Source organism: Anopheles ziemanni, chromosome 2, assembly GCF_943734765.1.
Source record: "Anopheles ziemanni chromosome 2, idAnoZiCoDA_A2_x.2, whole genome shotgun sequence".
Taxonomy (NCBI): Eukaryota; Metazoa; Arthropoda; class Insecta; order Diptera; family Culicidae; genus Anopheles; species Anopheles ziemanni.
Genome location: NC_080705.1, coordinates 22,755,420 through 22,861,307, shown reverse-complemented (window position 1 = coordinate 22,861,307; position 105,888 = coordinate 22,755,420). Strand labels below are relative to the sequence as shown.

General features: G+C 44.0%; 8 protein-coding genes across 8 annotated transcripts; 4 read left to right on the top strand and 4 right to left on the bottom strand.

The window, feature by feature from the left end:
- The first annotated feature begins 7,432 nt into the window (after positions 1-7,432).
- On the top strand, positions 7,433-23,532 carry LOC131282414 (sodium/potassium-transporting ATPase subunit beta-2-like). The gene is made up of 7 exons (XM_058311869.1): positions 7,433-7,511; positions 8,897-9,130; positions 16,762-16,902; positions 20,828-20,947; positions 22,279-22,571; positions 22,636-22,804; positions 22,913-23,532. Exons 2-7 carry the CDS (start codon positions 8,980-8,982, stop codon positions 23,014-23,016), a joined length of 978 nt encoding a protein of 325 aa, XP_058167852.1. The 5' UTR covers positions 7,433-7,511; positions 8,897-8,979; the 3' UTR covers positions 23,017-23,532.
- Positions 23,533-33,593: 10,061 nt separating this feature from the next.
- Positions 33,594-42,002, top strand: LOC131281345 (sodium/potassium-transporting ATPase subunit beta-2-like). Its single transcript, XM_058310670.1, has 5 exons — positions 33,594-33,732; positions 40,846-41,100; positions 41,168-41,349; positions 41,446-41,716; positions 41,865-42,002. Exons 1-5 carry the CDS (start codon positions 33,594-33,596, stop codon positions 41,972-41,974), a joined length of 957 nt encoding a protein of 318 aa, XP_058166653.1. The 3' UTR covers positions 41,975-42,002.
- A 2,046-nt stretch (positions 42,003-44,048) lies between these two features.
- On the bottom strand, positions 44,049-57,537 carry LOC131281601 (uncharacterized protein KIAA0513). Its single transcript, XM_058310943.1, has 9 exons — positions 57,202-57,537; positions 47,613-47,733; positions 47,355-47,465; positions 46,946-47,257; positions 46,534-46,787; positions 44,859-45,048; positions 44,419-44,785; positions 44,255-44,349; positions 44,049-44,119 (listed from the first exon to the last, which is right to left on the bottom strand). Exons 1-9 carry the CDS (start codon positions 57,535-57,537, stop codon positions 44,049-44,051), a joined length of 1,857 nt encoding a protein of 618 aa, XP_058166926.1.
- A 7,385-nt stretch (positions 57,538-64,922) lies between these two features.
- LOC131284842 (E3 ubiquitin-protein ligase lubel) lies at positions 64,923-83,080 on the top strand. Its single transcript, XM_058313703.1, has 22 exons — positions 64,923-65,000; positions 65,075-65,210; positions 65,309-65,457; positions 66,124-66,285; positions 67,081-67,264; positions 67,344-67,564; positions 67,816-68,226; positions 69,037-69,250; positions 69,323-70,855; positions 71,599-71,942; positions 72,151-72,372; positions 73,625-74,002; positions 74,090-74,212; positions 74,302-74,785; positions 75,063-75,469; positions 79,481-79,839; positions 79,870-80,137; positions 80,431-81,003; positions 81,071-81,418; positions 81,484-81,656; positions 82,299-82,467; positions 83,048-83,080. The coding sequence occupies exons 1-22, from the start codon at positions 64,944-64,946 to the stop codon at positions 83,078-83,080; spliced, it is 6,948 nt and encodes a 2,315-aa protein (XP_058169686.1). The 5' UTR covers positions 64,923-64,943.
- Positions 83,081-88,443: 5,363 nt separating this feature from the next.
- LOC131293195 (uncharacterized) lies at positions 88,444-89,264 on the bottom strand. Its single transcript, XM_058321275.1, has 3 exons — positions 89,170-89,264; positions 88,874-89,111; positions 88,444-88,809 (listed from the first exon to the last, which is right to left on the bottom strand). The coding sequence occupies exons 1-3, from the start codon at positions 89,262-89,264 to the stop codon at positions 88,444-88,446; spliced, it is 699 nt and encodes a 232-aa protein (XP_058177258.1).
- A 654-nt stretch (positions 89,265-89,918) lies between these two features.
- LOC131291593 (isocitrate dehydrogenase [NAD] subunit beta, mitochondrial) lies at positions 89,919-92,133 on the top strand. The gene is made up of 5 exons (XM_058320732.1): positions 89,919-90,097; positions 90,232-90,276; positions 90,347-90,931; positions 91,000-91,209; positions 91,873-92,133. The coding sequence occupies exons 1-5, from the start codon at positions 90,056-90,058 to the stop codon at positions 92,101-92,103; spliced, it is 1,113 nt and encodes a 370-aa protein (XP_058176715.1). The 5' UTR covers positions 89,919-90,055; the 3' UTR covers positions 92,104-92,133.
- Positions 92,134-92,825: 692 nt separating this feature from the next.
- Positions 92,826-93,753, bottom strand: LOC131293194 (uncharacterized). The gene has a single exon (XM_058321274.1). The coding sequence runs from the start codon at positions 93,751-93,753 to the stop codon at positions 92,911-92,913; it is 843 nt and encodes a 280-aa protein (XP_058177257.1). The 3' UTR covers positions 92,826-92,910.
- A 600-nt stretch (positions 93,754-94,353) lies between these two features.
- Positions 94,354-101,805, bottom strand: LOC131282855 (trifunctional enzyme subunit alpha, mitochondrial). The gene is made up of 6 exons (XM_058312399.1): positions 101,713-101,805; positions 101,498-101,615; positions 100,128-100,978; positions 96,059-96,238; positions 95,377-95,966; positions 94,354-95,298 (listed from the first exon to the last, which is right to left on the bottom strand). Exons 2-6 carry the CDS (start codon positions 101,568-101,570, stop codon positions 94,677-94,679), a joined length of 2,316 nt encoding a protein of 771 aa, XP_058168382.1. The 5' UTR covers positions 101,571-101,615; positions 101,713-101,805; the 3' UTR covers positions 94,354-94,676.
- Positions 101,806-105,888: the final 4,083 nt, after the last annotated feature.

Sequence of the window (105,888 nt, the reverse complement as noted above, 5' to 3'; positions counted from 1 at the left end):
AGTGATAAAGCATTAGCTCTAAACCATTTATTTAGTCTCATCTTGGATATTGTTCAGTAGACTTGAACGAGCAGCGTACAAGATAATTTTTAACCGGATGTTTGGAGGACGTGCACTAATAAAACGATTGCTTGCAGAAGCTATTTTTAATCATTTGAAAAGCTATTTTTTAGAGCAAAAAATTTGGAGCACTTGTTGAAATGAAAATACAAAAAAATAATCATATAACAAAAGCTTCAAATACGATTAGTAAATTTTGCAATATACTACTCAAAATTCAGTTTCTCAATAACCAAAAATTAGGAAAACGAATTTTCTCAACGGTTTTTCACGAATTTCAAAATAATTCCACTCGAACCAGGAGAGAGAAGGAAAAATAAACTGGAGGTCAAAACGGAAAGAAAGAGATAAATACAGATTGCGATATTCCCGGTTCGATGACCTTGAATTACCGATTCGATTACTTTAATAAAAACAAAACATTTAAGGTAGCTCAAACCAAGATGTATGACATTCAAGATACGTAATGTCAAGTTGCTGAATTTCATGAATTTTCAAATAGGCCGCTAAATCTTTTCTTGTAATTTTCTATTTTTAATTTACGTGTAATTTACATTTTCTATTTAGAACCGTTCATGCATTTCACGTTGGAGCTATCGTTAATGCAAACTTTTTGAGTAAAATATAATCGTAAATTTCACACTAGTCGTTTTTCTGTTCTTACTCCAATCAAAATACGACATTTTATAACTCATGTTCAAAAACAATATCGGCATTTTTTTAACATAAGTTTAACAAGTCCATCTCTTCAATGTAATAGCTATCTTAAATTATCTGTTGAGTTCAAATAAATGGGATGTTTCCGCTGGCAAATAACTTCATTTTATTGAATTAAGATGACTATTTTGATAATCTGAGTGGAAACACTAAGAACTAGTTTGAAGCTAAATTGTAAACTTATAATTGTGAAAAGATATCCAAAGCCAGTGCACATATTTAATCGAATAATACTAAATGGCCATGACATTGGTGCAGTAGATCTGAAGTAAGTCTATTACATCATATGTAATTTCTGACGTTCAATCACATCGTTCAATATGCCGTCCACTAACACCACCCCTAGCGTCACCAAATGCAGTCAAAACTACGAGCACTCATTCATTGATTCAATGTGCCGAACGCTTTACGATCGAATTTCATTCAACTTTGAAGCGCGCGAAAAAGCAGTCAACCGTAGAGATGGCTTGGATTACAATTTTCGTACCTCGCGATGACTCCATCGTCCTCTCGGTCTCATGACACGAGTAAGACGTGGTAGTGTAGTGGGCGGAGCGGAAATCACCTATTGAATGGCCAAATGTATGTACATACATAAACTCATTGTCAATATATGAGAACATCCTGTCCCGACCGGCAAGATTCCCCGGATGCGCCCGACGTCGTCCGGCCGTGGCCGACAGCATGCAAAACTCCACATGTACAAGTGGAGATACGCACACGCACTCACACAGAAACCTGGTCAGTGGTCAGTGCCAAGTGGCCGAGATTAGTGAGATTAAAAGAAAAGACATTTCACTTAAAGTGATCGCATCGCGAACGATCATAGCGATGTTAATCCCCGAGGGCGAGGGGTATGCCAGCTTGGAGGAACCGAAGGAAGTGTGTCTATTTAAGTGTGAATTACGGCTGGTCTGGAAACAGTATGTATGACCACAGCGGTGGCCTAAGTGACGGAGCGACAGCGCCTTCTTAGTATAACGTCCATAGACCGCGATCCGTCCTCCGTATCTAGCGTGTGCACGATGCTGTTCGAGCCGGCCTCGTTATGCAGCATGGCCTTCAACTAACACTAGACTAGGGGTTACGGGTTGGAGAATGCTGTAGAATAATGTTGGGGATACGAGATATGGACTGGTGTATATATTTTTACAGCTATTTTTACATTTTTAGCACGATTTCTTACAATCGTTCACCATTTGAAAATAAACTTTTTAACTGAAAAATGGTCAACTATCAAGATTTAAAACTTGTTTTTAGTTTTATTGGACGTGACACATGTTCAACTATTTATTTTTATTCACATTCTTTTGATAATCATATTCATGGAACTCTTCGAGTTCTATGACTAAATTGCTATGTATGAAGTCTAAGACTTTGTATAAATAGGAAATTACTTTATGTATTGATAATGTTTTTTTCCTATTCCTATCTTATCTAGTAGTTTTACGTCATAACTAGACATTTTCTTTGACGCTTGCACAATAAGTGCTGATTCTTTTCCATCCATCGACCCTCACTGTCGCCGGTGTTGAACGCTGGCGTTGATGGTATCTCTTTCCGGCGATCAGGAGTTCTCTAATCCGGCACCGACCCACCAGCCTAACCCTCGCCCCTCGGCGGGATTTCGCTCGGGGGCTACACCGCGTAATAAATTACCGCTCGTTTAAGCTCATCATCGTACGGCACATTTCCTAAATTAAAAGATTGCACTGAATCTGCCTGCTACCGTCGGCTTCTGGGGGTCGGAATCGGACAACGGTGCACAGCGTGTCCGCCAGCAGTTCCAGGCAGACACGGGCACTCCGATCTCGGGTTCCCTAATCCAAAGCCACTTCCGATACGATCGCGACCAGTCGCCGTCTTCAGTTGGTTCTCGATCGTTCGCGTGACCTGCAACGTCTTGGTCTTCCTTCGTACGCAGCCTTTTTCGCGTGTGGTTTGTCTGATTGGTGGGTTTCACTTTACTTTATAGTTTTTAAAAATTTCTGGTGAAAGTGAAGCAGTAGAACATCGTCTCAAATCGAGAGTGCTTTCAAGAGTAAAAACCCCAAACATGAAGTTAAAACGATTATCAGTTCCTGCTTGCGAAGAATTGATCAGGAAAATAAGTGAAATTGTTGTAGCATATGTTTGTATTGTCCAAAGTATCATATAAAAAGTGATTGTGAACCTTTTTCAAATGGTGATGTGAGAAATACTCAGACTTATTCTGCAACACGTTTGTCTGCTTCTTTAGATTTAAAAAAGAAATGTATAACCTTATGCAAAATAAAATTGCAATTATTTTAATTAAAATTTTAAATCCAATATCGTGGTTTGAAAATAAGACTCGTGAAAATGACAAAACTAATTAGAAATTATAATAATATGTGTCGTGGTGTGCGCATTCCAACAAAACTAAAATTTAATTTGATTGGATTGGTCACGTCTTTTGAAACGGAAAATATAAAAAAGCAACTTAACATAATGTACCACAAATTGCATCGCTTTTATTAAATAAGCACGGATTGTAGGCTTTAACTCGAAAGAATTGTTACTGTAAGGTAACGAATCCTTTCCCACATACCATCATTCTGAAACATGATGTTACCTCAGTGATTTGCATTCCAAGCGTAACCGAAGGACACGGAGCCAGGCGAGACATTTGTTTCGCAAAATCATTGCCATCGCCTGGCTCCAGCCAGCGAGATGCCGTAATAAATTCTCAGCCGCAATGAAGCACTAGAACCAATGTGACATCACCGCAGGAACGCGCCCCGGGGGTCAAAATCTGTGCCCCCGATGCCCGACCCAAAGAAAACTCCTTCCAAAATTGTGAAAACGGACCTAGGACCAACGGCACGCAAGTGTTTGAGAGAGAGTTGAGGAGTCAATGTCGCCAAGAGACATCTTCGTAGACACAGTGTCGCGTGATAATATAATCTCTGTGATTGCTGTGCTTGCCTTCGTTCGGTTCGAAACAAATGTATTTTTATGATTGTTGGTGTGCTATCGCTTTTTTTTCAATTCCATATGTTTCCATCCGGCGTCTCGCAACATAACAGGCAACGCAAGATACGCGTGTATTAGGTTTTTGCACATCGCCGCCACAAGCAGTCTCGTCGAAGGAAAAACCATGCCGAAGCCAGTGGAAGAGCCGTTCGATCAGTTCCAGCAGTACTACCGGACGCCGAGCAACCGGTCGGCCGCGGAGAGCTTCCGGTTGTTCCTCTGGAATCCTGAGGAAGGAGTGATCTTCGGACGTACTCCATCGAGTTGGTGTAAGTATTTTGAATGCATAATATTACAAGTAGTTTAACCACTATAGAGTTCGAAAGTAGCATGTTTCGATTTTCATTTCAATTGGAAAAGTAATAAAGCAGATTTTAAAAAAAGTACTTATAATATTTTTTCCAACATTCTTTTTGACAAAAGCTTTGTATTTTCAAGCGATTCTATTCGTATTACTTGTGGCTATTTGATTATAAAATCATCAGATGTTAATGCAAAACATAACTGAACCGTTAACATACAAAAATCTTATGTTCTATCATAGAGGCTTTTTTATTGACTCTTCTAAAAACCAATAAGAAGCACCTATTTGAAATCAGAAAACGTTTTCAAATAACATACTGGGTATATTTAGTAGGAAATTGTCCATGCTTTAGTTTTTGGGGCATAATTTTTGAAGGCTCAGTAAAAATAAAAAAATACACGAAACCCAACTTTCCTTAATCCTACTTTTACCTGATTTATAGACTTCTTTCAATTATTGATTTTAATAACAATATTATTTAAAAATATTTCCACAATTGTACGGCACATGATTCTTAAACAACCACAAAAGTGTTTGTGCTGTTTCCTTCATCTATCCGTATTGCTTTTCCAGCAGCAGTTTGAACTTAATAAGCATTTCTAATAAATATCTAATAATTCTCTGACCGTAATACTCTTTTCTGATGTATCTGAAACTTTCGTTGCGTTTCATAGCAATACGTATCACGTAGAACAGTTGACTTCACGAAACACGGAAAGCTTGAGAAAAAATCGATTCCGTCGAGAAAGCAATCTTCCAAACCGTCTTCAAACACGCATTCACGAGCAAATCAAGAATGCGTGCGGCGTGTCCTAAAACTTCGACTCGGAAGGGTCTCCTTTCCATTTTCCACTTTCTTCTGCTGCGAGCTTTATAAGGGGCTTTCGACATGCCAAACCCTCCGACATCGGTCGATTGTGATGTTGGCCCGTGCCCGCCGTCCATGTACGGTCGGCTGAACGACACCGAGCCTCCCCAGCAGGATAGCGTCAATCCTTGAAAGAGTTGTCATCGACCCCATTCGATTCAACCCTTATCAGTGGCAATAATCGAACGGATGAAAAGACACACACTCTGTGACCGCCGAGCCTTTCGCCATGCCATGGGTTGAACGGGGCTAAAAACGGGTCAGGACACGGCCAGGACATCTGGGTGGGAGTTTGTGGGGAGGGTGGGATGCAGAGAGGCTACAGAAAATGCTATCCCCGGAAAGGACGACTGTTGAGCGTCGGCCGGATGTGAACGCAAAATTCCCTTTCATTTGAATAATGGATGCTGGAATAAGGTCCGGACTGTGCATTCTATATTACATACCTTCCCCCAAAACGTTCCCATCAGAACTATAAAAGGGGAGCAGGGAACGTCGCTTCATGCAGGGCATCATGTGGCACGCATTATCGAACGATGTAGGCGTCATTACATTCATTTTATGTTTAACAATGCGATGGGACAAGGGCTGATTTGCGTTTGATCTCCCACCCAATATCTAATGTCGGGTCGTGACATTGGATGGATATTACCGCTGTGTATTAATTGCGCTCACTGACTTTTGTTTTATCAATTATCCTGTATTATTAAGAAAAGAAAAATGTGAACACGTTTTTTCCTGAGCATCAATTTGAAAAAAATTGTATAAATTCAAACTAACTTCAGTTGAATATATGGATCTACTAGAAAAACCCACAACAGCTTTGCTTCAAATGACCATCTTTACCAAAAATTGAAAGTTATAAGTAAAACATACACGGCTTATAACACTTGATACTGCCATACCTGCTGATTTCAATTTATACTACGTAATCCTTGAAATGAATGAAACGATTACAGCTTTCAGTTACCAGCAATTGTCAACTGCTCATTTCATTCATGTGAAACCCAACTAAGCATGTCTAAACACATAATTAAACAGAATCACATTCCAATGTCCTTTCAATATGTATTTTTACGATAACGTTACTTTTCCTTCAGCATAAGGTACGCCTTCGGCCCCACTTAGGGTTTAATAGTCTTTTTTCTATTGTGTACGTGAATATTTATAGTAGGCTCGTACCGGGCAAGGTTTAATGATTAATTAAACCTTATTTTAATAAAATGTAGAAACTATGAAATAATTCTACATTGTGAATAATAGTACTCTATCGGGGAAGATCAAATAAAACGCTTGTCTGAAACGGATGTGGGAAAAAGGATATGAGGTGGGGTATCAAACGACAACTTAATAATCACCCAGGAACTCAAAAACAAAACAATATTATATAGCTATGTAGTAAGCAGTTAATACTCAAACAATACAAAAAAGAGGTTTAAAATTTGATTTCATTTCAATTCACAGAAAAATTGACGATTCAAACCAAGTCTCAAACGAATCAAATCTTTATAATCCGTTAAATGGAATCAAAATCTTTAGAATCTGTCTAGGAATAGATTCTTCGAATCTTCGGAATCGAACGCGATACTAGCTAGTTACCCCAGAAATGTAACGTTAACGTAGCTAGTAGCTAGTTACTTTTTCAGATATCCACTAGTGATGGGGAAACTGAATCCCTACTGGGATTCGAATCTTTCGATTCACATCCATTCTGAGATCCGGATCTTCCAACCCGAATCCCAATCCGTCATATCATACATGCTCATCTAATGCTGATTTTTCATATGATGTGTTTAATTCAATGAATGATTTACAAAAGAATATCAATATAGTTGACATTATTCTTCTAATTGTATTCAAACAACACGAACAATCTAGTCCTTTTCGGGAATATGCAGACTAAGGCTGGTGTCAGTGCTTTACCGCGTCAGGTTTTGACAGGCGAAAATGTATGGGATTTGACAGCTGCAAGGTTCGCACGATGGACGCATCCGATTTTATCTGTCAACAAAGTTGGACTTTATAAACTCGGAGTTGTGGCTTTCATCTAAGAAAAATAATAAAATTCATTTAATCGTCGTAGAATTTAAAAAATTACAGAAAAATTGGCGGACCTGACCTTTTTGTCAATCGTGAAAATCAGTTGAAAGAATCAATAGTTATTAACAAATTGGCAATTTTTTGCGTTTCAGTAATCGAGGTTTATCAACCTTGTTCCCGGTAGAGTGCTGTCTCTTTTCCACACAATTAGTTTTCTCAAAAACTAGCAAATATGAACGGATCTATTGTAAGACAAAGTTGTGTGTCTTGAACAGACCTTTCATTTAAGGGGTCACTTGTACGAATCGGTTCAGCAATTGTAAAGTTATTAACAAATTAGTTATTTCAGCAGAAAATACCACCCAAGGTTCGCGAGTCGCGACGTGACTCGTTTTTCAGACACGAGACGTCAGTTCAGTCAGTAGCCGAGACTATCCACCAGTCAGCCCAAGATCGCCGACGTGTTTGGACGGATTTCGCGGGACGCGCTTGCGAAAAACGTTGCAGTTCGTTGTTCCGTGGTTAGAGGTGATTTGGTTATTTTTTTTTTCGTGTTTTCACCAGTGTTCCGTGGTGGCGCGTTCAAGAACCTGGGAAAAACTCCCTTACTACACATTTGACCGACAGGTCGTTTCGAGTACGTGGTACCCATCGGGTTGTTGTGTGCGACGCGGGCCCCTAGACGACCTAGGCGTGGTTCTATAATTGGGCGATATCTCGGATTTAAAAATAATCATTTTTAAAAGCCAACCGGCCAATTTCGACTCGATGTCCTCCCGGCTGGCATCTTAACAAATCGGGCTTCGTCGCAGAATGGCGTTCTCGGGGGGGTTTTCGGAAGCAGACAGAAGTGAAGTTGATATAAATACCCAAGTACGGACCTGTTCGCGGTCATGTTCAAATATGATTGACCGGCCACATACGTTCAACTGTTTGGTGAACTTTATTACTCTTTGCGAAAGGACAAAATCCTCTTCTCAACGCCCTTTAATTACATTTTTCTACTGAAGACAACACAGCGAACGCCTTGATCATCTTTTTCTTCACAAACGCGACGCGATCTGTCTCGCACGATCGTTCTCACCTCTTCACTCATTCTCATGTTCTCTTTCGCTGCTTACCTGATCTTCGCGTACCTGTTTGTGCCGAGTGGACCGGAACGATCGGTCCCCGGGATACTTCTTGTTTCCCTCCTGTTGTTGTCCCTCACATTAAACCGCCATCAAAATTGAATAAGTTGGCGTCGTCGCGAATAACAACTGTGTCTGCAGTCGCGTCGTCCCTTCGAACATTCAGGACCCTGACCGCACGGGGACGATCGAGGACACGCAAGTAGGGAATATGAGTAGGATGTAAATTTAAATTTTCACTCCGCAACTCAGCTCACACTCCTGTGCACCGTGTTGCTGAAGGTTCGGAATTAATCTAGGGACAACAAAGGGGTCGTGTCTCCCTAGGTGCGTGTGAGAAACGATAGAGAAAATGAAAAATATAATTTTGGATACGGAGGAGCGAGGGCGATCTTATTGGGTTGGTGAATAAAGTACGTTAGAAAAACAGCTGCGACTGGTGCGAGTGGATTAATGTTTCTACCGTTTTTTTGTTCTCTACAATAACGGCCTTCATCCTTGTCGAAGACGCACGAGATCCTAGTGAAGACGTTCGTTTGTGAATTTAGAAATAAAACACGTAGGACCGGTTTTTCAAGACCCTTATTCTCGGAGTGTAAAGTGACCTATCGTGTTATCCCCGTTCTAACGATAAATAAACATCACAAGCTCACGCAACGAGAAAACCCCTAACCACGGAACACGTTACTCGAATAAACTCCTGCCTGAAATATCCTTTATCCTCAAATTGGATAAAAATCAACAATATTCCCTGTTTTCTTTTACGTCCTCCCCAAAACATAGAAGTTCCCTTCTCCTAGCTGTTGGTCGAAGCTACCGTGTGTTGTGTGTCGTGTCGTGTGAATAGCGTGTGTGTCCCACCGATAATGTCCAAGCCCCGATCACCGGCCGGCCGTGGCGCGGGAGAGCCCGAGCACGAGGTCTTCGTACGCGAACGTCCGCCACCGATTCCGTTCAACCGCTTCCTGTACAACTCGGACGAGGGCACGGTCCTCGGACGGACCGCTTTGTCCTGGGGTAAGTTCCAGCTGAGGTGTGCGGTGCCCACCGAGTCTTGCAATATAAACGGGAGGGATTGGCCGTTTTAAAACCTTTTGCTTCCCCAGAGATGGCAACAATAAAAAAAACAAAAAATCTCCAAAGGATTAGGGGCATCGAAAAGTTTGGTCAACTTCTGCAATATATTTTACTAACGAAGAATGTTATTTAATAAAAAATTGCCCTTTTTAATTTTATTGTTATGGGAACATTTTTTTTTAAGTCAAAAGTATAATTTTTTATATCAGTTTTGAACTTTGTATTTCATTTCGAAAAAGCGTTCAATTGAATAAATGCCGCACGACCTTTAAAGGTCTATTCCCATTGGAATCACAACGTGAGAACTTTTTGACAGCATCGGTAAAATCAGCTAAATTGGATATCTTATTTCCCGATCGGACAAGAGACCCTTGTCCTTTTTTAAGCTGTCCTTACCGTCATGCTACAGCCTCGCCCGGGCTGGGAGTTAAATTTCCTAAAAGGTTCCCCAAACACTCGTACTAACAACCATCACCACAGCCAATTACCTCTCCCGAATTACCATTCCCACCGTCAAGGACGGAAAACCCATTTGTTGCGTGTGGTGGAGAAATTTCGCAACGGTTTTATAACAACCAGCGTCAATATAACGCACTACCGGTGGCAAGTGTCATCCAAAAACGCTTGTTGAGCGTCAATTTGCACTCCTGCGTCGCCTTGCTGGTGGTACTGGATTCGGAATCGGTAACCCGAGATCGATATTACCCTTTACAATCAGCACCTCTATAGGACGGGCTTCGCTTGGGGATTTGTTCGATTTCTTGGCCGCGACTGAAAGGCGCTGGTGTTTGCATATCCACTTCGATTGGGGCTGCTAGCTTCAATGGCACACTACAATGCGATTGTTCAGCCATTTCGCAATCGAACCGATGTTTGCCCTGAAGCGTTTTTACGCGTACGTGGTGTTTTGAATAATAAATCTACCGGTGGAGGGCGTCCACACGCGTTGGCAGTATTTATTCAATTGATCGAACCATTGAGACCAACCAAACGATGGTCAACATTAATTTGATCAAGCAAATGTAAGATCAAGATCCGGGATAAACTTTTCCTGCAACCCAAGTGCGGTACACTGTTCCAATCCAGCATTGCCTCTCCGGTCGATGGATCAAAGGCGTGTTATAAGGGAGAAAGTTTGATGCGTGCAAAAAACGATAACCTTTCCGCCAAGCATAAACCGGTTTGTCAACATTAAAAAACTGCGAATCATAAATTTGAAATTTCCATGGGCAAAACTCAAATCACCGGTAAGAAATAGAAGAACGTCTCTCTAAGAAGCAGGGACTGCCTTGCATAAGTGTTTTGGTTGGCCTAAGCTCCTGATTTCTAAATGTGCCGTCCGATTCGTCTCGTTGTTTCGGCGCCGCAGGAGGGACACTTCGATCCTCGACAAAAAAAAACCTGTTCTGCGAACGAAAACAACTTCAGCCGGGACAAACCAACCGACTCGTTGCGCCGCCACGCAATGGTCGATCCTTTGCAAACGATCCATTCGTCTTCAAGGGCACGGAAGAGTTCAGGACCCTTCGGATGGCGCGTGACGTCAAGGGTGAAACGAGTTCCACCGGTGATGGTGGTAGTGAAGCTGACGCGTAGAAAAGAAAGAACGTTTTTGAAAAATGTGGGGGGAATTTTTCTCCTCTCCCGAAATCACCACGCTCGATTTGTTTACATCAAACGTGGAGTTCCCGGCGCCGGGCCAAACTTATTCCATCCCACGTCCGGTGTACTTCATTTTAAAACGCATCAACAAATGGTTGATGGAGTTACATCAAGTTGAGTGAAAACATTCGCTCACCCGCCGGCAGCACACCATCCTTCAATCCTAAGCCGTTCGCGCCGATCGAACATCATCCACTCGAAGGTGTCTTTCGCCAGCTTTATCATCATCATCATGAACGTAATTACTGGCGTGGTCATACCATAGGGTATGGGTTGCCAAAAACATTCTAATCATCTTGTGGTAAAAAAAAAACACAGGTTGATGTGAACTGAGGCGCTCCATCTTCAACCGGGAGAAGTTCAATCATTGCGCTACCAATTTGGCGTAATAAATTATGTGCTAACAGCTCAACCCACTCGGTGAGATCGATGTTCGTCAGGCAAAACGTCTATTACTGCTCAGAGTAAACAGTCGTAAACGGTTCCAAGGTTTCAGCGATTTTATGTGCAAATGATTTCGAATGAAGAAAGTGGCTTACGGTAACAGTTAGAATAAATGCTTCAAGTGTTGGTGTTCCAGATTTTTTCTTGGCCGAGTTTTTAATTTCCTAGAAAGTTTGTTTTATTCTACGTTAACAGAAACTAACTGAAACTAATCCTCGCTATCATGAAATTATCTTTTACTATAGATTTAATTGTTATCGTCTAATTTCAAGAAAAGTTTAAGTTACGCAATCACAACTTAGGAGGACCTCACAAATGTGGGAAGTTTTCTTATCAAACAAACTGATTCCCGTTGTGTATTTGAATGTACACTAAAACAAAAGATAATAAGGTTGTTATATTAATTATATGCCATACGTTAGCAAATTTGTTTTAACTTATTACTTTTTTTTTTGATTGCGTAAATTTTTCTCTTCCTATATGCTCTCATACTCCTCTGTGAGTTGTCCTATGTGCAAACCGTAGAATGCAACGATTTAAATAGGCATTGCAGATAAAGAATTATACATATAAAAGCTCGCTTTGTGTAGGATTGTTTATAAATGCCTTTTAGTAATGCTTCAAGCATTGTTTGTTTTAAACCTTTTAAGAATGTACTTACTCGATGATGCCAGTATTATTTAGTGCCAGGGAAACTGTGTATTTTCCCATCAAACAGATTACAGACCATACGTAACATGTAACAAAGATTTTTTTAAATATCCAACCCTGCCATTAAAAATAAACAACTGTTGCCCATCACCGACAGGTTTGCTTTCCTGCTTTTTTAACATTAAAAATATACACACCGTACATTCCTCCTACCCCCGGCATTCGCTAGCAGAAGGAAACGAGCGCATTCCCCGTGGCTTTGGGGCAATTTACGATCGTAAGCGCCAGACGTAAACAATCTTCAGTCAGTATCCACAAACTGTGCAAGCTTATCAGAAACGCGAGTACCACCAGTTGCACGTCGCTGCAATTGGCAGGTCACGTGTACTTCTTCCGCAATGTCTGGTGGAGTTTTTTTTTTTTTGTTGCTGCCCTCCTCCCAACCTCCTGCTCGTCCTTCAGCGCTCCTTCAGTCCTGCGTTCGACCTGTGCCGAAACTGAAACCAACCATCCACCGCGGATTGTGTTGTGAAGTGAACCGTGACAGCCTTGAGCCTAAAGTGCTGGGTTTCAGTTTACAGCAATACGATCGCGTGAAGTCGGCAAACGATGCCCGGGTTGCGTTCGCGAAAACTGAAGGCTATCGAGTCGGGGGGCTTGAGGTGGCTTTTTGGAAGCCACCGTTCGGACACCACACTGCCGAAAGACGAAGGCTTGTCGACTTGAAGCCAGCATTTAAAATTCAAGGTAGAGCACAAAAAGCAGAAAAAAGTCACATTAAAAAATGACACACATTTTCAATGGCAAGGATGTGATATGAAGAAAATTGACACAGTGCTAAAAATCTTAAGATGTCACACATGGAATTTCCGAAAGTTGAATTAAGTAGCCGATTTTCCCAATAATCCTATGTTAATTGAGGCAGTAACTCCCAACTACATTACCATTGAGATAATCCTTGCAATAAATACCATTCCGCGGAAGCTCCATCCGCAAAAGTACAACAACAAAATATGGCCCACCATTTATCAGCAGAATATTGGTCCCCCCTATGACTCATCAGTATAATGGTGGCAATAAAAATGTCCCCGAAAGGCTGAAAAGCCCTATTAGCTCGGCTCGTGTTTCATTCGCCATGTCGCCACTGTTTTCCAGCCATCAGATGAATCTTGGCCAGTTTTCGCGGAAAGAATACTCCGTCGTAAATCATGCGAGACGATCCGGTGCCGTTGGCTCGTTCCGATTGCTTCCAATTTGACGAGGTCCAACCTTTGACCTAGACAACCAGCGGACTTACCATCGGAGGTCGTGAACTTGGCGACACACTCTCGCTTGACCCGGCCGCCGCCCTCCAGGAAGAAGTTAGTCACGATGCAATTATTATGAAATCCAATCTTGATTAATTAATTCGATTCATGGCCCATCTTTTTCTCGGTGTTTGCTGCATCGGGTTCTTCTCGGGTGCCTATCTGGAACTCGTCAAACAAGAGGCGGCATTCAAGGAGGGGTCCAAAGACGCAAACGTGAACCCTTGTGGAACAAAGGCTTTTCGTTGGCGACGTACACAACATAACCTCACAAATGGGGCGTTGTAATAGACGCGTTTCGCGACTTTCGGCCAGTTGGGTGCGGTACCGAAAACATCATTACACCCAACACTAACACATTGCGTTCAGGTGTACCACCACATGCAGGCCCCGCACCAGGGAAACCGCCACGCCGGAATGTGTCATTCACGACCGAACAATTCCGCCCCGTTCCCGCGATCCGTCGAATTCAAGTTTGGAACCACGCGTTCGCATGGAAACGATCGATGCTTCCACCACGCGCCCATGTGCGCGAGTGTGTGTGCGTGTGTTTATGTTGTGCTGGCTTGGTTACCGAGCGCTGGGGTTCGAAAATGTTTTTGTTTTCGGATCGTCCCCACCCACGAAACCGACGCACGGACGGAAGAAAAATGCAACGCCAGTCGGTGGTTTTGGGAAATGTGTGTCACGTTCGCTGGTGTAGTTGTTAAAAGCGCGATGCAGTTGCATTCGCTGCATGCACACCGCGACCATCGCGAGCATTCTGTCTGTAGTGGTGCGATGACTCACAAAAACCAAGAAATGCGCCGCGAGACGATCGTGTGTACGATCAAATACGATGCAACAGGTGGAAGTTCCAGGCAACGGCAAGAAAGGGGTGTCGGTCAATACACTGGAACAACGATGGGGTGCATCGAAAAGCTACCATTGCTCTTGACCTAGGTCGGATTTTGACTAAATGATTTGTTTATAATTTTTTAATGCAAGTAAAATCTTTTCTTGAAAGTTAAATACATGTGTAACTATTTAGATTTTTTTAAAATAAAAACATGGCAACGAAGCATTTTTAATTAAGATAATTGGTTTGCACTTAAACGATCAGTATACAAGAGGTTAAAATAACTAAGCCTTATGCGTAAATAATACCAAGCTTTTGGGTGATGTACTAAATCTAGTCAGAGAAAACTCTTAGCGAAAGTTTCTGATGTTATTTGTATTGAAAATTATTTTACAAAATTGAAATTTTTTGCTTAACTGAACAATTTCACCAGACTATTTTTTTATTTGCTTTAGTATGGTAAATTTGTTAAAGCCAATAATAATAAAAACTGAAGAAAGTTTTAAGGTTTAAGAAACCATGATTGGTTAAAACCATGAAATACAAAATATCTCGTTTGAAAAAAGTTATAGAGACTCAACATAATAACTTGAGAAACACCGTCGCTCGTATGTGGGTGACACGGCACTGAACGTGTTGATGAATTTATAAAATATGTACCTCATAAACCACAGGTCTGACTTGAAAGAAAACTTAAAAAAAGTCTTAAGATAGGAACGATTGAAAACATGCGTTGTGCCAGAAAAGAGAATACAAATAAACAGAAGTATCACAAAATATTTCTAATTGCTTAGACAAGAGATGTTCGCGAAAAACCATCGTATATCCGTATACTTTTCGTCACTTTCGACGGACAATTGACACCGGTCTGTCATCGGGGATTGGATGGATACGGTTGACTACAGGCCCACGTCGGTGTACCGTCCACTTTTAACGCATCACTGACATTTTCGGGTTTTTCCAATCGTCTCACCGTCGCCAACGAGGAAATATTTTCCACTTTTGGCTGCCAACCGGTTTCGGTTGGACAAGAAAAAACACCCAACCATACCGCAATTGACCAATCCGACGACGCTCTAAGTGCACTATTTTTAAATCGTTCGCGCATCAATGCACCTGTTGTGTCCAGGGGGGGAGGGGGGAGGGGGTGTGCATGTAGGGCATTTTGGGATATTTGCACTTCAGCATGCACATCTCGGCATTCTCTCCCGCGTGACACTCACGAGGCACATTTTTAGCTTCATCTTCAACACTCCGAATCCCCGCTGTGTGTGTGTGTTTCGAAGTAACGAGTCACGTTACTGAGGTGTTTTGGACCATTTTGGCTGCTGGCCGCTTTCCCGGTACGGTACGATCCGAGTCGGGCCACCATTTCGACGGCCTCGACGACGATGGCGTATCGAAACCGGCGATGGTTGAACAAATTGCATACCAGCATTTAAAAAAAAAAACACTCCACTCCGTGTGCATCACCTTGTACGTGAATGTGCTTCTTTCCCCTACTCCGCTAATTGCCGGCCTGCCCTCTGCCCGCAAGCTCCGCTCAAGGCACATCCTTGCGGCGAACGTCGAAGTGAACGTCTCGAGTCGGATCCGCCAAGGACCGACCTGTCAAAGGTGATCCAGTCGCTTAATGCAATGCATGCGCTTATAACCTCACGGGCGCAACAAATAAGGACTTTGCTACAACCAATTGTTTGTGAGCAGAATGTTTATGTTGTTATGAACGAACATTTGATTCAAAAGCGTATTGAAAATATTTTTTGTCAGTACTGTTCAACGCTAAAGAAACCGACTTAAATACGAGAGGGCATATGAATTTCTTGGTTGAGTAATTTTAGAATGGGCTACAGCTTTTTTAACAACTGTTGCCTCATGCTTTGCTTTTGCAATTATTATTTTTTCTATTAATGCGAAAGAAAATGGAAAACAACTAGCAAAGTGAAACAAAATTTAGAGGAAAATATTTTTTAAACACAACTTAACCTACTTTCGACTCGACTCGATAATGACATTGTAAAATGAATGTAATGAGCTAATTTAAATTATGTACTCCGAAACATGATTCAACCAAAATTTTAGAATGCATAATTGTGTTTAAAACCACGATCTTATTTGATTGAAAATGTAAAATTCAAGTTTTCTACGTTTTATAATAACTCAAAATAAAGAGCTTAAAACTAAATGAACCATTATTGAAAGATTTAATGCTTCATTTGTTTTCATTTTTACAAACATTTTTATTTACTGTCATTTGGTTTGGGTGAAATGTTTCGTACAATAACCATTGGAAATAAAAAATACTGAAAATTATAGTAGAAGTAAAATATAATGCAACTTACAAACATTTTCAGTGTCTAAAACCCGTGCATTTAAAGAGAAAGTCTTCTATAAAACACTTCTAATTAGGTAATGTTTTGTTGTTGTCATATCTTTTATTTACTACTTAAACTCAACAACGTTTCCACTTTTACCATTACTGTGCATCGGTTAGAAACAGCATTGGATCAGCATCCCACAATGTTCCTATCGAATAATATGAACATGAACATCAAAGCGTTCATTATCCGGCATCTGTTGAAAATAGTTTTTTCCCTATCTGAACCTCACGCCGGTTTCGCAAACATCTAATCATTACGACGCTTTCCCCTTATCGTTCTCCCCCACAGCGAAGATCGGCACGTTCTACATCATCTTCTACAGTGTCCTCGCGGCGCTGGTCGCCCTGTGCATGTGGGTCTTCTTCCAGACGCTCGACCCGCGCATCCCCAAATGGCAGATGGATCAGTCGCTGATCGGCACCAATCCAGGTGAGTAAACCTAGAACCGGATCATCGCGACCCGGTGCATATTATCGCGGGCGACACAACCAACACACGCGCGCGGGCCGGCATCTTCAAACTCTAACGCCCGACCCCCGCCTTGTGACTCAGTGCTCGAAACGGGGTGAGGATCGCGGTGGGCTATAATTAGATAAGCGTGTGGTATAATTTTAGCAACCATTTTCATCAACGACAAGCCGCGGGTCACCGATAGGCTGAAGGGCCCGCGTGCAATATCAACCGTCGGCGACGGCATGGTTTTGGACCACCATCGTATGCCCACCGTCTAGTCCCCAACCAGTGGCAGCATTCAGCAGCCTCCCCCCCTTCCCCGTATTGGCGATTGGTCACGGTCGAACGGTTTTCCATAGCAGCGCGACAACGAGAAAAGTGGAGGGAAAAAATAAAATACACCTCGCCGGGCGCATCGAGGTCACCGTTTGACATTGTGCTGACACACCGTCGGTTTCATTCTATTGCGTGGGGTGGTGGCGAAGGCGAGCGGGCGGAACCAGCAGCCGGGCCACAATGGGTCGGAAGAAAAACCCCTGAGCGAGTCCCGAGTGCGTTGTTCTTTTCTGATGCAAATCAATCATTGTGTGCCGCGTTTGGTGGATTGATTATTCAACCTGTCGAAAGCAGTCAAACGGTGCAGAATTGTGTTTGCCACCATCTTAAAAATGAAAAATGAAATATTTCAGCAAATCATACCCATCAGGATAAATAGCATAAGGACGTTGGAATATTGACAAATTGTTATTAACTTTGTCTCCACACTTTTAAGCACATAATTTGACATAGTGTTTGACACATTTTAAACGTGAGTCGTTGTTAGTTTAAGCACAAAAAAGCGCAGTAAAATAGACAGAAAACCTTACATGGTAGCTCTAGGGGAAACGATAATGTTTAATGACGTGCATACTTATGTTTTTCCTCCGTCAAAAGCACCCAAAAACATAGCTTATTTTTGTCTGCCAAGCTAACAAAAAGCGTTTTTCAATTAACTCGGGCTTTGCCCGGATGAAACCGAAAGGGTCCCATTGAATAGAATAAATGCCGCAAAATCATTCATTTGACCTTTATTTAGTGTTTTTATGTAAGGATGGCGTTGTCTACAAGCCTTGGCATATGCACAGTGGCATCATATGCTTCACGTTCCGACCGATCGTTTCATCTCGGCTCCGATCATGCTCTCAATGGTTTCAAAATAGACCTTTTACTCCGAAGCGTTCCAATTGAAATCCAATTCGAGTGCGGCCTAACGATGTGCTAAGAAAACCTGCGCATAGCGATAGAGATCAAGTATGACCACCAGCGGTATGTTAATCCAACATGTAGTAAAGCATCGGGGGAAAAAAGCGCATGATTTTTCTCATTTCCTATGTATCCTCCCGCCCGATCATTCGGGCCTTGAGCGCCCGGTTATCACATTCAATTGCCACGGCGCGTTGCGTAACGACAGGAAGCTGGCTATCAAATTATTTCACATCGTAATCATCATCTCGCGCGCGCCGGTTTGCGCGGTTTTGGCGCGACCGTGGCGCGATGTGATACCGATTGGAATTTGTGCGCGCCCCGTGGGGAGGAAATGGTTCACCCCGTGGTGTATTCGGTTTCCCAGAGGCGATAGCGAATGAAAAATTGATATGATTGGGCGGTGGGAGGACGTATCATCGCCAGTTTACACATTCGATCGGATGCATCGGAAATGCATATGAGCGTGGGAAGGAAAACACAATTGCAAATACACATTCAATTTTAAAGAACAATTGTTAACGGACCAAAGTAATATATCCGGTTAAAGTAATAATTAAATTTAAAATACAAAAAAACTGGCTTAACTTTACAGATGAACGCTGTTTGAAGTAAAACAAAAACAAGCGACACAAACCAGGTTCCAATTTTCCACCCCCATGGTGGCAATTTGGGCCAAGCGTTCCGCGGGGCTTATTATTCGCGTAATTTGTGAACCAACAAACGGTTAGCAGATAATTTATCACTGTTACAAACCCGCCGGGTGGAATGGTGGGATGAATATTGATGATGCCGGTTTTTGCACCGCGCGCTCTCAAGACTTTTCCAGTGTTGTGCTGGGTTGCGAAAAAACGAAGGCAGTTGAGAAAAACGGTATGTAAATATGATTGGCTTAATGTCCCCGAAAACTTTACGAAATATTTCACTGCAATTTAATTGAATTTGTTGATAATTCGATGGAGTTTTGAAGCAGTTAAGAATGATTTGCTTACGATTAGTTCAAACAGAAGTTTTTAAATGTAAAATTTGCCGTGCGAGAATAAATATTTCTTTTTTTATATATTTGGCATTTCCTTTAAGTTCGTTTTTTATCTTGTGTTTCATGTTGAGTCGATATCGCTTAAAATCATTATAAAAGTTTTCAATGATTCGCAAATATTGCCAGACGTAAATCAACATTTTTTGTTGTAAATTTTTAAATTTGTGACAGCTTCTTTTTTGGTTTCATTTCTATGTTTTTCTCGTTTCATTAAAACAAAATTCTGAGACGTTCATTCTCGATTGGTTGATGTTTTCTTATCATTCCCAACGCCAGGCACTTAAAGGGCATTAACCATTCAGGCTTAGTCATCCGCAAAGGCTCGAGGGAAGAAAATTGTTTTAATTTCACTTCTCCGTCTACTTCTGGCCTCCACAGCCGCAGTTATCGTTGACATCGGGAAGCTTTTTGGCTAACGAGAGTGGTAAGAAACGTACGGATAAAGCCCACCATCAAGCAAATTGATATTGAAACGCACGATTGAACTCGTTACAAGGCTACAATCTCGGGTTGGCATCAAAGCCAGAGATAGCTGCTAAAGGCGCAGCTCCTCATATGCATCCTTTCCGGATGCCGGAGCTTTTCCGGTGGTTGATGTTTCCTTCGGGCCTAGTTCTCCAACTCCGAAGTGAGACGGTGTGTTAGGGTGCTTTGTGCCGAGCCTCTAAATTCGGTGAAGAATCTGTGCCTTACCGCGTGACTTACTTCTTACCATCAATTGTATCTTCGTGGTCGATGGAATGTCGTGTGTGTTTGTGTGTGTCGCCTTCCTTCCAAAATCTACACTCCCGCGTACGCATCGCCGGGGTGTTGAACATCCTTCGGCCGGCCGGGTTTCGCTTTGTTATTTCTTTGCTTTTTTCCACCCTCGACGCCACTTCGTGGTACGTTCGGGCAAAATTGCGGCAAAAAAGTAGCAGCATCTTCACCAACGGCAAAGGAAAAATTAACCTACTTTTGCGAGCGTTGTTGTATCCCGCCCGATCACGTACACCGCCTCTGCTCGTGCGCAGAAACATCCTCTTCGCCGCAGAAATCCCCAAACAAAGCAGAACCACACGCACCAAATGCACAAACACACACACAGATTCAAGTGCGTAAAGTGATGGAACCAAATATTCTGCCCCGGGAACGCATTCGGGTCTATATCCTCGGAAGCCACGCGAAACAATGCGGAAGGGCACGATTCTTTGATGTAAAACTCTGCTTCGGAGCTCGGAGGCTGGAAGATTGGGGCTCGTTGTAACGGTTGGGAAAACGAAATACACCTAGCGGGAAAAGGATACGCAAGACAAGACATGGCTCTCCAACGGGGTGAGGGGAGGGCTACGCAACGATGGGTTTCTCCTAGCACCAGCTTCGCTTCAGTCAATTTCTTTATGCTGAATAAAACGTGGAACAGGGTAATTCCTTGACATGACTCGGGAGGCACGGCCTGAAGGACATTCCGTATGTTTATGATGGTCGGAATAGGATCATTCCACGTATTCTGGGTGGGAAAAAAGATGAAACGAAACGGAAACGTTACGATTTGATGTGGCATTCAGCTTCGTCTACTCAGGCTTGACGTGTCTTTAATGGTTTACTTGTTTTTATTTCCTTTTCGCTCCCCACCGACAGGATTGGGCTTCCGACCGCTACCGTCGGAGGATAACGTCGAGAGCACGCTGATCTACTACAAGGGCACGGAGCGGAAGAACTACGAGGAATGGACGGACGCGCTCGACAACTTCCTGGAGGGTAAGTGTGATGGACAGGAACACACAGATTCCTTGCGGTTCGCCAACCGCCGACCACCGAAAACATAACAAAAAACTTTACAAACCCTGTCCGGGGAAAGGTTTGGGAGCAACTCGCGGCCATGGTATTTCACTTCAACAACCGGCGCACTAATTAATAAAATAATGGCCGAATGGAGCCGTGCCAGAGTGTGTGCCGTCCGTCCCGGGGAGTGTACCACCACCGCAAGCGGCCACAGTCGGGACGCAGTGTTCTATTTTCGTATTGTTTATGACATTTACACCCGATCAAGTAGAGGGAAAAAAAACCAACGAACTAAACCACGAGTCTACCCGGCACACGGGGGAGAGCTGGCTCGCTCGGTGCCCCGGTAGGACGATTTTTTAAAGGAAAAATTGCAAAAGAAAATCCACCCGACAAACCGCGTCCCCGACTCACATGATCGCAATAGAGCGTTAGATATTATATGATCATCTTTGTTGTGCCGGTGGTACTTTTCTTCGACCACGTCAACACATTGTCCTCGTGATTGTGGTCGATGTGATGTGAAGGTTTTGATGTTATTCAACGTTCCGTTTTTTGTTGGAAAATGCGACAAAGAAACAGATATTCTGTTTTGTCTAACGTTTTTACTATAAATACACATTTGAAATCTAGATGCTTGATTATGAAAGTAGGATACCGAAGGATAGATTTAATTGGAGGAGGGTTAATGATCGATTGAGCTTAAAAAAATACAGTGGATGCAATTAAAATCAACTAAAACAGAATTTAAACCAAACAAAATAGGTAGAAGATATAAACCCGTTAAACTTGCATCTCTTACTAAATGCATCCTTAAGGAAAATCAGATTGTACGAAAACAAACATTCATCACACGACCCAGTGCATTACATTGTACTTTGCAAGGACAATTACAGCGTTTGACAAAAATAAAACCTTTCTCATACATCTCACGTGGACGCTCACACACATATGGATGTGAGTTGGAGGATCTATGGAATTTTAAAGCGATGTACAACATGTCCTCCTTTTGTTTAGTTTTGTTCTACAGATTCATGCACCTCGAGAGAGGCGCAAATTAATTTGAATTACTCTTGGATTAATGCATCTCGTTGACACATCTGTAGTAGTTTTCTGCACTTTGTTAGAATACAGGAATATCTTACTTCTTGAGAGACAATTTATTGACCCAAAAACATGCTTAAATATTAAAATAAAGTAGTCCACGTAACTCTAATCCAGGATAGAGCTGCATACCTGTTTAAATCACATAAATCACCTAGCAAAAATCAGTTCTAGTACCGTTTACCTTTTCCCGTCACCGACAGACTACCGAACTCCCGGTCAGGTTTCGGGTCGCGGTCAGAACATCTACAACTGCAACTACAAGCAGTTGCCACCGCACGGCATGGTGTGCGACGTGGACATCAAGCTGTACGGGCCGTGCACGAAGGAGAACAACTACAACTACCACAAGAGCGCCCCGTGCATATTTCTCAAGCTGAACAAGATCTATGGCTGGGTAGCGGAGTACTACAACACCACGGACAATCTGCCCTCAAACATGCCCAAAGAGCTGAAGCAGTACATTAATGACACGGCAAACTCCAAACCGGATGAGGTACGTTACTGCCACCGACGGTGAATGGTCATGCATTAATCCAGTCTTTCCTGGTTTCGGTTAGCTGAACACGGTGTGGGTGTCGTGCGAGGGTGAAACTGCGGCGGACATCGAGCACATTGGACCGATCAAGTACTATCCGCGGCCCGGATTCCCCGGTTACTACTACCCGTACCAGAACTCGGAGGGATACCTGAGCCCGCTAGTGGCCGTGAACTTCGAGCGACCAATCCGTAAGTAACGCGAACCCATCGTGGTTTTTGGAACGCCCATTAAATAAACGAAGCACATTAACTAGGATTCGTTAAAATTTAATAAAATACGATTTTTCTCTCTTTTAGATGGTGTGCTGATCAACATTGAGTGCAAGGCGTGGGCGCACAACATCAAGCACGACAGACACGAGCGGCTTGGCTCGGTCCACTTCGAGCTGATGCTGGACTAAGCGGGTTCAACACCGAGTTCAAACCAAAACAGAACAGTATCGCGCACAGCGGCTAGTAGTAGCGGCTCATCCCCGGTGTTCGGTAAACCCAAGGAGGTCCGCCAGCTCTGTCCGCCCGCAGGAGAGCAGTTAAAAATCAGTCACCCAATCAGCCCAACCACAACCTGGCAGCACACACTAACTAGCGGCAAGAGGGAAGTAAAAACCACCATATTCGAATCTCTATCGCATCCACCTCACCCTGGGATGCTTATGGAACGCGTTGGCCACAACAGCAATGCCACAAAACGCCCGGTTGCAACGTGGTGCAACCATCAGCTAATGCTAGCTAGACCTAAGGAAGAGGGTAGATCCGCGTGTCACGTGGCGTGCAACGCACTCCTAACGCCAACCCATGCGAAGCCGCGTACCTTTGCATATGCCAAACAAGCCATTACCGTGAAAATTTTATCCACTTTCTAAACGCAAGTTTTTATCATTCGTAAGTTCGTTTTTCCCCTTTTACACACATTAAATAAGCGGAAAGGTGTTTTACGTGTTTATCAAACCATACATATTCCTCGTCTTAAACCCTTTTCTCATTCGTGTCGAAAGTTCTCATATCAACTTGAATCTCTTCGATTAAACGCTTAGCGAACACACGCTTGTACGAAAAGTACACATTTTCCCGCCGTTACTCTGTGGACCTTTCCCACCCGTACTCTCTATACATTATCAACTATGTCGCTTCAGTAAACCGCTTGAGCATTGTTATCCACAATCCACACCAACCAGTTGATGATCTCAGCGATCCTAATGAAGTATAACAAACAAACGGTTACACAAAAAATTGTCAACCGATAGGTTTGATATAGGGGGGACTAAGCAGGGGGGGAATTTTGGAAGAACAACTCTTGTACAACTGTAAATATGTATTCTTCCGGCAAAATGTGTTGCCTATAAACGGGGGCTTAATCTTACACCATAGCGTGCGTGCGTTTTCTTTTCCGTTTGACCATGCAGAAAATCATTCATTCAATTCAGCTTCAGTGCACATTCTAATTTATTCGAAAGGTTTTACCACCGGCCAAAGCAATGTCCACCGTCACCGGGTTCTATTTTTCCTACGGTTTTGAATTTTCATCTTCATGCTAGACCGTTGCTCGCATATTTTTTTGGCACAGTTATCCTTTATTTTAGGTTTTGTGCAACTGCCAATTGAGTAATGGTTTGCCTAAAAATATCTTACCTGCAGAATTCTTCGCACCGTTCACGTTATGGCCGTGAAGCCGATGTTACCGCTGGCTTTTGACAGGTTCTTCCCACAGTAATCGTACCCGATTGGAAAACATCGATATCGCGATAAATAGTAGATTTTTAGATGTAAATTTCTATTTTTCGTTTGCAAAAAATCACACCGCGTGTACGTGGATCCGATCCAGTTTGTCTATTCTACTGTATGAACCCCACCAAACTATAGATAGTCAAAATAATTCATCAGTTGTTCAATTCTGTTAATTCATTTCTTATGTCTACAGCTGTCGGTGTGTGGCTCTTATTGCACACACCGATATGATGTCTGTGGACCAACACAAATGGGAACAACAAAATTTATTAAAGAAGCATAATAATGAGTAGCAAAAACTTACCTATAAAAATACTGGAGAAAGTGAAAGCGTACCGTGAAATGTGAAAGTATTCTAACGCACAACACAACGCACAGGACCACTAAGAAACATATGACACCGACAGTAGCATTGTTTTAGAACAGAGAAATCTTTTTCTAAATGCCTTTTGCTGGACAACTATTTATTGTAAAACAAGTGCCAATAGTTTTTTGTAGTGCCGTGTAGAAGAAAAATAATAAAACCGTGTTCGATCCGTCGCGTAGGAGACTTTCAAACTCGACCGTTACTAGCGTAACGTTAGATGCGAACGCTGCCAATCTGTGTTTAGCCAATACAAGCACCGTACACCTAATGTGACGTACGCAGCCAGTTGCTAGTAACGGTCTTCGTCACCAACGTTACGTATTTTTCTATCAGCGTTACTCGATTAAACGTTCTCGCAAAAGATACGAAACTAAATGTGGTGAGCATTTTTAAAGAAACAATTTAGAATCTTATACGCGTTTCACAACGTTTTCTCTATTAGATTACTTTTAATATTAGTTTCCTCGTTTGTCTCTTCTGCCCCGTTGCCGTGTCTATCACCTGTTTTGTGTGTAATCTTCGCACTCAAATATATCGATCGTTAAACGCATCATCTTTAAGAATCTTCATAGAAAACACTCTTTCGTCTAAATTCGTCCAAGGAATCTAAATTCCGCACTATTTTTATGTTATTTGTTTGTTGAAGAAAGGGTAAAAAAACTATTTCAAAGAAAAGAAAATCTATCATTGAATCGTAAGAAAATCTAAAGGGAAAAAACAAAGGGTTTTAAAAAGAGTTTTCGCTCTATAGCAAACAAAAAAGACAGTAGCTTGATAAAGTGTGCAAAAGGGAAGCAAAGTGAAGAAAATCTGTTTTTTGTTTTTCAATAGAGAAGATTAGCGTTACTGCAAGGAAGAGAAATAGATGATAATCAAACATTTGTGTGTTTTTATTTTGATGTCGTAAAATTGGTCATTCACGAGAGAAGCGTCAGCAATGCCGTCGCGCCGGATGGCGACTAGGAAAGTAGTTAACGGCCACGGCGTTGCGTCACGGTCACGGAAAAGGTTGCCGGTACATACTGCCTGCCGAAGGGTAGATCGCCCACGGCCAGTGGACGGCCCTTTCGGGCCGACGGCCATAATTTTACCCTTTACGCGATAGATAGTGCTATTAATTGCAAATTGTAAGAAGAACCTATGTATCTATACCACAAATCGATCCGAATAAAGATTACAAAAAGCTAAGTAAACGAACCGCGAGATTATGTGTGGACGGAGGGCTTTGCAAAAGAAAACCTTGATACGCTACAACACGCGAAGCCACGGGTTGGTGTCTCTAGATGGCGTCAATGATGAGATGTTGTCACACCGTACACGCCGCCGTGGCTCATTTACAGCAGGGCTTCTATAAAATAATTCTCGTTCAAACACTTGTGATAAATGGGTCTATCGCTCGGCAATTGGGCTTTATCACGATGACGATTATCATTGACCTGTCTGCTGGCTGTCAGCGAAATGGTGGATTTGAACGTGAATTGGTCCAATGCGTGCTAGGGACGTGAACATCCAACGTGCAGGCAGATAAGGTATTTGAAAAATTGCTTGTTAAGTTTAAAAAAGTCGCTTGAGGCATATGCTTTTTTCTAGTTAATTCCTACATTCAGTTAAATGCTTTATCCCACAGGTATTAAGTAGCAAAAAAAATTCAACAAACAAAAATGTTAAAGGTATGTTTAAAATTGTTTGTCTTTTTCATGTTTTCTTTGTTTCCAAATTAGAGATGTTTCAATTGCATCAAACGACTTCCAATCACCAGACACTTAAAACATATTAACCATTTCTTAATTTCTTCCACCACTCCAGATATCATTGCTTCAAGAACTCGGTGTGGAGCAATAGCCAACCGATGCCTACAGTAACTCGAACAGTAATTAACGACGGCACAGCTTGAAGTGTCACTTTACGATGGCTGATTGATCTTTCGCAACAGGGTAGGGAAAAGGGAAACATTTTTATCCTGCTACTAAGCGACTCAGCTGGAAGACGTTTTCCGGCGGACAGAACAAAAGGAATAAAGATAAAGGATATGTTTTCGATTTCGTTTTCAACCCTCGAGTGAGACGAGTCCTTGGTTCCTTATGATGCGCCATTGAATGAGCCAACAATAATAAATAAGCAATAAACATTAGCACTTGCAGTTCGCTGGCCCCAAATGACCTCTTTTCCTCGACAGTCGGGATGCAGTTGTTTTGCAGCTTTCTGCAACGCGACTTCCAACGAATGAAATTACCAAGCGCTTCCGTTTTGCAATGAAAAATAAAACAAATTATACGAAACCGTTCAAATGGAATGCATTTCCGAACCCGATAAAGCCATTGCGGGTGGCGCCTGCAAGGCCCGCGGGTTCTACGGCGGGTTGTAAATTATGATATCATCCTTACGCAATAGTCAAGTACGCGCCCCAAAGTCGTCCTTCACGAACGATGTAGAGGCGCTCCTCCCAACCACGGGCCAGTCGTAGTTACACCATTACGTTTATCGTGCTAATATGATGCGGCAGCTAAGCTCCATCGCTTCCCTTATCAAACGATGTACCTTTGGTCTGGCGTGCTTGGTGTCAAACCGTGGTGAGCTATCTCTATCCGGCCTTTTCGATATGGCTGACGTCAAAAAGCCATTTGTTTCGCTTGGTGTTAAGGTACAAGAAGATCCATTTCTTTAATGGTTTTCCATTGGAAGAAGGAACCCGCTGCAGTTTGACGTACCTCTTCTACGAGTGTACAAAGGAATTTGACAAAAGTTTGACATCTGAATGACGCTCCTTAGCAGGTAAATGTTATCAGTAAACTCTGCTCTCCCTCGGATTTAGCTTGTTTCATCGATCGATAAGCGTCCTAAAGAATCGCTGCCAAGGCAGTCCTGTTCACGGTCGCCACCGGGATTCACCCCGTAGAAAGAGATTCGGCGAATTCTCCTCAGCACCGCATTCGAATGGTATTGCTGATGACGCCTTCTTCGGCCACCCAAGTGATCCGTAATCATCGGCTATGATTGACACTGCGCCAAAAACACAGGGCAACCTTGCGGAACTGGGAATAGATTAGATAAATTGTTATCTACCTGTACACCGTCGGTTGGTTTGTTCGATTTCCAAAATCGTGCCTGCGACGGAAGCGTTCTGCACAGTTTTCGGATGAGTGACACAACCTGAGCAAGGTTTTAGCTGGTCTAGATCAAAGCTGGATTATGCTGCGCCATTGAGTCATGCCATTAGTGGTAAACAAAATAGTTAACAGGTTGTTTCGAAGAAAATTAACCTTGCTTAACCGGGCGCCATGCGGGTTTAATCAAAAATGGGCCATTCCGAAAAGAACATCGTGCATGTCGGATTCGGTGCCGGATTTTTCATTAGTAGCTTTCATTTGAATGTTGTTTGTTGTTAACATTACTCACCAATGGCCAAATCGGTATACAGTTTTCTGGAGGAAAAGGATATCTCTTTTCATTCAATACAACCTCTTGATAGCATCATATTTTGTAGCTGGAGCCGTGAATATCCAAACACCTTAATCATTATAACAATCATCGTAGTTATAAACTAAATTTTTACAATTTTAAATGTATATTCTTTAGCTTAAAATCTAATCTGATTGTGTTTGCTGTTGATAAGGTCCTTGATAAACAATATCGAAAATACTATAGCAGCTGTTCCATACGAGACATCTGGGCTTAATACAATACAACGATAACTTTCTGCCATGAAGCATGCATTAAACTCGTTATCAATTAGCATACTGTAGCCAGCTGGACAAGCATAAGAAGATGGAAGACAGCAGTTTTGTTTTCCGCGAAATTTCGCATCCTGCGCATCACTTGTCACGAGGTCTTCGAGGGTATGTATTAATTAGCTTATGATTGTTCGAGAAAAAGTCCCGCATCGTGTTCAATCATACTTCCAGAGCGTGGATTTCGGCGTTCATTCAAACTTTGGTGAGCTCATCTTCAGGTGAAACAGCGAGATAAATGCAGAGCTTTCTTTTGTTTTAATTTGGGGAAACTAGCATTGTGAAAGCGTGATCAGATTTGGGGAATATCGTTACCCTCCAGAAAATCAATAGTGGATTCCTTTTTCGAAGAATAATAGCGAGGCAACGAAAGCGAAACAACAGCATAAGGAAACGGCGCGTGGATATGCAAAGGTGTCAATGTTACTTCACATTCTCGACAGCAGGTCACTTCGAACCTGGCACAATCCGGTTATATCTCCATCGTGCTTGTTGTCCGCATGCGTGCTTCATTTACCGAATCGCGCTGGTTGCGTGCCAATGCGTGGCAGAAGGTAAGAAAAACAAATGAAACTCCTGCGAAAACTGCGACATCAGTGACCGGGGAAACTGATGCTAATTAACAAATGCGCTGTTCACTATAGCGAAGACAGATATGCCCACCTTAGCAACATGGTTCCGATATGAAATTTGAAAGCTGGTGCTAACGAAAATAAACAAAAGTTTCGTTCATTGATATTGCGTATCATGGCGTGTTGTGAAATGCTCATCCATGATCAATAGAACGAAATAAGAAACACTTTTACAATTGTTCATTGAAGAGTTGGAACGTAGCATGTGAGCAGCTGCAGAAGTATCTACTGTTCCACCGTTTAAACTGACAGCGAAGTGGATTGTGAATGAAGTAGTTTCTTCAAACTTTTACAGACCTGGATTGGCTAGATAGAATTTCATATTTGAACAAAGGCTATGAAGAAACAGAACTTTAAACATTTCTTTTCTTCCTGTACGCAAAATCAAATAGATTAACCAGTTGTATCGCTCTATAAAATCGAAGTTAGGACAAGGAAATTTATTCAACAGGAAGATTTACAAACATTTGTTCTTATAATAAATAACATGCAATATCACTATATGCACTACAATGTTTACGTCAGAAAATATGACACATGATTTTAGTATATTTAGTACTAAAATTTTCCTTGCATTCCAAAATAGGGAGTATATAAGAAACTAGCAAATGGTTATGGTATAGATGATTGTGTGAAATTAAAAATTACAGTTTCATGTCAATACGAATTATTATTTGAAAAAACACGGATTTTTTATTTCTTAGAAACTCTGTCGCAAGTTTGCAACACATTTTTCGCGATTTTCAGTTTGAATAACAGTATGAAACAAAATTTTTATATTTTATGTTCTTTCATTCATGCCGTTTTCCCACTGATTACCAAGCAAGAACAAAAACAATTATTCTTCGAAAAACAGACTTTCAAACTGAAAGAAATGATCCGAGCCAGTCGGATACTGCCGTAATGTAAAACATTTACGGAAGATGTTTTACGTTGCATGCAGAACAATTATGTTCTTCTTGCCGGTTGTCTTTCCCTTTTATCCAATAATAAAAGGCGCCATTAGCGTCAGGTTTCACGCCCACGAGGTCAAATTTGTCTCAAGGGCGGCCGCACGACGGAGTAAACGTTTGGTTCAAATAAAGACCAGTGAGGCATATCATGCCGAGGTTTCTTCGGTTTGAAAGGAATGGATGATCCCTGATTATCATCAGGAATAAGTAAACTTTAACTCTCAGGTTGAATATCGATTGCATACAAGAATGTGTTGTAGGTCCTTAAGGATGGATGTTTCGATCCAAAACAAATCATTGTTCACCTCAGAAATTCATCGACTTATCTCACAAGTGGCTAAATATAGATTCACAGGACGGTCAATTAGATACGTTACACTATCGCTCCAACCAATGAAGGCTTGCCCGTCGGGGCTTCTCGGACGATAGCGTGATCTGGCCGTGGGGCTGTTTGGAACCAGCCGGAATTGATCCAGAGCCAGCCAGTTCCCACCGATATTGGGTACAATACGTTCCCGGTGGCCCGCCGTAGCAGAGCATGACATCAGCGTTTAGCGGCGTTACATGCAGGTGAGGATCACTTCGCGCAAAAATTGTCGATAATTTCCTATCGCATCGGATCGACCGCATGCTCCTCCCCCGCCAGCCTCTAGCCTGTTGGTGCGTCCCATGTGCAAACCCGCGCGCTGTAACAAGCCTTCGATTGTGTTGATCGGTGCAGCTCAGGAGTTACCACCGGAACCGCTTGGATGCAACTGGCTGTAACTGACCCGAACTAGTTCCTTGCACCGTGCGTGGTCAACTCGGCGCATCACCTGAGCCGGGGCAGTGTTTGGTCCCTAAAGCGAACCCGCTCGACAAGCCTGAGCCGGGTGGGCGGCGGTCCAAGATATGCAGGTATATGACGCTGATGCACTCGCACAGCTGAGGCGAGCCGGGAGTTTGTCTTTCGCGTCATACGTGTGTGGATTCGAAAAAGGTGTTCGATTGGACTTTCATGATGCAACCCGAATCAAAACAACGGCGTACCTTCGGATCCGATGTACCCTTTAGAAAACTGGTTTTTGGGTCGAAATGTAGCGATCGTGACTTCTGTTTCCGAGAAACAATTTGGCCCTCGACAGCTTGGGGCGACGCAATATGTTATTATGTATCATTGGTTTTTTTTTCTTTTTTTGTCCCTTTTCACTGGACAGTTTCGGCTTTGGCGGTCACTCTGCAGGGCCGCTGCGTTGGATTCGTTTGTTTCAAGCCACGTGGAGGGGATCATGGCCCTGAAGCCCTTCAACGATGGATCATGTTTTGATTCGATGGATTCATAATTAAGGTAAGCAAAGTACAGTGCGTTACATAGAAAAACACACACTGCATGCCGTGGGGGTGTGTTTTATTTTAATTACTTTCAATGTTCAACGAGCATAGTTTCATTTCTTTTTATTTTTGGATTTTAAATTGAAAATGTTTGTTATTAGGAGGAAAATGAAGTAAATTAAATTACAGTCTATAAAAAGTCTGTAGATTTTATTTTAAAAATTTTTTAACGTAGTATTCAGTTGTTTGATCTACCTTGTTTTGTATTGGGTGATGTTCTTAAGTCTCGAGACTTGAATTTTCACTATCCACCGGTGTAGCTAAAGTTGTAAGAATGGATTTCAAATTCAAAAGAAAATGCACCATATGTTCTGTCTATTTCTTTCCATCAACCTACACAAATCATTTTCGCATCACTTGGCGATCGAATAATACCATAATCGTAAAACAAGGTATGCATGAGAAAGGGGTCTGGCAATGTCCTTTGAGCAACTATGTGTAAATAATTTTTAATATTTTTCACAAACGGATCAACTCGCACGCTATTTTTGGCAAATATACACTGCACTCCGTTATCATGTATGTTAAATGGAAATGATAATTTTTTTTCGTTTTGCCGCAACGTCCCTTGATAGGTGTACGGCCCTTTCTGTATTAAATTCCCTGCGTGTCAAACTTCATCAACCAACACCACTGCACCGCCCGCTGTTATCAACGGTGCACGAGGCCACACTATCAATATCGCTATCGAATAAGATCCCGGCCAATTCTGTAGCAACCCGTTCCCATCTTGCTGCGCTAAAAACCATTTCGAACACCTCTTTTCATGACGTCACCGTTCGGGAACCATTGGAAAGCCCGAGGGGAGCCCACGGACGATGGGGCACGTTTCGCTAACCTTCCCGGAGAACACGCGGCGGACCCGAGATCAGACCTCCATTCCGTACCGCACTGTAGAGCGAGAGTGTGGGTTTGTGTTATCGCGCGATTAAACCGCGGCCACAAATATTGACATCCGCGAGTCGTCCCGCGGTGTGTGCGATCGGGTCGCCCTAGAAGAGGAGCCAGGGGAGTACGGGGGATGCGCGCGTGCACACTCTCGAGTGTCGTCGCGTCGTCGTCGTCGTCGTCGTCGTCGATCTGGTCTGCATGTGGTGGGACGATTAATGCCTGCTGCTACAGTGACGTGCAAGATAGTAGCTTCGGTAGGAAAGGCTTCGGCGGCAACAGTTGTGTTACAGCAAAAACAAAAACAAGCAAAGTAGCCTTTGGCTTAGCATACATCTACTATCATTGCATATGTGTCTTTTATCTCGCTCGTTCAGCACCGTAACACCGGCCACGCGGTATTTGTGTGTGTTTCCTACGGAGCAGCACGGTCTCGCGGTCGGAACCGTCGTCGGAACCGGCGCGTTCGATGCGACCGTCAGTTGCCATTCGGTTGTCCACGTGTGCGTACGCTAGGAAAGCGCGGTCTTGCGAACGCTGCGTGTTCTCCACCACTTGTTCTCTGCTGGAGCCGTGTGCTTCACCGTCCAAGAGTCAGCTGTGTGTGCCCCGAAGATCGCAAGGTCGGTTCGGAAAGAAGAATAACACATTTCCCTTAAGGTTACCCATCATCGGTCCTAGTTGGCGGTGCGTTTTTCGGACGGAACACGCTTTTCTCATAGATTGACGTTTTCCGAGCGCTCCATCATCCGGTCGTTGTGTGTGGTGCATTTCTCCATTTCGATGTGTTTTTACCTTCTCCGTGCGGATTAAGAAAACGGATAATCCGTTCTTTTTTACCACCACCAGCACCACCGTCGGTGAAAGATTCTGTCAACAAGCGTTTGACGGTGAAAAGTAGAAAACAAACGAGCGTATCATTAGCAAAAAGTTAGCCGCGATCATCTTTCCGCTCCGTGCGCCAGTGTGAACTCATCGTAAATCAGCCATTCAGTTTGCCAGATGCCAGTGGAGATAAATTAAGACAGTACGAGAAAGCGGATAGAACATAAACGGGAGCAAAAAAAAGAAAGAAAGAAGGGGAAAAAACAACCCCGTACGAAAGTATTTATTTAATTTACACTCGCCTTTAACCTTCCCCAAACCGCAGCAGCCAGCCGGCGATCGTGTCTTTGGTTCTTTGATCATATGGTGCTAACAGTGCAGTGAAGCCGATCTCCGTGTAGTTACTTCTGTCCAGTGGCCACTGGAAGTGAAAAAGGAAGCAGCACAGTTCAAGCGAAATACCGAGCGAATACCGGAACACCAAACACCATGCCAGAAAAACGTGTCAGCCAGGCGCGGATCGTGCGGACGTACGAGTTCCCGACCAAGCCGGAAAAGCAAACCCTCGGACAGTATCTGTACAACTCGCAGGATGGCAAAATTTTGGGCAGGACAGCGAAAAACTGGGGTAAGTTATGGCAAAAACTGGTGAAACATAATGTTCCGTGTCGGACAATAATCAAGCAAAAGTGGAAATGAAATGGCATACGAAAAGGACGATTCATCTTCGTCTGGCCCCACGGTGGACATTGTCTTTGACAGGGCGGGAAGGGTGCCCAGCACTGCAGTAGCTCCCTTCCGTACCGAACACCTCTCGTTCGCGTCCGTTATCATCGCAGCCTTGGAGTGGCCAGTGTTGCTTAGCTTGTTTGCCTGCGGCCTCTTAACGCTGATAACGTTATCATGCAGAGTGGACGGGTGTGCAGGGTTTTAGGAACAGCCAGTGAGCCTCGTATACACACTGAACGAGCGACAGTTCGACGATAAGCGGAGAAAGAATTATTCCACACCTCACACAGCTTCCTCCCGGAGCGGTGTTGGCATCACGCAAAACCGAATTGGAATTGCTAGGAAGGGTTTCATGTGCACCTGAACCTCTCTCAAAGAGCTCGAGTACTTCCTTCAAGTACGCTCCTAAGCGGAACGAGTACAGGATTACACCAGAATTGCTATCCCGAAGAACCTGCTGGCATAAGACTTGCATATATAGTCGATGTACTTCATAGGAACTACAGTATCACGTAAGGTACTACTGATTCTTAAAATGAAATCCGATCTGAATGCAAATTGATTTACCCGTGTGCAATGGTAAATAGTTTGATACTTGTTAAACTTAGTTAACGGCCTTGTCTACATACGAAAGTGTTCTTTCTAGTATCAACACAAAATGCGAAATGGAAGGAAAAGACACTCTTTCTTCGTATGCGGCACAACATCCCAAAGTGGAACAAGGACTGTGACCGAGTATATAATAATAGATCGGTGGTCAGCCGTTCGTAATACTGGAGGATGCTACACTTGAGATTCGATCCGACACCTATGGTGTGGTGTTTCCTTGCGCTACCGCTGCGCCATGGGTACACTCTTTAGACTCATTTTAAAAACCGTCACCAGCACCGAAAAGCTCCTTTATGTAACCGACTTTTCGTCAACTAATCAGGAATCTATTACCTTATGTGTTTCCCTACCATCCGCGTACGCTTTATATAGAGGTACACCTTTAAACTAATAGACGAACCCCTCGATAGACATATCTATCAGAAGTCTATTTTCCCATATGCCCTCATTTCTACCAGCACGAGAATGCTTCCAGTCTATTGGTCATTTTGAAAGACAAAAACTAGCAACTTTACCACGTGCTTACCATTCCATACACGCTATCGCAATCTTTATGAGGCCAGGCTTACACGATAGAGCCGTCATCAAGTAAACCGCGATCATTATCAACTTCGATTCAAAAGAAATTACGCGAATGGATGATCACATTGGAAAATTGCCCGAGCAACACACACTTTCCCGATGGGGAATGTATTTGTCAACAATGCATTGCGATGTGATGTTGATGTTGATTTTGAAATAGGATGGGATTTTCTATTGAATTCATCCCCCATCAAGTAAATCAAATCTTAGAGGAAAGATTATCGGTATTATACTTTATGTTCCGAGAAGATCGTTGGATCGCTTTAAAATAACTTAGTCGGGTTCATTTCCGCTTCCTTTCATTAAACTCTACTCCATTGAGCCGCTTAGTCATCCTCCGCTCCAGGTGTCCTTTGACTACTGTAGGCCTCCATAAAAGTCCTCCATTTCGCCACCAGGGGGCAAATCTCGCTTGGCATGTGTCATTAGTACCACGGCGCTAATTAGGTGAATCTCGCAAATTAATTATCATCTCGCCTATAATTTCATCTGGACTGCAAAGGTCCACCGGGGCACGGTACGAACGGAACCGCGTATTATGTATGCAAACGCAGCTCGGTTCTGTTTCATAATAAAGGTTCGATCAATCTATTTACCACTTTTTAGCGCAGGTGTGGAGAGCACCGCGAAAGAGGGTTAAAAACAAGAAAAAGGAATACGGATGACGATGGGGAGCAACACGGGAACCACATTGGATAGCGAATATCACAAACAACTCTCTGAATGGGTTGACATTGGGCTTACGCACCGGTTTAAAATGGCGCGAACCGGATCTAGCTGGATCGTAGTCGGTTCGGGGGATAATTTTTCGCTCGCGTGTGATAATAGCCATGGCTGAAATCCGGTAGGGTGTGCCATACTTGGGTCGGGGTGGTTTGAACTGGGTCAGAACGTTTCCGATTTGCACCAGCGACCGTTGTGAGATTGCTGTAAAAATCCCACCATTGCTGAGGTTGTTGCCTCCTGTGCGGATTTCTTTTAAAATATACGGGTGATCTGACCTCAAGCCTTGAACCCACACGACCTGGCTCGGTCCGGGGTGGATAATTTCCTATTCGCCAGACAGATTTCATTATCGCTCGCGAGCAATCAGACGTGTGTACCGAGTCACTTCTTACGGATGTCTCAATTATTCCTGCAAAGATGTACACCCGTTTCTGTAGATATTACTACAGGTGCTAAAAATGCCTCTAAAATCCTGCGCAGAATGATTTATCGTATTTATTTACGTCTTACCACCTACAAAGTGGCAGATCACGTATTGGCATGCGTACCGTTTCGCTAGGGGGTGTCTTCTGATGTTGGCCCTCCGCCGTCTCAGACCTAGATGGCGGAGATGGCTGAAATTTTGGAACACTAAAAATAGAATCCCACAAAATAGAATGAGGGGGTGAGTGTTGGGACACGAACACTCCTACACTTATCGCTCCATTTCTCCGTGCGCTGATGCCATAATTTACCGCATCCAACAGGTGTGTTCGATTCGAGATTGTAACTCCTTTAAAATGGTCGAATGGGATGGCGCTCAGATGTAACGCTAGAGTTTTGGATTGCACCCTTTGGCTTTTCGGTACCAGCGTATGGTCGGCATCCTATTGACACAGCGGGAGAAAACCCCATGTAGCGGAAGGTCAGTAAACAGTGTTTAAATGGGTCGTTGAACGAACTCGGCGGAGGTGCATGACGCCTGTTGAATGTGTTCTTATGGAGATTAATTGTAGGTGGGACCTGAAGGAAGGTTTCATAAACTATGAAACTATGAAAAAGTAATCACGGGACATTTTCAAATTTTTATTAACATTATTTATCATTCCTTCCTCATCATAATCTCTCTCCCGAAGAGTTTTGTCTTCCAATGCCATCATCCCAACACCATTCGTATTTCCTTATCATCTGCTGGGATGAATCATCGTGCAATCTTAATCTCAACCTCGGCCGTTCTTTCTTTCTACCTAAACGGGAAGCCGGACGTTGCACATGGACAATCATTGGCGGCGTCTAACGTCTAACGAAACAAACAAAAAACAAAAAAGACCAAGCAACTCGCCGGAATTCGCACCGACGGGAAGACAATTGTGAATCTGCATGGCGGCGGAGCCTGGTGTTATCTCGATGCCACACTTAATTCGGCTCCACTGTTTGCCTACCGTTCGCCATTCGGTCCTCCGTCTCCGGAGGGCCATTTAATTAGCGGATGCGCCAGGTTCGAGCATAAGCCTGCTGTTTGCGTTGTGGCAATAAAGCGAGCGAGAAAAAATACCCACCATGTCCACCGGGGTCCATTCCGTGGACCGCTATCAAACATCTTCCAATCGCTAAAGTGGGACATTTTCAGGAGCAGCAGCAAAAGCGTCTGCTTCGACGCTCCATCTAGCGCTCCACTCGGGAAAAGCAAATCGACTGCACTATGGAAGCGTGCCCCAACCTTCAAACCGAATGGGGTGGTACAGGGGTGGGGGTTAGCAATAAAATGATGAGTTTTCCACCCGCTCGAATCGATCCTGCTAAGGAGGGGGGGCGGGGGGGTTTGTTTGCCCCACCCCACCGGTGCCAACGTCGGACGCAGATGCCGGGCCAGCGTCGATCGGTGAAAAGTAAATTCAACCATCGACAATAACCGTCGTGTCTATATGAAGAACAAATTAGTGGCCGAATGGTAGATTCGCTGGTGTGTATCGTGTGCTGCCTTGCTTGGCGGCCAATGCCAATGTTTATCGGAGATGCAGCGCGCTGGTGAATCGAAAGGGATGATGGACTCATGGAGGGATGGATTGGGCGACGAAAGGGTGCTTTGGCGGAGGTGTTAAAATCGGATAATTTATATTTGCCATTGTGGCCTTTGTATTATTTATCGCCACATAGCTGCTAAATAGTACTGAAGTTGGCATACTAAAACACCCTTGTTGGAGATGACCTTGTCCTCGATAAGGTTGCCAATAGATTGTAGAAAAGGGTTTAGTAGTGAAACGCTGAGGTTTATATTGTTTACAACAATAAAATACAATTATATTTACAGCAAAAGCTTTGTTAGTTATACCATTTTGTAACATCTGTTTTGGAAACAACACAATTACACTACAAAACCACTCAAAATAAAGCACTACTTGTTTTTGAACTTAATAATAATATTAAATAAAAAGAAAAGGTCTCGGCAATACAATAATCAAAGCTTCTAAGGAAACTTGAAAAAAAGAATAGCTAAATAAAGCTAATCTTACTTTCCTGGCGTAGCGATCGTCTTCGTTCATGCCTGCCCCATTTCTTATTGCCTCTTACTTTACTATACTTATTCCCTTTGCGTATGTGGATAGTCAGTCCTCTCCGTACACGAGAGGGTGGGTCAGGCGATACCGCTCGACTCGTGGACCTCCATAAAAGCTAGTAAAAGATGTAAATCATATGTAAACGATAACAAGCAATTAAAACCAATTCACGTTCTACGTTTAAAAATTCGAAGATCTAATCTCGATCGATCGAATTGTTTGAATTTAATATATTCATCAATAAATCTAGTTCACGTCAGCAATAATTTAGCATATTCAATCAGTTTTAAACGGCAATTTAGTCCGGTAAGTAGTTCAACCGAACCCACGCTTTTATGGACGTATAATTTCGAGGTGCTATAAATGCAGAGATTCTAATTGGTGTGCACGCTGATCGATGTATCTCCTCCGAGCCCGGAGGTGCACTATGGTGCACCCAGAACCTCCCCTTGCACCATATCTGCATTAAATCCAACGCATTTCGTCTACTGTGTCGCTGGTCGCAGAGGGCACAGAAAAGGCGATCTTCGATCAGCGCTCGGTATGAAGTATCGGGTCTGGCAGTTCACGCCAAGTGTAATTGTTGAGACGACCTCTAATGGTTACTTACTTGCGTCGGAATGTCGTTCATTAAGGTGAACAGTAGGTGTTGCGAAAGCGGAGGTAGTTTAATAGATACGAAACAACGGCAACAACCGTGACGGTGGTTGTGATACGAACGATCATCTCGTGTTCTTGGTCAACCTGTAGCGAGCAAGCTAGCCAAGTTGCAATATCTTAATAGAGCTGCTTACATTTCACCATTTCTTGATGCACAATTTAAATAAAATCTTACCACCGACGGTAGTCTCAGGGACGAACGAACAGCAATGTGAGAGAAAGTCAATTTCCTTCTTCCCGCGACGGATGCGAACCCGCACACAAACAAAAAAATTCAATGAAAACAACCTTCCTGCACGATGCACAAACATGTCACGCGGGGGGGCTAAATTTAATCGCCCGATTTGCCGACTGTCTTCAGCCTCGTCGTCAACCCGTAGGTCGGTGAATCGTCAGTGTGATACTTTTTGGCGGTTCCGTTCAACCTGCCGCACGAAGACGAAGCGTTTGCATCGAACCGGATAGGGCTGGTTTTCGGTTTCTAAATATACAAACGCCGGTTAATCGACGAAGTGTTTCGGTGGGTTGCTCCACAAGTTTCTCACCTACGAACGAAGGGATTGATTGACCCCACACGGGAGGAGAAGGGGTGGAAGCTGAACAACAACAGCAGAAAAAAGGAATGAATTCTCCATCGATTCATCGTGTTTACCTGTTTATCAAAAATTTGGAACCCAAATTAAATTGGTACCAACTGAATGTAGCACGATTCCATTCCACGGTTAAGGTGGTTCTTGAAAGGGTTTTATTATTTTATGCTTCATTTTGTGTTGCTTCTTCCGTTAACTCGGAAAAAAGAAAAAAAAATTAAAAACCAAAGGGAAAACTGAACAGGATCATTGATAAGTTTATATTATTTTGAGATTTAACATTTTCATTAGCTTGTTTGTTTGATTACGAATTCATATTTATTCTAGTTTGGTAAAACGAAAAAGGAATAGTTAGTAATATGCGTTCGGATTAAATTTCTATAACAAGAACAGATTCATTAATACTTCTGTTAAATCACGAATTATTTATAAAAAGTTTTGAATATAAGGTAATTAGAGAATTAAAAAAAAAAAGTTTATTATTTGTAACTCTACATTTTATAGTATAGATACCCTTTGGAAAGAGTTTAAAACAATATTGAATATTGAAAACAACTTTACATATTTACACAAGCTTTATTTATCGGATTTCCATAAAGGATGTTGAGCTTCACTTTTAAAAAATATGATGGCATCATAATTAGTGTAATATACTCTGATTAGAGACCTACAGCAAATGTTAAATGGAAAGAAGGTAAATATGAGCACTGTTCCCTATTTACTTCCGTTGGGGAATGGTCACGGAAAACAGCTTACCGTAGGACACAACAGGTCGGTCGAGTGGGAGTGAACGTGATCGGAGTAAACAGACCGCAGGGCCAAGCGAAAAAACAGGGTGTCACCTGAGGAGAAAACTATTACAACCGTACAACCACGGCGTTTCTCATGATGCACTTGCAAATTCCTATCTATTAGTAGGATATTAAAACACAATTATGCGCAAAGTGGCCGTGCGCGTTGATGTTGGTAATTTACGGCGACCCGTTATGAGTGCAATTTACCCTACCCTGGTGGAACCACCTCCGAGGTGTGATGAACATGACATGTTTGGATTAATTGTCCCCTCAGCCGACTTCAACGTGTGCCGTGAAAGTTGTTGTGGTGCTGTTGCTATGTGCACTTTGATTAGGACTGGGTTGCAACTTACTTATCGCTTTATTAGAGCGTTCCTATCGTGGAGCGTTCCTCCGGCGTACCGGAAGTTTTAAGTAGGGAGGTCTATCGAAACGGTGTCTAATTGGTAGGAAAGAAAAATGGTTCCACTAACGAAAGTTTGTTTTTTTCCCCCCATCTATTGACTGTTTGCAGCACAACTTATGATCTTCTATGCCGCCTTCTACACCGTGCTGGCGGCACTGTTCGCAATCTGCATGCAGGGTCTGCTGGTGACGCTGAACCATCAGTATCCCAAGTGGCAGCTGGACGAGTCCCGCATCGGTTCCAATCCCGGTCTCAGCTATCGTCCCCGGCTGGAAGATTCGGAGATCTCCTCCATCGAGTACACGGCGGCCAACAAAACATCCGTCGGCGAGTGGGTCGGTCAGATTAACGCGTTTCTGGAACGTAAGTGTCATCCGGTGTGAGGAGATGTTTGGATGGTTTGAGTTATGGTTGTTGTCCCTTCTTTTAGCCTACGTCGATAACACGAAGCTACCCGGAGGTGGTAAGAACCAGGCGATATGCGACTTCAACACACCACCAAAGCCTGGCCAAGTGTGCGCGTTCGATGTGAAAAATCTGGGTGAATGCTCGGCAGCCGAAGGCTATGGTTACAACAAGTCAGCACCGTGCATCTTCATCAAGCTAAATCGGGTATGCATTGAACATCCGCTTGAATCAGTCGTTCGTTCCGTCTAGGTTTTATGGTGTTGCTTACAAACTGTTTTAACTCCCACACCGCTGGCTTAGATCTACGGTTGGGTGCCGCAGTTCTACGAGGACGTGGACGATCTGCCCGCCGACATGCCCGAAGACCTTACCTCCCACATCCGATCGCTGAATCCGGCCGATCGTAAACAGGTGTGGATTTCGTGCAAGGAGCTTACCAACGCCGAGGATGATCTGCTAGGACCGGTCCAGTACTATCCGACCCGAGGTTTCCCCAGCTATTACTACCCGTACATGAACGTCGAAGGCTACCTGAGCCCCCTGGTGGCGGTACATCTGGCGAGACCTATACGTAAGTATACCGCATACCGTTACGAAACCCCTGGCCGGCTGATAACATCGAACCACGCGATCATAATGCGGCATCAACCAATCCATAATCCCTTTATCTTTCCATTCGGTCTCGCTCACGGTGTTCCGTTTCTACTTCTTTCTTGCAGCACGTCGGCCCATCAGCATCGAGTGCCGCGCCTGGGCAAAGAACATTATCTACCGCGGTGGCATGCGTGATCGGCTGGGGTCGCTTCACTTAACTCTGCACATCGAATAGATAGCATTGCGCCTCAGAAGCCATCCCCCCAAGTATGGGTGCACGGGAGTACCCGGGTATCGTCTCGTTCGCGATTTCCGTGGACGCCCACCGGTGGTCAGTGTACGGCCGGTACTTGCTGGACGAGAGAGGATTAATACGAGCGCATTGGACGCAAGGGGCTAGAGCGCGAGGACACCAACAAAGACAATTTTAAACAGCGGAAACAACGAAACAACAAAAAACCACCCCTTACGTCACGAGCTGCTATGAAGCTATGAAGAGTTTACTTAAAGAAGAATTGAGATTTACACAAACGTTTTTTTTAGGGAGAATTAATTGAAGAAAATAAACTATTTACGTTTAACTTATACGAACACGCCCGGTGTGTCGGTATTTTTCCGTTGCGAAAGTATTTCGTTTCCTCCCTTACGCCAATAATTGGAGACGATCCTTAATAATCTGTTGCGAGCCTCAGCCAGGTCGGTCTCTGTTTTAACTGCGATTTTTAATTTTGTAGACGATTAAGAACAATATCGCGAACAACGTACAGAGATGATTTTTAACGCACTTAGAGTTTAAACATTTAAAGTGTTGGAGAATTTTACATGAATAGCTTTAAAAAACGTACTTCCCGCAAGCGAACCGATCGTTTCCTCCAGAAACACAACTTGTAGATGCTACCCGAAGATGAATAGAAATCAAGTACGAGGACAAGCGAACGCGTAGAGCAAAGAACTATTTAATCGTCCCTAATGACTAAGGGTTCCCACCAGTCTCAGTTCACCGAAGTCAGTGGCGTTAAAGTATGCTAAAGTTTAGTGAAAGTATAATTACGTCGTTAGTTCAATTGTTTCAATTGGTTTGAGGGTTGTTTTATTCGGTTTAGTTTTTGATAGGCGAATTCTAGGAGATTGGAAATAGATATTGTGTCGACACCGTACATACACAATGCAGGTTTCTGTGTGTTTTGTCTTTTTGGTTTGTTTTGCTTTCCGCTTTTCGACAAATTCAAACATATCTCGACTGCACTTTGAAAACGTTTTATAAACTAGTTAACGGATTTGCTTGTTGTTTTTTGTTCTCTATCACCATGCATAAGGTCTTGCTATCTTTATCCACTGCATTATCCTCCGGCCGGTAGTTTTCTCGATTCTCGTTAGTTTTCTCTCTGTTTCCTTAAATCCTTTTATTGCTTAGCCGTAGTACGACAGTGTTTAACGATATCTTCTTTACTATAGCTTAGGTTCGTTCCATTCCGGTATCTTACGAATGTTGAGCTGTGTGCTACCACCCATTTTTTTTAATTAATTCTATTTAAAGCATTGCTCACATCGATTAGTTTAATGATCTTTCGATCCGTTGATCACGTCTTGGTTCACTTATTGTTGGAATGATATAGCGCACGGACGCCTGACCGCATCCGTTGGCTGCACTTTCGATGCACCAGCGTGTGTTTGACGGGCGCTTTACGTCATCTTTCCGTATGCTTTATTGTCGAATCGATTTAATCACCACTTTGTTTTGTTTAAATGCAATTTGGTTGCTTTAAATGGCTGCTGTTCGTAGCCGCGATTGCTTTAAGATTTGATAATACGTATTGGCCCGTTCGGTTTTTCTTCGTCGAATTTCGTTCCCGCGTCCATCAGTCATTTCCGGAGGCACACACTCTTGAACTGTATGCGTTGCTTTTCGTTCTAAACTGTCTATCATAAGAATCTGGTCTCTCCTGGCCGAGCCCTAGTTTCACTAATCATTTTCTCTGTTACTTCTCTGATCGAATCGAAACACAGTATCGTAGTTATTTTCAGAAAAATCCTGCAGGAACTACCGGTGTCTAGGCAAGTGTGCTACTCGCAATCGTACTCTGATAATAATAACTTCAACGTCATCTGACTGACGTCGGCCTGACATTACCTCATACCAACTCCATGCTCGTACAAACCATTTTAGTTGCAAACAACACGTTACTTCTATTCGTCGGAACGGATCTACTGGACATCACAAAAAGTTATCACAAAATACTATCCGGTTTTGCATGCGTTTGTAGGTTAGTTAGTTTACGCTCGGGGGCACGCCGACGCCTTGCCGTGCCCTAGTTCTCCCGCCAAGGATCCGTCTCACGGTACATGCGGTCGACATTTTCCTGCAGAAGTTTTTGTTGCTCTGTGGAGTAGGAAAGTGTGTATAACGGTTTCGGTAGAGTATTCAAATGTCTGGCAAAGGCCGGTTTTTGTTTGTGATTTAACGTATGAGTAGGGTTTTGATAAACGGTTAGATACTTCACATTTGATACATTACCTGGTGACAAATTGGCAATAACACCCTGCTTAAGTAGAAACTCATTGCACAGCTCCCGGGACAGGCCAAAGGCGTGCATGTTACAGGTGAAACTTCTGTAAAGGCGAAACCATAAGTTCGATGTCAGTTGTAGTACCGACCAGAAACATGACTAGCTTTCTTACCCGAGCTGGCCAAAGCTGAGATTTTGATGGTAGTGCTTGTCCTCCTGCAGCTCCGCCGGATCGGTCCGATCGCAGGCACTGGTGGACGAGGACCGTTCCATCTCCGGGACGGCCAGTGTAAGGGCGGCATTAAGATGTCCTTCGTCTCCTCCAGCACCGACTTCCGACAGCCCGTGGCAACCCTTCGATAGCGGCTTGGTGGCATTGGGCGAATGCTTAACCGTCGGTGGCACCGGCCGATGCTTCCGCTCCGTCTGCAACGCATCGAAGAAGGCCGCATTCCAGAAGCGCAACGTCTGCCAGATCGGTTGATCGCGCAAGTAGGTGTACAGGTACTCCCGGTACGGATCACAGCCCGGAACATCAACTAGGTAAGGATGCAAACACAGATATTAGATGTATGGCATTCTAGAAATGCAACCTTGGGTAACTTTACTTACTATCGTGGTAAAAGGTAAAGCACATGTTCATAAGAGTTTTGGCCGGAGAGTAGTCTTCGCTTTCGGCACACTCAAACAAGACGATCGCGAAGTACTGGATCAGCGAGTAGAACGTCGATTCGTCGACTCGCTTAGTTTTGGCCCGCTGCGCGTTCACCAAGCGGGAGAACCACAGTCGACCCGTTTCAGTCTGCGAACGAAGAGTAGAATATTTGTAGAGAAAGTATGATTTGTTCAAAATGCTGTAAACATTCGCAGGGTAGTAAATCAGTAAGTCGTGTTGTTATTATGATTAAGCGTACCGTGCACTGTATAAATTACAAAAGTAAGGTAGCTTATTTTAGGGGAACTATTGTAAAGTTTGTCATTAATAACTAAAGAAACATTATTAACAATACAATATTCGTATTAAAATAAACTTAAACATTCTGTAAAACATTTCGTTGCTATGTTTTTAAATTACCAGTATTACCAGTAATTACCAGTATAGTATTTCTGACGAATTTAAAATTTGTCATTCAACCAAGGACTGAATGATAAAACAATGACAACAAGCTGAATTGCTCTAAGCAAATTGATTTCATTCGTTCATTGAAAGATATGTTATCATCGCAAAAATATAATAAAACAATTGTCTCATGGAATTGGCCGATTGAATTTCAGCAATTTCCATTTCGACTGAATAAATATGTACCAAATAAATGAAAAACAGCATCATAAAGCCGAACAGCCTTTCAAAGGATCGCAATAAGTTTGGCGAAGGAAAATGGCTAAACGTTAACCATAGAAACAAATTAATTGTAGGCCAGAAAAAAGTTCAATTTTCCCTACTTATCCTATTCGAAAAAAAAGCATATAAAAGTATCTTAAGAAGACTGATATTATCTAAAGAATACTATTCTATGGTCATCAGGATTTAATCGTGCTCTACAAGACTAAAAAATTAACAAAATTCCCAAGAAGGTTATAAATCAATACTTTAAAACGTAATTCTTCGAGATTTTTTTTTTCAAACATCCTTCTCAAACAATTGGATGTGCTATAAGACTAAGATAGTCAAATTCTACGAGTCAGAAAATCAGAAAATGTTGATTTCTTTCTAACAAAGATCTTAAAATAGGCTAACTATTTGCAAATAAATTTCGAATGTTTTACTCCTCCTTCACACACAAATGGTTGAGCTTGAAAATGCGGTCGTTTTCCGTAAAAATATTTATGAAATTGGGGAAATTCGAAAAGTGTTATGCCAATCCAAAAGTACATTAAACATTTCGTGTCTTCACTGGTAAGATGAAACGGAATGATAGTGCTGAAGGTGTTGTAAAGTTCGAAAAAAAAATAAAACTAAATATTGAATAACGAAAGCGCATGCTTTCATGACCATTTCCGCTACAGAACGATAGCAAACTTGCATTCCTTGACAAACATCGTAAAGAATTCAATAGATAGCGATCAAGATAAATGTACTCCAGCGCCATCATCATCGCCATAATCGCGCTCCGTCGCCGTCGGTGGCATTTTATCGATGATCGATATTTTTTTCCCCTATCCCACCATCTCGTGCGTGGAACGCCGTGGAGATGACGATGCAAAGGGTGCGGGGTTGCGAATGCCATTCCCGGCGAGCTCGTTTCGTTCATTCCCGTGCAAACTCCCCCCCTCCGTTCCAACTCACCCGCGCGTACTGGCCAAAGTCCGATTTGAGCTGCAGCGTGATGCTGGCGCTGTCGTGGAAAAGGATCCGCACGAAGCGCTTCATGAAGTCCAGCACCGCCTCCTCCGACTGGCTGTCGAGGCTGATGGAGGAAGCCCACGAGGGCACCGAGTTCTCCGACTCGGACCGGATCCACATCTTCAGCTCGGACGACTCGAGCGTGCCGCTGAACGCGCACGACTCGTTGTCGCTCGTTGAGGCACTGCTCGGAATACCTGTAAGCGAATGGGATGGGTTAGGCGCGTATTATAGGGCATACTCAGAGGTGGTACTCTTTCCGAGGCATTGACTTAATATGGAAGGTGCGTCTTCATGGTTGATTAAGGAAAAAATACGGTGGCTTGTTTTTCCCCCAGCAGCTACCAAAACTCACCCAAACGTGGCTCCATCCGAGCCAGGTGAAAGTCCTTAGCCAGCGGGTGGATACCCTCTGGGGTGGCGACTGTATTAGCTACCGCTCTGGCCAACGGTTCCCCCTCGGGCGCACCCCCGGCCGACGCCTGGGGCGACTTCGAGTCCAGCGAGTACGAATTATTGCTGTAGTTGCTGTGGCTAAAGTCGGCACTGATACTGTGCGAAGGACCTCGCTCCGAGGATCTCTGGTCCACCGTGGTGGATCCGGCCGTTGCTGCCATCCCCGTCATCGCACTTGGCACCGGTTGTGGCGGCGTACTTTGCGGTAGAACTACGGTGGAAAATAAAAGTGAATCGTTTATCTGACAATCCTGCCGCGAGGCGAGAGAGCTCGTTGTTATGAACGAACAACATTTGCAAATACTTACGGTGCGAAAAGGGCGGATTACGGTAGCGTCCGGACAGTACCTCCTCGTGCGCCCTCCGCTCCTTGGCCCGCCGCAGCTCGTAGTCGATCTGATGTTCACCCCGGGTATCATCTAGTTTCCCGACGTGCGAGTCGGGAGAAGAAGAGTCGCAACGCAAAATGGCCATTTATTTATGTAAATTAATAAACTCCTCCACCAGGGTCTACGATGCAACGACCAAGCGGGGTGAAAACGACATGAAGAAAGAACACTACCGACCTGGATGCTTCATGTTGGACGATTCGTACTTTCTCCGCAGCATGTCGTCCACCTTCATCTGGTTCCGGTTCGCGGTCGTTTCCGTGTCGGAGGACGAGGTGAGGCTGAGGGCGGCATCGATCTAGCGCGAAAGGGAAGAATTAAATATGAGCAAGCAAAGCAACACTCGCAGGAGAGGAGGGAGGGAGAAATGGAATAGTTTATGGACGAAAGCAAAAAGTTTCGCCCAGCTTCAGTACGGTCGAGAGTTGGGGCATGATTTTAGAATACGAAATTCATAGCTTTGCTTATCTGCCGCTAGCGCTTTTACTAAAGTTTAGCGTGTAGTTTATTGCTTTCAGGGTTTTCTCCCCATGGTTTGCGTCGTGAATATCAATTATTTTTCTCCAGCTTAGTGTTCAGGTAAAAGCCAAAGGATTACCGGTGTAGTCTGCATGGGAAAAAGAACAGACGCTGGATTTCGACAAACCAGTATAATTTGACTACATAAAAAACAACAACATCTCCCAGACGTGTTCGAGCGTATGTAAATGGAGAGAAATTTATTTTAATGAAATAAAAATTTTGGAAAGAAGAGAACTGAACTGAGCATACGTATAAAATCACAATAAACTCCCGGTAAAATATATCCGAAAAAGTCACAAAAACAATAGGATTTAAATTGTTTGTTAGCTGAGCTGAGTTTAGTATTATTTGGTTGAATTGTTAAAACGAATGATGAATATAAATAAAAACCCAACCAAATTAATATTAGGGGAATTGACGAAATTATTCCGCGTAGGCCAGCCGGACTTGATTCAAAACAGTGATTCAATTCATCTTTAATAATTGGGGAACGATTTGAAATGTATTATGCGACAATGAAGATTCAAATGATCCGTGGTAGTTATTTGCACTTCCTCTATTCCCTTGTTTGCACAAAATGGAAAAGAAAAAAAACGAATAGATATGAAATATTATACATTCACAAGAAATAAAAGAAATGAAAGAATAGATTTGAAAGCGTTAAAAGAAGCAGAAAATAATGAAGTTATCGGATAAAATAATTACCAATAACATAAGATTATTAATAAATTTATAGAAATAATTGAAAATCGAATCTGACTCGCAATCCGAAATAAAACAAATCATAGCGGCTTCAAACTATATATAGGATTACAACCTGTTATAAAACAAACAAGTCCAACATAGGTCCTTGGTATGGAAATAATTGCTATATGGTATTGGTATTGAAATATAATATATCAAAACACAGTAATGAAAATGTCTGAAGGGCCCCGATTACTCCACCACTTAGGGCCCTGGAATAGATTGATCCGCCCCTGGTTATCGTAGCTTCTAGGATTTCAAGGAAGAACTTCACTGAAACTTGGCAAGACTTTATGAGAGATAGAATACGCTTTACCATCACCATCGAGGTCTTTCATTTGTTGCGTGAATAAAAGGCTTGGCTTTGATGGTGTCATCTTCTGTTGTCGCTTGTTTCTGGAAATCAGCCAGGAGTGAAAAAAAAGAAAATTCGAACTCCTAGCTACGTGTTTTGGTCAACCAATTCCGGCTCTTGTTTCTGTTCGATTGGTAAGAAGTATCTTCTCCAAGACAGATCCACCAGACGGTATTACAATCTCAACACTTTCTGTGTTGATCTGGTGATCAAATGTTTTGAAACGAAATGTGTTTATGTTTGTAAATGAAAGAAAATACAGTATTTCAATGGAGTAGTAATTAGTGAATCAATGTAAATTAAGCCCCATGTTTTTAATCAAAGCAAAAATGCATCCTAACAGCTTTCAGAATCAAAATCGCTAATTAACCAAATTATTAAATCTAAAAGCTTTTCGAAAAATTAGCAACAACTCTTCATCATCATTACCTATTCGTTCGATGTACCAAAGGAAAAACATTTACTGAAACCTTGGAATGAGATATCGCAATTTGCCCGAACCAAGACTCATTGTAAACGGTCTCCAACGAGAGGTGCTCACTAATGTAATGAATCCCTATCGCTCGCAGGATCTGAGAAAGCCCTTTCGATGGTCTTTCTTTGCCCTAAAATCACGCGCAGCCCGTGCGGCCAAGGACGACATCGGGCACGATTGAAAGAATGGCGACCTCGATCATCCCTTCCGCCACACGGCTCCCCGTGCCGGGACCCTTTCCCCGAGGAGGTTCGTTTCAATTTAAAACCAATCAGCACAGGGAACGGTTCCCAAACGGGCAGCTGACGTACGGAGCCAAAGTGGCCGTCCAATGTCGGCCGTTTCCGATTGTCTCCGTTCCATCGTGGCGGCGGCTGGCAGGCAGGCAAACGGGTGGGGTCGCACGGGAAAAAGGATTGCCCTTCGGTGTCCCTGGCTGGATCTTTTTTCTGCTCTCCGGTTCTCAAGTGTCCTTGTTTGATTTCACGTTGCCCAACGATGGGGGGGCATCGGGTTTCCCCGGGGCTGTTCTGCCCTTTTGAAAACATGAACATTTTAACCTCACATTTTTCCACGTCGTTGACCCACTTTTGGTGCAATTTAGAAACATAAAAAGCAAGACAATGCGCCATCGAATGAGGGACCCACTCGGCCGCTAGTCTGTTGAGCTATTGAGTTTAGCTGTGTTTCATTTCATTTTTAAAATGGATTCCATGTTAGTTAACGGACTCCAATCTAACGTTGGCGCAATGAAACCCTTTTGTTCTTCCTTTCATCGCCGGCGAACGGGAACATGTTATGGAGCGCAGTGGAGAGGAAGTAGGAAAGGATGGTCCACTTATGGTCAAGCGTCGGCAAGCCACGGGCATTTTTCCCCGGAAAGGTCCATCGTTGTATCTAGTCAAACATTTGCCCAACACTCCGGTCCGACACGTTGTTTGCATCTACTTTGCATATGGTAAATGGTGGACCAGAGTGACCGACACATTTTTCCCTGTGATCGTTTTGGTTGTTGCTCTTTTTGTGTTTCTCATGCTGCAGAAAATGTATCTTCTACTTGTCGTTTACTATTCACTTCCAACTAAGAACGTTTCTTTAATTCTCGACTTTAAAAGACGACCAATTAAATCGGATGTTCTCTGTCTGAACCTGATGTACCTAGATTGTTTATACTTATTCATGCAGCTAAGATGAATTATTCATTCAATAAAGGATTTGTACATTGTACTCCCTTGTACGAGAGGACTGACTGTCCACGTACACAAAGGGAAAAAGTCTTGTAAGCCCTTAAAGGGCAGGCATGACCAAAGATGGTCGTTACGCCAAAAAGAAGAAAGATTTTTTTTGTAAATGCAGTAATAGTAACTAGTTGGTAAAATTTAAGAAGTGTAACCCACCAAAGGTGTCGATTACACATGAAATCAACATGAAGGGCATGCAAACTATCATAAAGTTGAAGGTTATTCATTAACGCCAACTAACGTTAATTCGTTTACACCGATAACGTGGGTTGTCGAGCATTTTAATAAACATTTTACAGTGGGTCAAGAAATTCAGTGTTCACAATAGTATTTCGAAATCCAGGCATAAATAATTAGTTAGTTCAAAATGTTTATCAAAATATTTGGCTAACTAGATTATACAAAGGCCACTCTGAACTCTGCCAACTAAACATTGAACTAAAATAAAGTGTTTTTGGCTTCTTTAACTAAAACCTAATTAATCTGTATAAGGGAGGTTTTTATGTTAAAAAAACGATTTATTTAATAATATAACAACACAAGATTGTAATGCATGCCCTTCTCCGACGTATTTAATCGTATAAATTGATGATATGTAAAATAAAGTTAACGGATATGCTTTAAGAAACATCGATCGAGATGTTTGGAAACCAGTCAGCATCTGCAGGAGATAAAATACTGATATTTGTCAAGTCAAAATATTGTTTACGCCATAAATTGAAAATGATTTCACGAAACCTTTTAAAAATAAGAAGGCAGTAAGATGATAAAATTATCACAACGTAACAATAAACCGAAAATGTGAGCTTCCAAAGCATGTAAGTTTATTGGCACTACTATAAAATATTGCTATCACAGCTTAGCTGTAAAACTTAACAGTGTGTATTTTTATGCAAATCTGCTATGCGTAAAAGAACAGATGCTTTTCTTATCGCAACACACAGGTAAGAGTCGTTCCAACATTATCACACCCATTTGGTGATGCAACGAAGGCGGTCCGAAAAGGTGCAGAAAAGCTCCAAAGTGCCGCATATCCGTTTGCACGAAAGTTCCACATTTTCCCATCACAAAAACCGGCGAGTTAGCGGCCGGAAGTAGCGAAGAGTCGGCCGTCTGCACGGAGGGACTATCAGCGACTACCCATGACGTTGCCCGTTCTGCTTACCCTCTCCCCTTCCCTTTCCCTTCGCAGCCGTCGCGCCGGAAGGCTCCATAAACAGCGATCAATATCTCGGCCAAGTTGCTCGCAACCGGGACCGACCACCGAAGTGGGAAAATTCTTGCACGACTTTTCCGCACCATAAATTCCGAGATTCAGCCGCAACAACCAGGGAAAACGAAGAGACCAATGACACAGACACACACACACACATGCGCGCGTGTATGCACACATACCCCAAAAACGACTAAAACGCCAAAAGTCACACCGTACCGCCGGCAGCCATCGCCACCGTGGAATGTCCTCGAATGGCGTCCGCCGTTCTTTGCGTTTCCCATTTTCCTTTCCCTGCTTTGATGGTTTGCCTTTCCATAACAAAAAACAACAAGAAAAATATGAAAAGCGTACCACAACTCAACGAACGTTGGTTCGGTCGGGTCTGATTGCTCACTTCATCGAATCAACGGCTCAACTGCACACCGGGGAATCATTTCACACTCTTCCACCGCGTCATCCGCACACCTCTCCATGCCCTCGGCCATGTGGAGGCTACTCTTATCAATGTTTTTGTTAAAGCGACACACATAATTTATGCAATGTCCGCTACACCACGCTGGGCAGGATATCGGGACAGGTCGTGCGGTTTCTAGCCACGGAAAAGCCAGGCTACCCCGTTGTGAACGGGGAGAACACCGTTTTCCGTTCCACCTGTCCACGGTGCGCCATTTGACGCAACGATTTTTCCAACTTACCATCGGATCGTGTACGCGCAGTATGGCTGTTTGTTGTCTAATTAGCCGATAATGTCGCACAAATTGGTAGTCATGCATAAGAGATCGTTTTGTTTCCAAACCGATGGCCAAAGCATTCATCAGATTGGAATTGGTGTCATTTAAATTACCATGTTATGACCGCATGGTTAGCGATTTAGATTACATTGAGCGTTAGTAGGGAAGGTTTAGCAAAATTTGCTGTAATGGAAAATGTTAAATTCGGTACAATCATAAATACAATCATGGCAGATGCAATTTGAAATGGCAGATGCAATTGAAAAAACAACAGGTAAACATTCTACTTTATTCAGATGTTATTAATGTTATCCATAACATACATCCATGGTATAACTGCCAAAAAGGCATACTTAAAACATATTCAAGATCCGTATGCATACAATTTCCCACAGTGAAAATAAGACGTTTAACAATATGATCGTGTTTAAACGATAAACATTGTCCAAGAGCATTCATAATCAAGATAAAAGATACTAAGTAATAATTTCAGTAACAAACAATTAAAAAATAAAATAATTAAAGTCACAAATTTCGACAACTACTGGTAGGCAATTTGAATGTACCGAAGTATACGAAAAAAAAATCACGCAAAAAAGTTGTTAATCAAAAACGGCAAGCGCATTGGGGCGAGAAAAAAACTACTGATTGAGTTTTGGCTAATTTCAGCCACATTTTGCCGGTGAATAATTACCAACTTTGTAATTAACTTTCTCGCCCAACTGTCACTCGTCATCCGGGCCTTAATGAAGCGCTCTCCATTGCAGATGAGGCATAAATTTCAAACCAACCGATTGCTTATTATTTATCGCAGCTCTGTCTCATCCATATTAATGCCCCAGCAGCCCATTCGACCATGCTGTCGATAGTGCCCGTCCCGAGTTACATAATTTATGGCAGAGAAGTGTGAGCCGGAAAAACGCTCTGCTCGTGTAGTCGACCGTTCCCGTTTGTTGGAAAATGTCCACCACACATCCTTCCCGGCCCGAGATGGATGATCCTCGATAGCTCCCCTCCTCTTTCTTTCCCAGGCGTAAAGGGGGGATCGCATTATGAACGCATTGTGACCGAAAATAGCCCTTTCGGACGGCCGGATGATGCGAGTTGCCAGCGGTAACCTTTTCGCCTCCAGGCTCATCCCGAGCTTTCACCGCTCGTCGTTGTCAATATTAGCGAGCAGATAAGTTTTACGACCGAAAACGCTTAGCTGTGTCGGGTCCATTAAAAATCGGTCCCATAAATATTGGTCGCCCTTCCGTAGGCCGTAACTCGAATCGAGTCGTTAAAAAAAAGTAAAGAGATCTTCTATCTCGAAACTTCCGAAAAGGACACTCTTAACCACAAACAGCAGTAAAATTATCAACTTGCTAAAAATATATACAGTGCGAGAATGTAATAAATACTTGCGACAGCTGAGCTTCTCATAAAAACCCGATTTAACAGTTTTCCAACTCTTCTTACATTTGCAGATTGACTTTGCTACAACCTTTGCAATCTTTGCCCGACTGTAAACCAATCAATAAATTGCCTTCCACCGCGTGGCAGATGGATATGTCCTACCAACCTTTGCCCCGGGCCATGGTTTGCTTTTCCCCAGACCAGTTCAAAGGCATCAACATCGATCCCCGGTCCTACGTGCGCCTTCAAATGCGGCGTGCTTTCTTACCACTTTACATTACCCACTGAAAGGGAAACAAAAAAAAACGCTCTCACAAACGATAATCCGAACGATCGATTCCTGGCTCGTCCCTGCCCAAACGACAAGCGGCTCGAAACCGACGAGCACACGTCGCTCGCCTTCGAATCAGCAATCACCGTGGAGAGCGTGAAGCAAAGAGGGAAAAATGGATCCGTAAAACCCGCGTTTCATAACATCGGTGACGCTCCGTGTGCGCCATACGCACCCTTCGGCACGTGGGACCATTTGTTCTCGTTTCTCTTATCGAAAGGCATCCGACCCGGGACCGTTGCCTTGGGCACCTTCCCTCCCGACCGACCCTCGCTCGGTACCAAGAAAAGAAACCCAGGATGTAGAGTTTTCCATATTTTCACCGTGGCATTTGATTAGGAACTGATTCGTCTGCCGTTTCGAGCATCAAAGAAATCAAACCCTCATTTGACGGTTATTCGAGCGGAAAAGCCATCGGGTGGCAGCTTTTCCACCCTTTCGTCACTACTAATCCGCTTGTCCCAAGCCGGTACCGGTTGGTTTTTGTTTCCGCCAGGATTTATCGTGCGCCTTTTCTTTTCGTTTCCCAACAGGAAATCGAAAAAACAACCGACTCCGTTTGGGCGTCGGTGATAAATAATTCATAGCCTGCGGATGAGAGAAAATGGTGGGTGGATTAGGCTGTCTTGCTGCTATCAAAGCATGATCTTTCGTTGAATAATATTGTTGTTTTGTGCTGATGACAAATTTTACTCTTGTTTTTAAAACCGATAAGATCAAACTGAACATTATTTACCAAATAGCTAAAAAATAAGAAAAGATCGTCTTTCATTTGAAAGGCTTCGAGTCCCATAAATATGCTGCCAAGGTGTCTATAAAACCGCAACCAGATATTGTAAATTTATAACCCAAAGTCATAAAAATTCGTCCACGGCCGCGGTGAGGCTGTTGATTAGATACCCGCCAGTGAAGGTTTCCCACGTACCAACAAGTCGTTGGCGCCGAAGGTTGAAACACATCGATACCACGACCTGGTGACCTTTCCCGTTTTCTCCTTCAGGGGCCCTCTAGGCGTTGAGACGGCGGCCCGACAGGTTCACAATGAAACTCCATTCACCCACCGAACCGTGAAAGACAAAACGTCCGGACGCGCACACCAGCAAAGCAGTACAAATTTCTTTCCCACCCCACCCAGAGTGACTCGTCAATGACCTAAAAACATGCATCGAAGCCGATGGGGAGGCGTAGTGAAGAAAAGTTTTTCCCTTCGCTTTAGTGTTTCTGCTACAAAAACTAATCCGCTTCACTGGGTGGGTAGTGAAAAAGTGGCGCTGTTTTTTGAAGAACTAGTTTTTTTTTCTATTCCATCCACAGCGCCACTGTGTTGCTCGGTGGAGTTACAGGTTCTTCGAAAAAGAAGAATAGCTCAAACTACAAAGGGACATGCAAATTTTGTAAATCAATTTTTTGGTTCAACTGGTTGTATTTGGGTGGCGAAAGGGAAACCACCCTTTGTTTATGGAAAATCGTGAAGGGAAATTTGGTTTTCAACAAATCGAGTGGCGTGATTCAACGACTATATTCGCTTTGCAGTTTTGAAGCACGTGTGTACTTCATAGAGCTGTACAGTATATGAATCATTTCTCATACACTTTTGAAAATCAAAGCAAAATGGCAGCAAAAGGAGGATTCAAGAGCTGAACATAATGTTTTCTAAAGTTATAAATGAAAACTACATAGTGTATGAAATGGCTGACTAAAACTAAACTTTCCCCTTTTCCAAATTTGTTGTACGACGTTCAAAGGTACGGTATTACTCAAGCTTGAACAGCATGAAGTATATAATTAAAAATGTAAATAGTTCACCGATTGACAGAAATTACTTTTGGGCCATGGTCATATCATCGAAAGAATGAAAAACGAGATAAGACATCTTAAAATTTATTTTTTTTAGGATCCCGATTAAAACAGCATAAATATGAAATGAGCTTAGCTTGATTTTTGACTGATATAAATATATCCGAAAACGACAGACATTAGTAAACTTCTATGAACTGTAGGGAACGGTAAACTAGTTGTAGGGACGAATTAGTTATGGACAATTCCGAACAAATCTTTGTATACAAAAATCAAACGAAACATAATTTGATTTGCAGCACAAGAAGCTAAAGAAGTGTTTTAAAGAAGAGTTTCTAAAGAATGCTTCGCTTTTGCTAATATTAAACGTCTAATTCAAATTACTATTAGATTTCTCCGTTAAGTTAATGCTTGAAAAATCCAACAATGGTTTAAAAAGTGCGTTAAATTTACATAATTTTATTTTAATAAAAGAATGTGTCGGAGAAGTTGATATAAATCCTGATATTGGTATTATAAACAAACGCATCTGTTGGAAAGGGCCAATCTGCTTATGTAATTCTGCAGTAACACCATTTTACGTAGCTAAGGTGAGCTGTACGTATTCAGTCCTAATAAACGAATCAAATAAATTGGTCACGTTGGTTAGCAATCTCCGGGGCGTAAAACGTACGACCCGACGCAGGTAATGTATGCTCCAGCCGGTCTAGCAGTTCCCTCTGATTGAGCAACAACTGGCGGTACGGTGCCAATCAGCTGATTTAATTAGCGCACCCTCGTACGGCCTTCGCTAGGCGGGAGGCAGCATAATCAAGCCACGTGCCCTAATCCATCTCGCTGGCTACGCGGCCAGACGTGTCCACTCATGCTAATTAGTGACACCCTCTCAGTCGGTTCCAGTGTCCTACGTAACCGGGAACTTCCCGCACTTTCCGATCGAAGCCGTGGTCGCTTACCTTATTGGAAATTCCGTTGATAATCTCCGTGCTGTTGCCGAGCACCGACAGGAACTTGGACTTGATGGCGCTCGGTGTTTTGCCCATGAACGAGCGGATGCGGTTGGTGGCCGGTGGAGTATCCCGTGGTCCTCCCCCTTCGCCGAGCGGGGGACCTTCGCCCGCCGAACGCCGCTCCCGTCCGTTGGCACCGTTGGCCAGCGAAAACGCACCTTTCCCGGCCTGCCCGTCGGCGGTCGCTCCCGGATCGGTTGTGGCCATCGTGCCACTTCCGTTCTGCTGCTTCGGACTCATCCGGGAGCCTCTGGAGAAGGTGGAAAGAGCTGACCCTTCCATCGTGTTCCGTATTTCCAACCGAATTCCGTAACGCCTCGTAACAATGCTGAGTTTTACGCTGCACAACTGCTTGAAAATAACGACTATTTCAACGGTACGTAACAGGCACGTGGATCCGAACACTAACTAACAGACAAACTTAACAACTCCACATCGGTAACGGACTGCTTGCATCCCGCTTGCTTCGAAAACGTTGCAGCACGTTTGATACAAACTTCAACTCACATGATAACACTCCACCAGTACGCGCACTTTACAACAAAACAGGTCACCGTTTCAACAACGCGTGCATTTATCAAACACAACCACCCACTCCACCGTTGATCTACGCCAGTATGCAGCTGTGGAAACCCATTTGTGTAGGCAATTTCATTTCGATTAGATTCGGCCGTGTTTTTACTTTCCTGCTGTCGCTACGTTAGTTTGTTTGCCGCAACATGTAGCTCCAGGCGCATGTGGCCTCTTTCTGCCCAGCGAAACTGTTGGAAGTTCAAGTGGGCGCCACAAAAGTCGGAAAACAACGGCCGGAAGGGATAGTACAGGCAAAGGAAAACTTCCCCCTAGGGCCGCTAGGGAAGGGTTTCGAAAAACGGCACGGAAAAGACAAAACAATGCCCGATGTCGGTGGCTCAATTTATGACCCGTGCGAGCGGGGATTGACTTTTGTGTATGTGTGTGAGTTGGTTTCTACTTCCGACCGGGGCACTGGAAAAGCGATTTTCATTCCGCGCGGTTCGAAAAAGGGGGGCCAGCGCGTTCTCGGTAGAAGAGAACCACCGAAACCGAGGGAATCGGATCGGTACCGCATTATGTCACACCGCACAGCCACACACGTACACTCTTTACTTGACGCACACAAATACACACACACACACACACACACACATACACAAAAGGACATTCCAAACCGAAGGTGAAGTGACGAATGTGAGCAAAGCACGTGAAAAGGGAAAAGGGAAGGTAATTTGTAATTTCACTCGCGGAAATTGCTCGTCCTCACAGTAGAGAGGTAGGGGGGAGGGTCTAAAAGGTCGCAAATAGAAAGAAAAAAAGAAGCAAACTCACGCTGGCGCTCAGCAGATTTTCCACGGGAGATAGGAAGGTAATTAAAACGATGCCCCCAAGTGCACATAACACAAGGAAATAAAAGGAACAAAACAAAAAACAAAGAAAACACTTTTCCACACGCAGCACGGGTGTACGATTCGGAACAATTTTCCCTCCAGTCGCGTGGTACGGAAACTCTGGGCTTCCCTTTTCAGAGGTCCATAAGCGGTGAACCGGAAAAAAGCTTGCGAAAAAGAAGAGCACCACGAGTGGAAACTAGAACGCTTAGAAGTGAGTATACTAGCACCTACTGGTGGCAGCGACCTCCTTGCGATGCGGTCGACATCTAACCTACGGAAACGCTACGAAACAACTGGCACGATCGGTTTTCCCTTAACTGCGGTCGACCCCTCCGGTTGGTAGGTGTGCGCGTCTGGCGTTCGGGAAAACTTTGCAGTCCATTGCCCGGAAGCCGTCGTCGTGCTGGCGACAGCTGTCAACATTCGTGTTTACGACGGCCTGCTGCGTTTGGGTGTGTTGGTTTTGCTTAAGTTAACACAAACCCAAAACCCAAGGGTGCCCACCACGTTTTTCACACTCACTAATGACTCCTGCTGGAAGAAAAACCGCAACAGAGGTGAGTTTATGCTATGTTCATGGACACCGAATTGGAACCGAAGATACCGGTTAATTCAAAACCGGGCCAACGGACAGACGCGTGCGGCGCAAACTCCACTCATGCTTTCGCTCGACGATGCCGGTTGTTGGAAACGTCAAAAACGAGGGCCGAAAAACGTGTGCGTTTTCCGCCAGCTCGTGTAACGGTATCGGCCAATCCGACCCGATCCGTGTGTTTGTTTTCATCCGTCAATCAACAGAAAAACGATACTAAAAAAAACAGCTAGTATTACTCGACCCAGCTAGTGTTGGTGTAATTGAGAGCGCGCTCAGGAGCTGTCAAACATCCTCTCAACCATCGCTCGGGTGAATGTATTCGTGAAAACTTTCTCCCTTCCTTTCTCTTTTGGTTTTTTTCTCATCGCACTTCTATCCTTGTCTCCCGCGTGCCGCGAGCGGAAACCAATTGGCGTGGGTGGGAAAAACTCCTACCACGCTAGATTGTTGCTAGCCTTGTTGCGACGCCTAAGAACGAGGTCATAAAAACAAAAACGAAAAAGCTTACTCGCTGCCGCTCGGGAGGGAAAGCCATGGGCGAAGGGCAGTCCCACCGGGGACGAGGCGGAAAAATGGGCAAAGGTTACGTTGACGAATGAAATGGAACGCGAGGCTTAACCACTGTCAATGCCCCTACGCTAAGTTTGCGGTCTCGTTTGCATCGAGGTCGTTTATTTTCGAACCACGTGGGTAATTGCACTCGCATCATTCGCGACGGAAAAACGAATGGGAATGAAAATAACGAGGCATTACATACTTTCCACTCGATTGGATCCATGCTTTCCGGCACGTGGTCGAGGGCATTGGGAATAAATAATTAATGACAGATTCACCCCTGCAACTAGCTTTGGCACTGAAAAAGGTTGGAGTTTTTGTTACACACTATAATTAATATTAATTTTGCTTAAATATCCTTTTCATCACAAAGCACCAGGCGCCTCCATCGAATTTTGCATGTCGCAATGTAAGCGGATAGCGGTTTTCTTTTTCGCACCTCCCGGAACTCGTGCGACAATGAACCGAGTGACGTGGCGCTATGACGCAAAACGGTGGCAAGGTGCGGGCCGGTTTCGAAACATGCATCGGAGAGTGTCGCAAAAAACATGAACACTAACGCGCCTTCGACGATGCCGGCGTGTGAGGCAGGCCTGCTGCGATGCTGAGGATAGAAAAGGAGCCGGTGGTGGTGGTGCTGGTTGGAGGAGATGACATAGACTTGTCGCGAGCCGTGGGCTAAACGGGAAGGTTAAAATTAGATCCAAAAGAAGTGGCCGCCGGTGTATCAAGAGCGCTGATCAACTGCGCACAATCGCTCCGGAGCGGTTTTGGGTGGCTTAGCACAATGGGTAACGGTGCTGAGTGAAGGTGGTCAGGACCCTTGAAGGTGTTTTGGCCCTTATGAAGGTGGTTTAGCCCTGTCAACATACTCACAACTAACTGACTCGCCAGGGTTCCTAAACAATGATGACCAACTTCTCTCTTGAATTACCCCCAGTAAAGCTCTCGATTGCCATTCCAGGTAGCATGGCTATGCGATAAAGTGTGCATTGCTCATATAATTTTAGAAAAGTCCTGTAAACCAAGAATGCGTTTTGAAATTTGCAAACTTGGATTGTGGAAGTTGTTCGTTTATTTATTTCGTCAGTTGAACAAGTATAGACTCCTCTAATTGCTATGACTTGAATCAATTCTAGTTTTCGAAATGTTGGTATTTAAATCTTTGCTATGGGAAATAAAATTCCGAGCGTTTTTCGTACAGCACCAGGCATTCAAAGTTGGACACTTGAAAATCGAACAATCTTTTCACTTTGAGTCAAGTTATATTTTTCTTCGAAGCAGCTAGCGACACGAAACTTCACATGAGACTTCTCGAACCATTGTTCTTTACGAATATGCAAAAAAAGTCGTTTTTTCGTGCCAGGCACTCTAAGTCGAACACGTCATTTTATCATGAATTTCTCGACGATATGGAACAAAAATAGTCAAGTATCAATATGACAAGTCACTTAAGCCAGTAATTAGTAGGTGAGCTAGAGATGATTAAGTTAGTAGTTAGTAGTGTAAAGGATATTTAAATAATTGATAATGTCTAAACAGACAACTGTAGATGTTAGAAAAATCGTCATACACAACATGACTCAAGGCAAAAGGGCCCGAGAAATCATTGATTTCGAATGACTTAATGTTATGCTCCGAAAGGAATGTAGAGGCATCCTTGCGAATCATGAACCTTGAAGGTCTTGCCGGCAGCGAAGGGTCCGGTTGATAAGACCATTTATACAAGCAACTTTGGTTAATGTAATTGTTCCGGTGAGGATTTAGCATTGTTCGTTATAAAACTCCATGCAACCGTAGGGAATGTACATACCCTGGTTCGGGAAAATCACCTTGCCCGAGAGACGATCCCCAGCATGAGCCGTTAAGTGGACAAATTTGATTTGTAACAGCGTTTTTCCCAAAGTGCCAATGCGCCAGCAAACGGTGAGAGACGCCATCAGATCGTTCTCAATTTTTGCCCGAAACCACATTCGCCGGTTCGGTTCGGCTTAATCCGCCTCGGCTCGGGCCAACCGCCTCACAGTCAGTGATCGTTCGTCAACGCGTACGCTTTCCCGGTCTCAGCTTCTCGGCGGTTCTCTGCAGCCGGCGGTGGAGTTATATAAAAAGATTCCTTTTCTGGCAAACGTGGGTGGGAAAATTTTCTCCATCCTCAGTCGGCCGGTCGTTTCGCTTACCCGGGCACTTGTTGCAGCGGCAACTGGAAGTGATCGGGCGACTCGAATCTAGTTGCCCGTGTGAAAAGTGGAGATTTTGTCCAACGATTTCTTTATTGGATGTGCAAGAATTAAGTGAAAAATTCCAAAGTGAAGCGGCTCCAGCCGAATTTTCACCAGCTAGTGCTAACAATCCAGATTGTTTGAGAAAAGTACGGGTGATTCTAGGCCCTAACGAAGGAAAAAGGATACTAGTGCAACCAGTGGGCAGATAAATTCACTCCATTTTACTTTACCAGCAAGTCGGCGGTGGAAAATTCAGCGATTTTATTAATATAGTGCTCCCGGGCAACGTTTCGCAGCCGGACGTGCTATGCGATTGAGATGAGTGTAAGTGTCAAAAGGCCATGTGTGTGTGTGTGTGTGGTTGTGTGAAGTTATGGTGTCATGCCCTACCTGGCCCATCCGTGTGTGTGTGTGTGCAGATGTGTGTGATCTAACCGCACTGCTTGCACTAAGATTATATTAAAAATAGAAAATCGGTACCATTTTAGTGGGTCTCTCGGAGACAAAGTGGTGCATATCGCAATAAACACAGAGAAACAGAGAAAGAACGAAAGTGAGAGGAGCGCAAAAAAAGAACAAACCATGGGTGACGCGAAGACGGCGAGAAAAGCGCACATCTCGCGTTGTGTCGCGACGATCATCTAAAAACGATCCACAGCATTTATTGCCGGTTTCTGTCGAGTTTGTCGGAGAAAATTCGTCGGCAAATGAGCTGCGAGTGAAATGTGATTTTTCCGACGGTTTCCCCGCACGACCATCCATCCGCTCCGTCTGGAGGAAGTGTAGCTCGGCGCCAGCGAAGTTCATGCACATTAGGGCTTAACATTTGATGGCGGTGGTGATCGTGTCAGGCTTGCGTTTGCGAAGGAATGCGGAAGCGTGAGCAAGAACTCGCCATGCAAATTAACTTGAAGATGAAATAATATTTACTCGTTGTTAGTGAAACGTGGAACAAATCTTATATATTGTAATCAGGTTAAGAGTCTTCTATTAATCAACGAGAACGAAAACTTAGCATCAACGTTACTACACACTTTAGATGCAATTTATGTGAAAAGCACATGGAACAGATCTACTCATACAAGTAGTTGCGTTTAAAAAAAAATACTTGTTGTTTGCAACAAGAAAAAATCAGTTGATATTTTTATATTTGAAAAATGTTAAATTGCCAAAACCTGTTTCGCATCAGTTCTAGCCATAGATCAAATCAGAGAAAAAAGTTTACAACTGTCAAGCGCTGACGTCGTTCCGTGGTTTTTTAACGTTTCTTATGTCCCTGGGCAAACTATCGTCGAATCTTGTTTTTTATCTCACGTATTCGACGGTTTTCGTCAAGAAGCATTTCACTTGTGAACTTGTTCAAAGTGCAAGGTTTGACGGCTCTGTCAGTCAGTGAACGCGACTGAGACTGGCATGAGGCTTTAAATACATTCGATGACAAATCAGGGACGAGTGTTTGCATGCGTTACACTGCATGGTGTTATTTTCCTGTACTTTTAGCACTTGCCTGCTCTCCTCTATACTTATTTCAGTGCATACTCCATTGGTGTGTACCGCTTGAAATTGCAAATAGGTCTACGTTCCAAATCTGATTTAAATGTGAGCTCGGACAATAAACTAAACTTCCGACAGATGGTGTTCCACTTTTCCAGCAACCGGAACGTTGGAACGTTTTATTTTTGGATTTTCTAAAAGGGTTTTCGGGCCAACAGCGCGCGATCATCCCTGGTTGAATAGTTTCGGTTCTGCAAATGGATCGTTTATATTCTCTGCCATTTTGCGGAAGTTTATAATATCGTTAAAATAAACATTAACCTAACGTTGTGGTTATGTTCTCTGCTCAAATCTTCAACGAGGAGATGTAAATTGAGTTGTTCGTTTAAAGCATTCACATCTGGTATAAAATACCGATGCCACCTTTCTAAATATTTCCATTTTATACACACATCTAAAGGCGATTTGGCGATTTGAGGAAGATTTGGCTTAAAAAGTATTACAATTAACTTACCATGTATCAAACACCATGCGCCTCCATCGTTAAGCCGATGCCATGCATGAGCTGCATTCTTGTACCGGTTGCTAACGCTCGACACTGAAAGTGAACTAACCCAAATAAACAAACGTTGTTTATACTAGCAGAAGCGATTTTAAACGAGAGGAAGAAAAAAACAAGCCCTCGAATACACTTAACCCACTATCACAAAAAAAAAACCGCGGGGATATTACACAACTCGAACCTTACCTTCGCAACAACGCAACCGTTCGTGCCTCGCATGTGTGTAACGTAAATACGATTTAAAAATAAATCATGCATCTTTAACGCTATGTTAGCGTGCATTCGGGATTCACCGGTTTTGGATGTTCGTATTATGAAGACTTTAGCGGTGATATGTTGGACGTACTGTAAACAATATAGCAATAAGAAGTAGCCTGAAAGAGAAACAAATTAAACCAGATTAGATAATTCGTCTCTTCATTTGCAACCAAAATGAAAAATCACGTTGAGGTTAAATTTAACAATACACTTTGCCCACAATTAACTTATTTTGATAATGAACTGTATCGAACATTGTTCAATCCTTAAAATTACGGTGAAAAAGTTATAATCAACGCGATCGTCTAACGGCATCGTAGTGGAAAGACAAAAAGCTGTTTCAAAAGTGAAAACCAGCAGTGAATTTTTATCCTCTGTCGATATAAAATTAATATATTAAATCCTGTATTCATTTAACAAAAACTCAGACTGTGAAAATATGTTTAACAATCTCTCCACATAGCAATGCTTTTCAATTTAAAATATTTGTTCTTTTCTTAAACATTTAATTTGCTTAGGATTCATTCACCTGATTTTTCGGTGTTTCTTCCGCACAGAACTTCCGTCAATCAAATACGACACCGTCAAGCATGGACTCGGGTCCTACGGGTAGATTCCGGACAGCCCGCAACATGCCGTCATGGGTGGTAAGAAAACGTGACCAAACCAAACATTCGGCTTTATGTTGAGAAAATAAGCTTCCAAATCCAAATTCCCACAGACCGAAAGCAGCGACCGTGTAGGTCCACCACCTCCACCACCCCCCGTCATCGCCACCGATCCCGAGTATGAGGTCATCGATGTGGCGAACCAGCAGTATTCCAACGCCCCGCCGCCAGTACCGCTGAAATCACCAGGTAAGTCGGGCGAGTGTTCTCACCTGGAAAACTCCCTTGTAGTAGATTTGCATTTTTAATCTTCTTTGCTTTCCCGTTTCTTCATCGCAACCGGACAGACATCAAACGACTCACCGTGATGAAGTGCGATCTTTGTGGCTCCGTCTCGCCGATCGTTCGCTGTGAACAGTGCGACTCGAACCTCTTCTGCGCCTCCTGCGACGATCGCTACCATCGTCACCCGAAACGTCAAACGCACGCCAGAAAGGTAGGTGCCGGGTGTGTGTGTGTGTGTGATCATGTGCCCCATCCGTGCTCTAGTTGGTTGCAGTCAGCCATATTTTTCCATCCCATGTTGCATGCGTTCATAGTGGCGTTTCGTTCTTCGGCCTTCACCCGATTCCGTGCCATTTTCCATCCACCTTCTCCACTCATGGCTATGGGACGGCTGAGACTCGACCAGTGCCATTCCTTGGTAGTTTTTCTTCGTTGTTGTTATTACTAAAAAGACTCTCCATGAATAATGTAAGAGTCCTCTAGCACAAGCCGTCGGTGTCCGCAGCGATGTTAGAGTAGCATTAGAAGGCAGTTATTTTAATCCATTTAAATGTCAACGAACATCCATAGTACAAGGAAAAACAAAAACCCAGCAAAAGTGGGAATGCTGCACTAATCCATAAAAATAGATTCTTCCCCCGCACTGGACGACCGCATAGATCAGCTCCTCCCATTTCGCGTCCATATTGGCATCTCCACCAGCAGAAGGAAAAAACAAAATCCCACATTCATATACGCGTCACCCATCACCGGCTGCAGCTGCTTCGGAAAAACGCCATACAAAACGAAAACAAAACAACATGAAATCAAAAATAAAGTTAAATCAAAACAAATTTCCCATCCGCTCGGTCTCTTCGTTCTATTTCCTCTTCCGTAGCCCATTGATCCGCCACCGCCAACGCCACCGAGCACGGTGAAGCCTCCGCTGCCACCGAAAGGCGAGGCCGGAGTGGGCGGCCCGTTGCCGCCGCCGAGGAAAAACAAGCGCCCCGGAAGCTTCCACTTTCCTAGTCCTATGATGGGCCGCAAGCAGGACCAGGTACGCTGCTGCACGCTTTCTTGAGGACGTTGACGTGTTGGCCCCCTACAAAGCTACTGACTTCGCCGACCACATTGTCTTGTTTTGTTTTCCATTGGTTTTGGGGACGAGTACACAACAAACCCCCTGGTAGGGAAAAGGAAACACTTCTTCGACCACCCCCTGAAAAATTACTGTAACGCAAACGAGTCCAGCCCAGTTCGAATAGAAAACGAGCTCCAATGGACGTTTGGAGCAAATATATCTTTGATTAAAAAAATAATGAAACAAATGACCGAATACCAAATTAACTTCCTTCCCAGGTTTAAAGCTTTTCTTAACCGTCCTGCAAAACACTAAACGTTGCTGTCAAAAGCTTTTCTTACTTAAACAATAATTTAAAAAAAGAGCACGACTGTCCCATGGCCGAATAATACTTCGGAAAAAAACTAAAAAACCATAATTGGCTACTAGCAGAAAACAGAAAGATTTTATGTGAAATGGCAAATAAAATATAATGACCCGAACAAGTAATGAAAAGAAATTGTGCATGTGTTTTCATTTGGTTTTCGGTTTGACAGTGGGTTATCTTTAGTCGCTTTACCCAGTTTAATCAGAAGCTAACAACAGCGTTACGAAAACCCTGCAGATGTTTGCAATCTAGTCGAATTAACTAGTGTGTTGAAGACGAAAAGAGACAACACTTTGAATTGTTGAACTCCAAACGTGAATTGATAATATAGAAACGATAGAAGCAGCTAGGTTCATGATAAACTCGTTTACATTTCTAATACGAACACATGTTTGCGTTCCCAGACAATCCCCACAACAGTTCCGCAAGGGCAACCGGATCAGCAGCAGCAACAACAACAGCAACAGAAGCCACCCCCTCCGCCACCAAGTCCGGCACTTTCATTACGGGAAAAGATGAACTCCTTGAAGCGTTTCATTCATCCGTCTAACAGGCCTTTACCCGATCCACCGGAGAACAAAATTCATTGTGAGTTTGGTCAAACTGTCAAAAAGAAGGAAAACATCAACTGAAAGTGAAATATCGACATTCTCTCCCCACTTACCAGCTTCCAACTCATCGCTAGATACCGTATCGAAGCGATCGCCATCGGTCGGCATGAGCCGATCCGTGTCGACCACGATGGAAAAGATCCAGAACAACACGGCCGCCACGTTGGATCGGATGACGCTGCTGCAGCAACGCTACCGGCAGCACCAGGAGACGATGAAATCCGGCGACGGAGACCGCAGCCGCCGGGCCAGCTTAACGTCCAACACGGACCTGCAGGTATTTCAATACCGCTTTTCCATTCCTATTTTCCCGTTAAGTGGCCTCAAATATTGCTTTTTGCGTCAATGTGCAACTCATCTGTGAATGCAGGCCCTTTTTCCGAAAGGGAAAACAGGGTGTGTGTATGTGTCCCTTGTGATGTCGCTCCCATACAAATCACCTCTCCGGTTGGCAAACGACCTGGAACGTAACGTCGCCAAACCGTTCACTCACGCTGTGCTTTCTGTGTCCAACGTTTCAATCTACAGTCATCCGCTACCGAATCGTCAAACAGCTTCCGCAGCAGACCAACGTCGGCCACTTTTCAGCAACCGCATCCGCAGCACCAGTTTCTTCAGGTGTCGCCCCACGTCGGCGGACCGATGCATCAGCAGGCGCACCTGCAGCAACGTTGGCTTCATCCGCCGGCACCCAGAATACGATCTGGCAGTGTTGCGTCGGGCATCAATCTGCTTCCCGGCGCACCGACCGGACTAGCGCCGGCTCTGAATGCCAGTAATGCACCACCTGCATCTGTTTCTCCCACGCAGCGCTCGGAGTTTGGCGACTCGCCCCCGATGATGCCGAACGCACCGCGGAGTCTCAGCACGTCCGTCTTTAATCTGCACCAACCGCCACTGCAGCAGCCAAACATGTGGGGATTCAACCCGTTGCATCAGGTGAGTCAGCAAAGAAGTTCCCCGTTGTGGGTCCTTGCATCTGTCCATGGTAAAATTTCGATTAATCAGGCAAGCGTTCACTTAATCAAACAACCTGATGAGGTTACAACTTGAGTACATTAAGTATAATAAATTTACTCTTCCCATTTTCATGCCAGTTATTAGTGTAAAGTTATCAATCAAAGCGGCCATGTGAAGGTTAATTCTTAAATAAGGAGTTCTTTTTCGCGTTAAAAATATTTTTTTAAATATTGTTGACCCCTAAGATTAGGTAATCTTTTCTGTAATTCCAACTTTTAAGCTGCATTGATCTCACCAAATTGATTAGATTTAAAAATATCTCACCCTTTTGCAGTGTGTATTAAATTAGATCATTTTGAATAAACGATATCAGCTTTAATTACTTCAAATTTTTTGTCAACATTTATATTTTAGTTTTTTGCTAATCTTCTCAGTTGATTAGGTTCCCAATCGTGCCTTTTTGGTACTGAAAAAAGATTAATTAAAAATTCATAGGTTCAACATTCAAATCAATAGTTAATTAAAATTTAAATTGCAAAAAGAAACTCACAAACTTGAAAATAGAACATTTTGAGCTGATCGAAATACACGAGTTGAATCTCGTTGAATCAACAACTAACTGCAAACTTATTTCACTTGCGTAACATATTTTTCCAAAGATACTTTATCGGAAGGTGAAGCTTTCTGAAAGGACGCGTTATAGTGGACAAATATTTCCTGATTTAAATATCCACTGCGACATTATTAAAAATGTAATAATAACTGTTTCATAATATTTCCTTACCATAGGCCCAATCGATGGCGCACTTTAACCCGATGCAGTGGAACCAGATGAATGCCTGGATGGCCCGTGGTTCGCAGAATGGTTCCAACATGAGTCTTAACCTTCCGTCGCCTTCACCACACGGATTCCCACAGGACCCGTCCGGCTATCCGCCGGCATGGGCGAACGCTTGGGGAGGAATGTACCCATACCCGATGGGAATGATGCCAATGATGCCAGGTAGGAACACCCCATCAGACGTTGAGCTGCCATTCGGTGTACTGTAATCACTGATCGTTTTTCCACCCGCAGGTGTCGCAATGCCACCGCCACGTTCACGCGCAAACTCCCGCTCTCGGGCCGCATCGCCGGCGTTGAGTGTGAAGTCACGCAAGTCGACCATGTCCATGCGGAACCTCAACCGGAACAGCTTCGTCGACGATCTGACCGATGACGAGGACTCCGAGGACGAGTTCCGCCGCTCGCGAGGACGTGGTACCGATCGTCGGCGCCGCGAGCGTCTCAACTCGACCAGCAGCATCGACTTCGACGAGCCGGAACCGCCGAACCAGGCGTTTGTGCGTGCGTCCAGCGTGAAACATTCGCGCTTCAACCGTGATCGCCGTGGCGGAGGATCGTCGGCACGTTCGTTGATCGATTACCCCGTGTCGCGCAAACCGGCCGCTGCCAACCGGTACGAGCGGGAGGAGTTCGGTGCACGGGAGCGGTTCGACAAGATGGCCCTCGCGTCACCTTCACGTAAGCCACCGTCGGATTCGTACACCAACGAGTCGGATGCGGAACCGGAAGGAACCCGGCGAGTAGCCCCGTCAACGCCGGCGGGTCGAACACGCTCGAGCAACGATGGGTTTAGCTCACCTCGGAAGGTCACTTCCGATTCGCTGACGAACGACTCCGATGCGGACTTCGAGCGACGACGGCAGGCGAAGTTGCGTGCGGCACAGAACAATCTGTCCGCCTCGGCACGACGACCCACGTCCGACTCGCTGACGAACGACTCCGAACCGGATCACGATCGACGCAGGTTGGCTGGAAAGGCCAACAAGCAACCCGGTGCGGTTCCGGCCAAAAAGCAAAGCTCCGACTCCGATGGACGCGATCGGCAGCGCAAGATAAGCAGCGACTCTAAGGCGAGTGGCGGAGGAAAGGCGCCCGCCGCCGCGCCGGTGCCGAAGAAAATTCCTTCCGACTCGCACACTCCCGACACGGACGGAGAGCAAAAGCGACGGTTCGCCACGAAACAGCAACGGCAGCGGAAGCACTCCAGCACCGAGTTCATTGCAAACGATTCCGACGAGCAGGAGGAGCAAACCCGTGGCAAGGGTAAGGCGGGAAAAGCACGAACCCCGCCGGAAAAGCCCCCCCAGCAGCAGGTCGTCAACGGGCTGCTCGAGTTCCGGACCATCTCTCCGGCGAAATCGGACTCCGACGAGCAGCGGCACCTGAAGACGGTCGAGATCAAAAATATCATCAACGAGGACACGCGACCCGAGGTGGAGGACTTTGGGCGCTCGGTGCTGGAGGACTCCCCGCCGCCACCGGCCCCGGTAGCCCCCAACTGCGAGTGGCAGTGCGAGTTCTGCACATACGTCAACGAGCCCGGCGTGAAGATCTGCGCCATCTGCTGCAAAACGGCCACGATCGGCGTGGTGAGCGGTGCCGGGAGCAGCAACTTCGACGGCACGAACACCCAGTCACGGTCTCCGCCACCGGACGTCGTGCAGGAGGTCCCCCAGGTCACCGAAGTGAAGCTGCAGCTCGTCCCACCACAGAAACCCACCGTCAACGGTAAGCCAACAGCACCGACGGAAGCGAAGAAGAAAGGTAGGATCCGCAAAATATCCTTTTGGCCCGGCACCAAAGCTAAGTAGCGAAGTCGTGCTCCCGGTTCCCTGTGTGTCCCGGTTGTGTTAAGAAGTTTGCGTTGCACTTTTCGGCACCACTCTATCCTTCAGGTTCAAACAAATTTCCTTTTCCGTTTTAATCGCACGTAATGCAAGCAAGCAATCAAGCACGCACCCGATAATCTCTATCCGTTCCATTCGCACAACACCCTGTTTCTAGTTACGCCCACTTGTGCCGCGGTAACCGTGTGAGGGTTAGTTAGATTCCATCCCTACTCCTGAGCAGCACTATAGAGTTAATATTACACTCGACCTTGCGAAATCGTCCTGATTCATGTAATTCAACCACTAACATACTCTCTAAGATACAGCGGATCCATCCCCGATTGACGTTTGTTGTAGAAATAATACTAATTGCGCGTTTCTATTTTGTTTTGTTTTACACCGATTCTGTAAAGTTTATGATAGAAATAAAAGACGCGTGTAATAACATGTACGAGGTACAGGAAATGTGATGATCGGCACTGACTTGGTTGTAACTAGCACCACAGAAACATAAAACGCTATATAGAGTTGTTGCATAACCAAATAAAGATCGCATCCCTTTTCTTGTGTTTCGCGAGAAACTACAAGCTGGAAACAAAATCCAAACTTGAAAAAGAAAACAGATTGCGTTCCGTGTTTTAATCCGGTGCCGTCTTTTCTCGTGTTCTCTCGTTCTAGACGACGCCGGTCAATCTGACGTTGACGACGAGGAGGACGACGAGATGGACACCGGGATGACGGTGGAGGGCGGCGTTGGCAAGCCGGGTGGTGGTGGTGGTGGTAATGGTGTTGGCAATGGGTTTGACCAACAGGGTAGCACAGTGATGCCGCCGAAAGCGGCTGGCAAGGAGGAACAGGTTGAGAAAAAAGTCGTTAAGGAAAAAGTATCCACTGGTTGCGGGCCTTCTCCGCCGAGGGAAATCGTGGTGGAAGCGAAGCGAAACGCCCTGCCCGATGGGGAACGATCAGGCATGAAGGCTTCCACAGGAACGTCACCGCCACCGCAAGATATGTCCACACAGGTATGATAAATCCGTTGGATATTTGTTTATTTTAATTATCACGACAGCATCTCGACTAATCTCGTAGTCTACTTTGATAATCGAGTGTTAAAAACCGCGTCTCAAGTGACACGAATCAAAGCAGCCTACGTATTACTAATGGCATACGTCACTACAAGTTAATCTGTTTTCTAATGTCTACCATCAACACCATCCATCGATTCATTAGACCTACGACTCGTTCGAACAAGTACGTGAAGAAATCGCCGCCCTAGAGCAAACGGTGGATAAACCGATCAACAACAGGGTCGAGGAAAAATCATTGCATCAGCAACACCACAATCAGGACCACGGGTCATCGCTGTACAAGCGGTCGTACTCGCTCGCCACGCCACAGCTGCTGCAAGTGGATCGTCCTGCCAGCCGAAACAGCATCTCTAGCGACACACAGGTATGGCATAACGAGGGGGACGCGGTTAAGAGAAGGTGTCTGGTCCTTACTAACCCACGCCGATTTGCGGAAGGCATCAGCCAAGCGCTCGAGACATGCCACGCCATGTTATAACGCAGCGTGCTTCATTATTTGCATATGCTTCATTATTTGATCGTTGACAGACGCTTTGTCTGGCCGTCTAATTTAAGAGCCCGACATCGCGTACGCATCCAACCTCCGCTCACCTCAGGTGTTTCAGTCTTCCCTAAAAATAACGTCAAACTAACCAAACCTCAAGACGCTAGCTGCGATGCGTCGTCTCCGTCGCTTCCTTGTGGCTTCGTATTCGGTACGTCGTGTTCCAATTCGGTAACGATTATAAATAGCTCTCATAAGAAACCGCATATTCTCCCCCGATGGTTGCAGCATGGTTTTAGCATCCACGATATGCGGTAATATCAACAGTCTAGACCACACGATGTCTTCTGAAGTATTTCGGGACATGATGATAAGTGGGACGACGTAGCTCCGATCGTTTAGTTATCGAAATTAGGCCAATTTTAACGAATGTTCTGATCGGGTTCGTGGCAAAGATTTTAAAAGGGCTTGTCTAACCTCTCGAAGGTATCAGTTGTGATTGGCGTGTGGCAGGAGCTGGTAAGAGTGATTTGGTAAGGCTTTATGATTAAAGCAATAGATAACAACAATACGTACGAATAAGCATTCATAACTATTCATTACCCTTGTTTTCGATATTTTGGAGATTAGTTTTGTTTTTGTTTACTCTCAACAGATATTGGGATTATTTTTCATAATTGAAATCATAATTCTTCATGATTAATCACATACATAATCAGATCACATACAAAGCGAGCTCATATTCACATTCCACCAATTTTACAATACACTCTTGAAAATTCCGTAAATTTATGTTTGAAGATTGCTAATTTACTAAACAACTTATTCCCATATTGTTTGGCAATGGAAATATATAATAATAAGCTGTAAAAAAGCGAACAATTTACAAATAAGAAGCTAAGAATGAATACTAGAAATTCTTTTTTGCATTTGCTGCTTTTAAAGATGCGTTTAGACACTAAACTAAATTGTATGTTCTTCCAAAACTAACTGTAGTTAGTATTCGTAAGTTTTGGCAAATAGCTATGTTTGCACTAAGTTTTAAGTGGTTGCAAAATATAAATGATAATTGCTGAAAAATAAAACAAAAAAAAAGATCCCAATAATGATAGACCAAATGTCCACCTTTTAGAGTCTACCACCATCACCACACGAGCTGAGCCCTCAGCCGGGCCTGCAGAGCTCTACTCGTTTTCAAGCAAACACCGCACTGAATCAACCGACCCATCCGAACCCATCAACATCCACCACCGCATCGTCATCATCCGTACACTACGGCCAGCAGCAGGATGAAACCCTGTCCTACCTGGATCGTGCCATCCATCAGATCATACAGACGGCTGCGAACCAGTCGCGCGGTGCCTCAGGTGGGCGTCCGGCCACGGTCCACGATAGTAAATATCGAACTGTCGGTGATCTACGCCGAATCGAGGAGCCGCAGCCATCGGTGGCCAAGGTGGTCCCGGCAGCCCCGGTCACCGTGGCCCAGACGCAGCCAAAGAAAACAATGGTGACAAGAGAGAGAGCGAGGGTGTTTAGAATCGAAAGTGTCGGTGGAATTAGTTTGTAATTGTGTTTCAATCCGTTTCGTTTGTAGCTCGTAAATACTATGGATGATCAGATAGATCCGGAAGAGATCGTGCAGCAAGGACAGCCTGGATTGTTGGTACAGAATGGATCGGGCAAGGAGGAGCCGTCGGAGATGACACTTCTCTTGAGGGTAAATTGAAACTTGATCAAAACTATTAAAATCTCAACCATGATGGTCGAACTTTATATTTGATCACATGGATAACTTTTCATCTTCAGGAAGCAGAACGGTACCAGTTCAGCGCCGAAGAGTTACAGGCCGCTCTCAATCACTGCGGGGACAAGCACCCGGTTCAGTGGCTACGCGGAAACTGGAATAAACTGATCGAAACCGTACAAACGCTGGCTACGAAGTATGGGCACGAAAAGCGTGAAAACACCATCGGAACCATCTCGACCACCGAGGCACGGGAGGCCCTCCGACAGCATCGTGGTAACATCTGGCGAGCAATCACCGAGTGCATCGAACAGCGGCAACGCAAGTACCGCGAGATTGCCAAGCAGGGTAACTTTACGCGCGAAGACATTGTCACCAGCCTGACGGCGCATCATGGCAACCTCGAGCTGGCCATGGTCGAGCTGAGCAAGACGCAGCTCAAGCCGTTCCTGATGCGCATCTGGGGGCCCCCGAACGGGGCCGACAACGACAGCGGGAACTTACCGCTGCTCCAGCAGGCCCTCAGAGAGGATCGGAGTGGAATCAGTAAGAAACGATCGCAACACTAGACTACCGACAGAGGGCCGCGCCGCGAGAACTGTGGTATTAATACTAGTTTTTTCTTTCCTCCTTTACTCCCGCCCCACTCTACTTCTTTACCCTCGTCCCCGAAACCCCGACCCATGGCCGACGACGTGGAACTATGTGTTTTCTGTGGGGCGACACACATCAATGCGACCCTTCCCTGGTGGAAAAACTTCGTGTAATGGCTCCTTTGTGCGCTTCCTGCTCTAAAATTTACAAATGGCGAATGTCTGCGTAGATAGCGATATTCAACAGTTCATCAGTGCCCACGTGGAGAAGGAGTTGCTTGGAGAAGATGGGTGTTCTATAAAGCAAACAGTACTGGAGGAACCGTCCGTGATCGCAGACGGGATCGACGAGAAGTTGCAAGAGCCTGAAGAACAAACCGAACCAGAGATTGCCACACTGACTTCGACTCAGGATGCCGACCAGCGAGAAGAGGTATGTGAAGAGCTCACGTCGAACTCGTGCAACACCGAAATATTAAAGGACATCGAAGCGCTGATCCAACAAATGGAGCGTAACCAGGAGTCCATGAATGCGCCAGTGCTGCGCAATATCCAGCAGCTGCTGACGCAGCTGGTCCACACTGACCCAGAGCCGCAGAGTTCACGCTCACCGTCCGTCAACTCGGTACGTTCGCAGGCAAGTGATCAGCGTATCATGAGCAAAAGTCCCATTCCCGTGGTGCGCCCATCCACCAGCCAGCATCAGGCGCACCCGGGCGAGTTCGAACGCACCATCGAGGACGACGTACGCGACTTTGTGGAGCAGAACATACAGGAAATCCTTCCGAACCTGGTGCAGCAGGTTCGGCAGGAACTGGACGCCGTGCACGGGGACCAGTGGACGAAACCGACCGGTACACTCGAGGACGACATAAGGGAGACATTGATGAAGGCAGACTATACGGAAAGTGACTACAGCAACATCCATTTCTTTCCATTCGAGAAATCAAATGAACCGAGTGCTGTGTTTCCGGAACGCCAGGTGTCGGTGAACGAGGTTGTTTTGAAGAGTCCGGTGGTAGTTGCTGAGGACGAGCAGGAGTACGCTAACATTCAGCAGTTCCTACAGAGGGCAATCAAGAATGAGAGAACAACGACTGCGTTCGATCGGTATAAGCGTCGACATTATCAGATCGATAGCAGCTCCGACGAGGCACGACAAACGGCTGAATCAACCGACTATTACGATCTTATGTCGATCAACGAAAAACTTATGAGTCTCTTTAACAAGCCACCGGTGAAGGAGCAGCAGCTTGAACGGGAACCGTCGATATCGCGACCTGCAGATTTGCAAGCTGATGAGATGATCGTCGTACAGACAGTTCAGGGGCAAACTGTGATGACTAAAGTGGAAACAGCTGAACGTTCAACAGAGAAACCAGCACAAGTTCCAGTTATCCCAGTTGATAAAATCGAAACACCAGCATTAACTCCGGTAGAAATCACATCCGAGAAGAAGGGAATGAAAAAGCGACGAGGATCGCGAGTACCGGCCAACAAGAATAACTATCTCTCGCGGCGACCAGTAAGGAGTTCTTCGGAAAGCGACTTCGAGGGTTTGGCCCACACTGCAAAGGCGTCTGCCCTGTCGACTGCCGTTGCTGTTGAAGAATTGCGCCATGTAGTTGAGAAAGTCGATCTTATCGAGCGAACTGTCGAAGCGGAAGGCACGGTCAATCAGGAAGAGGTGGGAGCCATTCCGGACCAACAGATTGAAGAACCAATTTATATAAATCTACCGGTAAACCAGGAACCGGTTACAATCGAAGAACCTAGGGAAGTACAGCAAGAGCCAATCCCTGAACAAGTGTCTCCAATTGAAGAGGTGGTCTTGCCCCATGCTGTGCAAGAACCGGAACCAATACCTGTTAAATCTTCTCAACACGAAGAGCTGCTCTTGCCACAAACTTCACAACAACCAGAACCAATCCCTGCACAGTTGGCTCAACTTAAGAGTGTAGTACAGCAGGTTTCGGAAGAATCTGGGCAGGACGGAAAAGTTGCTTTGGATTCAACAGAATCTGCTTCACAGGTGGAAGAACCTAAGATAGAAGGAACAGAGGCTGAACCAGAAACCGTTCCTTCATCAAATCAAAAGGAAGCTGATGCTGAAAACCATATCGTTCCGACAGCAAATCAAACAAATCCAAAAGAAACTGCTCAAGCATCGACAACCACTTCCACCGAAAATGCAATTGAACAAATCACGCCGATAGAATCCATAGATGCGGAAAATGGAGAGCCTTCTCCGAAAGAACAGGCCAACGTCTTAGGTAACGGCGAAGTGCCGCAAGATGAAGTTCTCGTTCATAGCGCAAAGCTGTCGAACAATCTTTCCGAACTAGTGCTGGACACTAAACGGTTGATTCAACAGATGAAAGATGAAATCAATTCCGACATTGCCACGTTCAACGAGGACGATGCCGCCTACGAGGATGACTACTACGAAGACGAGTATGAGGATGAATGGGAAGGTGAAGAAGAAGAGGAAGAGGAGTGGGATTCCAACGAAGAGTACGATGTCGATGAGAACGGGGATTTTCTAGAATACGAGGATGATGACGACGATGGGTCAGTGATGTTTTCCGAGATGACGATCATCGATTCCACCAACGGGAAATCGAGAAGCGTCGAGCAGTCGCAGCACATTGAAGAGCTGGAGCCTGTCCAGGAACCATTGCAGGAGATAATTCTACCGAAGATCAACCTGGCAGTCGTGAGAGAAAACGAGCGGAACAGTGCGTCCGAGGTGAGCGATCTTCCGCTGGACAGTGACTTCAATGATGCGCTAAGCGTGATCGAACACTCCGTCAGTGAGATGCGCAACATGCTCCAGCTGACGGAGGAAGCTCTCGGTCCGCTGCCAGATCTGGGTGGCCCGCTGCACCATGCCTCGAGCGTGGAAACACTTCAGAACAGCCCGGAGCAGAGTGAGATAAGCGAGATCACGCTCGTGCCGGAACAGGAAATACTACCGTCGGCGGCAGCGGAGGAATCGAGTGAACAGACACTAGTTGCTGAGGAGAACCTACCGATGACAATGAAAGAGGTACAGACACTGATGAATGCCAAGGCGGTTATTGGAGGATTCCTGAAGAATGTCCTCAACGAAAAAATTGAGCAAACCATTTTAGCCGCACCCGAACCGGTAGAGTTACCAGAAGCTGAAGCTCCAGCTGTGATATACGATTCGGTTAGGACAACCTCTACCGAGACGACCGAGAATAAACCAGCTTCCGTCATAGAACGAAACTCAATGGTAAACACTGACCCAGCTGAAACTCCGGAACAAATAATATCCCCGAACGAGGTAAACGGCGGAACTTTACCACAAGAGAACAATGTTCAGATAGAACCTCAGCCAAAAGAATCAGTTCAACATGATACTGGAAATACGGTTTTACAAAACACTGAAGAGCTTACGCCAGTTCCCGCTGTCGAGCCATCTCAAGTGGAACTGGCTGAAAATATCGTCCAGCGTCCCTTACTTTCAGCATCTGAAGATCTACTATCGAACTCCACCATTCAAGAACCAGTTGTGAATGGTTTGCCCGAACAGATGGATGCATCTCAAGAGGAGAATGCTTTGCACGAAACAACTACTGCCCCAACCTCAACGCTTGGCACAGACATTTTGGTGGTAGAGGAAAAGATAGTTCTAGCACTCGCACTTGACATAGGGCAGCAAGACAGCACACAGGAATCAGGAACTCACAACCAAGTCTCGGAACTTTCGCCAGAAATGGAGCAGGTGGAAATTGTTACTCCGGAATATGTTAATGTGGCCGCTTTTCAACCAATGGATACTCTAGAGGCTGCTAGCACTGTTCCAGATTATGCAACGGTGATTAAGACAGGATCAAAGTTGAACGTCATAGAAAACGTACTAAACGGTATGGATAGTCAACTCAGTGAGCACTACGATGTAGCAACTACGTCAGACGATTTGGTCCCGACTACATCCAACGATAGTCAGTTGATTAAAAATCCTTTGTCGATCCCAGTAAGCAAGGAAGACGAAAACAACCCAACATTGGACACCGTTGGAGATGGTATAAACAACTCTACGATGAATCGTGGCACTCCGTCACGGAGTGGTGCAGCTCCAGATCAACAAATACAGGCTGCAGAAAAAGTTGATGTAACCGTGAATGAAGGACAAACACCTAATATAACCGATGACGCAAGTACCGCGAACAAAGCCTCCTCGCTACCTAGTTATGTGGAACCTGCACCTTTAACCAATGCAGAATTTACTGCGAATGTTAAAGAAGACAGCATTATTGAACAGCAGCAACCAGCGAATGACGTTCATGCTACGGATCATGCATCAAAACCGCCTACATCGATCATTCAAAATGGCAATACAAGTGCAGCGCTTACGCAAACCCCGGATAGCACATACGATCGCCCTCCATCACCTGCATCCTCCGAAGAACCTTCATCCAGTTTCATCGAGGTACAGCCATCCCAAGTCATTGTTCATTCTCCTCATCCTGCCTCCCCACCAGAAGCACCCCCACGTACCACTAACATTTATCAAAACGTTGACATTCAGCCACCCGTGTCCGCCACTAACGGTCCAACCGTCCGTAAAAAAGCTTCCTCCAAACTAACCGTTAAATTAACTAACGCTACCACTTTGCAGTCGGATGACGGGACCTCACCGACAACACCACCAACTCCCACCGCTTCCAAAGCTAACGCAAAGGCTTCCAAAACTACTAAATCGGATGCGAAAAAGAAATCCACCACCACCACCACTACCACCACACCCACTACCGCCGATCCCTCTGGGCGCAAGCAGTCGATTGTGCGCAAGAAATCCACCGGTAGCCCATTCGGGACGGTGCAAACGAACACGGTCAAGGCGATGCAGAAAGAGTTCCTCAGCAAAGCGAAGGACTCGCCCAAACCAAGCACCTCCAAGGTGACGCCCAAACCGTCCAAGCTGGTGCAGCCGAAAGTCTTCACCAATGTTCGCGCATCGCCCCCGTCGTCGTCGTCGTCCTCTATTCCAGCAGCACCCGGTACGAGCAAAGCTTCCACACCGGCCTCGGATGGTGCCTCATCGTCTAGGTCCACTCCTGTGCTGACGGGTGCACCGGATGAGCCCGGTCCCAGCACAAGCAGCTCGTACACGTGCGAGAAGATGCTCAAGAAAAAGTATCGCGAAACTTGCTTTAGTGACGACTACCAGACAACGGACGATGAGGACGAGAGCCGCATGACGATCACCGAAAGCGAGAGGACGATTATCAAGAGTCTGGTCAAACCGTACGAACCGGACAGTGATCCGCCAGAAGTAAGTTACGTGTGTGCGTGAAAGTGTGGCAAAACAACATTGTTTGACCTGTTCGACCGTTCCCTTTCCCAGAGCATACGTAGTGTCCTTAAGCTGTGTTCATGCTGTATGATCTTCGGTGATCAAAGATCTTCAGTACTGTTCAAACTAAACATCATAGAACTCTTCCTATACCACACACACACGCGCAATATTGATAATTTGATTTTGAAATTTTAGCTATCGTTCTCGATTAACGAACGGTGTCTTGGATTGCTGATTTCACTTTACTTTTATCCATCTGACTCTTGCAGATCCAAGCGAAAAAGATTTTGGATGATGGTCTGGTTCAAACCCTTACCCAAGCGGAGCTCGCCGTTCAATTGATCGAGCTGCGGTACGCGAGGGATAGCGCGATCTGGGCCGCCACGCAGTGTCACACAATCGATGAAGCAAAGGATCTTCTGCAGAAGGAGTGCGAACTATGCCTGGGTGTATTTCCAATGAACGAAATCGTCTCCATGCTGAAATGTACCCACACGTGTTGTCTCGAGTGCGCCAAGGAGTACTTCACACAGGAGATCACTAACCGATCGATTACGAACTGCAACTGCCCGTACTGCAAGGAGCCAAACTTGAACGGATCAGATGTTACGGAGGATGACGTGCTGGAGTACTTCTCCAACCTGGACATTCTTCTGAAGAGCATTGTCGACGAGGAAGTGCACGATCTGTTCCAGCGAAAGATTCGCGATCGTACGCTGACGCAGGATCCGAACTTTAAGTGGTGCGTCCACTGTTCGAGCGGTTTCTTTGCGCGACCAAAGCAACGTCGGCTGACCTGCCCCGACTGTGGCTCAATTACTTGTGCGTCGTGCCGTAAACCGGTAAGTAGGAGCGCGAGAGTGTGTTTGTAGTGAAATGCTAGTTCAAAAACTCAATTTGTCGTTACAGTGGGAATCGCAGCATGAAGGACTCACCTGCGAAAAGTATGCCGAGTGGAAGGAAGCGAACGATCCGGAGCTCCAGGCAGAAGGCGTCCAGCGGCACCTACAGACGCATGGTATCAGCTGCCCAAACTGCAAGTTCCGCTACTCGCTGGCCCGTGGTGGTTGCATGCACTTCACCTGCACGCAATGCAAGTTTGAATTTTGCTATGGCTGCAATAAGCCATTCATGATGGGAGCGAAGTGCAGTGTGTCACCATACTGCGCCAAGTTGGGACTACACGCGCACCATCCGAGGAACTGTCTGTTCTACCTTCGCGACAAAGAACCACGAGACCTACAGAATCTACTGCTGGTATGATGACGATGATACGGAGGAATGTGTGTCAACACACAGTATATACATTTTCCTCTTTCCAGATGAATAATGTGTCTTTCGATACGGAGCCGTCGGAAATGATGAAACAGGAACATATGAACGGACAGAGTACCATTCCGAAGTGTCCCATTCCGCTTCAGAAGGAAACACCGGCTGGCCTCATGGATATGATCTGTAGTGCCGAGGTGCCAGAGAAACATGCGGGACTATGCAGGTAGGCCATGGAGGTTCCAGTTGCTGTAATGGTATAAACTAAATTATTTCAGATACATTAGTTTTGTTTGATGAAGGTTATTTTAGACACCTTCCTACCTGACTGCCGTGCCTACCGATATTGGCCATTTGATGTTCCTGTTGAGCTCTTACTTTGGTTTACTTTGATATCGCTGAATTAGAATTGTTGAATTATATTTGATACTGCTGAATTAGAAAATAGCCGAAATCAGTTGTCTTGGCAACCATCATTTAATGGCAAAAATTAAAAGCCAACTATTTTTTACTGAACAAACGAACTTCATAAGCCATGCCCGACTCGAGACACCGTACAGATTGTACCGATCACGTACTGAAAAACGTATCGCTCCCATCGTTCACTTCTAGACCGCACTACATAGAGTACCTTAGCTTCCTGGTGACCCAAAATAGCATTGACCCAATCGACATCCTGAACGCGGACGATCTCGAGTCGATCGTGCGACGCGCTAACAAGCGTATGCCCCCGCGCCCCTATGGCACGTTGGATGGCATTTATCGCGAATACCTGTTCCAGGTGAGAGGTGGCCCCCGAGCATGATGTTAACTAAGCGTTGCGTTTTTTTTTTTTTTCTTTTTTTCTTTCTCTATCTGCTTCTTCCAGAACCCATTACGTTGAATATTTGGTCAGTACAGTATCGAAAGCGCAGATCGATCCGCTACCGATACTGGATCTTACCGATTGTGTCCAGGAGTTGCGCAGACGCGGCATACCACTCCCGGAACGGGGTCCCTGGGACACCGATGTTATTTATCGGGAGATGTGCCAGAAGGTGAGACGACTAGCGTTCCAATACCACCACCGGGCACCGTGTTGCGTTTGGCCACTCGGTCAACAACACTTCCCCTGCCTTTCGCTGCCTTTCTCGTGCTATTGTGCTCCATCTCTGCCTTTGTCGAACTCTATTTCTCTATCATGTTTTAATTTTGTAAACGAGGACACATTACGGTAGCGGATTCCGACTGCACTGACTGCCATGTAAATGGACGATACTGTTACCAACTCTTAGGGAACAAGAACTGCTATATTTTTTTCAATCTTTCGTTCAATGTTTTTGCTTTTTGATTGTGTTTCTAACGTTTATAACAAGGAATTGTTTCTTTAAATTGCTCTCATCACTAACGATGCGGCTCATAAACTTCAAAACTAACGAACCAATAAACTTTCACTTTCATTAGAGGATGCTATATGCTAGATCGGCTAGCATGCGACAAGTAAGTCTGTTAAGTGGCACAGTTTTGATGTTTGAATTTGGTATTGGTTGCTATGTTTTTCCATGCGATAAAGAAATATATTTAAAATTGAATTCATATAATTCAGTTCATATATTGTCTACCGTTCTTAACCCGTAGATCGTCAAGGAGCAAATACCGCTTAACAACTGATGCACATCTTCGTCTCCTGGGTGTCCAATATTCCTGACCGTTTGTCACGACGTGTGACAGTATTGCCGCTAGAGCTACAAAAGGCCGCCTATCGACTTAAACAATACTATCTTAGTTCTCTTTTACAACCATTATTAATAAAATGAAGAACGAAAGCGAAACTACACTCTATACACGATCATCATTTGGATGTCTTTTCGTCGAAAATCTCGTAACTGTGTTGAATAATGAACGATAGAAAATAATCGGAGAAAAATAATATAAAAATAACAGTCCTCCCTCCACAGGGGTTTGCTTCCTCTTTTCGTTAAGTATACTTTAAACGCATCCCTACTATAAGCTGAAGAGGTCTGTTAGCGCCAAAACATGGTTAGTTAGCGGCGTTGGTACACCACTTTCTGTTCATCAGATGCCTTGCCGTCGAATATCTCGTTACTGTGGTGAAAAATTAAGGAAAGAAAGGTAACCGAAGAAAGACAACATAAAAATAAAGCAAGTTCTCCTTCCTTTGGGTTTGCTCTTTTAGTTAAGTATACTTCATACTCATCCATACTTCCAGCTGAAGAGGTTTACTGATTCCGCAACAAGTCCTTTAGGTAGCATTGGTACAGCATCTTCCGCTGCTGGAGTTGTTGCTTCTGCCGCTGAAGTTGGTGTTCGATCGTTGTCAGTTGATTGCAGTGTACGGTTGCTAAGTGCAAAATTTGTTTCTGCGTGCATCTTGTTTTGTCCCGCAATTCCGGTATCTGCAACTTTAAGTTCATAAACGAGCCAAGGAGTATTTGACGTCGACCGTACTCTATGGTCGAACGTGACTTGTGGTGCCTGGGATAGGGGGCACTCGAGTTGGTTTGGAGATTCTCCTTTTTGACCGACACAACATTGATTGTTTCATGTGAATCATTCGATGATTCTACTTTAAAATACATGGGACTTTCAGTAGAGCTGGACGACGAAGAAGGCGGAGGACCGTTTGCTTTGATGATAACACTCTGCTCCATTTCTCCTCCGTAAAAAAGTTCCGGCCTACGTTTTGTTTTGTGGGCGCAACACAGGCCCGACCACATGCAGTCATGCCTTCTATCTTGAAACGTAGCTTCCATCGTAATTCTTTAGGACTGAAATTCCTGGAATGTTGCTAGCAAGTTAAATACAATAACCTATATTGTAAACCTATATTGTATTCACCTGGAGCTGTAAGTACCGTGGTGGGTTTGTTATGGCCTTTTTACACGGGTTCTAAACTGCAGCGTCGCGTAACGCGACGTCTCGTGACAGGCCCTGAACCCCATACAAAAAAATGTAACACAAATCGCGCCAGGGCCTACCAGACTTTGACCCTCTGTGTACGTGGATAGTCCGTCCTCTCGTACAGGGGAGGGTCCGGTCTCGGTTAGGATTCCACCCCACGCCGTCTAGGTGGTAAGTCTTGGCGCTCCATGAGCCGATTTTTTAACCGGCGCTACCGCGCGACTGTCGCGGACCCCCTACGCAAATGTTAAGATGCTGAGATAAAACTGTGTTTCATCTTAGTGGCCGTTGAAATCGAAAGATATTTTTGTAACAATTTTACATCTGTGAAGTTCTACATTCTTTTGGAGTGTTTACAGACTTTTGTGTCGTGTATTGTGTTTTACAATTGGAAAAGGTTCGTTATTACTTAAAACAATTACAATGTTTCGATATTGTTTTTTATTACAGTTTTGTTTAACCCTTTTGAAGATGTGAAGATTTTTCATTGCGAGTATTTTAAGAGATTCGGAGATACACCGAAAAAATTCCATGCGGGCAATTGAACCCTTGCAAAAAATTCAACCAGTGCACCACTTTACCAGTTCAGTTCGAAGTCCCAAGGCATGGGACATTACCTAAAGCAACTTGCTATAAGGTTTGAACCAGATAAAGCGGTATGTTACTCTTCTGTTTATTACTCTTGCAACTCTCATGATGCAAATGAAATTCTAAAAATATATCCCACTAGTCTGAGCTTGTTGCATTTTAAGTTTGTAAATTTAAATTTAAACGTGTGGGCAGCGGGTAAAGTTATCTTGGTCGCTATCGTCATTTTTGACAGTTCGGCGGTTAATCGATTGATGCCAACCGATCGGTTAACAATTTCAACTTATCGTTCGTTATTTTACAACGTATCGTGTCGCGCAGTTAGTCAAAAACTCTGCACAATCCAAGACGCTGAAGTTAATTTCGTAAGATGGATTCTATAAATGAGATTGTGGAAGAATCAGCAATTATTGATAACATAAATGAGCAATTTGTCCAGAGTTTTGAACCGGAATCGGTCACCATCACGGATACCTCTCCAGGTATTACAGGGGATTGCATCGTTGAACCGAACGAAGCAGTCCTCGCTACTACGGATTCAGAGTCTCAGTTATCAACCATTCAAAATGGGATTGCAAAATTAAACCTTATTGCACAAGACACGCAAAATAATACCGACGATGAGTCTGCATCTTTGGAGGAAGCAACGCGCAGCCCCATGCAGGTACAGATATGTATATTTAGTTATCCTTACCTGGACGATGAAAGAGGCGTAAGAACATTATGACGTAAATATGCAATCGATCCAGAAAGAAATCGCTCAGATAGTGACAACGTAGTCATAGAAGCCACCACTTACTAAAAGGTTTTAACCAAACCGACTCCTAATTTGTGATATACTACACTATATTGAACCTACACATTTCGTATGAAACCGCTATCGCACAGTTTGTATAAAAAGAATAAAAATGTTTATCAATCTGGCTCTTGCAGATCCAAGCAAAACAGATGTTGGATAATGGCCTGGTTCAAAGCCTTAGCCAAGCGGAACTGGCCGTGGAACTGATCGAGCTTCGGTACGCGAAAGATAACGCGATCTGGGCCGCCACGCAGTGTCACACAATCGATGAAGCTAAGGATCTTCTGCAGAAGAAGTGCGAACTGTGTCTGGTAGTATTCCCGATGAACGAAATCGTGACCATGCTGAAATGCACTCACACGTGTTGTGTGGAGTGCGCCGAAGGGTATTTTTCAGACGAGATCTCTAACCGATCGATTACAAACTGCGTGTGCCCGTACTGCAAAGAACCGAACCTGAAGGGATCGGATATAACTGAGGATGCCAAATTGGAGTACTTCTCCAAGTTGGACATTCTTCTGAAGAGCATTGTCGACGAGAAAGTGTACGATCTATTCCAGCGCAAGATTCGCGAGCGTACGCTGACGCAGGATCCGAACTACAGAAGGTGCACCATCTGTGCCAGTGGATTTATCGCGTTGCCCAAGGGAAGGAAGATAACCTGCCCCGACTGTGGATCAACTACTTGTGCATCTTGTCAAAAACCGGTAAGAGAAAGGGAAAGAATGTATTTGAACCAAACTTAAAATCTCCATTTTCCATCGTGTTTTTATATAGTGGGAATCGCAACACAGTGGACTAAGCTGCGAAAAATACGCCGAATGGAAGAAGGCAAACGATCCGAAGTCCCAAGCCGAAGGGATTGAGCGGTACCTTCAAATGCATGGGATTAATTGTCCTAAGTGCAAATGCCGTTATTCATTGGATCGTGGAGGCTGCTTGCACTTCACCTGCCCGCAGTGCAATTTTCAGTTTTGCTATGGCTGCAATAAGCCGTTTACAGCAAATTGTAGTGGATCATCGTACTGCGCCAGCCAGGGCAAACTACACGCGCATCATCCACGAAATTGTGTTTATTACTTACGGGATAAAGAGCCAGAAGAATTACAACAATTACTACGGGTACGATGACTTTAACAAACTTACAGCTCCACACTGTAAATTTCATTTCATTTTTTCACTTTTTTAGACGAACAACATATCTTATGATACGGAACCATCGGAAGAATTGAAACAAATGAATGGGTCTAGTCGGATTCTAAGTTGTCCCATTCGAATTCCGAATGAGTTAATGGGCGGTTCCCCGGATACGACGTGCAGTGTAGAGGTTCCGCAGAATTACGGAGGAATGTGCAGGTACGATAATTCAATGATTTAATTTTACAACATTCCACCAAGTTTCCACCAGACTCGCATTAATAATATCCGTGCCTGTAGTAGTCGGATGATCAACATTTCAATATATTTTATCAACTATCAGACCATAGATGATCATAGTTATACGGTCGAATTACGAAAACTATTCATGGTTATTCGTTAGATAATTACCAAATATGGTACTTTGGAGTCTCTTGAACAACTGGATACTTTAATGAAGAATGTTGATTCTGTTCTTTACATGACTGCTCACACGCCGTACCGATTCTACTTCCCTTGGCCATGTGATATGGGATGTTGGACGGTGCCTTTTGTCGCCGGACACCAGGTGAGTGAAGGCAACCACTTTTACCTCCTTTTATTTCTTTATTTGCTTCTTCTAGAACCCATTACATTGAGTATTTGGTCGGTGAAGTATGGAAAGCACAAATCGATCCGGTACCGATAATGGATCTTACCGATTGTATGCAGGAATTGCGCAGGCGTGGCATACCACTCCCGGATCGGGGTGCCTATGACACCGATCCAATCTATCGAGAAATGTGTCAAAAGGTAAGACAACTACTACCAGACATAAAATTATAGGAATTTACTATTTCACTTATGCCTTTGGTAATCTATCATTTAAATCGTGTAAATTCTAAACAAAATATGCCAATACGCCGGGGAAAAACAACACTGTCGCATGAGGGCTTTCTTTCATTGAGAAAAAGAAAATTTCTTTAAACTGGACCCGCTTGAACGTTATTAGTTACCGCGTGACTACATAAGGCGTACCATACCAAAAACTTGGTACGGTCGAGCTCCAGCGTACCATACCAAATGCAACCCAGCACTTCTGGGTTGGCTGGTTTGACACTTGGAGCGTACTAGTTTTTTGGTATGGTACGCCTAATGTAGTCACGCGGTTACAGTTGAAAGGGGGTTGGAGCTGGAGTTACTTTTTTGCTGGAGAAACTTTTATATTTGGTACATTTGCGAAAGAAAATAACATGTTTCACCATTCTTACCTCGCAGGCCATTAAACAGTGGATACCGCTCATGAAGTAATGAAGAACGACTGTCCAATCCAGCCGAATACTCGTTATTTAGTTTTCATTCCATCTGCTGCCCGTCAACTGCTTCACACTATGATGCACAAATCCTGATCAATATACGATTTGTTTTTAAAATTCTTTACTATAGCAGTTAATAAATCTAAAAATTCTTTGAGGTACCGTAAGATCGTTGTTTTTATTCCCCAAAAATCTATGAAGTATGAACGGCGGTACACAGCAGCATCATTAACAAATGCTAAAGCGCAAACTTTAATTGGTGAACAATTTGTGTTCGACCAAACAGGTCAGTTTTACATTTTGCCTTTCTTTTTCTTGCCTTTTCCGTTCTGGGCTCCCCGTTGAATTTCCTTCGAGGACATTTTATCAGTGAGCATTTGTTGAATGGTGCGAAAATCTTTCGGCTCGAATCGTTTCGGTGGTCGCGTTAGGTGAAGAGAATTTGGAGCTTGCGGTTTCCCATTTTCTGAAGTTTCCCCGTTTTCCATATTGTTGGCTGGTATGTTTTCGTTACCGTTTACGCTCATGTGGTCCGTTTTACTCCTTTTCTTTCCTTTCTTTTTTTCCGTTGCTAACGGAACAGCTATGGTGGGTTGGGGTTGCTTAACTTTTTTCTGTGCAACTTTGGTCTTGAATGAGCATACCAAGCAGGTGTATTTCTAGAAGAAAGCAAACGCAATGATAAGCAAGAAGCCTCAAAGTAATAATCATTCATTTTCATACCGCTACCAAACTAGTCCGCTTCGTGAGGTATTGCACCAATGACATCTGCTGTTTCTGTTTTTTCTGTTGTTTTCTATGTTTACGGCTTAGATTATACTTTGCTATCTGCTTCCAATTCTTTCGTTGGGGAGGTAATATATCGACCGAAAAGTGACCGTCGGAGAATGGTGTAAAGCATTTCCGACATGTCGTTCTATCTGCCGTCAATGGATCGTCGCTGTGCCTCAACGCTGCAGTTCTGAAACACCGAAACGCGGTTGAGATTGCAGAAGGGATTGAATCGAGAAAATGCTTACCTCAACCCTAATTTAAGCACGGCTTGAAATTTATTCGCGGATGGTAATAGATCGCTACATTTGTGAAGATGTATGGCCTTAATTTGCGACTGCATTTTCTAACGGTATATAAACGACACTCTACACAACGATCGGGGTATTTTGTCGGATTCAAATTGGAACGTGGAAATTTATTTACGTTTCACGTGCGTTTATTGACATAAACAAACTAACTTTGACAGTCGAAGGTTCACCACGATGGTGAACCATTTATTCACCTCCGAGGTTAGTAAAGCGAAGCAATATTTCCTCCTAAAGGTTGGATTAACATAGCGTGTGACGTATCTTTTTCTGGATGTTGAGGAGTCCAAAAATCAACCGAATTTTCGAACGGTCGGTTTTGTCTTATCTGAAAAGTAACCTATGTTGCACATCGAAAAGTTTAGAGTAAACATTCGTGTAAAATTGATTTACCGACATGAATTTGTACAACAAAAGATTCGTTACATATATTACTGATTGATATGCATTTTGATTCGTGTGGTAGCAGCTAAGCAATCTGAATTGTATGATCTAATTGATCATCTAGATTTTATGTTTTATAAAATGGGATCAAAGCTTCGTTCACGAATGATTAATTATTTTATCACGAATTCCATGATGGCGCTTCACATGACTTAACCTTTTGGGGATTTTTATAGAAACGTCAAAACGTTCGTGAAAGACGTACCCATATTATTAGGCACCTTGGTATCTGATCTAGTCGGTCGTTTCGTTTATTCTGCGTGCTTCTGTGGACGATACGGAAGGCAGAAAATCGAAAATTATTCTCATCACGGCCAGGGCTCCATCGTAGGCCAACACCTGTTTCGCAGACGCGTCGTGCACAGTACTACGTGCAAGCAGAATGTCGTTCATCGCACGCAATGTGGCCAGAACGCTGGTGCAGGTAAGCGCACCATCAGGATTGTTTTTCGCAAATGTTTATGTAACACCCGTTAGAGCACCGTTCCGATTTTGTGGGACGACAATGTGAGAAAGTGTAGCGAGCTAAATGTTACCGGAAATTGGTTTCCCTTGCAGGCCTCATGCCGTGGAATTCACTCCACGACCGTCGCCCAGAACCCGGTAAGTGTATTGTGGTGCCTCTTTCGACGGATTTGTTTGATAACATCCTTCTTCCCGGTGTCCTTCCCAGCGGTCGAGCGCGAAAGAAGGTCGCATCACGTGTACCCTGATTCCCGGCGACGGTGTCGGTCCGGAGCTGGTGTACTCGGTGCAGGAGGTGTTCAAGGCCGCCGACGTGCCGGTCGACTTTGAGGCGTTCTTCCTGTCGGAGGTGAACCCGACGCTCAGTGCCCCGCTCGACGATGTCGTTCGATCGATCCGCAAGAACAAGGTGTGCCTGAAGGGTATTTTGGCGACGCCGGACTTCAGCCGCACCGGCGAGCTGGAAACGCTCAACATGAAGCTGCGCAACGAACTCGACCTGTACGCGAACGTGGTGCACGTTGTCAGCCTGGAGGGAGTGAACACGCGCCACAAGGGCATCGATGCGGTCGTCGTCCGCGAGCAGACGGAGGGCGAATACTCGGCCCTTGAGCACGAGACCATTCCCGGGGTGATCGAGTGCCTGAAGGTCATTACCGGCCAGAAGTCGGCTCGCATTGCTAAGTTTGCGTTCGACTATGCCACCAAGCACAACCGCAAGAAGGTCACGTGCGTCCACAAGGCCAACATCATGAAGCTTGGAGACGGATTGTTCATGAGGAAGTGCGAAGAGGTAAGTGGTAACAAATGGTCGACCAAATGGATGAATAAATTATATTTCCGTTGTATTTTTTCTTCTAGATCGCCAAGCTCTACCCAAGAATTCAGTTCGAGAAGATGATCGTGGACAACACAACCATGCAGCTGGTCAGCAATCCGAACCAGTTCGATGTAATGGTGGCCCCGAATCTGTACGGTAACATTATCGATAACATCGCGTCTGGTTTGGTCGGTGGTGCCGGTGTCGTGGCTGGCTCGTCGTTCTCTGCCGAGCATGCCGTGTTTGAGCCGGTAAGTTCACAATGGTTTAGTCCTATTGAAAAGAATCAGTTAAAAGTTTCGATGCAGTTGTCGCAGTTTCTGAACTGTAATGTGAATTTAACCTCTCTGTTTTGAAGGTCTCACTTTCTCGTTAAATTGGCTTTATCTAGTTGAAAAATAGATTTAAGCATAAACATGCATAGCAGAATTTTTGAAAATTTTTAATAATGGAGCACTGATTAGCTTACGATCCGGAACAAACTAATATTCTTAGCTTTCCAAATGGCAAAAATATGGGCCAGTAAAATGTTTCGAAAATATTGAACGATTCTTTAAAATCGACTCTTATTCTTATACATACATCCAACAAGCAAATAGCGCATTTTCCCTACAATCATACTTTTATATTGTAAAATTATTATTTATCCATCGAATCTTTCGTAATATTCTGACATAAATCCATACTTGAATAATTTAATAATAATTCGATAAATGGCGGCGATTACAGTCACTTTTTGTAAAAACTGGTATATAAACCGAAAACCTTAAACTAAGCTTAACATACATCAACCGTAAAACCTTAGATTGAATTCATCATACTTCACTTGTTACTAAGCAATATTTTGTTCACTTTTAATGCATCTTTTCTATGGCAATAATAAAACCGTTGTTTGTTTCTCTTTCTACGTTCAGGGTGCACGACACACGTTCGCCGAGGGCGTGGGCAAGAACATCGCCAACCCGACGGCAATGCTGCTCTGCTCGTCCAAGATGCTGCGTCACGTGAACTTGATGCCGTACAGCAAGATGATCTTCGAGGCCGTACAGAACGTGCTGCGCGCTGGCAAGGTTCGCACCAAGGATCTCGGTGGTCAGAACACGACTAACGAGTTCACTCACGCCGTCATCCACAACCTGCGATAAATGTTTCGCACGATAATGCCCGACCGTCGTTCCGAAATGTTCTCTACGCAAAGGGAACCTACGGTGGTTTGATTTTGCTGGTGATGATGATGATGATGATGATGATGAAGTACGTGAGGCGAACGGGGCACAGAACGAATTGATAATACCCTGATAGCAGTTATTTCCTTTTTTGCACTCTCCTCAATCACCTTTTTTCTCAAATCTCCTCCTGCGGGATCACAATAGTACTTTTTCGTTAGATTTTATTATCTACTCGAGTCTTTCTTTTAGTCTAACTTATTTTCTTACCATTACCTAATGAACTTTCTCCGGCAAAGCTTGGTCTACTTGCGAGGCGCCCACCTCCACCCCTTCCCCCCCACAGAACGAATGCAAAAGATATCGTCGATAGATTTTAATTAGTGCAAATGTTTGTAAAACAAAAGCCAACTTACCTATTTATTCAATTTACCAAAGGAAAGGAAAAGCACGCGAAAACGGCGTAAGGATATGTAAGACGAAGCGTGTGTGCGAGTGTGGCCGCTTCGGTATGATGCCATCGAGGATGTGATTAGGAGTTGCTTAGGAAGAAGACAAGAGTATTAAGAGCAAAATCTTGCAATAAGCGGCACCGGATGCACCGAAAAGTGCAGCACACTCTACTACTACCTGTTGTACGTTGCTAGTGAATGACGAGTCTTCGAATAATAATAAATTTTAGCGCGATAACGTTCGGCTCCTGAACGCTTCACTCTGTAGCTTGCTTTATTGTAGATCGTACGCAACATTGAGGATTTGGTAAACTAACAGACAATTTTGGCTGGCTTACTTCTTAACTTTCTTCGGTTTTGCCAGCTCCAGAATGCGTTCGCTCGCCTTCGCTCGTAACGCGTTCGGTTCCACGGTGAACGGATTGTCACGGTATTCGTTGTTCACGTTGGTATACCGCTTCGCTACGGCCAGCTCGGCGACCCGACTGGATGCCTGCGCTTTAAGTGCACGCTCCGGCACGCCTGTTTCCTCCACGATCGGTCCCTTCGCTCGCCGGCGACGTGCAATCGGTTCGGCCAGCTTCACCACGTGATCGGTCGGGGTTGCTTTCATCGCAGCAGGCGAAGCCGCCGGCACTTTCTGTTCCTTTCCGAGTCCGAACTTCGACCGCGTGGATCTCGGTGCGGCAAGGCTTTCGATGCGGTTCAACAGAGCCGCCAGGGGTTTGCGGTCACGCTTTGGCTGCTCCGTTGCCGGCGGTTGTTTCGGCTGCGCATTCCGGGTGAGCCAATCGCGATGTTTCTGCCACTCGGCCGGTGACATACCCTTCAGGTCGCTCGCGTCGGGTAGCTGCACGTTCGCCAACCGGCTGTACACGGTGAAGATACTTTTTTTGATGCGCTTCTCGAGTTGCTCCTGGCGGTTGCGTGCGATGAACCGTCGGTACTCTTCCTGCGCGGCCACCAACTTGCGTACGTGCGGCTCGGCCAGCTGCTGGAGGCGCTTGGACGCGAACGGTTCGTTGTACGGGCGGCATACTTCCGTGCCCGTGGCAAATCGCTGCACCGGCTGGGGTTGGTATTTGCGGTTTAGTTTGCGTGGTTTGGCCAGGTACTGAATTCTTCGAGACGTTCTATAGCGCTTCAGCTTACGCTTTTGCTTTCCAGCAGCGTCCATTTCCCCTTCCAGCTGTTTACCGACCACGCAGTGGCATGGTGTGTATAGCACCGTATTTCTGTAAGGAATAATTGCCATTGTGTAATGGAATTCTTTAATTTTTGTGCGCTACTTTCAAGGGCCGCTAGCTTCGTTCGCTCGAGTCTTGATTCATCAAACTGAAATTTAATGGCAAAGCGCACAATGTTTACTATGATCAAAGGAATTTCATAATCAGACTGTTGATACAACAAAACAGTCCACTATGCTTAGCAACGGTTTGTGTACTTACAAAACGATAAAAATGACCGAATTCTTTTTGACCGAGTTTTGAGCACTTTGGGATCAAAACAAACGAATTTATTTTTACTATACATTAGTTAACAGACAAAGGATACGGTAAAATATCGTGGAATAGCTATGCGATTTTCCCACGTGTCGCAGAAACTGATTTTATCTTATCGTCAACGATTTCCAATGAATGCGACCCCACTAGCTACCCCTAGGGTAAGATATTTGTCACTCTCTTTGTTTAAAAGTTCCGTTTTATTGTTAACGGCTATAAGATCAACGATATATATTCTTTATTCCATAAAATCATAAAACAAAAGTTCGTTCATGTGAGGTAAATAATAAAATTTATTTAAAAATGCGAACAGAAAGATAACAGAAATGAAAACTAACAAAAACTGTGCTACAAAATATCATTTGTTTAACACTAAACAGGAGACCGACGACATGGAATCGGAGTCGAGCACCGGACGCTAAATATTAACACGATTAGTGATCCAGAAAATTGGAACACACAAGAGTTACGGTAAAACCAACGCTTTCTTTTCTTACGTACTTAAGGCTAAAGGTCCATTCGGTGAAGGAGTTGTTGTTTGTGGTGACTTTTGATGCTGCGGATGATACACGAAACAGCTCGCCGAAACTGATTGTCTTTACTTGCTCGGGTAGAACTTCTTGGTCGAATCCTTGCCCATGTCGACCAACGTTTGTGCCGGCACGAACGGCGCACCGTACAGGTCGGCGTACGAGCGCATCTTGTCGACGAGCTTGCCGGCTCCGTACTGGTCCACCCAGCGGAACGGTCCGCCGGTGAATGGTGGGAAGCCGAGGCCGAATACTGCACCAACGTCGCCCTCTAGCGGGCTGTCGAGGATTTTCTCCTCCAGGCAGAGCACGGCCTCATTGACGAATCGCGAGACCATGCGCAGCTGCATGTCCTCCACGCTGTTGGCGCCGCGCGACTGTAGGGCGTACTTTTGCTTCAGGATGGCCAGCGCATCCTGGTTCACTTCACGGTTCTTGCTGCGACCGCCAGAGTACACGAACACACCCTTGCCCGACTTGCGGCCCATAAAGCCGGCCTTCACGAGATCCTCCATGACGCCCAGGTTGCCACCGGAGAACCGGTCGCCGAACGCCTTGGCCAGATCGACGGCAATGTGAGCACCGACATCGATACCGACCTCATCGGCGAGCGTTGCCGCACCGACCGGGAATCCGAACGATTTGGTCATCTTGTCCAGGTCCTTCGGGTCAACGCCTTCCTGCAACAGTCTTTAGTAACGTAATAAAAAAAGGTGAATGAGTTTGGTTTACTCGTTTGAACCATTGAATGTGTCTCGTACGCTTTACCTGATTGCTTCCGACAGCATCGTCGACAGGATGCGGGTCGTGTAGAAGCCGGGCCCATCGCCAACGGTGATCACAACCTTGCCCTGACGCAAGCCAACCTCAACGGCGGCCGCGGCCGTCTCCTTGGAAGTGCCCGGATGCGTGATAATCTCCAGCAGCTGCATCTTGTCGACGGGCGAAAAGTAATGCATACCGACCACATTCTCTGGCCGCGAGCTGCCGGCAGCAATCTTCGTGATCGGAATGGCGGACGTGTTGGTGGCGATAATGCAGTGCTTCGGTACAACCTGCTCCAGCTCCTTGATGACACGGTGCTTGATGTCAATGTTCTCGAACACGGCTTCGATCACGATGTCCGCCTGGCGGAATGGCTCGTAGCTGAGCGTGGAAGTGAGGTTGGACAGAATCTGATCACGCTCGATGCCGCTGATACGCTTGCGCTTGATCGCGTTCTGCAGACCACCCTGCACCTGCCCGATACCCCGGCCGAGACCGGCCTCGGTCGTATCTTTCATCACCACCTGGTATCCCTTATCGATGCTGACCTGAACGATGCCGGCACCCATGAGGCCCGCTCCTAGGACACCGATCTAAACGCAACGAACGAAGAAAGAAGCGTGAACCAAGTGAACCTGATGAAATCAATCGGCCAAATTAACCGTGCCGGAGCTAGTACACTTACTGTCTTCGGTGGATTAGCTGGCTTTCCGAAACGGTTCTTTTTGCACTCGGTCTGCCCACGGAACAGACCAATCAGACCCTTCGATTGAGGTGTTTGGGACAGCTCGCCGAAACCCTTGCGTTCGGCCTCGTATCCGGCCTCCTGCCCTTTGTCTACACCGACTCGGATCACTTCCAGGATCTAGAGAGAAGATGAGAACATTTTAAAAATAATATTGAGTACCATTATTCAACACACCAGCGATTGTAAATTTGTGTTAAAAAGCATACAAAATATTGTAGCATGTTATAATAATCATGATTGCGTTATTAAATCAACTGGTACTGTTGCAATATCATGTACTGCAGTTGGAATAAATACTGCTACTGTCATGATATCATCTGAAAATTCCTGTATCAGTAAATTGCAGGTTTAACACAAGTGTTTAATTTAGCAATATTGTGGCAAAGGTGAAATCATCAATGTAAACAAAAACTCGCATCGATGGTAGTAGAATGCCAGATTAATTTACGCATGTTATTCAAATTGTAACGACATAGAAAGTTGTCCAAACAATTGGTTTGTAGTTATGCGCTTGTTTAAATTATCAGTAAACACAAGTGTTTAATTTAGCAATATTGTGGCAAAGGTGAAATCATCAATGTAAACAAAAACTCACATCGATGGTAGTTGAATGCCAGATTAATTTACGCATGTTATTCAAATTGCAACGACATAGAAAGTTGTCCAAACAATTGGTTTGTAGTTATGCGCTTGTTTAAATTATCAGTAAACACAAGTGTTTAATTTAGCAATATTGTGGCAAAGGTGAAATCATCAATGTAAACAAAAACTCGCATCGATGGTAGTAGAATGCCAGATTAATTTACGCATGTTATTCAAATTGCAACGACATAGAAAGTTGTCCAAACAATTGGTTTGTAGTTATGCGCTTGTTTAAATTATCAGTAAATTACAGGTTTAACACAAGTGTTTAATTTAGTAATATTGTGGCATAGGTGAAAACATCAATCCAAACAAAAACTTGCATTGATGGTAGAATAATGCCAGATTAATTTACGCATGTTATTCAAACTGCAACGACATAGAAAGTTGTCCAAACAATTGGTTTGTAGTTATGCGCTTGTTTAAATTATCAGTAAACACAAGTGTTTAATTTAGTAATATTGTGGCATAGGTGAAAACATCAATCCAAACAAAAACTTGCATCGATGGTAGAATAATGCCAAATTGATTTACGCATTTTATTCAAATTGTAACGACATAGAAAGTTGTCCAAACAATTGGTTTGTAGTTATGCGCTTGTTTAAATTATCAGTAAATTTCACGTTGAACACAAGTGTTTAATTGAGTAATATTGTGGCATAGGTGAAAACATCAATCCAAACAAAACTTGCATTGATGGTAGAATAATGCCAGATTAATTTACGCATGTTATTCAAATTGTAACGACATAGAAAGTTGTCCAAACAATTGGTTTGTAGTTATGCGCTTGTTTAAATTATCACTAAACACAAGTGTTTCATTTAGTAATATTGTGGCATAGGTGAAAACATCAATCCAAACAAAAACTTGCATCGATGGTAGAATAATGCCAGATTTATTTACGCATGTTATTCAAATTGTAACGACATAGAAAGTTGTCCAAACAATTGGTTTGTAGTTATGCGCTTGTTTAAATTATCAGTAAACACAAGTGTTTAATTTAGTAATATTGTGGCATAGGTGAAAACATCAATCCAAACAAAAACTTGCATCGATGGTAGAATAATGCCAAATTGATTTACGCATTTTATTCAAATTGTAACGACATGGAAAGTTGTCCAAACAATTGGTTTGTAGTTATGCGCTTGTTTAAATTATCAGTAAACACAAGTGTTTAATTTAGCAATATTGTGGCAAAGGTGAAATCATCAATGTAAACAAAAACTCACATCGATGGTAGTTGAATGCCAGATTAATTTACGCATGTTATTCAAATTGCAACGACATAGAAAGTTGTCCAAACAATTGGTTTGTAGTTATGCGCTTGTTTAAATTATCAGTAAACACAAGTGTTTAATTTAGCAATATTGTGGCAAAGGTGAAATCATCAATGTAAACAAAAACTCGCATCGATGGTAGTAGAATGCCAGATTAATTTACGCATGTTATTCAAATTGCAACGACATAGAAAGTTGTCCAAACAATTGGTTTGTAGTTATGCGCTTGTTTAAATTATCAGTCAAATGCAGGTTTAATACAAGTGTTTAATTGAGTAATATTGTGGCATAGGTGAAAACATCAATCCAAACAAAAACTTGCATTGATGGTAGAATAATGCCAGATTAATTTACGCATGTTATTCAAATTGTAACGACATAGAAAGTTGTAGAAACAATTGGTTTGTAGTTATGCGCTTGTTTAAATTATCAGTAAACACAAGTGTTTAATTTAGCAATATTGTGGCAAAGGTGAAATCATCAATGTAAACAAAAACTCGCATCGATGGTAGTAGAATGCCAGATTAATTTACGCATGTTATTCAAATTGCAACGACATAGAAAGTTGTCCAAACAATTGGTTTGTAGTTATGCGCTTGTTTAAATTATCAGTAAACACAAGTGTTTAATTTAGCAATATTGTGGCAAAGGTGAAATCATCAATGTAAACAAAAACTCACATCGATGGTAGTAGAATGCCAGATTAATTTACGCATGTTATTCAAATTGCAACGACATAGAAAGTTGTCCAAACAATTGGTTTGTAGTTATGCGCTTGTTTAAATTATCAGTAAATTACAGGTTTAACACAAGTGTTTAATTGAGTAATATTGTGGCATAGGTGAAAACATCAATCCAAACAAAACTTGCATTGATGGTAGAATAATGCCAGATTAATTTACGCATGTTATTCAAATTGCAACGACATTGAAAGTTGTCCAAACAATTGGTTTGTAGTTATGCGCTTGTTTAAATTATCAGTCAAATGCAGGTTTAATACAAGTGTTTAATTTAGTAATATTGTGGCATAGGTGAAAACATCAATCCAAACAAAAACTTGCATTGATGGTAGAATAATGCCAGATTAATTTACGCATGTTATTCAAATTGCAACGACATAGAAAGTTGTCCAAACAATTGGTTTGTAGTTATGCGCTTGTTTAAACGATCAGTAAAATGCAGCATTAATATAAGTGTTTAATTTAGTAATATTGTGGCATAGGTGAAAACATCAATCCAAACAAAAACTTGCATCGATGGTAGAATAATGCCAGATTAATTTACGCATGTTATTCAAATTGCAACGACATAGAAAGTTGTCCAAACAATTGGTTTGTAGTTATGCGCTTGTTTAAACGATCAGTAAAATGCAGCATTAATATAAGTGTTTAATTGAGTAATATTGTGGCATAGGTGAAAACATCAATCCAAACAAAACTTGCATTGATGGTAGAATAATGCCAGATTAATTTACGCATGTTATTCAAATTGCAACGACATTGAAAGTTGTCCAAACAATTGGTTTGTAGTTATGCGCTTGTTTAAATTATCAGTCAAATGCAGGTTTAATACAAGTGTTTAATTTAGTAATATTGTGGCATAGGTGAAAACATCAATCCAAACAAAAACTTGCATTGATGGTAGAATAATGCCAGATTAATTTACGCATGTTATTCAAATTGCAACGACATAGAAAGTTGTCCAAACAATTGGTTTGTAGTTATGCGCTTGTTTAAACGATCAGTAAAATGCAGCATTAATATAAGTGTTTAATTTAGTAATATTGTGGCATAGGTGAAAACATCAATCCAAACAAAAATTTGCATCGATGGTAGAATAATGCCAGATTAATTTACGCATGTTATTCAAATTGCAACGACATAGAAAGTTGTCCAAACAATTGGTTTGTAGTTATGCGCTTGTTTAAATTATCAGTAAATTACAGGTTTAACACAAGTGTTTAATTTAGCAATATTGTGGCATGGGTGAAAACATCAATCCAAACAAAAACTTGGATCGATAGTATAATAATGCCAGATTAATTTAATATTAAAAATCGAACGGTATAAAATGACTTATCAACTCACCTTCAGCGGTGCAGGGTAGAGGCCACCGGATAGCTTCATTACCTGCTCCCGGGCCTTCTCGAACACCTTGTTCTTCACCCACTCGATGCCGAACGCAAAATCGGTCACCTTAGCCACGATGCCAGTCTTCTGTCGGTTCACCTTCAGCTTTTCCGAGGCCAAATCCTTCGCCACTTGAATCGCAACATTCTCCAGATACTCGAGCGTGTTCTGCTCGGCAGGCTTCAAACCGGGCCCGAGCGGATTCACCAGCAGATCGACGATACCCAGTTTCTTTGCCTTATCTGCCTTCACCGACTTGCCAGTGAGAGCAAGATCGAGCGCCGTCGGGATTGAGGTGAGTTTCGGGAGTCGCTGGGTACCACCGGCACCTGGGAGGAGCCCAAGCATTACCTCCGGCAATCCGAGGACCGTTTTCTTATCCTTCAGAGCTACTCGATAGTGGCAGGCGAGGGCCAGCTCGAGTCCTCCGCCGAGGCAAACACCGTTGATGGCGGCCACCACCGGTTTGCGTGATTTTTCCAGCTTGCTGAACTGTATCTGCCCTTCGTGAGACACCTTCGTGGCTGCCTCTACCGTTTTGCATTGCTCGAGCATGGTAATGTCGGCACCGGCAACGAAGCAGCCTGGTTTACCGGAGATCAATACGGCCGAGTTGACGGACGGATTCGTTTCGACCTCCCGCAGCACGGCATCGAACTCGGACTGTACCTCGGCGTTCAGGGAGTTTACTTTTACGCCGGGCGAATCCAGTGTGATTACCATGACATTGTCGACGATGCGTGTTTTCACGTGCTTGCCAGCCGGGGCAGCTGTGGCTAGGTATCGGGTTTGCATCTGCGATTGAAGTGCTGTAAAGAGAAGATAACATGTTGTTCCGTGTTATTATTGATTACACGATTAATCGATCCACAGGCTGCCGGAAGATCCTACTTCTAAGGTGGGTTCCCGGCCATCGGTATCAGCAGGAAGAAAATGATAGTATGTAGGATTATTATGAATTGAAGCTGATTTCATAACGATGTCTGTTCATCGAGTCAAAACTTATCAGCTGAAAAGAAGAGTTCGCTCGTGGTACACCGGGTGGACGTAACGAAAATTCCATCCCAACGTCAGCAACCGGTGTCCGTGAGCTGGTATGTGTGCGCGGGCGAACTAGCGAGTCATGTTTATATGCTTCTTGCACCCGGCAATCACCTCCTTCCGCTCCGCGTAACATCTTCTACAGCACCATCGTCGCCAGTACAAAGTCCAACCTGACAATCCGTCGCGATTAGCGTGAATCTCGTGTCGAGATAAAATGGACCGACGCGGATTCAGTCTGTGCAACATTTCGGTTTTAGTCGGATGAGAAATAAAGTAATCCTTACCCTTCAGCCGCAACGCCCGTCCAAAGGTCACATTTCGTTGCACTGCCGCACCGATCAGTCGTACACTGGCCATCTTTCTTTTCTTTTACCTTGCTTTCTCCGATTTCGTTTCAATCGCCTTTTGCACCAAGATGAAAGTTAAATGACGATTAGTTAGAAATCAGTGGAGCATGCAGCAAAACGATGATTCTTCGATGAAGAAATCCGACACTCACTTGAAAAAGAAATGCAATAAGTAACTTAAATAAGAAAGACACACGGGATCCGGTACTTTCGCAGCTACCTGCGGCAAGTTAACTTCACGACTGCCTGTTGGACGACTGAGAATGGCTTCAACCAAGGTTACCAGAACGACGAACATATGCCTCTGACAGCTGTCAACATATTGCTTCGTACCAGTAACCTTGACCCAGTTCAATTTTGGTGAACCAAGTTTACCAAAAATAAAAAGATGATTTTTGTTCTAATAACGATTTTTTTAGTTTCATTTAGTTTTGTAATGTTAGATCTTTTTGATAAACTTATGTAGAATGACAGTGTAGTGAATGCGTTGAAAGTGTAATCAGAAATTTAGGGTTATCATAAAACTTTTGTGGTAAGAAATTACAATTTTGTGTTGCTCGTCCACAAATGGTTGTCCTTCAAAGTAGTAAACAAAATGATGGTACATTAACTAGAACAAAATAAGATTTGAAACTAGACAAATCTAGTTTGCAGTTCTTTTGCTCATTAGTAAAGAAGACTTCATTTATCTTCGATGTTGTTTTCCAGCTGCACTTCGCCCACAAAGTTTCTAAATTTTATCTTTGGAAGCCTCTGCTCTGTGCCTCCAAGTAATAGGAATGGTTAGAGAATGCATGAGGTAAGACATAGCTTATTTTCTAGCGATCGTTTGCATTACAAATGTATCACTATTACCAGTAGTTTCCAAATGCCCAATGAGGCTGATAATGAAGGAAGATGAGGAAAACCTGTCTGCAGGAATAAAGCTGGCGAAGAATCGAAAGAGTTACGACTGGTGCAGAAGGAAAGAGGCGAAGATAACCAAGTTTTTTGGGTAAGAACGTGTTTTTATTAGTGTTGTGCTTAATGAATCTTTTGGCGAGATTCATTCATATGAATCTTTTACCTAAGATTCATTCAGATGGATTCATGAATCTTTGCGGATTCGAATATTCAAAGCTTAATGAATTTTTCGAAACCTTAATGAATCTTCATGAATCTTTCATGGTTCTGTCATGAATCTCCCCGATTCTGTCATAGGCGTGGACAATGAGACCAAAAAAAAAAAAAAAAAAAAAAGGTGGTCCCTCAACCGACTTTTGGTTGGTGACTTTACATCATTTGGTGTGTCTTTGGGATTCATGAATCTCGCGGCGAAAGATTCATGAATCCCTTATAAGGCAGAGATTCATTCAGATTCATGAATCTGAATCCGATTTACACAACTCTAGTTTTTATTAAAAAATAACGTAATTGAGTTGAGTAGTAAACCATTTTAATGAGATCAAATACTTCAAAAGTATTCCGGTCTCCGTAATAAGCACGAATTCAAAATATTGTCGAGTAAATCAAAACTCGTTTGTCACTCGATTACAATGACGATTAACAACACAATTAAACCATAATTAGATCAAAGGTTATTTTCGCTTGTGTGTTTGAGAAACGAACCAAAACCGCCCTCCGCTAAAGCTTCTTGTCGGAATTCGTCATAACGGTGACGTCCGGCAGAAAGCAGGATTACACAGATCGACCTGAAAGTAGCGCAAAGTAAATACAAATATTTGCGCAACAAATTCAAATCGATGCACAGTGAGCAGGCTGAACAAACAGTACGAAACTCCCACCCCGCTGCGTTTTTCGAATGTTCTCGGCATCGCTTTTTAGGCGGAGGTCCTTTCGCGTAATGGGAAAATTGTAGTGCCATCGTTTCCTGCGGCGGCCCGCCGACACGCTCCCGGAAACGCTGGGAATCTAAAACAATCGTGCCGAGCAAAGGGGACGGATTCTGGCTTCGGATCATCGGGCATCAATCGAGAAATACGACACCTAATCAAGTGATGCCGAGCAATGGGGAGGACGAGATAACTCGAAGCTACGAGTATATTTTTATGTTGCGGTAGGAGTGCGTTGGCGGAAGTGCCAATGATTACTGCTTCCTCTGTCGTTGCACACCTCAACACCCTCAAGTACCGACCGGAGGTCTCATTTGTTTCCCTTTTCCGCCCGGGAAAGAAGTGGCGATCCGATTTCATTATATCTGAATTAATATTGATCTAATAGATTATCGGTGGTACGTTGAATACCCACCGGCGAAGGGGAAACACCATCTTTGGCACTTGGACGGTGTGGCATCCGATACTTGTGTAACCGAATGTACGCAAACAAACCGGGAACCTTGCCGATACGCGGGACACTGTTGAAGGGATGCGCCTGATCTGTTCCCGTTTCCCTAGTAGCATTCGGGTTCGTCCTTTGCAGTTGCCGGATCTTCGAACACAAAGACATAGGCATCAGAGCCGGTTGATTCCTTCCTTTTCCGGGTGGCGTTTGATGTTACCATTATGCGCTGTCTCGTGTCCCTTGGTAACGACCCGTTGCTCGGAAAGGGAGTGAACCCATCATCATCATCGCACGACGATCCGTTGTTTGCTATTATTTGTACCTACCTTATTTTTGACTGTTGTCTGTTGTCGTCCTCGTATACACAAACACACCTTTTCTTGCACGGTTCCTGACCACATTCGTTCGATGTGCCTACCGGGAAAGGGGATTTGATTGAGCGATGTCGGTAGTGGGACACGATCGGAAACACAAGACAAGGATGCGCTTGAACGAACAAACGGATCCGTTCAGCTGTCGCGACAACGGAGGGACAGAACGAACGGGTGCGAAATGGTGTCCGGAGGCAAGGATAAGGATGAGGAAAATCCTGACTGTTTAAGCACCGGTAAATGGAAGGATAATTACATTATGTTGTGGTAAAGGCATTGCCCTTATCCTTTTGTTTTACCATACGGAGGTTAAGAATGTTATATTGTAATGTTCTGAATGTAATGTTGTATCGTGTTAAGGTTGTATTCGGCATTAAAAACATGCGTAAATTTGTGAATGAATGCCTTAAAACTACTTATAATGAGGCTATATATTTTTTCCTTTATAAAGTTATCCAACATATTGGTTTGAATGTAAATTTTTCGATTTTAACTTTTCTTAATTTCGATTAAATTCGATTTTTCGATTTTAAATTTAATTTATTTATCATTAAATTTATGGAAACACTCATGACTAATGATGATTGTTATTATTTAAATGAAACTATGCAGGTTTTGTTCTTGTTTGTGATTAGTGAATCTAACATCAAGGGTTACTTCCTGTGGATTACTTGAAAGAATTGTCATAAACGTTGTTATCTGAAAAAAAATCGAGACGCAAGCAGTAATTACTTTTTTCATTTTTTTTTTTAAATTTTGATACCTTAGAAAAGTTTAAGTTTACCCACCGACTTTACTGTTAATTTTCGGTCAAAAAATATATTCGCCAAAATAAATGCAGAAAAAAAATCTTTGTGTGTCGCACGTGCAGAAAAACCAATCGATAAACATGAATTGAGTGCATATCCGTCCACGTGGCCGTTAAGTCTTTTATCCTATCGAATCTTTGTAAACTATTAATTCAAACCATACATTGGTCTGTTTTAAAATCCTCTTTTTACTTTGCCCAGTACAGTCTCTAAATGTAGGGTATGTGCCTCATCGCCTTATCGGCTTGTCGAAGTGTCAATTTTCTGACGAAAAACACACGCCAGTGGCTTAATTTTCATAATGCTGACCGTGACACGAACGCACCCTACAAGCACTTGAGGTTTTGCGCTTAATCTCGTTACGGGTCGCGCCCAAAGGTCGTCCAGATTTTCGGTGCTGTCGTAGGAAATATCAATTTAACGGTTTGTCACGAATGGCAGGAGCGCATCGCGAATTTGCGACACAATCGATGCCTCTTGTTTGGTGCCCTGGTACGGATTTGTATTGCGCTTCGTTTTTCCCATAACCCTTTGCCCGGACGATTTCGTCCCTTCGGATTTTTCAGGCGGGCCCTTTCGGTGCCCGGCAGGGGTTGATTGAATTAACACCTCGTCAAACGCGCAAGTCCACGACCAAGAAGGGTGCTGATTTTTCCAAGCCGCCGAAAAGCCTGCGCCGGGTGTTCCGCTAGGAAGGAAGGTTTCTTCTGTGTACTGTCGTTCACAATATTGTTACCCTGTTTTGTTCAATGGGTGCCGGGACGAAGAAAAACTGAGTGGAGAACGGAGGCCTGAATGAAAAAGTGGGCCAAACTACCTCTTCCTGATCAACAATTTGCAACAACTCCCCGTTGTAAAACGAATGAAG

Excerpts from the sequence above, each read along its gene's own strand:
- LOC131291593 (XM_058320732.1), top strand. The coding sequence starts at position 90,056 with ATGTCGTTCATCGCACGCAATGTGGCCAGAACGCTGGTGCAG. Across the intron at positions 90,277-90,346 it reads CGACCGTCGCCCAGAACCCG|CGGTCGAGCGCGAAAGAAGG; the intron begins GTAAGTGTATTG and ends TGTCCTTCCCAG. Across the intron at positions 90,932-90,999 it reads TCATGAGGAAGTGCGAAGAG|ATCGCCAAGCTCTACCCAAG; the intron begins GTAAGTGGTAAC and ends TTTTTCTTCTAG.
- LOC131281601 (XM_058310943.1), bottom strand. The coding sequence starts at position 57,537 with ATGGAAGGGTCAGCTCTTTCCACCTTCTCCAGAGGCTCCCGGATGAGT. Across the intron at positions 47,734-57,201 it reads TCAACGGAATTTCCAATAAG|ATCGATGCCGCCCTCAGCCT; the intron begins GTAAGCGACCAC and ends CTTTCGCGCTAG. Across the intron at positions 44,350-44,418 it reads CTCAGCTTTGGCCAGCTCGG|AAGTTTCACCTGTAACATGC; the intron begins GTAAGAAAGCTA and ends TCGCCTTTACAG.
- LOC131293194 (XM_058321274.1), bottom strand. The coding sequence starts at position 93,753 with ATGGACGCTGCTGGAAAGCAAAAGCGTAAGCTGAAGCGCTATAGAACG.
- LOC131281345 (XM_058310670.1), top strand. The coding sequence starts at position 33,594 with ATGCCAGAAAAACGTGTCAGCCAGGCGCGGATCGTGCGGACGTACGAG. Across the intron at positions 33,733-40,845 it reads CAGGACAGCGAAAAACTGGG|CACAACTTATGATCTTCTAT; the intron begins GTAAGTTATGGC and ends GACTGTTTGCAG. Across the intron at positions 41,350-41,445 it reads TCTTCATCAAGCTAAATCGG|ATCTACGGTTGGGTGCCGCA; the intron begins GTATGCATTGAA and ends CCGCTGGCTTAG.
- LOC131293195 (XM_058321275.1), bottom strand. The coding sequence starts at position 89,264 with ATGCAGTCGCAAATTAAGGCCATACATCTTCACAAATGTAGCGATCTA. Across the intron at positions 89,112-89,169 it reads GTGCTTAAATTAGGGTTGAG|AACTGCAGCGTTGAGGCACA; the intron begins GTAAGCATTTTC and ends TCGGTGTTTCAG. Across the intron at positions 88,810-88,873 it reads AGCGGACTAGTTTGGTAGCG|AAATACACCTGCTTGGTATG; the intron begins GTATGAAAATGA and ends GCTTTCTTCTAG.
- LOC131284842 (XM_058313703.1), top strand. The coding sequence starts at position 64,944 with ATGGACTCGGGTCCTACGGGTAGATTCCGGACAGCCCGCAACATGCCG. Across the intron at positions 65,001-65,074 it reads GCAACATGCCGTCATGGGTG|ACCGAAAGCAGCGACCGTGT; the intron begins GTAAGAAAACGT and ends AAATTCCCACAG. Across the intron at positions 65,211-65,308 it reads AGTACCGCTGAAATCACCAG|ACATCAAACGACTCACCGTG; the intron begins GTAAGTCGGGCG and ends GCAACCGGACAG.
- LOC131282855 (XM_058312399.1), bottom strand. The coding sequence starts at position 101,570 with ATGGCCAGTGTACGACTGATCGGTGCGGCAGTGCAACGAAATGTGACC. Across the intron at positions 100,979-101,497 it reads ACGGGCGTTGCGGCTGAAGG|CACTTCAATCGCAGATGCAA; the intron begins GTAAGGATTACT and ends TTCTCTTTACAG. Across the intron at positions 95,299-95,376 it reads ATGCTGTCGGAAGCAATCAG|ACTGTTGCAGGAAGGCGTTG; the intron begins GTAAAGCGTACG and ends ACGTTACTAAAG.
- LOC131282414 (XM_058311869.1), top strand. The coding sequence starts at position 8,980 with ATGTCCAAGCCCCGATCACCGGCCGGCCGTGGCGCGGGAGAGCCCGAG. Across the intron at positions 9,131-16,761 it reads ACGGACCGCTTTGTCCTGGG|CGAAGATCGGCACGTTCTAC; the intron begins GTAAGTTCCAGC and ends TCTCCCCCACAG. Across the intron at positions 20,948-22,278 it reads GCTCGACAACTTCCTGGAGG|ACTACCGAACTCCCGGTCAG; the intron begins GTAAGTGTGATG and ends CGTCACCGACAG.